Source organism: Leopardus geoffroyi, chromosome C3, assembly GCF_018350155.1.
Source record: "Leopardus geoffroyi isolate Oge1 chromosome C3, O.geoffroyi_Oge1_pat1.0, whole genome shotgun sequence".
NCBI lineage: Eukaryota > Metazoa > Chordata > Mammalia > Carnivora > Felidae > Leopardus > Leopardus geoffroyi.
This window is the reverse complement of record NC_059338.1, coordinates 48,071,577-48,197,882: the sequence shown is the minus strand read 5'-3', so window position 1 is coordinate 48,197,882 and position 126,306 is coordinate 48,071,577. Positions and strand designations below refer to the sequence as shown.

The 126,306-nt window shown below is 47.4% G+C and overlaps 1 protein-coding gene across 4 annotated transcripts; it reads left to right on the top strand.

Annotated features, from left to right (window-relative positions):
* The first annotated feature begins 22,987 nt into the window (after positions 1-22,987).
* FAM163A (family with sequence similarity 163 member A) lies at positions 22,988-116,236 on the top strand. 4 transcript variants are annotated; one of them, XR_006705831.1, is made up of 6 exons: positions 22,989-23,259; positions 95,314-95,405; positions 99,048-99,069; positions 100,012-100,126; positions 100,698-101,984; positions 116,197-116,236. XR_006705831.1 is itself a non-coding variant. In XM_045452720.1 (5 exons), the coding sequence occupies exons 4-5, from the start codon at positions 100,034-100,036 to the stop codon at positions 101,103-101,105; spliced, it is 501 nt and encodes a 166-aa protein (XP_045308676.1). In that variant the 5' UTR covers positions 22,989-23,259; positions 95,314-95,405; positions 99,048-99,069; positions 100,012-100,033; the 3' UTR covers positions 101,106-103,795. The 4 variants fall into 4 exon arrangements, 3 of the variants coding, with proteins under 3 accessions (XP_045308678.1, XP_045308676.1, XP_045308677.1); XM_045452720.1 differs by lacking the exon at positions 116,197-116,236 and having other exon boundaries at positions 100,698-103,795; XM_045452721.1 differs by lacking the exons at positions 22,989-23,259; positions 116,197-116,236 and adding an exon at positions 23,653-23,799 and having other exon boundaries at positions 100,698-103,795.
* The last annotated feature ends 10,070 nt before the right edge of the window (positions 116,237-126,306 follow it).

Below are 126,306 nucleotides of genomic sequence, written 5' to 3'. Positions count from 1 at the left end.
GTTCATGAAACTTTCCCCCCATTTCTAGGATGAGCATACTGAGAAGAATTGGTCATATGGAAGGAATACTGAACTACTATTATGTCCCGGTTAGTCTTTTGGAAACAGAAAATTTCCATTTTCACAATTCCAGTGAATCACTTATAACTAATCAAAGCACATTTCTTTAAAAAAAATGCATCATTTTCTTTTACTAAATTTGGTATTTTCTTTGGCATGTGGTGGAAAAGCAGGTAAGTTGATTTCTTAGAGGGGGCTGCGACACCAGCTGGTTATTTAAGAATGAGAAGGAGGGGCACCTGAGTGACTCAGTCAAGTGTCCAACTCTTGATTTCAGCTCAGGTTGTGATGTTATGGTTATGAGACTGAGCTCCACATCAGGCTCTGTGCTGAGTGTGGAGCCTGCTTGGGATTCTCTCTCCCTCTCTCTCTGGCCCTACCCCACTTGTGCTCACTTTCTCTCAAAATAAATTAACATTAAAAAAGGAAACGAATGAGAAGAAGACAACTGAAGAGCCCAGGATCCAAAGCTGTCCTCTTTTTCATAAAAGCAACAAGAACACTGGCAAAGTTGTCAGAATCCTCTTTTTCAGAATTCTGGAAATTAACCAAAGGTTTGCTGCAATTCAGAGGATGTTTATGCAAGAAAAACTTGCTAAGAAGAGCAAGATTTGTGGCATTTTAACTTGCCCTTGTTTCCATCCTCTCTCCCTAGCATCACAGTAGCCTGGAAACCAGCCACCCTCATACAGCGAAAATCAGCAGACTGGCAGCTGTTGTGGGGGGTACAACAGGATTGGAGCTCTTTCAAGGCCCTATTACCGGAGAACGTTCATTGTTTGACCTGTCCAGTGGTTCCCTGGAACACTCCACTAGCAAGTATGTCTTTGCTTGACCTGATTCAGAGTTTAACCAGTGCAAACAGCCTTTTATCTGGGGATATTTTATTGAAAATAATCAGAGGCAATTGTTTTACATCATGAATGCCTGAGGTAGCAGATAATAGTTGGAACTATAGGTGAATCCAAAAGCTTGAAAGATATATATATATATATATATATATATATATATATATATATATATATATATATATGTCAGTATATATATAAACTTTGATATATTCCTGGGAATAGAGAACGCCACATGCAAGGCTGTGCACATGCTCTGGAAAGAATTAAGAAAGCCCTAAGCTCTCACCTTTGGCTAAACTTGAGGCTCTCTGCAAGCAGGTAATTAAGGCTAAAGCAGAGTTATAAACAGCCTGGCTGAGTGTTGAAGGCATGCCCCAAATATACACAGAGGTCCTTGGCAAAGAGTGAGAGAATTACTGGCCTCAAGCATTTAAGGAAATCTCCATCCATTATTAGCTTACCTCTAAGCTAACAAAGAAGGGACTTGAATGGCCACATGAGACTAAGCATACAAACTTCACAGAATTAGTTCACTAAACAACAACAGCTACAGCAACAACAAAAACCCTAGGAGGAGAGAGAATATGACTTCCAGAGTTGCTCATTATATTATGTCAGGAATTCCATTTTCAACAACAAATTATAAGACATTCAAGGAAACAAAGTATGGCCCACACATAGGAAAAAGCATTCAATGGAAACTGTAGCTGAGAAAGCCTAGATATTGGGCATTGGACTTACTAGTCAAAGACTTTAAGTCTCCTATTTAAAATATGTTTGAAAATGTAAAGGGAAGTATTAGAATGATATCTTGCCAAATAGAGAATATTCATAAAGAGATAGAAATAATTTTTTTAAAAAAGAGAAACTTGAGGTGAAAAATAAAATAAATGAAAAATTCACTAGAGGAGTTCAACATTAGGTTTATGCAGACAGAAAGAAGAATCAGCAAACCTGAAAATAGTTCAACTGAGATTATCCAGCCTGAGGAGCAGAATGAAGAAAAATGAACAGAGCCTCGGAGATTTTGTCAAGGCATAGGCATAATGGGTGCCCCAGAAAGAAAAGAGAGAGAAAAAGAAGCAGGATATTCTAAGAAATAATGGGCAAAATCTTCCCAAATTTGATGAAAAACAGAAGTCAAATAGACTTCAGTAGAAAAGGTCAAATGCATCCTCACCTGAATCAGTTTAAACAGTGCAAACAGCCTTTTATCTGGGGATATTTTATTGAAAATAATCAGAGGCAATTGTTTTCCATCATGAATGCCTGAGATAGCAGATAATAGTTGGTGAGAATATAAAATGATGCAGCTGCTTTGAAAAACAGTCTGGCTAGGTGTGCCTGGATGGCTCAGTCGGTTAAGCATCCAACTTCAGCTCAGGTCATGATCTCATGATGTGTGGATTCGAGCCCCATGTCAGGCTCTGTGCTGACAGCTCAGAGCCTGGAGCCTCCTTCAGATTCTGTCTCCCTCTCTCTCTCCCCCTCCCACTCCCCCGCTGTCTTTCTCTCTCTCTCTGAAAAATAAATAAACATTAAAAAAAAGAAAAACAGTCTGGCTGAACACATTATTGCCCTATGACCCAGAAATTTACCTCCTAACTATTCACTCAAGAGAAAGAAAAAAAGCTACATCCTTACAAAAACCTGGACACGAATATTCATAGAAGCATTATTCATAGTAGCCAATAAAATGACTCATGACAACTCATGAGTGAATATACAAAATGTGGTCCATCCGTAAAATGGAATGTTACTCAGCCATAAAATGGAATGGATTAGTGGTGTATACCAACAACACCAACAGAGATGAACCTTGAAAACATGCTAAGTGAAAGAAGCCAGACACAAAAGAGTACATATTCTGTGATTCCATTTATATGACATTTCTAGAACAGACAAATCCATAGAGACAGAAAATAGATTAGTGACTGCCAATGGCTCAGTGGCGGTGGGGGGAGAACAGGGAGTAAATGCTAATGGGTATGGAGTTTCTTTTGAGAGTGATGAGAATATTCTGGATTAGGTAATGGCAATAGTTTCACAATTTTATGAAAAAACTAAAAACCACTGAATTGTACACTTTAAATGGCGTATGAATTATATTTCAGTAAAAAAAAAAAGTTAATGAAAAACAGCCTTTTGATAGGAGCAAAAAAGCCCATGTTGATCAAGCAAGGAGATGTTGACTTCACAGACTCCAGAGGAGGCTTAGTACAAAGTGCTGTGTGGTGATGGGTCTTAAATAGAGACATAGTTGAGAATCACCTGTGGAAGTCTCAGAATATACAGACAACTGGCCCATTTGGAGGTTTTCTGATTTAGTGGGTCTGTGGCGAATCTTGAGTGTTTCCATGCGCATCCCACCCTACCCCTAAAGTGCGGATAAGATGGAAAATAGGATTTTGTATATTCCTGACTTAGTTGTTGAAGACTGCCCAGTTATTAGAGGACAACATTAGAAATCAGAATTAGGAAATCCAGATGCTTCTCATTGTAAGTTATTTTGGTTCTATACCAAAATTTCTTTTACACCGTCTAAGAGCGGTTGCTATCCACGACTCATGAGGAATATTTACGCAATATCTCCGTCACTGATACTTTCTTTCTCAAATTCATGCCAACATCTCAATTGTGGCAGACATGTAGGAGGTACTCAACAAATGTAATTTATATTCCCTTCTTTATATCAACTTATGTCCAAGACCCTAAATCTTTAGGAATGAATAGCTTTCTCTACTAGTAGCTTTGGGATTTTGAATAGTAGCTTTTGTAATAATACTTGGAGGGTATTTCTATAACCAAAAGAATTTAGACAAAGATTAATATTGGTTGATCTAAAAGTAAATATAAATTCTAGTGAAAATGGGAAATCTCCTTCATCACTGAATGGCATTACGTATGTAATTCTGTCGCTCACAGCCTGCCTTGGCAAGTGTTAGAACACGAACTCTCTAGGGTTGTCCCAAACACAGTGGGTCCCAGAAAAAGAAGAATGACTTGTGACATGAACCCTGCAGAGTACCTCAATCTGTTTCTATGATTTACGATTCCCTTACCTCAGTGATGACTCCCACCATTTGGTTCAGACCTACAGAGGCCATGTCTGAAATTTTGGCAAAGAGAGGGGCACGTACCATATTGAATCTATCTTGGGCTCGCGAATCACCTTTCTTCCCTGCAAAGTTATCAGCTGCTTAATTATAGATGAGAAGTTTGCATCTGTGGCCAGAAACCAGGGCCAGGTTTAGTAAAACCTGAGCTGGCTCCCAGTTTCCAAGGACAGTCAACATCAAGGAATCCCACTCCATGCTTTCCCAGGACTGTAGGGTTGGTGAAAAATGCCAGTCTTCCCAGGTATGATGTTTTCTCAGATTCATAAATGGCTCCTGACTGTCAGTAAAACAATGCTAATCCATCTGGGTTTAAGTGAGATGGCAAGAAAACCAAAATTCACTATCAAGGTGACCTATAAAAATTACTTCCCATCTGTCTCCATTCCTTGTCCTCTAAAACAATATGGTGGGGCGTTTGGTGGGGCCCTGTAAAAGGTAGGGGAGAGGAATGAATGACTTCTCCATATTCTTTCACTTCCCACACCGTATATTCCAGTATTGGGGAAATTTTGCGCAATTATTGTCTTTATAGCCCAAAACATACACATTGTACAAAACTTAAAAGAATTGAAAGGTTCCACAGTCTCCCCTCATCCATTTCCCTTAATCTGTTTAGTATCTCAGCCACAGTGGCATTAGACACTGCCCTAGGTCCTGGGGAGAGAGCAGTGAATGAAGCAGAGTTCCCGTCCTTCATGAGCTGCATTCTAGTGTAGAGAGACACAAAACAGCTTTGGGTACTGATAGATCCTACACGAAAAATCAGAAAGAACCTGACAAAAATCAGCCTTTGAGGCTCTGAAGGAGAGTATGGTCAGCTCTTTCAAATGTTACCAAAAGGTAAAGAATGGAGTAAGATGTAGTCATGTGTCTTCTACTAGATGGAAAGTAGTCTTCAACCACGAAGCTGGTTGGTGACCTCGAAGGTAGGAGGAAGAATGAATGGGAAGTGAGACCGTGGAGACAATGTCGGCTCACCCTAGAGACTTGCTGTGAGTAGGCGGCAAATGGGACGTTGTGACGCAGCTGGAACGTTGTGACACAGGTTCAACGAAACCGTGAGCGTTCAAGTCCTGAGCCCAGGGCCCGGCCTGGAATGAGCACATAGCTATTCTTAGTGTTATATCTCCTGCCCCCTGACTTTCCTGTGTCTCTTCAGAGTTCATTTTTCTCCTGAAAGTGTTTCCGGTCTGTGACTGTCTTATGCGAGTCCCGGGAATGTACAGTCACTCAGAGAATTATCCACAGTTATGAATGATTGTATCTCTGGCCTCCCTAGACGAAAGTTACGCTTCCAGGAATCGTAAATGGAAGGGTTTTGTGTCTTCAGTGGCCCGTCAGAGTGCATTTGGTGCCGGCAGGATGAAGCTGCATGTCCACTCACGCCAGCCTGACAGGGTGCTTTGGACATGCCAGCAACTACCAGATTTCAGGCAGTGAGTGATCTTCCTGCTTCCCTCTGTGGTGCCGCAGCACAGATGCGAGAGCACCCAGGGAATTCATGGTCTCCAGACAGGTTTTCTGGTATTTCCGTATTTTCCTGTGACGATTTGGGAGAGGTGGTGTTGGCATGTTTGTGGTTGGATGGCTTCTGGTCTTTTGTTTGCTAAATGTCTGCCAAAAGGACATATGTCCCCAGTTGTCACTATTCATGATCACTTGCATGGCCAGAGATTCGTCACAGGGGTTAAAAGACAAAGCAATCTGGATAGCCTATAATCAGCACCAACTACCCCAGGGATGGTTGTGTTCAACCTTAAGTCACTGTGATCCTGTTCCTCAGGGCACCAGCTCATGTCCCAAGCACCAGACCCATATTTGTTCCCGAACGTGGGCCTAGGTGCACAGCATGTCAGTCCTGTTAAAGAATCAGTTAATCCCAGATTCTCAGTAAGTGCACCTATTTGTACCCAGCTGGGTAGCTATCATTCTGGGAGGAGAAGAACATTCCTTGTCATATTCAAGGTGCCAGAGTCAGACTGGACTCCCTGCTTCTCCTCCTCCCAGCTGAACAGCAGGTCCTGAAGCTACTCTTCTGGGAGTTGTTGCTTCTTAATGCCCTCTCTTGGGGTCTCTCTAGCAGAATCTCCCTTTCCAAGGAAATCTGATGTCCGTTCTTCATATAACACCACGAATTTGTGACTTCACTCAATCATTGCCTTGCATTGACAGAGAGTTGCTTCGTGTCTGTCTTATTTTTGTGAGCTGTTTAAATGTCTTTGAATTCCATTCAGCTGAGTATGCAGTGTAGACAGTCTGCAAATTTTTTTGAATTCGTTTTAATGCATTGCTTTGCCCTCAAGGATCTCAGAGTTTCACTGGGAAGGCAAGGGGTAGCCAGGTGAAATAGTTCACTAACAGGGCAAGGCAATAGGTCAGTGCCCAAGCGGAAATGTAGACCCCGGAGGTTCTGTGCTGGGGAAGTTGGGGGAGAAAAGTCTGGAGGCAGGGCCAGTCCGAAAAGGCTCTTGCTTGTAACAGCGGTCGCCTGCAGAGAGAAAATAAGTCCGTAGTTGCTTTCCAACTTGGCCTGGTTTTACAAATGAATCTAGCTAGCATAACAGTATTTCTGCGACTGTCATCATGTCCTTTGCACACTGGTCTCTCTGCTTCCTCAAAGGCATTTGTCCTACAGACAAGCCAAGCTCCTGACCCCTAGAAATCTCACAACAAAGTTGACTTCTGTCCTCCTTTCCCACTCACCAAAGCCCTTTCATCGCTAGTCTTTTTTTTTTTTTTTTTTTTTTTTAAGCCTCTGTTTCTTTGAAAAGTTTTATCTTATGGTTCAGCTCTCTGAAAAAAAAAAAAAAAAAAAAAAGAGCCGATAGCAGGAGAAGGAGCAGACAGAGGATGCATACACTTTCTGGCACTGCTTTCTGGGTGCTGCACTTGTGCTTTTTAATCCGGCTGCTGTCAAGCTCCATTAGGAGATTTGAACATCAGCCTCTTGCCTTTGGGGCCTCGCCTCCCATCAGCCCTGGCTGGAAGGAGGACGGCGTTTGAAGACGAAAGACAGGTTGAGTGTTGCAAAGAGCCCTTCCTCACCATCCTCACAGCCCAGTCACCTTTCGTTCCATATGGCGGCCTTCACGCTCCCACGTGCAAGCACTGACCACTACAGGGAAGCCATCAGATTGCCACGTGCTGGCATCCACAAGGTGATTCGAAAACCGTAGAACAGGAAGCAAGGCCAGGCCCCTGTAACCCCTGTCTACCTTTGAAAAGAAGCAGATTTCCTCCTTCAGGAACGCCGATCAGTGTTGGAGGAGGATTAGAGCCTCGACTCCCACCAAAGTGGTAAAAGTCACTCAAAACGGTCCTGGGACCGCAGGGTGACAGATGTTATAGCCAGACAGCCTTCCACCTCTGGCCTCTGCTGTGGCTTTGGTGGGTCGAAGCAACATTTGGACTCTTGCCTCGGGGGCCTGGCAGCAGGTTTCTAGGAAGGAAAAGTCCCCTGGTGACATTCTCTTTCTTTGCATTTGATAAGAAATAGAAACCAGTCCTGCAGAAAGAATCTATGAGGGTGTTTGTTTCTCAAGCTGAAATTAACACTTTTGTTGGCATCAGGAGAAAATATTAAGTGCCCGACTCTGTAAGTCATTGTGCTGGATCTAAAGCCAGAGTCTATGTATGGTTTGTTTGTTTGTTTGTTTGTTTGTTTGTTTGTTTTGGTGAACCTTAGTGTAAAAAAGCAGTGGTTTGCATTCAGCAAATCTTGAAAATTATATGGAAAAAAAAAATAGATGGACCGTAAAGCTCAAATCATTGTTATTAGGAAGAACAAATGGAGAGTATGTGTTTATCCCTGTGTTGTTACCACTATTAATTATTACAGTAAATGCTTCATTGAAGAAAGCTCAAGGTTTAGAAAGAAAGCTCAAGGCTTGCTGAATCAGATATTTAGTTTGGAAATTTAATTTATTTTCCATTTAATTCAAAATTTTAATATATATACATATTTTTTAAATGTTTATTTAATTTTGAGAGAGAGAGACAGAGCGTGAGTAAGGGAGGGGCAGAGAGAGAGGGAGACACAGAATTCAAAGCAGGCTTCAGGCTCTGAGCTGTCGGCACAGACCCCGACATGGGGCTCACACTCATGAACCCATGAGATCATGACCTGAACTGAAGTCGGGACCAACAGGCACCCTTTACAATTTTAATATATTTTTTATGTAACGTGGCATTAAAATGAATTTGCAAAAGAAGGTGTATTGTAATGCCTATGATTGGGTTTAGTGATACAAATCCAACACACTTAGTTTTTGAAATGGTTAAGTTGTGCTTCCTTCATTAAGTTGGAGCAAAACTTCTGCCAGTGTTGGGGCACCTGGGTGGCTCAGTCGGTTAAGCGGCTGACTCTTGATTTCAGCTCAGGTCATGATCTCACGGTTTGTGAGTTCAAACCCCACATCAGCCTCCGTGCTATGAGCAACTCACGCTGTCTCTGTCTCTCTCAAAATAAATAAATAAACTATACTAAATAAATAAACTAAAACAAACAAACAGCTTCTCCCGGTATTGTGTGTACAGTCAGTGGACAAATCCGTGCAGCACTGAAGGTCTGAGACAAGCTGAGACAGAATGGACTGGGAGGAGAGAGGATACAGACTTCGGAGATAATATGCCCTGAAGAGCTACACACGCAAGCTTGGATGTGAAGCAGTGGAGGAGGGACTGAAGCAACAGGAAATGTCCAGATGACAATGAGCAAATTCCAATGGGAGAGCCTCAGAGAGCAATACCGAGCTAAGCACAGAGATTTGGGGCTCTCCTCCGGGCAGCAATGGTAACAGTAGGAGAGCAGTCTCAAATAAGGAAGGAAATAAGGAAGTTTGCTCCACAAGACAAGACATAGGAGACAACAGTACATTTATATGGTAGATTTTAAACTAGAACTTCTGGAATAAGAAAAAAATACTGACTAGTGGTGCCCACCTTGGGCCAAATAAACAATGCTCGGCCCTTGCATCACTGCAGCAAGACTAAGTGTTGCCCCCACGGCGGTATTAATGGCCCATCACAATCCTCCTGTGTCTTCGTGCAGTTTGCAGATTGCCAGAACATCGTCTTTTCCCTTGTGCTCATCTACCTGCTTACAAATATGCTATAAAAAGTCTTTTTTTTTAGGGAGCAAATATTGCATCCTTTTTTTGTTGTGGCGTTTCTGTCCTTTATTTTTTCTTTTTTTTCCAGCTTCATTGAGGTATAAATGACAAATACATGTATTTAAAAATGTATGATGTGGTGACTTGACATACTTTGTGAGATGATTACCACAATCAGGTTAATGAACAGGTTAATCTCCATCAGTTCATGAAGTTACCTGTATGTGTGTGTGTGTGTGTGTGTAGTGAGAATGTGTAAGGTCTACTCTCTTAGCAAATTTCAAGTATACAACACAGGATTATTACAGTATTACAGAGACCATGCTGTATGTTAGCTGCCAAAATTTATTCTTCTTATAGCTGAAGGCAAGTACTCTTTGACCAGCATCTCCCCATTTCCCCTACCCCTCAGCCACTGGTAACCACCATTTTACTCTGTTTCTATAAGTTCAGTTTTTTAGATTTCACTATAAGGGATATCATGCTGTCTTTGTCTTTCTTTGTCTGGCTTGTTTCACTTAGCATAGGCCCATCTGTGTTTTTACAAATGTCAGGATTTCCTTCTTTCTCATGGCTGAATAATAGTCATAATTATATGATATATGTATATATCACATCTTCTTCATCCACTCATCTGTTGGTGGACACTTAGATTGTTTCCATATCTTGGATATTGTGAATAATGCTGCAGTGAACATGCGAGTGTAGAAAATTTTAAGATAATGACTTTGTTTCCCTTGGATATATACTCAGAAGTAGGATCACTGACTGTATGATAGTTCTATCTTTAGTTTTTTGCAGAACCTCCATGCTGTTTTCCACAATTGCTACACCAGTTTACATTCCCACTAACAATATACCAGGATTCCTTTTTTTCCACATGTGTTCGCTTGTCTTTTTGATAAAAGCCACCATGACAGGTATGAAATGATACCTCAGTGTGGTTTTGATTTCCGTTCTCTTGATGATGAGTGACGTTGAGCACCTTTTCATGTACTTGTTGTCCATTTCTGTGTCTTTGGAAAAGTGTCTATTCAAGTCTTTTGCTCATTTTTTTAAAAGTTTATTGACTTATTTTGAGAGAGACAGAGACAGCGCTAGCAGGGAAGGGGCAGAGAGAGAGAGGGAGAGAGAGAACCTCAAGCAGGCTCTGTGCTGCCATGAGGCTTGAACTTACAAAACCGTGAGATCGTGATCTGAGCCAAAACTAAGAGTCAGACACTTAACCTACTGGGCCACCTAGACACCCCTTGCTCATTTTTAATTGGATTTTATTTTGTTTTGTTTTGCTCTTGAATTGTATAATTTCTTTATATAGTTTGGGTAATAACCCCTTATCAGATCTATGGTTTGTAAATATATTTTGCCATTCTGTAGGCTGCCTTTCATTTTGTTGATGGTTTCCCTTGCAGTGCAGAAACTTTTTAATTTGATGTAGTTCCACTTATTTTTGCTTTTGTTCCTTGTGCTTTTGGTGACATTCCAATAAATCACTGGCAAGACCAACGTCAAGAAGCTTTTTCCCTAAGTGTTTTCTTCTAGGAGTTTTTTAGTTTTCAGTCTTACTTTTTAGTCTTTAATCCATTTCTGGTTAATTTTTTTCTGAGTAGTGTAAGATAGGGGTTCAATTTCATTCTTTTGCATGTGAATTTACAGTTTTCCCAGCACCATTTATTAAAGGGACTGTTCTTCCCCTCACCGCCCCCCCCCCCCCCCCATTGCATGTTCTTGGGGCCCTTGTCAAAGATTAGTTGACTACATATGTATGGATTTATTTCTGGGCTCTAAAATTTGTTCTATTGGCTTAGGCCTTTTTGTTTTTATGCCAGTACCATACTGTTTTGATTACGGTAGTTCGTGTGATACTTCTGGGCTTGTTCTTTTTCCAGATTGCTTTTAGCTATTGGGCCTTTTGTGGTTCCATACAAATTTTGGAATTTAGTATTTTTTTCTACTGTTTCTGTGGAAAATGCCACTGGAATTTATTTTAGAGATAGCATTGAATCTGTAGATCACTTTGGGCAGTGTCGACATTTTAACAATATTAATTCTTCCAGTCAGTAAACGTATCTTTCCATTTATTGGTGTCTTCTTCAATTTATTTCTTCAGTGTCTTGTAGATTTCAGTGTATAGGTCTTTTTCTCCTTGTTAAATTTAATTCTAAGTATTTTATTGTTTTTGATGCTATTGTAGCCAGGACTGTTTTCTTGACTTCTCTTTCTGATGGTTTGTTGTTAGTGTATGGAAATGCAACTGATTTTTGCATGTGGATTTTGTATCTTGTAACTTTACTAAATGTATTAGTTCTAACAATTTTTTGATGGAGTCGTTAGGTTTTTCTATATAATATCATGTCATCTGCAAATGGAGACAGTTTTACTTCTTCCTTTCTAATTTAGATTTCTTTATCTCTTTTTGGAGTCTAATTGCTCTGGCTGGGACTGCTAGTACTGTGTTGAATAGAAGTGGGGAGAGTAGGCACCCTTGTTTTGTTCCTGGGGCCTGCATTACTCTGATACTAAAGCCAGACAAGGACACTACAAGATAAGAAAACTATAGGCCAATATCCCTGATGAACATAGATGCAAAAATCTTCAAAAAAATAGTAGAAGCAGAATTCAACAGCATGTTAAAAGCACCAAACACCATGATTAAGTTGAATTGGTCTGTGGGATGTAAGGATGGTTCAACGTACACTAAAGCAATAAATGCGAACATCACATTAATAAAATGAAAGACAAAAATCACTTGATTATTTTAATATAAATTGACAAAATCAACATCCTTTCCTGATGAAAACTCTCAGCAAATTAGTTATAGAGGAAATGCACCTCAGCATAATAAGGGCATTTATGACAAGGCCACAGCTAATATCATACTCGATGGTGAAAAGCTCTAAGTTCCTCCTAAGGTCAGGAACAAGACTAATATCACATCTTTGAAGGCAAAGAGATATTTTAGTGCCAACAATGAGTTCCTAGGTCTATGCAGATCTTTTGCATAACTTGAGTAAGTCACTTATATACTCTATCCCCACATGTAAAATGGGCTAATAATCCCAGTTCTTGTGGCCCTTGGAGAAGCTCCCAAAGATGTGAATTCTTTGCTACATGTATGATTGTGTTGGGAAAGATAAATAAGTTAATATCTTTCTCATGCTTTAGGTGGCTAAAAGCAGACCCAAGGCCAACTAATTCCATTTCTTTAATTCATTCTCCTGTCGTTTAAGATTTTACAGAAGTCTCAGGAACCACTTGCAGAGGCTACAAATCTGAATAGGAAATTGCTCCTTACTCATTTACTGAATTATCCTATAGCTCTTTTGTGAATTTCTATTAAAGAACTGATTCACCCTCAAGTATCTTCTGGTGGCCCATGCCAACATGTCAACTTTTCTTTATACTGAAACACAAATGCCCTTCAGCTCTTTGGTGCTGGTGGAACATTTAGGGTGTGGATGCTGGTACTCTGTCCCCATATAGCCACACATATTTTTTTTTTTAATTCCCATTTTGCTCTACCAATTACTTTAATTCAATCATGAGAAAGTACTTCACTATGCCGAGAGTGCTTTTCAGCACATTGTTTTCATGAGTCCTATTTGTATCTTCCTGAGAGAAGAGGCTGACCAGTCACTCTTGAAAGCAGCTGTTCTGGCTGTGAAACGGTGGTGCAGACGGTCTCATGCATCAGCCAGGACACCAGGGCAGGTAAGGGGAATTCAATAATCCCTGAGTCCCACAAAATGACCATAAAGTAAAAGACTTTGTCTCCAGAGAGGATGGCTATTTCGCTTCTATAAGAGAGGCCAGGAAACAGAGACAGAAGAAAACGCAAGATGACATCCAGACTTTCACAGCGGTCGCACGCCCTGTTATTACCTTTTCCTTAGCTATTTAACTATACCCTACCACAATCCTAATCCCAAGACCTCGTGAGAGAGGACAACTCCCTCCCCCCAATAACTTCTGGGAGTACTCAGAACTGTCTCACATTCCTCTCTGTCTCTGTGCTCACATATCCATCCCTACTGGCTGCCTCTTTTCTGACCTACATTGAAACAGGCACAAAGCCAACCACTTGCCCCCGTTCCCACACACCTGCAAATTCACTCACAGAAACGCCTATTGTCAGTTTGAAACACTGCTGCAGATCTGGGGGGAGAAGGTCACGGAACGGGGTGCAGCAAGAAAGCGCAGTCTTCAGCCACATGCCCGTGTCCACTTTCCTCCTCTCTTCCTCCTTGTCTTTACATCCCAGGAGCAACCGCGTCTTCCCCTTGCCTCACAGAAAACAGGTTTTTGAAAAATCGATCACCCCTCCCAAATTTAGAAAGGTAATTTGGTGCACTTCCTGTCCATTAGCGTAACACACCCCTAACAGAGACCTGAGCGGCAAACGCATCAACGTTTTTGCGGCAAAATGAATAAATATTGGCACCAAATGAGGTAAAGATTTTAAACATCCTCCCTAGAGCTTAAGTTTTGCCCCTACATCAGATCAGGTCAGCTCTGGTTTTGTTCTCAAGTGAGATCTTTTCTAAGCTGACTTTCAGAGAGTTGTGAATTTCAAATTGTGGATAAGCCATTGTAGATCTATATGAGAGAAAACCACTGAGCTGGGCCTTATAATCCAGTCCTCTCTAGAGAGAGCTGTGATCTTAATCGCTTTAAAAAGAAAAACTTGAATCCTAATGTGTAGTTTGAATATCAGATGGCAGAGTTGGTCACACAGAAGAAATTAAACTGATATTCCTTTCTGATATGTCAGGAAGCTTCCACCAGAAGAACTTGTGTTTAGACAAAAAGTAATTTTTCCCCCCAGTGATACCAACAACACAAAAACTGCTTTGGGAAGAGAGGATGGCCTCCTCAGATAAAGCAGGAGGAGAGGCTTCCAGTGGCCCTGGGAAACGGGGGGTGGGAGGCAGGGTTTTGTCTCACTCCTAGTAAGTGATATGGCCCCTGTCGGAATGGTCCTTTGATTGATTGATTTTTTTAATGTTTTTATTTATTTTTGAGAGATAGACAGAGCATGAGCAAGGGAGGGACAGAGAGAGAGGGAGACACAGAATCTGAAGCAGCCTCCAGGCTCTGAGCTATCAGCACAGAGCCCAATGCAGGGCTTGAACTCATGAACTGCAAGATCATGACCTGGGCCAAAGTCAGGCGCTCAACCAACTGAGCCACCCAGGCACCCCTGGATGGTCCTTTGATTTTATAATGAAAGTCGGTAAAAAAATAGTACTTTACTAGAATGCACCTAAGAGTGCAAAAGGTCTTGGTAATTACTTTTTTCCTTGATGTAGTGCTATTGATGTTTAGCAAAAAGGCAGTATTTTCACCCAAAATAAATCCTTCCAGATTAAAACAACAGCACATTCATATATGCAACCGGAGAACTTGTGCTTCTGATGACGATGGCAGACCCATCGTCCTGCAGGGTAAACTGAAAAGAACTCAAATATTTGATAAAATGTTTTAAATCATCTTAAAAGCATCAAAGAGCCAACTAATTCATAAGGAATTACTAGCTTTAAGTCTCAAGAGAGGGTAGACATTCAAACAGATGAGTCTTACACGTGGGGCCACTGGGGGGCATCTGGTAATCCTGGTTGGAAGTCAAAAGTTAGAGCCCATGGTTCACCGGAGGTATGGGTGCTGTAGAACCACCCCCTGCTTTGGGTTGGGATCCTAAAGGAGTTACACTCTAGGGTGGGGTGAATGGGAGGCACTTGTACCTGAGTGTGGACTGGATTCAGTGACTCACTTCCAATGCATATTGTCTGTCAAAAGTGACTTTTTTTGCCCATGGCCTTTCATCCTGGGTTTCTTTACACCATGGTGGGTTCAGGGCTCCATATCATACTTGTGAAAATTTAGAAGTTTTGCTTGCGCATTCACATGTGAAAAATGTCATAGTTCCAAATTACATGAAACAAAAAGTGATAGAATTGAAATGAAAAATAGACTATTCTACAACGAAAGTTGGAGACTATAATTTTAGAAAACTTTTTTTTTTTTTTAAAGCAAGCTCTACATCCATTGTGGGGCTCAGACCCACAACCCTGGGATCAAGAGTTACATGCTCTACTGACAGAGCCAGCCAGGCAACCCAAAAGTTGGAGACCTTAATATCTCACTTCTGAAAATGAATAGAACAACTAGACAGAAGATCTACCAGGAAATAGCAGGCTTTGAGAAACTTTAAGAAAGTTATTCACAAATAGGAAGAAATTAAACAGCAAATAACCACTCCCACATAACCAATGTTTCTAGGAAGAAATCACATGGAAAGTTAGAAAATTTGAGACGACTGAAAATGAAGCCAGAATGCACCCAAACTCCTGGAATGCAGTGAAAGCAGCACTTAGGGAGAAGTTGACGCCTAGAAACACCTATATTAAAAAGGAAAAAGGATCTCAAATCAACGGCCTAAACTTCTACCTTAGGAAACTAGAAAAAAGAGCACACTGAACCCAAAGCAAGAAGAGAGAAGGAAATAATAAAGATTAGGGTGGACATAAGTGCCATAGAAAATAGAAGAACAGGGGCACCTGGGTGGCGCAGTCGGTTAAGCGTCCGACTTCAGCCAGGTCACAATCTCGTGATCCGTGAGTTCGAGCCCCGCGTCCGGCTCTGGGCTGATGGCTTGGAGTCTGGAGCCTGTTTCCGATTCTGTGTCTCCCTCTCTCTCTGCCCCTCCCCCGTTCATGCTCTGTCTCTCTCTGTCCCAAAAATAAATAAAAAACGTTGAAAAAAAAAATAGAAAAACAATAGGGAATCAATGAAAGTAAAACTGCAACTTGGCAAAGATCCACAAAGTGAACAGACCTGTAAGTAGATTGATCAAGAAAAAAGAGAGAAGAAAACTCGAGAATGAGAAGTAATCACCTTACACAAGCATCAGGATGTTAAAGGAACACCACAGACAGCTCTATGCCAACAAACTGGATGACCTAACAGAAATGGAGAAACTCCAAGACAGACACAAACTACAGAAACTAACTCGAGAAGAGATACAAAAGTCTGAATACACTGAAGGCAGATTGAATTAGTATTAAAAAAATTACTCTCAAAGAAAGCCTAGACCCAGGGAGCTGATGGATTATACTATTTCAAGATGAATTAACATCAACCTTCACAAACTCCTCCAAACAATACAAGAGGGAATAATTCCCAATTCATTCTATGAGGTCTGTATAACCCTGATGCCAAAACCAGAGAAAGACATACGAGAAAAGAAAACAAATATCCCTTATGAATACAGGTGCCAAACAGCACAACAAAATACTAGTAAACCAAATCAGCAACATATAAAAAGGATTATACACAGGACCAAGTGAGAGTTAATCGAGGAATTCATGGTTGTTTTTAACATCCAAAAACCAACGAATATAATACACCATTTGAACAGAATAAGGGCCAAAACCATTTGATGACAGTAACAGATGCAGAAAACATTTAACAAAATCCTGCATCCTGTTATTACAAAAAAAAAAAAAAAAAAAAAAAAAAACCCTCAACAAACTAGGAATCGAAGGGATTTTCTTCAGCCTGATAAAGGATATTTATGAAAAACCTACAGCTAATAATTTACTTAATGGTGAAAGGCTGGATGTTTTCCTCCTAAGGTCAAGAACAAGACAAGAACGTCTGCTCTTTCCACTGCAATTCACAATTTCACTGGAGGTCCTAGACAAGACAGGAAAAGTGGAGAGAAGAAGGCTGACCGCATGGAATCAAAGTAGAAATCAACAACTGAAAGATAACAGAAAATCTCCAAACACTTGGAAACCAAACAACACACTTGCAAATAACCCCATTGATCAAGAAGGAAGTTTTAGGGGAATAAAAAAATACATTGAACTGAATGAAAATGAAAATACAAATGTCAACATCTGTGGGACCCTGGTAAAGCAGTGCTAAGAGGGAAATTTATAGCACTAAACGCATATATTAGAAAAGAAGAAAATCTTTAGTCAGTAATCTTAAGCTTCCACCTCAAGAATCTAGGGGAGGGACGCCTGGGTGGCTCAGTCGGCTAAGCGTCCGACTTCGGCTCAGGTCATGATCTCGCAGTTTGTGAGTTCGAGCCCCACGTCAGGCTCTGTGCTGACAGCTCAGATCCTGGAACCTGCTTCAGATTCTGTGTATCCCTCTCTCTCTGCCCCTCCCCTGCTCACGCTCCGTTTCTCTCTCTCAATAATAAATAAATGTTAAAAAAAATTTTTTTTAAAGAATCTAGGGGAAAAAAGAGCAAAATAAACCTAAAGCAAGAAGAAGAAAGGATATAATTAAGACAAAACCAGAAACCCATAAAACTGAAAATAGAAGAAAATCAACAAAGAGCTGTTTCTCTGAAAAGTTCGATAAAATTAATGAAACTTGGGCAAGACTGGCAAAGGAAAAAAAAGGAGGGCACAACACAAATTACCAATGTTTCTGGAATGAAACAGGGTCATTATACAGTCTGCAGATATCAGCAAGGAAAAAAAGGAATAAAATAAACAACTCTACACACATAAATCTGACAACTTAGATGAAGTGTCAGTTCTTTGGAAAATACAAAGTACAACACATCTCACCCAATCTGAAATAGGCAATTGTAATCACCCTGTAACTACCAAGATAATTAAATTTATAATTTCAAATCTTCATTTTATTTATTTTATTTTATTTATTCTCAAGTAAGTTAACATACTTCAGGAGTAGAATCCAGTGATGAATCACTTACATATAACACTCAGGGCTCATCCCAACAATGCCCTCCTTCATGCCCATCACCCATTTTCCCCACCCCACTCCCATCAACCTCCAATTTGTTCTCTGTATTTAAGACTCTCTCTTATGGTTTGCCTCCATCTCTGTTTTTATCTTATTTTTCCTACCCTCCCCTATGACCATCTGTTAAGTTTCTCAAATTCCACAAATGAGTGAAATCATGTGATACGTGTCTTATAATTTCAAATCTTCTAAAAGGTCCAGGCCCAGACAGATTCACCAGAGAATTCCAGCAAACACTTTAACAAGACTTAACACCAAATCTACATGGTCTCTTCCAGAAAATAGTAGAGATGGGAACATTCTCCAATTCATTTTATGAAGTTAGTATCACTCCGATACCAAAACCAGACAAAGACAGCACAAATAAAGAAGACTCCTGCCCAATAATCCTCTCGTGAATATAGATGCAAGAAATGCTCAACAAAATATTAGCAAATAGAATTTAGCAATACATAAAAAGAATTCTACACCATGACCAAGTAGGCTTTATTCCAGGGCTGCAAGGCTACTTTAATTTTCAAAAAGCAATCATCAACATAATCCACCATATTAACAGGCTAAAAAAGAAAAATCACATGATTACATAACCCAATGTAAAAGCATTCAACAACATTTACTACCCATTTATCACAAACATTTCCACAAAAAATAGAAAGAGAAATTTTGTTAGCTACAGCTAGTTTATACTTAATGATGAAAGGCTGAATGTTTCTCCTTTGTAAAAAAAAAAAAATTAATGTTTATTTTTGAGAGAGAGAGAGAGAGAGAGAGAGAGAGACAGAGTACAAGCAGGGGAGGGTCAGAGAGAGACACACACACACAGAATCCAAAGCAGGCTCCAGGCTCCGAGCTGTCAGCACAGAGCTCGACTCAGGGCCCAAACTCATGAACTGTGAGATCATGACCTGAGCCGAAGTCAGATGTTAACTGACTGAGCCACCCTGGCGCCCCTGAATGTTTCTCCTTAATATCAAAATGCTAGCAAGGTTCTTGGTAGATATAGAGAAGATTATTCTAATGTGTAAATGGAAAGGCAGAGGACCTAGAAGACCCACAACAATTTTGAACTATTTATTTTAATGTTTATTTATTTTTGAGAGACAGAAGCAGAGTGCAGAGAGAGCAAGCAGGGGAAGGGCAGAGAGAGCAAGACACAGAATCTGAAGCAGGTTCTAGGCTCTGAGCTGTCAGTGCAGAGCCTGACGCGGGGCTCAGACTCACAAATCGTGAGGTCATGACCTGAGCTGAAGTCGGACGCCCAACCGACTGAGCCACCCAGGTGCCCCTAAAACAATTTTGAATAGGAAGAATAACATGGGCAGAATCAGTCTGTGTGCTGGTACTGGTGAAGGAAGAGATCAACGCAACAGATAGAGCATCCAGAAACAGACCCATGCAAATACGCGCAATAGGTTCTGGACAAAGGTGTAAAAGCAACACATGGTGCTAAAGCGATTGGACATACTTAGGCAAGAGAAAAGATCTCAACCAGAAGTTTACATCTTATATAAAAATTAACTCATAATGTTTCATAGACTTAAAGGTTAAAATGCGAAACAAAAAAATCTAGGAGAAAATCTTTAGGATCTAGGGCCATGCAAAGAGTTCTTAGACTTGACAGAAACTGCATGACCCACAGTAGGGAAAAGTGAAAAATTGGACCTTATCAAAACTTAAAAATTCATCTGCAAAATCCACGCAAAGAGGATGAAAAGGCGATCTACAGACTGGGAGAAAATATTTGCAAACCATGTATCTGCAAAAGAACTAAGATCCAGAATGTGTGAAGAATTATCAAAACTCAACAGTAAAAAAACAAACCCTCTAACTAGAAAATGTCCAAAAGGCATAAACAGATATTTCGCCAAAGAGGGCATTTAGATGGAAATACAGGTGCCAAGATATTCAACATCATTCGCCATTAAGGGGAATGGTAGTTAAAAAGTACAATGAGATATCACCATACATTTATCAAAATGGGTAAAATTAAAAAAAAAAAGTGACAACTCTAAATTGCTGGCAAGGATGTGGAGAAACTGGTTAATTCATACACTGCTGGTGTGAATGCAAAAAGGTACAGCAAGTCTGGAACACAGATTGGCAATCTCTTAAAAACGAAGCATGCAACTAGCACGTGATCCAGCACGGCACTTCTGGGCGTTCAACCCAGAGATATGAAAGCTTATGTTCACACATAAACCTTCACACGAGTGTTTATAGCAGCTTTAATCAAAATAGCTCAAAACTGGAAAAAAACCCAGATGTCTTTCTTCTTATGAGTGAATGAATGGTTACACAAGCCATGGAACATCCATACCATCCAGTGGATAAGCCATCCAGTCGTAAACCCCAAGGAATTACGCTGAGTGGTGAAAAAAAATACAAAAGTTTACATACTGTATTATTTCATTTATATAATATTCTTAAAATCACACGGTTTTAGAAATGGTAAACAGATAAGTGGTTTCTAAGGGTTAGGGATCAGAAGGGAAGTGGGTGTGGCTATAAGAAGGAAATATGAGGGACTCTTGTGCTGATAGAAATTGTTCTGTATTTTGACCGTGGCAATGCCAATCTCCTGGTTGTATATTGTACTATAGTTTTGCAAGATGTTAAAGATGGGGGAAATTGGATAAAGGGTACCTGAGATCCCTGTATTATTTCTTACAACTGCATTTGAATCTACAAGTATCTCAAAATGAAAATTCTGCTTTAAAAAATTATTCCTGATCATAAGATGAAGGTTAGTGAGTGGAGAAGATACTTGCAATCTATAACCAACAAAGGCATTTAGCTAGAAAATACAAAGAACCTTTATGGATCAACAAGAAAAAAAAATCAGATAACTCAATGGAAAAATGGGTAAAGATTTGAATAGGCACTTCCCAAAACTGAAAATTCAAATAGGCTATAAACACATGTAAAGGTCCACAATCTTATTGGTAACTAGGGATATGAAATGAAGATCACAACTTTGGTATCATTACACATCCACCAGATTTACAAAAATCAAGAAGCCTAATAATATTGTCTTGGCAAAGATGTGGAGCAATTGGAACATAGCTCGTGGGAGTGTACATTTCATGACCGTCTCGGTAGACAACTTGGTATTATCTAATAAAGTTAAATAGAAACATACCTTATAGCCCAGCAATTCCACCCCAAGGTATATACCCTAAAGAAAAGTTTGCATTTAAAAATTTTTTTAACGTTTATTAATTTTTGAGAGACAGAGACAGAGTATGAGCGGGGAAAGGGCAGAGAGAGAGGGAGACGCAGACTCTGAAGTAGGCTCCAGGCTCTGAGCTGTCCGCACAGAGCCCGACGCTGGGCTTGAACCCACGAACCATGAGATCATGACCTGAGCCGAAGTCGGACGCTCAACTGACTGAGCCACCCAGGCGCCCCAAGAAAAGTTTGCATTTAGACACCAGGAGAGATACACAAGAATGTTATTAGCAGTATGACATTAGCAGCCTCAACTACAACTATATGCAACAAAAATAACCCCACAAACATGACCAAGTGAAAGAACAAGCCAGCTACACATGAAAAATCCATGCTATATTATTCCATTTACAGAGATTACAAAAACAAGCAAACTAAACTACAGTGTTTAGGGATGCATAACAAGCTAATAAAACCAAAAAGATATATAAGGAAGTGATTACTATAAAGTCAGGATGGCTGTTGCTTGGGGGGGAAGGGAAGGGCTCAGGAAAACAAATGGGGGCGTTTGTAGGGTGATGTCAATGACCTGGGTGAATACACCAGTTTGGTTTATGATGATTGGTTAGGCTGTACATATACTTCATTTGCACTTTTCTCTCTTGTGTCATTGTGTACAACAAAATAACACGTCTCTTCATATTTCACTTTTGTCTCTGAGAAGAAGTGAGGCCAGGAAGGAATGTAGGTGTGAGGTTTGACTGGGTGAGAAAAGGCAGCCCGTCAAGATCCGAGGTCAAAATTTAAAACCTGCGAAGAGAAGGAGGAAAAACGTGGAGTGTTGAAGCAACAGTAAATCTTCTGGAATGAGCAGGTGGGTAGCTTTCCTTTGGATATGATATGTTTTATATATAAATATTATATATCATAAATAAATATAATAAAAATACATATTTAAATAGTGGTTTAAGAATAATAAAGGTTGCTCCAAGTGCTAAATTTCTTACTCCTCTCGGTTACAAGTTGGACCTGGGCTGAGGCACCAACGTTTTTCTTTCTTCCTGTTTGAGAAATTGATACAGTGTTCGCGTTTGCTTTGAATCCTCCAGACTGTCCAGAGTATGAAGAGGAAAATATATTTGATGTGGGGAACACCGCCCCCCCCCCCCGAGCATTAATTTGGGTGACCCCCTTTCCTCCTCCCCTGTCTTCAGTCCAAGACTGGAGAGCAGGGTCAGGAGAAACATGAACAGATCGGAACAGGCAAAAGTTCCACACTGAGATGCTTTGGAGACGCTAAAAAGTGAGTTTCCTTCCATCTCACCCCACCTACCATGTTCTCCAGGCAGACTGATGTCAGAACTTATTGTCTGGGGGTACAGCACATAAGCTACTTGTAGAGTTTTAAAACACTAAAGGAGGGTAATTTCAAAGAAATCTAGAGCACCGTTAACGTTTTCTCCTCCTGCTGGGGGATGGGGAAGACATTGCGTCCCCTTCCCTGCCTTTTCCTGCTAGATCTCGCCGTCACACTTCTAATTACAGATTGACTCCCTCTCTGCCCGCTACAAGGACGGGGTACCCCTCAACGGCGGGGGCACCCAGGTGTGACTGGACTTCCAGGGAACAGTGCTGGCCAGAAATAGGGAAGCAGATGAGCCTTTCGGGCGGCTTTCCAGGCAAAGTCCGGTGGACAGCGACACACCCTGGTCCTTAAAACTATCATTCCCACGGGATTTTCAGTGCTGGACTTGAGCTGTGGCACATAGAGTTCCCTGTATAAGGCGTTCCTGGGGGCCCGACTCCTGAGCTTACATTTCTTAGGCGAAAAGGCAGTGGAGCTACGGGAAGGCTCTTTGGAAGACGCCAGCCTGCTCTGCTTGGTCCCTTCCCTCCGCCCTCGTGCAAGCAGCCTCTCTCGTGGGGGATTCTCCCAGGACTGGGGCCAGCGCCAATCAGGTGGCTCGGTACCTGCCCCCAGCCCGGGCCACCTGGAGGGGCGATGAAGCTGTCGGCTCCGTGCAGGGGCAGTTCTCAGAGCGCCGGGGAACGCACAGGAGCCTCACGTGGGCAGCCCCAGGCCCAGGCGCTCAGCAGGACGCGCGCAGAGCTGGTGCCAGCCCAACGCGCGAGTGGACGCCGGAAAGGAGCTGCTCAGTCGCGGTAACGGGTTAGGGTGCTCCTCGAGCGAGGTTCCCCGAAGGAAGAAAAGGAGGAACGGGGCGCAGGGGGCGGGCCGAGGATTCCTTCCCCGCCCCCCACCGGGGCGCCCGGCTCCGCGCGGGGAGGTGCCGGGCCGGGGCGTACTTCCGAGGGCGCATTAGCACCGGGGTAAGCGCGCCCCGGGGCCACCTTCCCCGCGCGCCCCTATCTTGACCGTGGCCGTGCGGACTGGGTCTGGGTCGCCGCTTGGCTCTCCCGCTCCGCACCGCGGGCCGCGCGCTCCGAGGGGGTGGGGGTGGGGGTGGACGTCTCCGGCCTCGTGGCCAGGCCGCCGGTCGCGCTGTCCCCGCCTCGGGGCCGGACTTGCCGAGTCCCCGTCCCCGCCTGCGTCGCTGCCGCGCGCTCCTGCTCCGCGAGCGCCTTCCGCCGGCCGGAGCGCACACGGACCCGGCAGCCGCGCCTCGGCGCCCGCCAGCACCCGGGAGCATGCGGCGGCCGGGGCCCGCGACGCTGCACGCTCGGCGGGACCGCGGGGCGCGCGTGAGTGAGCCGGGCCGGGGCTGAGCACCGCGGTGGGTGGGTGCGGGGCGGGACGCTCCGCCGCCGTCGGTCTGTGCGTGCGGGTTCCTCCGAGCGCGCGGGCGCCTCTGCGCCAGCCCTGCACCCTGGTGATCCTGCTCAAGTTTGACCATGCTAGGAGGGCGGAGGTGCGTTCGCGGTGCGGGGTCGCCATCTCCGCCAGGCCGTCCGGGTCCAAGACAGCCGGCGCCGACGTCTGCCTAAGGGACAGAGAAACCGGACTGTCACCCGGGCCGCTGTCCGTTTCCTCCCATGGAGGGAGCTTGCGTCCCGCACCCCTATCCCCAGGGCCGTGCGCGGCGGGCTGGGCTGGGGGCGCCGGCCACATCGAAGCTTCGCTCAGCGGCCAGAGGAGGGTTTGGCTCAAATAGAGCAGGGCAGGAGCGGAGAGCAGTGTCGGGCTAGGCCCGGCGTCCCCCTGCTCCCGTCCTCTTCACCCTAGCTGGCTGGGGTGGCTTGGGTAGAGTGCCCAGCGCGGCGCCCCGGAGACCTCCTGCCCGGGTGGCTTCGTCCGGTCTCTGCGCTTCCCGAGGCCGCGAGGGAGGGCAGAGATGGAGCTCGGTCTTCTCTGTCGGTGCCCTTGGGCTGCATACACCACCCGTGCTTTTCTGTCACACTTGGGCATTCCTTTTCTCTGGGTGGAACTGTGGGGCCCCAGAAGTTCGCTCTTCCTAGCAAGTTGGCCGCGGCGGGAAGGTGGTGGGGGGCAGGTGTGCAACCGCAGGCAGCCCCCCCTCCCCCCTGCAGTCAGTTGAGGCACTTTCTCCCGTGCTTTCCAGTCTGCCCAGCCCGGGACCCTCCTTGAGGAGGCCACACTCGTGGCCCGGGGCTGGAGGACCCGGGTTGGAGCTGGGGGTTGGAGCTGGGGGTTGGAGCTGGGGGTTCAGTGCAACTGGCAAGGGTGACGTCTACGTAGTCGGATCTCTGTGCCCTGTCCCGCGTCCTCCAGTGGTTGAGCCAGACTCACGTTTTATACCGCGTGAGAAACAATGATGGGGGACTTCAGATCTGGAAAAGTGCACTTTGCCTGAGATTTGCTGCGATTTGGGGTGTTCTTAGGGGGGTAGAGTGGGGGTGGAAGGCAACTTCCTTTCTGTGCTAATAAAGTGCTTGGAAGTACATTTGGCCCCTGCCCCTTCCCTTTATACTGGCAGAGGTGGATCAAAGGGGAGAAAGAGCAAAGGCATATTCTCTGGGAGCAATGATAATTTCTCAGACCCGTCTCCAGAGGTTCCAGCTCCCGTGTCTGTAGGGATCTAAACCAGCATGTAGAGACAAGGGTCGTGTTGGCACTCGGGGTGGCTCAGCTGTGGTCTTAGGCAAATCAGCTGCACCCTCCTCACAGTTCCCCCTACTCACAAGCAGAGCGGGGGCAGGATTTCTGCCCTCCTGGGGAGATGACCATGAGTGAATGAAGAGAGGACCATGTGTGAATGGGAGAAGCCTCTGAAGTCCTCTGGGGGTGGGGGTAGGGTGTGTGTGTCACATGCTTGGGTAGAAACCCTGGTGGTGGGTTTCACTGGCATTCCTGCCAGAACCAGAAATTTGCATTTAGTGACCTTATCAAAACCAGTGCTCAGGAAAGGCAGAATGGGCTCCAGTGCTGATGAGAGCAAGTGCCTCACATTTTGCTCAAGGATCTCTGCTTTGTCTCCAGTGTGCCCGTCTGTAATTGGAAATGAGCTCTGCTTAGCTCAGAGCGGCTTCAGTCTGAGCGCAAACATCATCCGGCAACAGGGGGGCCTGTGTTGGCACGGAAACGACCCACCCTCACCCAGAGACCCAGGGTAGGATTTTAGTGATGTCTCCCGATTACCTTGGAAAGGAGGCTGGCGGCAGGGGGTGGGGGGGGGGGAGATCATAGCAGAAACTGGGAATCGTCTTGGTGGCCCCTTTATCGTCAGAATGGCCCTGGCTGGTCTCGTCAGTTGTGGAAAGTGCCCCGAGGTTTAGAATCTGGCCTGATGATCATTAGCACTAAGGAAAACTGCCACCACGTATTGAGTACTTTCTATATGTCAGACACAAGGCTCTGCTAAATCACTATTATTATCCCTGTATTTCACATGAGGAGGCTGAGTTTAGGAGGGGTTAAATAACTTGCTAAGACCCTACAGTGAGTCCGTGGCAGAGCTGTTCTGTGAAGCCAGGTGTCTCAGTTCCAAAGCCCCCTGCTCCCTCCACACGGCCGTTCTTCTCCCATTAGGAACGGACACATGTGGCAGCTGAAAATCCAGAACCGTTGTGAATAAACACGATTTGGAGGTGCGAGAGATGTTTGTGACCCCGTTAGGCTTTAGGGAAAGTGCTGGCCAGGTAAAACTGCTTGCTCTTCATTCCCTCTAGGACCCACGGGTTTAATCGTACACAGAGGATTGATCCTTTAACATGTAGACTGCAAACTGGCGGCAGTGGGGCAATGGCCTACTTATTTCCCTTTCAGTTAGCAAACATCAAAAAGATGGATAAACTGCCAATGAGGTTCTAGAAAAACAGCCCCCCCATACGTTGCTGTTGGAAGACTAAATGGGTACAACTTCTTTGGAGGGTGTTTTAGAACCATCTACCAAAATTAGAAATGCCCATGCCATCGGACCCAGTGATTCCATTTTTAGGGGTTGAACTTGTCCTTACACTTGCCCATGGGCACAAAGACATATGTACAGTGTAGCACTGAAAGAACTATCCACGTGCTCATCAAAGATGAACTTGTTGAATATCTTGTGGCACCTCCAGGCAGTAGGATACTGTGCTATTCATTCATAAAAAGAGACTTGGGAATTTCTCTGTAACTGACATGGAATGATTTCCAAGATATATGGCTAAGTGGAAAACATGCATAGAGTGTCTCTATGATGCTGTTTATGTTATAAAAGAGGAGGAAGAAGGAGAATTCCAAGATGTTTGCTTGTGTATGCATAGGTATGTCCAAAAAACCTGACAAGATCTGTTGCCTTCAGGAAGAGCAGACCTTTAAACCCTTCTGTACCCTTTCAATTCGGAACCATAGGGATGCATTAACTATTTAAAAAAATTTTTTTTAACGTTTATTCATTTTTGAGACAGAGACAGAGCATGAACAGGGGAGGAGCGGAGAGAGAGGGAGACACAGAATCTGAAACAGGCTCCAGGCTCTGAGCTGTCAGCACAGAGCCTGACGCGGGGCTCAAACCCACGGACCGTGAGATCATGACCTGAGCCGAAGTCGGACGCTTAACTGACCAAGCCACCCAGGCGCCCCAGATGCATTAACTATTTTAAAAAATCCTCTTTCCTTGTCCTGTGCCTGATACATTCCCTCAAGCTCTTCTCCGGGTGAACGGTGTGGAGGTGGCACCCCCACCCTCAGGTTGCTTGAGGGGTTCCCTTTGGGGTAAAAGCCAAAGGTCCCTGAGAACACACAGGGTCCCTCAGCTCTGGGCCATCCAGAATTCCTTTAAATACGTAGGTTGTGCTTGGAAAGCTGGAGGGAGAGGTGCCTTTAGACACCTTTCTGAGCTGGGTAGGCAAGATATGACCCTCTGGCCTTGAAAACAATATGGAGAAGTAGAAATTTTTTGCCCTAATATTCCCTTATACAAGAGAAACTGCCAGCACTGGGGTAGCCTCAGTGGGGCCGGGGGTAGGCGGGAGTAGGGGGAGCACTGTGCCTTGTCATCAGTGAGGGCAGTAAGTCTATTTCTAGTGTTGTATTTGGACTTCAGAAAGGAGAGGGAGAGAGATATACTTGAATGAAAAGTTTTGCAAATTATTCTGGGGTCTCGGGCTGTTTTGTCCCAGAGGAAGGAAGAAGGTTATTGACGCAGCTGTAATGGCATCAGTTGGTATGTTCTGGAATGCCCCTTTGGGTGTCTCCCATCAGCACAGATGTCCAGCCCCTGCCCTGCTCCCCAGCCAAGAATTCCCTTCTGCTGATCACCTATCGTGGAAGCTGCTGGATGCATGAAGGGGATGGGAGCAAGTATTAGGAACTGCCTTCCCTCCTTCAGGTAAACAGGCTGTTGAATAGCAGAAGCAGAAGAAAGACTTTGTTCCAGCCACACGAGAAGGGACCTTCCAGTAGGTGGGAAGCCTTCATTAGGAACTTTCTGTTTGCAGGTACTCCGCTAAGCACTCTGCCTACATCATCTCATTTAATCTCCTGATCGAGTATGTGTGAGAGCCCAGGCTCTTTGCCATCAAGCAGCACCTTTTTTGCTCTTCCTTCGATGACTTTCTTTCCTGCATAGTAACCTGCACCAGAGACACAAGAGCATCCCAGGTGCTCAGAGACTTGGTTTGGGTTATAACAGTGTGTAGCTGAGCATTACATACTTTGATGGATGAGCTGGAATATTTGCAGTCTGGGTAGGTTTGTACAGGGCACAGTTCAGGGACAAAGCAGTCAGCATTCTTGGTTCAGGGTCTCATCTTAACTGCTTCTGTCTCTGTGTGTGCATTAGGGCCAGGCCGAGTGGACTGTGAGTGTGATGTTCCCCAGAGACGGAAGGAGGAAAGGGAGTGCTTGTGAGGGTCGGTGTCTACACCCAAGGAAGAAGGTGGGCAGGGTGGCCCCTGAACCCCCCAGGTCTGTGCTGGGGGTCTGTCTGCTATTTGGCAGAAACAGCCTGAGAGCCAAGGGCCTGGCTCATTGCACACCTTTCTCCTCCCACACGGCTTGCTGGCCAGGGCTCGCCTCTGACTCCCACTCCACTTCAAAAAGAAACTGCTTGAATTTTCCCCCAAATGAATTCTAGCACAAAGGCAGCCACTGCTGTGGCTCATGAGGTTGAGAGCAAGAAACTGGGCTAGGCTCTCAGCTAAGTCTGCCAGAACCTAGCCATGAGGGAGAAAGCCAGATGCCTGAATGGTTTGTTTTTAAAAAGTCCTCTTATGATACCCCAAAAATGATGTTTGCACAGCAGAGCAAAATAGTAGTGGATGATCAGCGTAATACATGCCAGAAAGTGAGTATTGCTCAAGGCACTGGGAAGACCGAAAGATGAGCAAGCCGTGGTTCCTGGGCTCAAGTTGCCCACAAGGCAGTGTGGGAGAGGAACATTCGCATCAGCAGCAGGATCCTGCAGACTGAAGAAGCACGTGCTAAGTAGAGGTACAAATGGCATGTGGTCAGGTGTTGAGGGGTGACAGTGAGCCAGAGGCTGGCCCCAGTGATTTGGTAGATCGTTAAGGTCTTTTTTGGAGGAGGTGATTTTTGAGCTGGGCTTTGAAGGTTAAGTATGATTTTGATAGACAGGCTCAGAAGAAAGGGCAGAAGAGGCCAAGAGAACGGTTTCGGTAGAATATGGAGCATTTCAAGATACATTCATATCAGTAATGTCATTATTTACTCAACTTCTGCCACAGACATAATACATGGCATTTCCAGGTGCTTACAGAGTAAAACTGTTTATGTCCCCATAAGATAGGCAATCACAATGATTTTTTTTTTTTTTTTTTTGGTGGTAAATCAACACGGCTTGATGACGGATTAGATATTAGAAGGGCTTCTCGGAGGCACAAGGCTCTAAAACCAATTAGGCTTCTATCAGATTCATTTTACTTGTTAAAATAACAACGGGTGATATCAGACGTATGTGAACTCGACATGTCTGTCCTATCAAACCACTGAATGACCATGAGCTTTCCAGTGGGGAGGCAGCGGGGTGCCAGGAATGGGGGTTCCAGTTCTGCCTCAGCATTTTATTCTGTGTTCACTCATGTATTCACTCGTTCATTTATTCCTGTGGGCAATGAAGATGATTCATGTGCCCGAGCCAAGTGCTGGGCTGGCTGGGGGCAGGGGCGAGTGGAGAGAGAGAGGGAGAGGGGGAGAGAGAGAGAGACAGACAGAGAGAAGGGAAAGTCAAGGGCCCTGTAGCCTCCAGGAGCTTGTAGTACATGGGAGATATCACAGGAGAAGGTGATAAATGCCATAGTAAAAATAGCAACAAAAGGCTGTGGGAAAACGTAATATGTGCTCAATAAATGCTTGTTGCTAAAACACATAAACATCATGATCGGCAGTACCAGATATCACCAAGAGAACAAATCAGAAGGCTAAAAATATTTCTTTGGATTTGGCCAGTGGGTCTCAAAACACTTGTTCATGTCATGAAACCCATGGAAATTATGGTGCTTGCTGGAGAATACCATAGAATTTTGAAAGGGCTGAATATATAATTTTGAGCTAAAACAGAGAGCATCTTATGCTAGATTCTACTACAGGCATAGAATAGCAGACACCAAGTTTTAAGAAAGAAAACTTTATGAAACAAAAGCCTTAAATTGAGGATATTCTGTGAGCTATTTTTTTTTTTTTCTATGAATCGGGGAAAGCCTGCCAAGATTCTATTTTAGTGCAGGAAACCCTCAGTCCAGCTGGTAGAACACCAGGGATCCACAGGCGCATAGTTTTGGCAGTTTGAAGGTTGTTGATGACTCTAGCAAGGGCAATTTCAGGAGAGTAATGAGGCCAGAAGCCCGATAGAATTGGGTTGCATTTTCATGATGTCAACCATGTATTTATTGAATGTCACAGGGGATACAGTGTCTGTGTGTGTGTGTTGGGGAAACCAGAACTGTCAAAGCCCCAGCCTTCATGGAGCTTGAAGTCATTCAGGGAAACAAACTTGTCACAAAGTAAATGTGAAGCGCCACTTATACAATCAATAAAGTGGAGGTCCATGGCATTGTCAGGGTGTTTCATAGGAGGTCTGGGCCGCTCAGGGAGGATCTGGGAAGTCATTCTGGGGAAATGATAGTTCAGTAGTCCTGGAGAGTGAGTAGGAGAGAAGGAGTGGTGTGTTGGACCTGAGAGAGGATATTCCGGGAATGGGGGAGGGTCTTGGCTAGAGCAGGCATAGCATTTTGAGGTGCCAAAGGCCAGTGGCCTGGGGTGCCTAGAGGGAGAGGGAGAACCATGTGAGATGAATAGGAGAGGCAGGAGGGAGTTAGAGCCCTCAGTCTTATCAGCCACGGTAGGGATTCTGATGTTGCTTCTACAGGAACAGGTAATCACAGAAGTACTTAAGCAGGAGGGTGATATAGTCAGATTTCCTACTTTAGGAAGATCTCTGTGGCTGTAGGGCGTGGACAGTATATTTGAGGTGGCCAAGGGAAGATCTGGGGAGACATCTCGAGAGATGGTTGTTTACACTGGGACATTTGTAGTGGAGAGAGAAAGAAGACAGAGTTGAGATGTTTAGAAGTGAAATGGACAAGAAGTGATGGTTTGGTCAGAGGGAAGTTTTGGGGACGAGCCCTGGGCTGCCAGCTATGTAGCAGTGGATGGGGGTACCATTTCCTGAGACAAATGACATGAGTTCAGTCTCAGCATGTTGTGCTTGAGGAGACTTTGAACCATCTGGGTGGAGGGAGAGCGGCCAAGGGGATATAGGGGCAGGAGTTTGAAGGAGAGGTCTGGGCAGGATCTATGCCCCCATAAGCTGTCAACATCCAGGGGTAAGTGAAACCATGGCATGGAGGAGGCTGCCGAGGGAGGAAGGACAGGCTTAGAAGAGAAGGCCTGGGGTTAACTTCGAGTTAGGATGGGCCTAGAAAGGAAGCAGAGAAGGATGATCTAGAGAGATAGGAGAAAAGCCAGGAGTGGGAAATGTCACGAAAGCCAAGGGCAGAGTGTTTCCTGAATAAGAGAAGAGGAAGCATACATAGCCCATTATGATGAGGACCAATGAAAGTCCACTGGCCTCAGAAACAGAGATCACAGGTGATTTAAACAACAGGTTCAGGGATGTGATGGGCAAAAGTCAGACTGTAGTTGGCGGAGGGGGAAGTAGACACTGAATGTACAAATAAGTCTTTCCAGAGGTTTGGAGAGATGGGGTGGTTTTGTTCTGTTTTAATGGGGGACAGTTGAGCACCTTTACATGGCAGCGGGAAGGATCCAGTTGAATGGAAAAGCTATCGGTTCAAGGAAGGATAATTCATAATGTGAGGTCCCTAAGAAAAATGGGTAGACAGCATCAACCAAGCAGGTGGAGGGAATAGGCCTTAGGATGGAGAGGGGCCATGCTCTGGGATAACTGGAGAGAAGGAGGGGAGGAGAAGGCTCATGCCTGTTTGTTTTTATGAGATGGTGGAAGATGAGGATGTTTCCATCTGATGAAGAGAAGGAAGGATGGCTAGAGGGGAGAAAGGACGGAGGACGTTTACTTTAGAATGGGGGTGGTGAGGACAGTGAAGAGAGAAGGGGTGAAGACACTAGTCAAAGGTGATACTAGTCGAGCATGTATTAGCCGGGTGACATTGAGTCCATTTTCTTACCTGTAAAATGGGACTGATACCCACGATGCTTACCCCACAGAGTTGTGCCTGGCACGTAGAACACCATCAACAAATGCCTGCTGCTGTTTTGACTTTTCTTCTCACCGTCAGTGGCTAGCCTAGTGCTGAACACATAACTGGGTTTAGTATGAAAGAGTCGTCAACACTTCCAGGTACTTAGTACCTACAATTTAGACAGACATCTCTCCTTACACCACTTGTCTCCCTTCCATCTGTAAAGCACCAGCCTCTTTTCTTCTCTAAGCAATTGGAAGCTTTTCTGCTACTTAATGCTTAGGGATTCATTTATATGTGGTCCTTAGCCAGGGCAGATTCTATTAGGGGAGTTAAGCATATGGACAGGGCACTGGGCCAGGGTGAGAAGAGACGAGGTTCAGTTAATTCAAGAGCCCAATCTCCTCTGGCCTCATTGATACACAGAGGACAGGGCATCTGTGGGACTCACGCCTTCATCACTTTCCTAATATCCAGTGAAGCCAACTCTGAACCAGGCCTGTACCCGGGTCTGAGATACAGAGATGAATAGAAATGGTTCCTGCCCTTGTGATATTAATGTGATCAGATACACGTTGTAATGGCTGCATCCCATGCTGGGGAGCATAGAAGAAGGAGCCCTTGGCTGTGCCCGGGCTAGGCAGGGAGGGCTTCCCAGAGGAGGTAGTGTTTGAGCTGGAATGTGAAGATCAACATCTTTGTAGAGCAGAAAAGGGAAACAGACAAGGAGGGAACATCTTTGCAGGTAAGAAGGGAAGTCTTTGGGTCCTTCAAGGCGCAGTTAGGCCCGGGAAGCTCAGGAGATGGTGGGGGGAAGCAGAGACTGAATTTGGTCCAGCAATGTCAGAGCAGGAAATGACAGGCCATGGGGAGGGGGTGAGACACAGGACAGCAGGCTGGTGCTCTGCCTCCTGGCCTAAGGACCTGGACTTGAACCTGTGGGAGTGGTAGAGCCACTGGAGGTTTCTGAACAACGGCAGAATGATTGGTCAAGGGTCAGTGGCAATAGTCTAGGCGAGGGTTGACCGCAGGACAGTTTCAGTGATATGGGTCCAAGGTATGGTCATTGTTAGTGAATGAGCGAAATGAAACTAAAAGCCAGTGGCATTAAGGAAGTTGTGGAAATACGATGCTAGGGCGTTTGGAGAGGCCATCTTTGTGTGTATTGAAACTTTCTAGGATGATGACAGAACCTTAAATGAAGGGGGACAATTGCTAACGTCCTCAATGAGTGAGGGAGAGGCAGTGGTGTGGTGAAGGATAGAGTGAAGACTAATCAAATATCGTGGACCTCAAAGGGATAAGGATTTTGACAAGATAACAGAAATGAAACGCTCTAGACTCTAATTCTGGAAAACAGAATAAACTCCTGAAAGGACTGAACCGTTGTTTATATCCAAGGCGAGGGGGCCACCGAAAAACAGGTGGAATGTATTTCCAAGCTGCTGGACCACTGAGTACCGCTCGAAGACACCATACAACATCACAGATGGGTGCCCACCGGTTCGAGTTCTCGGAAATCAGCTGAGTGCTCGTGATGGCACCACAATCTATGATGCTGTCCTTGCTGGAGTCCATTTCCCAGGCCCCTCAGAGAATCATTTCCAACATCTTTGCTGAGGTCTTGCTGATACCAAGCATGTCCTCTCGTTGTGGCAGAGGAGTTAGGCACCCAGCACCCTTCACCTCAGGGGGCTGACAGCTCAACACCAGATTTCTCTTAGCAGATGGGTCTCATTGCCCGCTTTCTTCTCTGCTGGGCATACTCTGTACCCAGTGTTGTGCTCGGGACATTGGAGGAATCAGAAAAATCCCAGACATGGTCCGTGCCCTCAAAGATCTCAGGGTCTAAATAGAAAAGCCGGACTGGCACACCTGGAACAGCGATGCCCTTTGTTGTTTGGTTTAAGGGAGAGGTGGTTGGGGGCTGGAAGGAAATAAGGTAGATGTACTGCAACTGTCTAGTCAAGAGTTGAGGCAGATGGAAAAGACAGAGTAAGGAACCTAAAATGACCTGCAGATTTTTGAATGTGGGGAGTAGGCCTGGCAAGTGGGGGTGCCGTTCTGAGAGACAGGAAGTACAACAGAGGAGAGACTTGGAAGGGCGGTGAAGAGCTCTGACTTGAAAATGGACAGTTTGCAGGCTCATTTATAAATGACACAAGTGGATGTGGAGCTCGGTTGCCTTTGTTGATGTGACTGTATTAAGAGTAAGTGTTTTAACAAAGGGAAAAAAGTTAATGAGGAGGCAGATGAAGACAATGGTAATAAAAGGATGGAGAACGGATGTACTTTGGAAACATTTAAGGGATAAAGTGAGCAAGATTTGGTGGCCGAGTGGATTTGAGGGGAGAGATGGAGGGGGGAGACTGCAGTGATTCACACACCGCTGGGCTTGGGGACTGGGGGGATGGTGGTCCCATTAATTAGGGGGAGAAAGGCAGGAAGGCAAGCACTTTGAGGGGGAAGGGCAAGTGAGATGATGGCGTCTGTTGGAGGCCATTCGAATGACAGATTCCCGTAGGATAGGTAAGCAGACTGTGTCCAAGCGCCAGTTGGTGGTGCAAGTCTGAAAACCAGGCCAGCCGAGTTCATAGCTCTGTGAATTGCCCATGGGCGGGCGAGGGCCTAAGGAAGGCATGGGAGGGCAAGAATGCAGCCTTGGGAAGGATTCACGTATAGGAGGGGAGTGGTGTAGAGGGGACAGTCTAAGAGGGAATAGTCGGGATGGCATGAGTTGAACCAGGAGAGGTAGTGTGATGGGTGGTTGATGAGGAGAAAAGTTAAGGGATAAAGAGTTTCAAGTAGGAGTGGGTAGTCAACGTAGACTGTTTGGGAGGGACAACACGCGGGTCATTGGAGATCTTTGTCAGAAGTGATTTCAGAGTAGCGGGTGGGAGCTGGAGGCGGATTTCAGTGAGCTCGCAATGAATAAGTTATGAGAAAATAGAGAAACAAGTGTACACAAACATTTGAGGAGCTTTGCTGTGAAGAGGCAGAGAAATGCAGCGGTATCTGGATGATTATCATCCAGATGTGGAGACACCGAGTTTAGGCTTTTTAAAAAATGTTTATTTTTTTTTTTAATTTTTTTTAAAGTTTATTTATTTTTGGGACAGAGAGAGACAGAGCATGAACGGGGGAGGGGCAGAGAGAGAGGGAGACACAGAATCGGAAACAGGCTCCAGGCTCTGAGCCATCAGCCCAGAGCCCGACGCGGGGCTCGAACTCACGGACCGCGAGATCGTGACCTGGCTGAAGTCGGACGCTTAACCGACTGCGCCACCCAGGCGCCCCAAAAAATGTTTATTTTTGAGAGAGAGAGAGCACAAGCAGAGGAAGGGGTAGAGAGAGAGAGAGAGGGACAGAGGATCCCAAGCAGGCTCTGCACTGACAGCAAAGAGCCTGATGGGGGGGCTCGAACTCACAAGCTGTGAGATCATGACCTGAGCCGAAGTCAGGCACTTAAGGAACTGAGCTACCCAGGCGCCCCAAGGCTTTTATTCCTAGTGGCTTTGTTGGGAAAGAGAAGAGAGACAGTTGGGAAAGTAGCTGTAGGGGGATGTGAGGTGAAGCAGTGGGTTGTTTTCAGAGTGGAAGGAACTCGATCATGTCCATGGGCCGAGGGTTTAGAGATAAGAGAGGAAGTGGGAAGCCTGAACTGGAAGGAGAGGGGGAGGTGGGTGTTTGAGGGGGAGAAAGCCGCAGTTTCTTGGAAACAGGCTTTTCGTGGTTTAGGAGAAGAACAATAGAAAGAAAAAACCTGCTCCCCTCCCACCCCATCAGCCTCCCCCCCCACCCCACCTGTGTGTCTGCTCATGCTCCCACTGTATCTCAGACCTACCCTTACGAGGTAAGTTTGAGTAAGTGTGGAGGACACGGAGATTCTATGTCTCCATAGACACTAGAAAGAGTTCTTTCTTGCCCCTTACCTCTCTTCACCTCATTAGCCAGTTCATCGGAATTCCTGGCCTTCTGCATATCCATCCATCTGTCCAGGACTGACTTGGAGGAGGTATGAATTGGTAGGGCCGTGCAGGGTGTTACAGTTTTTATATACTTTCTTATCAGGTGGCAAATGGCCACTTCCCAGAGTTCCTTGAGTCCCCCACCCCTGGGGCTGCTCCCGCACCCTCCCTTAGGGCATCCAGACTCCCCACAGTCCAGCGACCAAAGGGAAAATGCCTCCTCTTCCCAGCTGCAGTGCTATGGTGGGCATCAGTTCTGATGGGTCCTGATGTGCCCTGCCGGTTATGAAATAGGTTTAATAACACCCCTTCATCACCTGTCAGTTTTTCCACCCAGCTCCCTATGGAGGGAGGCTCACCGCAGACACTGAGCCAGGTGCTGGAGATAGAATGGTGAAGAACGCAGGCAAGGTTTCTGCCTTTGTGGAAACTACAGTCTTGAGCAGTATTTTCTTTTCTCTTTTCTTTTCTTTTCTTTTCTTTTCTTTTCTTTTCTTTTCTTTTCTTTTCTTTTTTCTCTTCTCTTCTCTTCTCTTCTCTTCTCTTCTCTTCTCTTCTCTTCTTTTCTTCTCTTCTCTTCTCTTCTCTTTAGTTTTCTTTTCTTTCTTTAAAATGTTGATTTATTTATTTTGAGATAGAGAGAAAGATCACGAGTGGGGAATGGGCAGAGAGAGAGGGAGAGAGAGAATCCCAAGCAGGCTCCACACGGTGAGCACAGAGCCAGATGTGGGGCTCAGTCCCACAAACCATGAGATCATGACCTGAGCTGAAATCAAGAGTCCGATGCTTAACCAGCTGAGCCCCCCCAGGTGCCCCCATGAGCGATATTTCTCAGTCAAATCACCACTGACAGATCTTTGTTGTGGGGGGACTGTCCTGTGCATCGTAGGGTGTTAGGCAGGATCTCTGGCTTCTGTGCGCCTAGATGCTAGCTGCACCCTCCCCCAGTTGCGACAGCCGGAAGTATGTCCAGACATTGCTGAATGTCCCGTTGAGGGACAGAATACCCCCTCCCCCATTGAGAGAATAAAAAGTATTATCAAACAGCTGATCACAAAAATAAAAACACAATTACTAAGTATAAAGATACCCTGACAAAACATAAGCGTGTGCCATGACAGAGGAAGAAAGGAGACTTATTTTAGGTTCAGTTATAAAGCAAGGCTTCCTGAACGAAGTAACCCTGAGGCAGAAGCCTGGGGCTGAGAAGGAGCCAGTCACATGAGGAATGAGGGACTGAACGTCCCTGGTGGGAGAAGACCCCAATACAAGAAAGGAGCTTGGCTGTTTGAAGAACAGAAGGAAAGCTCGTTGGCTGGGGCTTAGGGACCAAAGGGGAGAGCGGTGCGAGATGAGACTGGAAAAATTAGTAGGGACTAGATTATGCTGGGCCTCATAAACTGTGTGTTTTAAGAGTAATTCAAATATTTGTGCAGTGTTTTTTTTTAAATTTTTAAAAATGTTTATTATTTTGAGAGAGAGACAGCGCATGAGTGGGGAGAGGGGGAGAGAGAGAGGGAGACACAGAATCTGAAGCAGGCTCCAGGCTCTGAGCTGTCAGCATAGAGCCTGATGCGGGGCTTGAACTCACAAACTGTGAGATCATGACCTGAGCCGAAGTCGGATGCTCAACCGACGCCCCTGTACAGTATTTTAAGTAGAAATGAGACACACCCAGGCTGATGTCTGAAGATCATCTGTCTGCTGAGTGGCAGTCGGTCGGAAAAGGACTAAGTGGCCGAGGCAGGAGACGGGGGGTAGCCTGAAGCCTGGCACTGGAGACAGAGAGATATAGATGGACTTGAGATTTGCCTCACCTGTTCGTGATGTCTCACATATTTTGGCCATACTCAAGGGTTGGCAGTACTGGTTCTGGGACCGCCTTTATTCAGTAACATTTATTGAGCGCCCACTGTATGCCCAGCATGTAAGACACTGGCCCCGTCAGCTCCAAGTCTGGTAGGAACACGGACACAATGCGATCTGGGTGCAGAGGTGCGTGACCCTATAAGCGTGACCACAGACCAGTGCCACGGAAGTCTGTGGAGGTGGCACTGGTCTGACCTGGGAGCGGGGAGGGCCAGGGAAAATTGGAGGAGGTGACACCTGCACTAGTTGATAAGAAAAAAATCAGTGAATCGAGTGAAGGGAAGGAGAACGCACATGCCAGGCTTCGCACAACCTGGCAGAGACCCGGAGGGTGCAAACAGCATGGCGGGGCAGAGGCAGAAGACCCAGGGCAGGGACAGGTGGGAGAAGAGGCTGGAGGGGTCAGCAAGGGCCAGACCATGACAACAAACCCAACCTTTGGGCCTCAAGGGCCAACTGACAGTGCGGTGAAGACAGGAGCCAATGCAAGTGCAGGGGTTCCAGTCTAGTCTCTTGCAGGACACCCGCTCTTGCCACCAGAGGGTCCTGTCAAAGTCTAGAACTGCTGAAGGTCTGCCGGTGTTCCTCTCATCTCCTGTGTCCCCCGAGGCTCCCCACAATGGCTCCCGAGTGTCATCATCCCACCGGAGCCTGGCGCACCAAGTGACATGTACTTTCATCGACTGCCACCCTCTAAACCCCTTCACTCACGCTGCTCCCAAAAATCCCAAAAAGAGAAAACACAAGATTTTTTTCTCACAGTGAAAGTGATGAGTAGCAACGGACCTGTTTAAAATAAGAAGGAATTTCTCCGGTAAACTGGCAGCCGCTTAAAATGATGTCAGAACGTATTTTACCTGAAAAGATATTCATGACGTATTGTTTGATCATAAAGTGGAGCGAGTATGGAACCCCAGGGAGCGGAAGCGTGTGCGGGTGTGTGGAGGAGAGGATGACAAAGTGTTAACTGTGCTTATCTCCAAGTGCACAGAAGCACAGGGGATTTTCGCTGTGGGCGTTCGACTCACCTATTTTTAAAATTTTCTATCTAGTATAAGATTATTTTATGGTAAGACATAAACAACATACAAAGCTGCTCCGGGGGTCTGGTTGGCAGTGCTCCCAAGAGTCCTTGACCTCTAGCTGGTTACCCTGACTGCTCGTTGTAGACACGGCAGTATTTTTCTCCAGGAGGGCTGCAAGCAAGACTAATTCGCTACATGCTTTCCGTCCCGAAGATGACAGGAGCCAGGAAGGCATAAAGTCTTGTTACGACGACAGCCAGCCAGCAGCCCAGCCGGTAGCCTTGATGTCTGTGTGTTTATTTATTAAGGGGACTTTATGTATCCATCCTCCACAAGCTCCAGGAGCTCCCCAGCTGACTCTGATACAGATCATATTCTGAAAATGGTACAGCCCATCAGTCAGCATAAAGACAGGGCTGGCTCACGAGAGGATTAACACAAAAAGAACACTGTCCTAGGAAGCAAAATGAACTGGAAGGAGTATTGACGGGGGCACGGCGTTAGGAGAAGAGAGTGTGGGGGAACAAGCTGGGTTCTTCGGTCACTTTTCTTAACCTGTCAATTATTGAATGCCTTTTCCGTGCCAAGCATGGAGTCTGTTTCTGTCTACACTTTCTCCCGTTTAAACTTCCCGACGGTTCTTTATTTTTAATTTTTTTAATGTTTATTTATTTTTGAGAGGGAGAGAGACTGAGAGCAAGTGGGGGAGGACCAGAGAGACAGGAAGACAGGGGGACGCAGAATCTGAATCAGGCTCCAGGCTCCGAGCTGTCAGCGTAGAGCCCGACACGGGGCTCAAACCCACAAACCGTGAGACCATGACCTGAGCTGAAGTCGGATGCTTAACCGACTGAGCCACCCAGGCGCCCCTAAACTCCATGACACTTCTATGAGGAATGATTCCCCTGTTGAAACAGGCTCAGGGAGAATAAATAGTTAACAGCAGCTTAGGTTTTAACGTAGCTGTTTTTTCACCGAACACTACCCCTGCCTACACCTCCCTGCTTGAAGAATTCTGCTTAAAGGCGGGGAATTTTAAAGCTTGGAAAATGCCCCATTGATTTGGGCTTAGAAGTTACTCAGCGTGCAGTAGATGCCAAATGCTCTTGTTGAATGGACGGAGGGATAGAGGGAGGGATGGGTGAATGAACAAAAGAAAGCATGAATTTTGAAAGGTCATATAATCACATAAAGGCAGAGAGAGATAATCACATTAGAAAGCTATCACCAAGATAGTTGCCACAAATAAATGTGGCCAGGATTCAATAGTACTTTCTGTTGCTTACCCAAGAGTTACAAGAGATGGCTGTAATGGGAGTAAACGTCAGGAGAGTCATTTTTCGAGGGCTGGAGAGAATTGGGGTCATGTGGGTATGTGGGTCGGGTCAGTGCTGTCATGGTTCCGGGTGGGGAGGGGCTAGCCTGGCCGAGTTCCCGTGCACAAAGCTAGATGTCTGCTGTTCTCATTTGCAAATTGGTTACCAGGGTCCTACCGGGTCCTAGCAGTTTGCCTGGGCCTGCTCGGTTCTCAGGGCCTACGGACAGAGGAGCAAGGAGGCCTCAAACAGGGAAGCTTCTTGGGCCGCTTGGGAAGAGCAAGGCTTTATTTCTTTATTTTTTTCAAGGTTGCAGCAAACTGACGGCCTTCCTTGGCTCCAGCGAAGAGCTGTTTTTCTCCACATGTGCCGCTCAGAGATTGGTTACTGGGCCAGCAAGTAGAGATTGAGGAAAACCTTGGTTCGCATCCCTTATCTCCTCATTCATCTTCCCTGCTGTGCATAGAAGCTCGAGTGTTCCTTGTTCCAGCTTGGCAACGGGAGGGAAGGCCACGGCGTCCAGACTACTGTGGGAGCCTGGAAGAGAAATGGTTCAGGCAGCATGTTGGTCTTTGTCTTCCGGGAGCTCAGTTTCCTCTCGAGAATACACGCTACCCGTGGGGTTACAGAGCCACGCTGTTGAATCATGAAAATCCCGTGAGCGAGGTGGCCGCGGGACACCGGGCTGGCTAGTTTCTTCTTCTGAAAGATGAGGCAGTTGGGATGGCTTCTGCTTTTTCCGGTTCCCCGTCTGCTCTAAGAATGTGTGATTCTCCAGTCTAATACGTCTACTAAGGTTGATCAGGAAAGATCTGAAGGAACTGACTTAGGGCGCAGCACTTGGGAGAGCTGCATCCCAGCCCCAGAGGGGACACACGGTCTCTGGTGAGAGGCTGTGGCAAGACCCATTTCACAGATGTAGAAACTGAGAGCCAGACCTACCCCCCCCCCCCCCCCCCCCCCCGCCAAAAGCAGGGAAATCCCAATGCGTGGACCCCTGCAAAGGCTGCAGACAACTGCTTTCCCTGGTCTGAGAAGAGGGGCTTCCCCCAGAGGCCTCAGCCGGGTGTGTGGAACAGTCTGAATTCCTCTCTCTGACCCTCCCTCAGACTTTGCCCCCCCGCGCCGTGCTTCCTCACCAGCCCCATCCAGTTGGGGTTGGGGAACTGCTTTAAAAAATTATTTCTAAAAGATCACACACACACACACACACACACACACACACACAGACACACACACACACGCTGAGTGAGCTCTTTGTATTTTATATGGGAAATCATAAATGGCTCTAGGGCTAAATGAAACCTGAACCAATCAAACAACTTTCCCAGGGGCTCAAAAGAAACAAGATTCACAGAACCGGCTGCCAATCCTGCAGAAAATAGAGCTGATGGAGACACCCATGTGGGTGTCGGTTGACCTTGACAAGGGAAACACTAGCCAGTATTTTTATCTACCTTTTTTTCTCAGGACATTGGTTCTGTCACATGCACTAGCAACAGGCCCCTGTTTCTTCTGATGCAGTGCTCCGGCAGCTCAAATTCTATAATCTCAAGGATTTCCTATTACATTTCATTTCTTTTCCTTTTATTTCTCTTCTGTCTTTCCTCTGTGGGAGACAAAGCATCAGCCTGTACCTCTGAGGCAGTAACTTGCCCAAGACTCTCCCGATTTTAGCCCTGAAGGTCTCACATCCAGGGAACGCTCTCAGTCCTGGGCAAACCAAGACTGTTGATTTCCCTAAAGGTACGTCACTGCTTTGAAAGAAACTCCTGGGGTGGGGAGTGTTTCCCAGCTCCCTTCTGGAGGTGGTCTCACATGGCAATCATCCGTGCCAGGTAAGGAGCAGATCACTTGACCTCTCTGTGCCTCAGTTGCCTCATCTGTAAAAGGGGATAATGATAATCTGCACCTGGAGAGGTTGCTATATGAAATCATGTAAATCAACACATGTATTTTGAAATAGTGCCTGTCTCATAGCAAGGGTCCAGTAAATGTTAGCCACGGTTATTATTCAGTCAGCATCTGCCTGAGATCACAGGCCCTCAGAATTGATGGGATGCCTTCTTAGATTTCATCTCAGTGTCCCCACATTTATTTATTTATTTTTTAAGTTCGTTTATTTTTGAGAGAGAGAGGGAGGGAGAGGGGCTGAGAGAGAGGGAGGGAGAGAATCCCAAGCAGACTGTGCACCATTGCAGAGCTCAGTGCAGGGCTCAAACTCATGAACCGTGAGACCATGACCTGAGCAGAAATCCAGACTCGGAGGCTTAACTGACCGAGCCACCCAGGCGCCCCAGGGTCCCCAAGTTTAAATGCACTTTGTGCACTGTAGCAAGGTCCTGCTGTGTCCACCTCCCTTCTCTCTGCTTCCCCCGTCCCAACTATGGGGACAGCTGCAGCTGGTTAAAGTTGTTTGGATTGGAGTGGGTTCTTCCCAGCTTCACCTGGGGCAGGGGAGGTGGGGCATGATGTGTAAGTGCAGGACCTCAGACTTGCTCACGCACACGAATCACCTGGGGATCTTGTTAAGTCTTGTTCAGCGTGGGTGCTGATGCATCCGACTGGAGATCCCGCGTTTCTAACAAGCTCCGGGGTGAAGCTGCTGGCCCGGGGACCACGCTGTGAGAGCAAGGCCACACTATGTGTCAGCCTGTGTGAGTCTGGGCAAAAGCCTATGAAGTTCATGCTCATGTGAAGTTCCTAAGATGAGAGCATTAGTATGGGGTGGGGGGTTGTTGCTTAGATGTGCTCAAAGCGTTTGAGGAGAGCAGCTCAGGGAGTGGGGAAGCCAGGAGGGTGCCAGTGCCCTAGGCGGGCGTGGACACCTGTCGTGAGCAGTGGTTGCAGGTAGTTAATAACACTGGGTAAGGAAATGAGCTTTGGGAATTCTTTTGCTTATTTTAAATATCAGAGCTGGTTCGAGGCTATAGCTTTAATCATACCTTTCTCATTTGTGTCCCTGGATTTGCACTCTTGAATGGTGGACAGAAGGCTGTACTCCCCTCCCCCCAGTGCCCAGGAGTCACATGTGGTCAGTGTCAGGGACCCAGGGTGTGACTACAAGAAGGTTCAGAACTACTGCCTGAAGGGACCCAAGCCCCCAAACGAAGTTGGGCCCCCAGGCCCTGACCCAACACTCCTTCACAGTGACATTGCCTGGGAGGCATCTAATACTCCCTCAGCCATCTTGAACCTGACCTGTGAGAGCCACCTGGCACTTATACCTCCAGTTGGGATGGATCGACCCAACTCTCCCAAATAACCTGAGTACCCAAATGAACATAACCGGTGACCTTCGCGTTTGAGACACCTTTATTCCTTTTTCAAAGCCTTGAACAGGATCCTCTCTGCCATTCTTCTCCCAGCTGTCTTCCCTCAGAGTCCCCGTCAGACACCGACACAATGTTATCACCCGGCCGCGGTCATTTTGTTCTCTGCTCTCTGGCCTGCGCATATTCCAGACGAGCCTTTTCAGAAGAGGTAGGAGAGGGGCGCCGGGTGGCTCAGTCGGTTAAGCGTCCGACTTCGGCTCAGGTCATGATCTTGTGGTTCGTGAGTTCAAGCCCCGTGTCAGGCTCTGTGCTGACGGCTCAGGGCCTGGAGCCTGCTTCAGATTCTGTGTCTCCCTCTCTCTCTGCCCCTCCCCCACTCGTGCTCTCTCTCTTTTTCTCAAAAATAAATAATAAAACATAAAAAAAAAAAAAAAAGTAGAGGTAGGAGAGATGGAACCAGACAGGCAATTCTGCCTGCTGTTGCCTGGATTCCCTTAGGCCAGGCTTGTGCTAATCTGAAAAATAGCTTTAGGATAATGCACACTAAAAGCACTCTGCAGACCCTGGTGCCCTGGGAAGAGATTCGGGGACTCAGTATTGCCAGCTCCCTGCCCCCCACGACCGCTGTCAGCATCTACGCACTTTTAATCTCCCACACGTCTGCCAAGTGTGGTACACATTTGTATCTGTCACTTCGGATCCCCCCGCATGGCTGCTCCCGGCCAGCTGGGCTTTCTCCTTTCTTCCCAGAATGTTCCCCGAGGACAGCCCGGCCCCGGATAAGGGATTCCACTTTCTTTTGTTTCTCTTACTTGCTGAACCCCCCCACCCCTTGGCCCCAACAAGTACCTTACAGAGCCGGCCCGGTGCCCTGGCGCCCCGACCCGTAGCCTCCTGTTTCCTCCCAGATGAGGCCGAAGTAGAGGAGTTTCCAGACAGCTTCCCTCCTGCCTCACTCTCTGAAGGAGCGTAGCAGTGTTCTGATGTGCCTCCCAACCCGGCTCAAAGCAACAGCTCAGGATTTATCACACCCCACCAACTCCTACTAGGACGGGCTGCAGAAGTGTTTTATGTTTTTTATTGTGGTGAAAACCAGAGCATAAACTTTACTCGCCCACCTCTGCTGAGTGCGCAGTTTCGTAGTGTTTGGTGTATCCGCACTGTTGTGCAACAGATCTCTAGACCTTTTTCATCAAGCAACACTTAAATTCTATACCCACTAAACACGGATTCCCCTCCTCCCTTCCCCCAGCCCTTGACAACCACCTTTCTACTTTCTGTGACTTTTGACCACCTCAGATACTTCACATGAATCGAATGAATCATGCAGTATCTGCCCTTTTGCACCTGACTTCTTTTGCTGAGCATGATGTCCTTGAAGTTCATCCGTGTTGTGGTATGTGAAGGATTTCCTTTTTGAGGGTTGTGTAATATTCCGCTATGCACACACACCACACAGTCTTTATCCGTTCATCTTTCTGTGGACATTTGGGTTGCTTCCTCAGTTTTTTTAACCCCTTATTTTGTAGCTAGTCACCGCATAAACATTTAGACTTACCTAAGGCCACGCAGCCAATGAGATGTGTGCTTGCTCAGGATTTTATGTTGTCTCCTTGGTTTTGGCATCAGCATGTGGGAGGCTCTGGTCCAACCCGAGTTGGCTAAAATAGGATCTCCAAGAATTTTACAGGCCACAGAGTCATGTGATGACATCCAGGCAGCAGGTCCTGATGATTGTGTGCCTGTGTGACATCTGGCTTCGGTTTGACGTGGCCAAAGGCTCTGTGTGTATGGATACTGGAGTTTTTAATCAGATTATGCAACTGTTATTAATTTGTTCAGGTATGCTAATAATACTGTGTTATTACAGGTTTTAAAAAGAGCTACTTTTAGGGGGCCGCCTGGGTGGCCCGGTTGGATAAGCATCTGACTTTGGCTCAGGTCGTGGTTTCAAGGTTCGTGAGTTCAAGCCCCGCACTGGGCTCCGTGCCGACAGCACAGAGCCTGCTTCAGATCCTCTGTCTCCCTCTCTCTCTGCCCCTCCCCTGCTTGCATTCGCTCACTCTCTCTCAAAAATAAACATTAGAAAATAATTATAAAAATAATTAAAAAAGAACTACAGTACTTTAAAAAATGCATACTGCAGCATTTGTGAAATTAAATGTATGGTGTCTAAGATAATATGCTTCAGAGTAATCAGTAGAAGGTATAGATGAAACCAGGCTGGGGCTCATTATATTACTCTCTCTACTTTTGTATATGTTTTCAGTTTTCTATAATAAAATGTTTTTAATCTTAAAAACATTTTTTAAAATCTTACATTTGGATAGGGCCACATGTACCCACTCTCCGGGAACTTAGCAGATTATTGGTGAAACAGGAGCGGTTCGGGCCATTATTGATTGTATGCTGTAGAGAATAAAATACCGCCACCATTGGGCAATGTGAGAACAAAGAGAAACCCTGCTGGCTGCGGGGGAGGCTTCTGTGTGTAGTCACGGGACAGAGCTGTGAGTGCACGAGGGGCTCATCAGATTTCTTTACTGGAACAGCACAGGCCCTGGGCTCTGGCGTCCTTGAACCCGGGGGGCTTCTCCACCAGACCTTCCCCTCAGCAGTCACCAGCTTCCTAACTTAAAAACATTTGGCCACAGTAGGAAGTAAATATGTTTGTTTGTCCATTTATATACGCGTTCATTCGCCCATCCCTAGTTACTTCCTTTTCTAACCACCTGCGTCCAAGCATCACCAGCTATGGCTGAATTTACCTCCTGAATACCTCGAACCTGCCCACTTTAACCCGTGGCCCCTAGCCAAGTCCCTGCATCAGCATCGCTTAGCTAGGTAGTGCAACACCTCCTAATTGCCCTCCTTCTCCACACTCTGCCCCTTCCCTTCCATTCTTGGGTTAGATCTCGTCACCCAACCCTGCTCCAGAAAAACCCAGAAAGTCTTGCGGGTGCCTGGGTGGCTCAGTTGGTTGGTTTGTGGGTTCGGGTCCTGCGTGGGGCTCCACGCTGACAGTGCAGAGCCTGCTTGGGATTCTCTCTCTCTCTCTCTCTCTCTCTCTCTCTCTCTCTCTCTCTCTCCCCCTCCACCTCTCTCTCCCTCTCTGACCCTCCCCTGCTTGTGCAATCCCTCTCCCTCTCTCTCAAAAAATAGACTTAAAAAAAAAAAAAAAAGCCCAAACCCAGAAAAGTCTTTCCTCTGCCCTCAGATGTAGTCCAGACTGCAGACTGCAGTGGTGCTTCACAGAGTTGTTGGGGACGTGACTCTCCAGTCTGACTGCACCCCCACCCCTCTTTCCCTGTGCCCCAGCCTCCCTGAGTTCTGAGTTCTTTCAGTTCCTCGGGACATCATGCTCTTTCTCACATCCGGGCCTTCGTACATGCTGTTCCCTCTGCCCTGGCTACTCTCTCTTCCACCACTGCCTCCTTCTCAGTGACTCGCCATGGGAGGGGCTCAGTTAACCTCGCCGCCACCCCCACCAACGTTCTTGCTGTCTCCCCCTCCCCCCACCGGAAGGCTTGCCCAGTTGTTGGTGATCCTGCTGGGAGCACATCCTGTAACTGCCCCCCCTCCCCCAGTGCGTTCAGCCCCACTTACTGGAGCTGCGCTGTCTGTATTTTTTGAATTGACAGAATGCGTTTGACTTGAAAGCAAGGAGAAAGGAAGCAGAGTACATTGCAACAAGCCGGGTTGCAGTATCTTCGCCCGCAGATCCCCTCGTGCTCTGTCAGGCCGCACACATTCCCCGGTCGGCTGATCAGAGGCGGATTCCAGTTGCTGCTGGCGGGCCTGCTGTGTCTCTTATGATCTCAGCTCCCCATCTTCGCAGCATCCCCCCACCCCCACCCCTGGCCCCGGCCCCACCATGCGCGGGACCTCACACCGTGCCCCCTGCGCGGGGAGCTGGTCCCCTGGGTGGTTCCACAGTCCCAGGCCTGGTGGAGCTTCCTGACCTGGTGCGTGTCTTGTGCTTGCAGCCCCGTGGTCACCTCTGCGCACAAGCCTCACCCAACACCAGGGGCCCCACCTGCCCCTCAGATGCTCAAAATCCAGCTGCCTTGACTTCCTGCCCTCTGGGCCTTGCCGCGGTCCTTCTCTGAGAGCGCAGCCCCTGTGGTCTCCCCTTTGCAGGGTTTCTGTCCTTCCCGCATTCTCTTGTCGTGTCTCTGAAGTGTCCCTCTGGCCTGTGTGTCTACCTCACCCTCTCCTCCCTCGCTCGGGACCCTGTGCCCTCCCTGCCCCCATTTTCCTGGTATCTTTGGTCTGCCCCCCTCTTCCCGGTGTTTGTGTTCTCTCCTGTCTATGCCTGTGTTTGGATGTTTTCCCTTGTAAAGCTCTCCCTGCCCTTGTGACCCCATAAGCTCACAAAGGGGGCAGAGAGCCCCCTTTCCTCCCCAGGGGAGTGTCCCCCCCCCCCCCCCCCCCCCCCGCCCCATGTCATCAGCTCTCCACTCCTCACTCCCTGTCACCTTGGTACTCCCCATATCGAACCCCGGGTCCTCAGGAGTCTCCTTGACCTCTGTGCCACCCGGACCCTGATCCCATCCTTTTCTCTCGGATGTTCTCCTCAGGCTCCCTGTCTCCACATCAGCCTGCTTCTGTCCTTGTCCACACTTTCTGACTCATCTGCTGGCACGTCCCCGTCTTCCCAACCTCTGAGAGTAAGTTTCTGTGAGACTCCGTCCTCTGCCTGTCCTGTCTACACAGATGCTCCAAAAGACCCTTCTGTGCTCTTATTTGGGATTTCAACGTTGTCAAATGGGCTAAACTCCACGGCTCCCCTCTGAATGGCGGCTCCTCCGGAGTTTCTCCTTCCGATAGCAGGACCGCCATTCTCTGGGCCCTCCCTCCTTCGGCACCATCCTCGGCTCAAGTCTGTCAGCCTGCAGGCCCCGCACTTCCGCTGTCCCTGAGTTCCTCTTGGGTTAGTGGAAGCCAAGCTCCGCTCTCTCCTGCCCTCCGTCCTGTTTCCAGTCTTCATGTTGCCAGCGCACTGTTCACTCTCCAGGCCCCTGGACCAGCAGCTTCAGCATCACCTGGGAGCGCATACTCTCAGGCCTCATTCCAGACCCGCTGCTTCAGGAGCTCGGGATGGGGCCCAGCAGTTTCTGTGGGGTGATTCTGATGTCCACTAAAGCTGGAAAACCACTGTCCTAAAACACAGCACTAAACAAGTTTCTCCTCTGCCTAAAAACCTAAAATGCTTTGTTTACTTAGGATTCAATTCAGCTGGATGTAACAACAAAAGCAGTGGCTTAAACAAGATAGAAATCTATTTCTGACCTAAGAGAAATCTGGCCATCGGCAGTGCAGGGCTGCTATAGCAGCTCCATGGTGTCATCAAGAACCCAGAGTCCTAGCTTTCTGTTTCAATCCTGGAACATGGCCCTCTTGTCATCAAGCTTCCTCATGATTCAAGATGGCTGCTAGTGCACCAGCTATCGCATCTTCCTAGAGATAGCATCAGATCCCACAGGTTAAGGCTTAGTCACAAGACTAAGCTTCCCCCAAAATTCAGATGCCATTTTCAAGTCCACATTGTCACCTGTGATTCTATAGATTGGAGGTTCCATCGACCCTCTCCTTGTGGGTCCATCATTGCTAGAGCAGCTTGCAGAACTCAGAAAAATATTTTACTCGCTAGATTACTGGTTTATTACAAAGGATATTAAAGGATACAAATCGCCAGCCAGATGAAGAGATACGTAGGCAAGGTGTGGGGGAAAGGGCTCAGAGCTTCCTTGGCCCCTCTGAGCCCACCTCTCTCCCCAATCTGTTCATCAGCCTGGAAGCCCTTGAATCCCTCTCCCAAGAAGTTGGACTGAAAGTCCAGCCCTTTGATCACAGGGTTGGTTCCCCAGGCAGCCAGCCCCATCCTTTGGTTGCCTAGGGGCTTTCTAGAAGTTACTCTATTAACATAACAAAAGACACTTCTATCGCGTTCTTAGGAAATCCCGAGGGTTTAGGAGCTCTGTGCCAGGAACTGGATGAAGACCAAATTTACATTTCTTGTCATAAATCACAATATCCCGCATCCGAATACAGACCAGGAGGAATTGCAGAGGAGCCAGAGGACTTTTCCAGCTGAGTCCCCTTCCAAGCTTTAAGCAACCTTCCCATGAGACCCAGATAACACTGTCACTTAAGTCCAGTTGGTCAGACTTTTGTCCCAAAGCCACACGAGATTCAAGGGAGGCTGGGAAATGCAGTTTTTGTTGTGGGTGGCAGAATGTCCGGCTAAAAATTGAGGTTCTTTCAAAAGGTTACCTCCTGTATGATTCAATTTATATAACATCTTTGAAACAGCAAATTTACAGCAAAGGGTAACAGATTAAGAGTCTCTAGGAGTTGGAGAATGGGGAGGGAGGGAGGTGATTTGGGCTGTCAAACGGTAGAACCAGGGATCCTTGTCATGTTACTGCTCTGCATCCTGACTGTGGTGGTGGTCACCTGTTTCTAGACGTGTGATGAATTTGCATAGAACTAAATATACATATGCAAACATGCATGCGTTCAAATAAAACCCGTGAAACCTGCACGGCACTGGATTGTATCAATGTCAGTTTCCTGGTGTGATGTTGCACTATCCTTTTGCAAGATGTTACCCTTCTGGAAAAGTGGGGGAAGGGATCTCTATGAAAATTTCGAACTATAAGTACTTACTTACTATTTCTATAACTTATAAATTTATGGTTTTCTCAAAAAATTTAAGAACAAATTGAGGTTCTATTACTGATGAGGAAGGAGAGATGTTAAAAGCAACAAGTGGTCTCTGCCTTAAACCGAACCCAGTGTCCTGCTGTAAACAGTACCAGCTTATTAGCATAATGAGGACTTTTAAGATCCCACAGTAGGGTGCCTCCTGAGCAGCCCATACCTTGCCCGTGTGGGGGAGGAAAGACTCTCCTCCTACACTCCTTAGTTCAATAGCTGGGTCTAGGAAACAGATAGACAACAGGCAGATTATCAAAAGGCATACAAATTTATTAATTTTTAATATTTTGTGCACAGGGACCCAAGTATTAATTCACAGGGGGAAAAAAGTGAATACACCGAAAGTCTGTGAGCTTTAAGAGCTTATATACAGTCTTTTTTTTTTTAAGGTTTTTTTTTTTTTTTTTTTTTGGAGAGAGGCAGCGAGCATGAGTGGGGGAGGGGCAACGAGAGAGGGAGACAGGATCTGACGCTGGCTCCGTGCTGACAGCAGAGAGCCTGATGCCGGGCTTGAACTCACAAATGGTGAGATGGTGACCGGAGCTGAAGTCTGATGTTCAACAGGCTGAGCCACCACCCAGGGACTCAGAGTTTATATACTCTCTTAATAGGGAAGAGGAATGGGGAACTGAGGGGAGAGTAAATGATTTTGGGGAAAGACAAATGGGCCCTTAGAAAATAGATGGAAGCTATGAGAGTTTGTGATAGTTTGCATGTGGTGTGGACTTCTCGTTCCTGGGATGAGTCAGTCTTTCCTGGTTGGGGAAACTCCAGGAAGGGGATTTACGACCACTTAGTTCTTGTTGGATGATCTGTCTTTAGGCAGGAGTTCAGAGAAGGCCCCTATGTGCACCTGCTATTCTCCAAGCGCCTTCAGCTCAAAAGAATCCATATACTAAAGTGGCATATTTTGGGTTGGTGTCTCCTGAACTCCTTCACCAGGTCAGTGTCGTGTGCCTTAAAGCATTAGCCTCTAGAGGGCAGGCCCCAAAGGTGTGCACAGATTTGTGAAGCATTTACCTCTTCACCTGTATGGTCCCGAATAGAGCCAGTGAGACAGATTTTCCTATCCTTCCAGAAGTTTCCATTCTGAGAAAGCACCAAGATCCTTAGGTATGGCGCCATATGAAAATGGAAGAGAATGAAATGGACGAGAATGAAAATGGCCTTTTCTGGAGGAAAGGGGCAGTGAGCAGAGAGGGGCTGTTTAGATCCGTATGTTGCCGCGGTGACTGCAGTGAGGGGGAAGGAAGGACTGAAGCATATTTTAGCATGACTTTAAAGAATTCTGTCCTGTCATCTTCCACCATGTTCTGGTGCTCCTTGCTTAAGGCATTGCCCAGCACCAGCTGCTTTCTCGCCCCAGGGTGGCTTTGCTGAACTTGACTGTGCCCCTATGGGAAGGAATTAAACTGCCTGTCAGGAGCTTCTGCTCAACCAGAATCCTGCCCAGAGGCTTCTCCTGGCAGCTCTTTGCTCTGCCCCAAGAGGGGCAGAGGGAGGGCTGAGGTGGGCTGGGGAAGGAGGGCTGCCCCACAGGAATGGGTGTCTAGGTGGCTGAAGAGAAACAGGGATGGGCATCTGGGGCAAGAATAAAGGGGTGAGGCACAGACCGGGAGCCGGAGAAGGAGGGCAGAGTCAGACAGAGCTGGCATCAAAGAGCGAGTGTGGACAGAGAACAGGGATGCCGGCCCAGCACGGCTCTCCTTGACCCTGAGGGCAAGCACATTGCAGGGCAGGGGCTGCTGGCTGCAGGGGCTGCTCGCCAGGCCTCCTGGGCCTCCTGAACCCATGGACTTGCTGTGGGTGGGGGAAGGTCCAGCAGTGGGCTTTGGGAGTTTCCATGAATTGCCTGAACTTGTCGGCAAAATTCCGTATGTGCTTTTTTTCTTCAGGAAGGGTATCCGTGGCTTATGTCAGATTCTCAAAGGGATCCATAAACCCCTGAATGCTGAGAATGATACCCAATAACATCAAGAAAGGGAGATTTGGAGGAGGAGGAGTAAGGGAGGGTGTGTAGGTAAGGGCCAGGTGAAGCAGACAAGTAGCCAGAGTAGAAAAGCTTGCGAGAGGGGCGCCTGGGTGGCGCAGTCGGTTAAGCGTCCGACTTCAGCCAGGTCACGATCTCACGGTCCGTGAGTTCGAGCCCCGCGTCAGGCTCTGGGCTGATGGCTCATGATGGCTCAGAGCCTGGAGCCTGTTTCCGATTCTGTGTCTCCCTCTCTCTCTCTGCCCCTCCCCGTTCATGCTCTGTCTCTCTCTGTCCCAAAAATAAATAAACGTTGAAAAAAAAAAAAAAAAAAGAAAAGCTTGCGAGGAAGTACTTAGCTGTGGCTTATAGGCTGAGCGGGTGCAAGTAATGCTCACTGCTCCCCCCTCCCCGTCCCCCATTCCCTGTGGGGTTAGCGGGCCTGCCCTGCTTTCAGTCTGGGAGGAAGTCATGGCCAGGGCAGCCAGGAGCCTATTTCCATGCCCAGGTCCTGGAGGAGCCCTTCTCCATGTTGGCTCTTAACCTCAAGTTCAGGGAGACTTCCCTGAGGCCCTAGACCTGTCTGTTCCCATAGCCCCCTGCACTTCCTGTCAGAGCCTGCACACTTGTAATTGTGGCTGGTTCCCTCTTCAGGGGATCCCTGCCTGTCCTGCCCACAGTGTAGCCTCCCTCACCCCCCTGCCCCAGTCCCCTGGCCCAGTGCCTGACCCATGATAGACACTCTATATTCAATAAATACTAATTCAATGGATCGATAGATAAATCTATAAAAGAATGTCTTGTCTTCTGGGTGAGGACACGACACCCCGGGAATAGTTTGAGGGCGCTTAGAAAAATAGCTGAAGCTGACCTTTAAGCCAGAGGGAAAGAATGGGAAAACAAGGTGAGCCTGACTTTGTGAAGTAACCCTATAAGGAGGTTCATCTTAATTCTACCCACAGTGGATATACCCTGTGGGGTCCTGGCCCCGTAAGTTTTATTCTCATCATTCTTTGCTACGAGTTCAAGAGCGGATGAGGCTGAATGGATTGATGGGGGTGGGGGTTCATTAGGGAAATAATTAAGTGCGAGGGTAATAGGTGAAACAGGTGAGTCATAGATTCAAAATACAGAAGCCTACACTTGTTTGTGGCCTAGTCAACCAGTCCACATCTTAGGAGCACTTATTGTGGACTGAAGGCATTAAACCAGCGCCAGCCCTATGCAGGAATCGCAAGAAAGAGAAATGATCTAGGAGGGCCCTAACCTAATGGTACGCATAGGGCCATCTAACGGGCCACTCACCCCTCCGCTCTGCTCTCTAAGGAAGTCCGCGTGTGCGCGTGGGCCCTGGCGAAGCTCTTCCGCTTCCGGGAGAATGTCAGCCCTCCCCTCTGCTCTGTTGATTGCCAAGCTGTGACTTGGCCTTTAATTGGCCACACTGTTGATCTAACCTCCAAGTTTTTCTGTTTAATTTATTGAAGTTCACATAACATAAACATTTTTAAAATACATATATTAATTTTTTTTCCAGTTTATTCATTTTGAGACAGAGAAAGAGAGCGAATCCCAAGCACTGTCAGTGCGGAGCCTTACGCACGGCTCAAACTCACAAGCTGTGAGATCATGACCTGGCTGAAATTAAGAGTCAGATGCTTAACGACTGAGCCACCCAGGAGCCCCTTAATATATGTTTTTTAAGTTTATTTATTTATTTTGGGGGGGGGCACATGTGCGCACAGGAGAAGGGCAGAGAGAGAGGGAGAGAGAATCCCAGGCAGGCTGCACACTGTCAGCATGTAGCAGGATTCTCGTACAGAGAGTCATGACGCAGAGGCTTCTCTTTTCTTTTTTTTTTTTTTAATTGTTTTTTCAGTGTTTTTTTTTGAGAGAGAGAGGCAGAGCACTAGCAGGGGAGGGGCAGAGAGAGAAGGAGACACAGGATATGAAGCAGGCTTCAGGCTGCGAGCTGTCAGCACAGAGCCTGACGCGGGGCTCGAACCCACGAACCATGAGATCATGACCCGGGCCGAAGTCGGACCCTCAACCGACTGAGGCACTCAGGCGCCCCCCAGAGGCTTTTCTTTTTAGGAAGCAACTTTATTTATGCTGGCACTGCTCAGTTGAGTTTGTACCCGAAGAACTGAGCCCCGAATGCCACATGGCATAGTTTTTCATATGTTTTTTACTTTTTTATTCCCCATATATGGTCACACACAAATATGCAGTCTGATTAAGTGGTCTTATGTTATAAGGTCCTGAGGGATGTTACATACGCATATAACCAGGTTGCCTTGAGGGTTTTTTTTTTTTTTCTCCCTTAGGGAGGGGACCTACCACAAGCACAGAGCCCAACGCAGGGCTCGATCTCACTGTGAGATCATGACCTGAGCCGAGATCAAGAGTCATCCGCTTAACTGACTGAGCCACCCGGGTGCCCCTAAAATAACCATTTTGTTGAAGTGTGAAAGTCAAAAGCGTTTAATGTATTCACATTGTTGTGCGATAACCATTCCTGTTCAGTTTCCATTAGTCCAAACTAAAACCCCATACTCATTAAGCAGTTTCTCCCCAATCTGGGTCCTGTGTCTATGGATTTGCCTATTCTGGAAATAATCATGTAATATGCAAACTTTTGTATCTGGCTTTTTTCACTTAACGTAATGTTTTTGAGGTTTATCTGTGTTGCAGCATGTATCAGAATGTAATTCCTTTTTATGGCTGAATAGTATTCCATTATATGAATGTGCCATGGTTTTTTACCCATTCATCCATTGATGAACATTTGGGCTGCCTTCATTTTTTGGCTCCTGTGAATGGTGATTCAGAGAACATGGGTGCACGTGTATTTATGTGAGTACCTGCTTTTTGTTCCTCTGGGTACATACCTAATAATGGAAACCCTCTAAGTTGTCGCCCCAAAATTTAACCATGAATTTAAATTCTGCTGGCAAATGCTTACCCAAAGCTCAGTGAGGAGAAATATTACTCATGACAGGTTTTTAAACTTCAGTTTCTTGATGCAAAGCCCTTGTGTCAAACAGCTGACCCCAAACTCTAAGATAGGAAACAGAGACGCAGATGTGCTCCGGGTGAGGCAGACGAGGAGGCCAGAAGCGCCGGGAGATCAGCCTCCACACACCTCCCCTCTCCCCCATGTGCCCCCGAAGACCTGAGGCGGGTCCCCAGACCTCCCAGGCTCTGGGTGGCAGCCATCAGAGCCACTGCTCCAGATGCCCCGAACTCCAGGTCAGGCTGGCCTGTCAGAACTGAGGATGTGAACACTATCACCTTCCAGTATGCTTGCTTTTTATTTTTTTATTTTTTTAATGTGTATTTATTTTTCGGGGAGAGAGAGAGAGAGAGACAGAGCACAAGCAGGGAGAGGCAGAGAGAGAGAGGGAGACACAGAATCCGAAGCAGGCTCCAGGCTCTGAGCGGTCAGCACAGAGCCTGACAGGGGGCTCGAACTCACAAGCTGTGAGATCATGACCTGAGCCGAAGTTGGACGCCCAACCGACTGAGCCTCCCAGGCTACCTCCCCCCCCCCCGCCCCCCACCGCCCCCAGCCGCCCCCAGCATGCTTTCTTTCAGAGATTCGTCTTGGGTGTTAGGCCCTCACACTGCCCTTGAAGATACAATAAGAAGCTGCTTTTTAAAATATATGTGACGATATAGTGGCGGCTTTCCCTGGTAGATGTCAGTCTCCCCTTTAAGAGAATTCCTCTCAACTTAGTGCGACAAAGAACTGAGCCCCTCTTCAGCTGGATTTGTTTTAACTGACCCTATTTCCCCTTTGGCTTTGGTCGCTGAGAAGCTCAGAGGTAAATTTGTAGCCCACTTCCAGCAATTCTGAATACCCACTGCTGGCTGGACACATGCTGCTATGGGACCCTCCTTGCTGTCTTTATCTACTTAATTTTTATTCTACTGTATGGTATGCGTTTCTGAAGCACCCGCAATTGTTTTTGGGTTCAGCTAAGATGTGAAGAATCATGTTCTCGTCTTGGTAGTCTTGAGTATACATGGCCTCGCACCATCAACTCTGAGTACAGAATCCCAGTTGGTCCAGGTAAGATCATGAGGAGGCCAGAGCAGCCTCCTGACATTCTGCTGGCCCTGGTTCCCAAACAGGAGACACCACCCAGGACAGATCAGGTGAAGGTGGTCCCAGGGCCTTACCCATTCCTGATCAGTTTCAACCGACCCTCCACACCTACTGTGAACAGCATTTATGGAATAAAATACCACATAAGGACGGTCTCAGGCCACTAGGAATTCCAGAGGGCGGGATAGCACGCAGGTAAAAGACTGTGGTTAGGACATAGAAGTGGAGTATCACATGCCCCAGGAACGAAGGAGAGGAAGAGAATTTTCTGACCGTGGGATGTGAAAAAAATGAAGATATTATCTGGGTTTTCTGACGAGTGGTGACAGGAAGGATAATAGCATTCCAGGCAGGGGAAATTGACAGTTTTAGGGGAAGGTACATAGATCAGTGTATCTAGACACACACTGTAAACTCAGGGGTATGCAGTTAACACACGTGTGCAAGGCTGTTTACGTGTGTGTGTGTGTGTGTGTGTGTGTGTGCATGTAAGGTACTCAGTGTCAAGCAGTTTGTAGGGGGGTCAGATACTGCCAGCACCAGCGGGTAACACTGCCCTTTTAAACACTGTGGGCCACCTGGGTGGCTCAGTCGGTTAAGCCTCTGACTTGAGCTGAGGTCATGATCTCACAGCTCAGGTCACGATCTCACACATGGGGCTCTGTGGTGACAGATCGGAGCCAGGAGCCTGCTTCGGATCCTGTGTCTCCCCTGTTTCTCTACTCCTCCTCTGCTTGCGCTCAGTCTCTCTCGCTCTCAAAAATAAGTAAAAACTAAAAAAAAAAAATGTTTTCAACATCGTGAGGCATAACAGACCAGCCAGCCAGGCGCATGCTTGATGGCTGTGCATCTCAGGCTCTGAGCTAGAGTCCCAGGGCTTGGGGACGAGGCTCAAGAGCAGTTGTTAGACCCAAGAGGGCAGCGAGTGTTAACGTTTTATCCCAGAGGCGGGAAGAACCTTTACAGGGTTTAGGCGGGAGAGCCACGCAGTTGCATTTTGGAAAGTAGCTTTCAAAACTGAATGCTGTCAATATATACTTATGTATTTAAAAAGAATATAAAATATGAACAGCAGTAATCCTAGGTAATAAGAATCTGGGTGGTTTTTCTTTCCCTTATACTTTTCTTTATCTTTACCAATGTTTATATTATTAGAAAAGGAGTCAGTAAAAGTTATATCAAAATAAACACTTAAAATATTTTATACTGGCAATAGTCTGCGAGGAGTCACAGGCTCTGAACGAGGGTATTGGTAATAGGAGTAGAAAGAAGGGGTTGGATTTGAATATTTTGAGGAGGAAGTTAGCCTAGGGGCAGAGGAGAGAGAAAGAAAGAGAAAGTGACAGGGAAGAAGGGAGGGAGAGAAAGAGAAGTTGGATGGATGCATGGGTGGATGGGTGGATGGGCTGGAGTGGTCAGGGTCAGGGTCAGGGTCACACCTTTACTTTGTGGTAAGGCACCCCTGAAGAGCCCAAGTGCCTCCTTGGCCCATCAATGTTCCTGATCCTCTGGTACTTTAATGAGAACTAATAAGATTGGGGACTGTGGGTGGCTCTTTGCTGAGACAGACAGATGCTTCCTCCCAAAGGCCTTAAAAGCCCCAGTGGGACTTGGTTAGTGGGTCTCAGAGATGGACAATGACAAGACGATGTTTCAGCTAAATGAACAGACTGAGACGTTCCAGGGAACATGCTCTTGCATTGGGCACATTTGAGACAAAATGGAATACGAATGTGCATTCACATTTTCTGCTTACGTGCACCCATTGGTTTCTGCTATTCTACCGTAAATAAACAGATAGATTTATGTTGTTTTCAAGTGGAGGTCCCAAGACCTTCATATTGACAGATGGGGCTTTACCTCTGGGAATCCATGTGAGTGATAAAGTGCTGATATGTGGCCATGGCCTTGGTTAGAGGCCTGGATTCACTACTGGCTGCAGGATCTTGGGAAAATCACCTTGGTAAACCGAGTCTCAGATTATTTATGGGTTAAATAGAATAATAATGCCATACCACCTTACTTATGTCGTAGGATCTTTTATATGAGATGATGTGAAAATACTACATAAACTATATAGAGCCATATAAAACTGTGTATGTATTTACTGTTATGAATATTACTATTTCTTTATGGAAGAGGAGTGGTTGTTTTTGCACAGAGCACATGCCCTGAAGAATGCCTGGCCATAACTCAAAGTCTGCTGCTGGCTCCGTCCCGGGAGCAAAGCACGTGGGGAGCTAGGGCCATGCAGGTTCGTGTGGATATTACGATACAAGCCATGACCCACGTGTTCGGAGGGTAGCCCTTTAAGATGATGGGCCCAGAGGGCCTTGGACTATGCAAATGTGTGTTTATGTTATGGGTAAAGATCTCAAAGATGACCATAACTAGGACGAGGATATAGTCTGTAAATTCACAGTCACCCTTCTATTCAGAAAGGAAATTATTTACTACCTGATTATGCCCTTTGCAAGCACATTAAGGATTTCTGATCTGGGCTCCCTAGTGTGAAATGGAAATTTTTGAACATAAAACACACTTAAGAAAGTATAAACAGTGTTATTTACCAACGACTACCGTCAAGACAAGACTTCAACTTAATTAGCTTGAAGAAGTGATGTATAGACAAAACCAGATGCATGGGATCGGTGCTCATTCTTCCTTGCTGTGGCCCTTAGTCAATACGGGGTGGTAACCATGCATATACTATGTCACTGGTTCTCTAAATGTGGTCCTGGACCAGCAGCATCAGCATCCCCTGGGAACTTGGTAGAAATGCACGTTCTCAGGGCGCCTGGGTGGCTTAATCGGTTAAGCATCTGACTTCAGCTCAGGTCATGATCTTGCAGTTTGTGAGTTCGAGCCCCGCGTTGGGCTGTGTGCTGACAGCTCAGCTGGAAGCCACTTCTGATTCTGTGTCTCCCTCTCTCTCTGCCTGCTCCCTTGCTCTCACACTATCTCTCAAAAATAAACATTAAAAAAAAAAAGAAGAAGAAATGCACATCCTCAAGCCCCACCCAGACCTGCAGAATCAGAGACTCTGGGGATGGGGCCAGCAATGCATTCGAACAAGCCCCTCCAGGGGATTCTGATGTGTCCCAAAGGTAGTGTGATTGCTTTACAGGTACCCACCCCAGAACAGTTTGCATTAACCATCTCTGTTTAGTTTCCTGTGTTTGCTTAAAATGCTTCATTCTTGGGGCACCTGGGTGGCTTGGTTGGTTAAGCGTCCGACTTCGGCTCAGGTCATGATCTCACGGTCTGTGAGTTCGAGCCCCGCGTCAGGCTCTGTGCTGACTGCTCAGAGCCTGGAGCCTGTTTCGGATTCTGTGTCTCCCTCTCTCTCTGCCTCTCCCCTGTTCATGCTCTGTCTCTGTCTCAAAAATAAATAAACATTAAAAAAAAAAATTAAAAAAAAAATGCTTCATTCTTTTTTTTTTTTTTTTTTTTTTAATTTTTTCCAACGTTTATTTATTTTTGGGACAGAGAGAGACAGAGCATGAACGGGGGAGGGGCAGAGAGAGAGGGAGACACAGAATCGGAAACAGGCTCCAGGCTCTGAGCCATCAGCCCAGAGCCCGACGCGGGGCTCGAACTCACGGACCGCGAGATCGTGACCTGGCTGAAGTCGGACGCTCAACCGACTGCGCCACCCAGGCGCCCCAAAAATGCTTCATTCTTGATGCCAACATGAGTTAAAAACATTAGTTGAATGTTGAACACTACCTGATTATATAAGTTTGAGCAGAGATGTTCCGGACTTAACACCAAAGAACCAAGAGTGTTCTTCCCAGCATCTGGGTGGCGTGGGGACAGAGGGCACTTGACAGTCACGTTGTGTGGTAAGGACCGAGGAACCCATAGCATTTGAGTGCTTTGAGGTCTTGGAAATGGAAGTATCTTATGTGCTCCGTGCAAAGGTCCCTTGGCACCCAGACGTGACAAAGTGTAGAGATGGAAAGTGGGGAAAGCAGGTGTGCATGATGAGTCTTAGACCCAATGGTTTAATAGAGATAGAAGGTAGATGAGTGGTTTTCCAGGCCCTTGGCAAGAGGGCAGTGACTGCCTGATAGGTATAGGGTTTCTTTAGGGTACAATGAAAATGTTGTGGAGTTAGGAGTGATGGTTGCACCACACTGTGGGTATTCTAGAATACCACGGGACTGCACACTTTAAAATGGTCAATATTTGAATTTTATGTTATGTGAATTTTACCTCAAAAAGTGCTTTTTATTTTTTAATTTTGTTTATTTGAGAGAGAGAGCAGGAGGAGGGGCAAAGGAGAGAGAGAGAGAGAGAGAGAGAGAGAGAGAGAGAGAGAGAGAGAATCTTAAGCAGGCTCATTGCTTAGCACGGAGCCTGACTCAAGGCTTCATGTCATGACCCCAGGATCGTGACTTGAGCCGAAACCAAGGGTCAGACGCTCAACCGACTGGTTCACCCAGGTTCCCCTCAAAAAATACTTTTAAAAGCCTGTGATTTAATGGGGAGAAATGATTATACTTCTCTTCATTCCCTTCCTCCCACACCCAGTGGCCGCACAGTGGGGGACACACAACAGATGCTCAGAATGTTCTCTGTTGGCTGGTTGACAGATCCGACCCCTGAGGAAGGGGTTCCAATGAGAATTCCAATGGGAATTCAGAAGGCTGGACTGTGGCCCCTCAGGACGGCTCCCGGAGGCAAGCATATCTTTTCTTGGAGTCAGTCCTCACCTCTGGTCCCGAGATTCCCCTGGGATCGTGGAGGGGAAAAGTGAATGCGGGTTTGAGAAAAATGACTCTTTGCTTTGAGAGAGAGTTGTTTCCAGTTCACTGTGACGAGCACAAATTTGTTTATGCCGGCAGGGGTGAAGCTTGGGAGGCCAGCTGCTCTCCTTGAAGTGAGGAGGCGCCTGCCGGCCGGCCGGAGACAGCCCCAGGGAGCCGGGGAATGATCTCACGGGCCTGGGTGGAGCGAGTGCCCGGACAGGGACCAGGCCCCTCTGCTCGCAGATGTAATCAGCTTTGATGGGCAGAGGCTGAGGCTGTTTTTCCAATTAGGGCTGTTAGAGGATTCTGGCAGGGGCTGCAGTGGGCTTAATTCGACAGACCCGGACTCATTGAATTAGCAAACGTGGAGGGGGTGAGGACGGCCCTAATGTGGGGACAGAGGCGAGGAGGGGGCGAAGGGGGCCCGGGAAGGGGTTGGTCAGCAAGGACGCAGTTCCTTTTGCAGGGGAGCAAACTGTTTTCTTTTTTTTTTTCTTTAACGTTTATTTATTTTTGAGACAGAGACAGAGCATGAACAGGGGACGGGTCAGAGAGAGAGGGAGACACAGAACCCGAAGCAGGCTCCAGGCTCTGAGCCGTCAGCCCAGAGCCCGACGCGGGGCTCGAACCCACGGACCGCGAGATCGTGACCTGAGCTGAAGTCGGACGCTTAACCGACTGAGCCACCCGGGCGCCCCTGAGCAAACTGTTTTCTAGAGAAGTTGAGGAACTCACCTGAGACCACCCAGCTCATGAGAGGCAGTGGCAGGGGTGTAATTCAGGCCTCCCTACGTCTGTCTCTCCCCGGAACATTCCACTGACACAATAGAAGAAATAGGAAAAGATAATCCAATTTCATATATGAGAAAAACAGGCCGTGGAAAGGTTGCAAAATTTGCCTACGGTCACGTAGACATTAAGTAGCAAATCATAAGTCTCAGCCACTATGCGGGATGGCCACCTGCTTTGCACTTTTTTATACTCCCCATTTTTTTCCTGCAATCGAGCACGTAAAAAACTCATGTACTTCCTGATGGGCTAGGCTAGGTGGCTCTAAGGAACATTTCCCCGGTTTTACCTGCTAGCTCCGGAGTTTGCTCAAATGCTGGCCATCTTCACTCTTGGAGACACATTTGGAAGAGAAGTCCCTAAGGAGAAATGGGCAGATGACATTCCTGCCTCCCCTGGCCCATCCGCACGGAGCCAGAGGCTGGCTCTGGTCTGCAGTGACTGGGCTGGAGAATTGCTGGAAAGGCGATTCTGTGTTGGTTGTATTTGAAGATAAGCCTGCCGCATACCCACCAGCACCTTGGGCCTTCCAGAACCTCCTGTGCCCTCCAAGAATGACCTAGCCGGAGCCACATTTGTCCTTGTCCCCACCTTGGGCCAGTAAAGCCACACTGCTTAAGTTTCCATCCCTGCTCTGCCGCTTTCCGGTGGGGTGACGTGGGCAAGTTACTTAAATCTCTCTGAAACTCTGGTCTCATCTGAAAATAAAGACAATTCTGCATTATAGAATTTGTTGTGAGGATGAACTGAATTTGGAACATCGAAAGTGTACCTCTGGTGTAACCTTCTGTAATTCCCTTCCAGCTCTGTTCGGCATTGCCTTAAAAACCTGTATCCCCAAACCCAGAAAAAACATGATGTGGTATCATCCTTGGAGGGGCTTAATCATCTTGTGAAGGCAAAAATCCTTCATCTCTGCAACTCAAAGTTAGAAAAATAGACTGGCATTTGCTGAATTCCTGTTTTATGCCAGAGAAAGAAAAAAAAAAATACTGCATCTCATTGCTTTTCCATAGAAGGATAGCCCAAGATTGAGACATCGCAGTGCATAAAAGCTAGATGCTGGGGCTTTAGGGCATTCCTTCCAGGCTCCTTCCTTGTGATTATTTTTATTTCACTGACTTAATGAGTGATTTGAATCCTCCCCATTCCTGTCCCTTCGGCTCTGTGAGGCAAGCCTGATTCTTCTGTTGCTTGGCTACCAGGCGGGTGGTCCCAAATGTGGAAAAAAAAAGCTGCCCATTCTTAGAAATTGGCCATGGACGTCACTGCGGGAGGACAAATAAATATAGAACATCAAGAGATTATTCACTTAGAGCCCAGCTTCTCCAACATCTCCTTGCTGTGATGCACCAGATCAATTAAAGGCACTGTAATTCAGTCCATGGGGGAGGTTGTGAAGAGAACAGCTCCAACCTCCCCCTCCCCGCCACCCCCCCCCCACCCCCTGGGTCCACATCCCCTCCCCACCCACCCCAGCCCTCACCCTGGCCTCTGATGGGATTTGTTTCTCCCTTGCTAGGGATATAACTTACCGCTGCTTGTTTCAAGAAAACCAATTAAGAAACCATAAATTGCGGTCGACTAGAAAGGTCACTGCACGGGCTATAAATACAGGCGATTCTAAACTGTGAGCGTAAGTCAGAAGCCACACCCATGTCTTCCAGCAGACCTCTCCCTCGGATAAAATGAGAGAACAGCCAGCCAGGAATCAAAAAGGCATTCCCTGGGTTTTCGTTCTGCATCCTGTCATATGGCACGTTCCAGGGAATTCTCAGCCTCTGGTGGGACCGTATACCTTAGCTACCCCAACCCAGACTCCAGGTTTTGTTTTTCCACGTAACAGCTGTTTCTTCCCAATGTATAAAAGGTGTATGAGTTCAAAGTAAAAAACTTGGAAAACACTGAAAAGTACATGGGGCGGGGGGAATAATAACCCATAATCCCGTTTCTTAAAAAAAGATCTATGAACATTTTATTTTTTAATTTTTTTTAACGTTTATTTAATTTTGAGAGAGCAAGAGAGACAGAGTGTGAGCAGGGGAGGGGCAGAGAGAGAGGGAGACCCAGAATCTGAGCTGTCAGCACAGAGCCTGACACGGGGCTCGAACTCACAAACCACGAAAGCACGACCTGAGCTGAAGTGGGAGGCTTAACCAACTCAGCCACCCAGGCGCCCCTATTAACATTTTAGTGTAATTATTCTAGGCTTCCCTATTTTTCTAGGCTGTATGTGTACATATTTGTATTTCTTTATGAAAACGTGTATAAAGAGTGTCACTTCGTAATACTGGTTTGTAGCCTGCTCGCTCAGCAGTATTTATGTTAATATTATTTTTTTGATGGCATTCTGTAGGTACCATAATGTATTTAACTTCCCCCTGCTGTTAAACATTTTGATTGCTTCCAAATTGTCACTCATATAGAATGCTTCAGTGATCATTATTGACTTAAAGTTTGCGTGTAGCCATAATTCCTTATTTGGAGCAAATGTGTGAAGTAGAGTTACTGGACCCTTGATTTTTTTTTTTTTCAACGTTTATTTATTTTTGGGACAGAGAGAGACAGAGCATGAACGGGGAGGGGCAGAGAGAGAGGGAGACACAGAATCGGAAACAGGCTCCAGGCTCTGAGCCATCAGCCCAGAGCCCGACGCGGGGCTCGAACTCACGGACCGCGAGATCGTGACCTGGCTGAAGTCGGACGCTTAACCGACTGCGCCACCCAGGCGCCCCTGGACCCTTGATTTTTAAGAGTGGTACATGGGGCGCCTGGGTGGCTCAGTTGGTTAGGCGGCCGACTTTGGCTCAGGTCATGATCTCACAGTCTGTGAGTTCGAGCCCCACGTCGGGCTCTGGGCTGACAGCTCGGAGCCTGGATCCTGTTTCAGATTCTGTGTCTCCCTCTCTCTGATCCTCCCCCGTTCATGCTCTGTCTCTCTCTGTCTCAAAAATAAATAAACATTAAAAAAAATATATTAAAAAAAAAAAGAGTGGTACATGTTGCCAAATTGCCTTCTGAAAAGGTTAAACGTATTTACAATTCACTAGTGTATGCTTGTGCATATTACCCCACACCCTTGTCAAAAATGGACTCATTAATACACATCTTCAAATATTGACTGGTTTGTTGGGTTAAAAAAAAGCCGTCATGTTGTTTTAGTCTAAACAGCCACTTAGAGGCGCGTGGGTGGCTCAGTCGATTAAGCTTCCAACTTCGGCTCAGGTCATGATCTCGAGGTTTGTGAGTTTGAGTCCCATACTGGGCTCTCCGCTGTCAGCACTGAGCCCAGTTCGTACCCTCTGTCCCTCTCTGTCTCTCTGCCCCTCCCCTGCTCTTTCTCTCTCCTCTCTCAAAATAAGTACATAAAGTTAAAAATCAACAACAAAAAACAGCCACTAAGCCCCTACTAACATATCACAGAAGGCTCCCAGAACCACCAGGAACTTAACCTGAAGTGGGAGCAGCCCTGCCCCCACTTCGGATAGGCCTTTCTGAGATCCTCTCCCACAGGAAGGCAGCGGTCACAGCTCTGTGGTCCCAGTTTCCCCCTAGGTTGATCCAGAGCCAGGCACAAGTTGGTTGAAAGGTCCCTGTCCTGATCAGCCCAAAAGAGGAAGGACCCTTCAGGACTAGCCACCATGCTCGAGAAGTCATGAGCGAAGTGAAACGCACATCTGAACGGGAGCCTGGGCTAGGATGTGGGCTCAGGTGCAGGGGCCGGGCTGTTCTGCTTCTGAGGCTGAGCAGTGGAGAGGGGTCTCCGGGCCCAGTCTCACCAGCCACATTTGTGAGGTCCCTGCCTGCCGAGCCCTCTGACGTAATTGGGTCATTTAATCCTGAAGACAACCCAATAAGGAAGACACAAGTATTATCCCCACTGACAAAGGAAAGCGTCCAGGTTCAGAGAGATCGAGTAACTTTCTCAAGGCCACAAGGAGAACCAGCATTTAAATTCAGACTTCAGACCCCAAATGCTGAGCATTTCCTATGTGACCCACGACCTCTCTGGCCCCTGGCATTTCTCAGCCCAGCATCCCTGTCCGTGTCCTTATGCGTTTGTGTGTGTTTCAGGACCCAGATGCAGGGCCCTTTCTCAAGGGCCCAGTGGTGGAATGGGCGGGCACTCCCACCAGCGTTTTCTGTGTCCTGGCCACCTCAGGCTTGCTGCCAGGAAAAGGGAACATCAGGGATGTGGGAGGATGAATTAGATAAAGTCCATTAGGCGAACCCTGACATCTTTTGACTTACAAAGCAGTATTATTAATAATGGTTTGAAATGAGATTATTTTAAAATATTAAGTGGTCACGGAACAAGTGATATCAAACCCAAAGCAGTCTTCCAGTTCCTAAACAATCTCTTTAGTCCAAGGCTACTTAATTTGTAGTAAATACAGTGAGATATTTGGCTGTGCAGTTAGCCCCATGAGCAAGGGGAGCTCACCTTAAACACATCTGTTCTTGGGACTTGCCCGATCTAAAGCGAAGAAATGATAGCTCAGGGTACCTGCGTGCATGCACTCATTCCTTCAGCTGGCGTTTATAGAGCCCCTACCTTGTGCTGGTCCCTGACTAGGTAGGAGGGATACAGGAATGAGCAAGACATAGCCCCTGCCCCAAAGGCTCCCTTCCCCGCGTTCTTGGGTAGTTAAATGGATCTGTAATCCACAACCACATAAGCCTGACAGAGGTGCTGATAGAAGATACACAGCACCTGCTACAGGCCTGGGGCGAAATCGGGAAACATTCCGCAGAGGAGCTTTGCACAAGGAGTGGGGTTGGAGTGGGGGGTGATGCGAGCAAGGTCTAGACACCCCACTGCACCACTTCTTCCAAGTGCCAGGCAGCAGCCTGAGGGAGTTTGGGGGGGGGGACGCCAGGGAGGGGCCTGATCCGGTGTGTTTCAGGGAACTTAGTCTGGTGGCAGAGTGGAGAAGGGACCGAGTGGGGCAGGACAGAGGACAGGAGTCCAACAAGGAACCCGTGGCAGGGCCCAGGGGAGAGACGATGGGATGATGGGAGGCGGTGGCAATTGACCCAGCTGAGGGCAGGTGCCCCAATCCCACGCCCCATGGGGAACCCTGTGGAGGGCACTTAACCATACAGCTTCCCACCTGCAGAAATTCTGATTCGTTGGTCTGGGGGGCATCTGGGGACCTGCCTGGTGACTAAACTCCCTGCTGCTGCCAGTTTGGGGACTACTCCTTGTGTGTGCTCCAGCTCAGAGACTCCGGGAGACAATGGGTTAATATATAGGCTTCGTAAGCTGTAAAACGCTACGCAAATATGAGTGATGTGTTTCTCAGGATTTTCTCTGCAAAGGTAATTTTGCCAACCACCACCTGACTACTTCTGTCAGCGTGCAATCAGTGGTAGGTTTGACCTTCACTCTAACACTTGTGCGTCTGTTTTCTTGGTCCTCCAGCTTCTAACCAGTCAAGACAAAAAAAGAATTCTTCTCAGAAGACAAAAAGGGAACCATTTTGAAAGTGAATAATCCTCCCTCTGTCCCACTGCCCACTCACCTGTTCCTATATTTGGTAAATCCAGATGATAGTCCTCTGGTTTTAAGTACGACCATAACTGCCAGACTGTGCTAGTTAACCATTCAGAGCCCATTTGCCTCATTAAGAAAGTCTACTCTGGGGGCACCTGGGTGTCTCAGCCCGTTAAGCGTCCAACTCTTGGTTTCAGCTGAGGTCATGATCTCACGGGTCATGGGCACCCCTCGTCCCCGCATTTTAGAGATTTTAGAAATGGAAAACTGAGGCCCAAAGTGATTAAATGATTTATCCAAGATTACAAAGGTACCAAGCAATGGAGCTAGTATTTCGACCAAGGTCTGGCTCTCAGACTCTTAAGTCAGCACTGAAGAGCTGTTCCAACCCACCTGCAGATATAAGCTGGGATAAAGGGAGAGTTGGTTTGGTGAGCACGGCAGACCTAGCCTCTGTAGCTGCTGTCACCCTTCAGGGACCAAATTCACCCTTCCAGTGATCTGGGCAGGTAGCGGTCCGTCCTCACTGAGATTGGGATTTCTAGTTGAAGACATTTGCTGTAGAAAAAGCCTACTGTAGGGATGGGAGAAGGCAGCTCCAGTTCAGATTCTGAGCAGATCTGGGAAGATGGTGGTGGCCTTTGGAACATCAGAGAATGAGGAGAGAGAGGAGGGGAAGAAAGTTGTGGGATAAAGGACAAAAGTTCCCCAAATCCCAGAACGTTCTTAAGTAAACGACGTTGTGTGGGCTTCTGGCCAGGAAGAAATGAGCAGAAAACATGGGGCGCCTGGGTGGCTCAGCCGGTTAAGCGTCCGACTTCGGCTCAGGTCATGACCTCACAGTTCGTGGGTTCGAGCCCCGCGTCCGGCTCTGTGCTGACAGCTCAGAGCCTGGAGCCTGTTTCAGAATTCTGTGTCTCCCTCTCTCTCTGCCCCTCCCTGACTTGCGCTCTGTCTCAAAGATAGATAAACGTTAAAAAAAAAATGAGAAGAAAATAAAGGGAAATGAATTCGAGTCCCCATCAGCAATTTGGTCTGGGTTTCTGCAGCAAACATTCCCTTTTAGGCCACTGCACCCAAAATCTAACAGTCCAGCAAAGCTTCCCCGAGCTCAGCTCAGAATCATCCAGCCTAGAGGTCTTTGTCCCAGATGGAGGATTTTGTTCTTAAACTCAGATAATGTAAATATTCAAAAGAAAGGAAAAACCCAAGGAATTTAACATCATGGAACTTCCATGTTGGAAATAGTAATGAGATCCCTGCAGGAGAAGCCCCTGTCCTCCCTCTCCTTGGGCCATGCCACTCATGTGTGAGGACAAGTCTGTGGGGTTGAGAGGATGCATCTGTTCCCGCCTTGCCGGTCCATATAGCCCCAAGCTGCTTCCAGAACCCGTGCAGGCCTCTTCCAGATCTATTCTTCCACGAGTATGCATGTGTAGGGTGGCCAAGAGGCAGATCTTGGGGACAGTGGATGGGGCCTGGACACTCAGACTGGAGTGTCCACACTCCATGCACATGCGGCCTCTCATGGGTATAGTACCAAGTCTGTGGTGAAGGTGGGGGTGGGTATGAGGTTACCAGCTGGGCCAGCCATCACCACGCTGCCACATTACAACATGGAGCTCCAAAGAATTCTAAAATGGAGCCTGGCCACCCAGGTGTTGTAAAAGGATATTTATCGAGGGAGGAAGATACAATTTGTTTTGATTTCACAGGTGCTAGCTTGACTTTTAACTTTTAAATATTTAGACACATAGTCTGCAGCCTCCATTTGTCGTCTTGCCCTGAGCCCCACAAGTGTTGGGAGCAAGACCTCGGACAAAAGGAACCATAAAAGTTGTCTACTCCATCCATCCCACCAAATGCTTAAACACCTCCAATTATGGTTGGCACTGGTCTCACTGCCTCCTCCTCACTCGTCCTCTCCTTTTTCTCTGTAGTTCCTCACTATTAAAACGTGCTCCTTTATTTTGAGGCGAGGTCAATCCTCCTGTTCCAGAAACAGCATTCAGTAGTAATAATTGAATATTGAATCGAGCAGTAATACCCAGGCGTTAATGCACTTTGGCCTCATGAAGACCAGGGTCCAAATCCTGACTCTGCCACTTACTAGATGTGTGACTCTGGGAACATTTCTTAGTCTTTTGACCTTCAGTTTCCTCTTCTGTAAAATGGAAAATGGCAAGTTCCTCTTCAAAGCATTGTTTTGAGTAATAAATAGCTCTGGTAGACATTATTCATTCTCTAATTGAGGTGTAATTGACATGTAACGTTGTATTAGTGTCAGGTGCACAACATAGTGATTTGAAATCTGTAAATATTATGAAATGATCTATACAATCGCCACACTTAGTCAACCCCTATCACTGTACATAGTTATATTTTTAAAAATAAATAACAATGACTTTAACGTTCTTGTTTAGGTAGGATATCTTAAAATAGGACTCCAGCAAGGCTTGGCCATGATTCTCCTGAAAGCATTACTGTAGAAAACTCTTGTGACGAGTACTTTTATTTTTATTTCTTAATGCTTATTTATTTTTGAGAGAGAGCAAGCAGGGGGAGGGGCAGAAAGAGAGGGAGACACAGAATCCGAAGCAGGCTCCAGGCTCCGAGCTGTCAGCACAGAGCCCAACTCGGGGCTCAAATTCATGAACCGCAAGATCGTGAGCTGAGCCCAAGTCGGATGCTTAACCGACTGAGGTGCCCAGGTGCTCCTGTGATGAGAACTTTTCAAATCTACTCTCTTAGCAACTTTCAAATATGCTATACAGTATAATTAACTGTAGTCACCACGCTGTACATTGCATGCCGGTGACTTATTTATTTCATAACTGGAAGTTTGTGCCTTTTGACCCCTTTCACCCATTTCGCCCACTCCCTACCGCCTTGCTGACAACCCCCAGTCTTCTCTCTGTGTCTCTGAGGACATTATTCATTACTGATGTTTTAAACAGAAGGCCCAGTCCCAGCAAGGAGGGATGTAATCGGTGCAACCACTACTGGCTTGTTTGTGATTGCCTGGGTGTTTTCATACTTTCTTCTCAGGGCAGAAAGAAGTTAGCACTTAACACAGGAAGACCTGAGAACCAGTCTGTGACACTGCTGTCAAGTCATGTGGCCTTAGACAAGTCGCCTGTTGTCTTGGGGCCTCAGTGACCTCATCAGTACAACGGAGGTGATGACGATCCTCATCACCTCGCAGAGCTTTATATGAAAAAGCGTCTTCCAAAAACTCATTTACTCATTTATTCATGTAATTTATTCATGTAAACATGCACGAAAGGTCTACTCTATATTAGGTGCTGAAAAACAAAAATGTGTTCCAGGGGCGCCTGGGTAGCTCAGTCGGTTAAGCGGCTGACTTCGACTCAGGTCACGATCTCGCGGTCTGTGAGTTCGAGCCCCGCGTCGGGCTCTGGGTTGACGGCTCGGAGCCTGGAGCCTGGTTCCGATTCTGTGTCTCCCTCTCTCTCTGCTCCTCCCCCGTTCATGCTTTCTCTCTGCCTCAAAAATAAATAAACGTTTAAAAAAAAAATGTGTTCCAGCTCCTCCCTGCAGGGCCTCAGACTCTAGTGGACGAGACAAAGAGATAATGTGTTTTATTATTTTTTTTAAGTTTATTTATTTTGAGAGAGAGAGCGTGTGAGCATGAGTGAGGTGGGGGAGCAGAGAGAGAGGGAAAGAGAATCCCAAGCAGGCTTCTGTAGGGCTGATGCAGGGCTCCAACTCGCAAACTGTGAAATCACGATCTGAGCTGAAATCAAGAGTTGGATGTCTAACTGACTGTGCCACCCAGGCACCCCAAAGAGATAATATTTTTTAAAAAGAACAGCATGATAGGTGCTGACAGCCTGAAGGTGGAGACAACTGGCTTTGCCTCAGGAAGGCTTCACGGGAGAAGTGAAACTTGAGAGGTGGAGACAGTGGGGAAGGGAATATCATGAAAAAGAAAGCATGGAGTTACATAGTTTATGGAACAGAAATGCAGAATAAAACAAATCTTTCTTTCAAGTGACAGGTATTCACATATTAGACAGAAGCTATCATAGCTTCTCCTTCTATTCTTTCTCCAACAACTTCTCTGGGCAGACCCAACAAGACTGATTTCTCCAACTATTGCTCACCTGATTGGCTGTGAGTTTCCCGAGCCCCTCTCTGGACATGGTCCAGATATGCCCCAATGGTAGGAAATATTCAAAGGTCTACATATGCCATGTACATTACCATAACCACTTTGTTAGCTATAGCATAATTGAAACCTTATTTTAAAGCTGTTTATGCTTTATTTGCAAAATTCCAGAGTCTATAAGCTATAGTACAAATTGGGAGACTCATTAGGCATTCACATAGTGATATATGGGCTTGTCTCACGGACACAGAAAAAATATCAGCGTGAAGAAATTGTGGGGCATAGGGAAGAGAAAAAGAACATGTATACACACATACAGAGATTCTGTGGATTGCTGGCTTAATGCAACTAGGAGACAATGAAAACATCAGCTTTGGATGGTTTCTTATTAAATCTCAAGGGATTCTAGTGAGCTAGGTCAGAGACTAGTATTTTAGTAGTCTCTTAGGCTCAAAGTTCTCAGAACTGGCTTTGATAAAACTGGGTGCTTTTCCATGATTGCAGATGAAAAGGAAAGGCAAAATGAACATAAGAGAAGTTCCCCTGGAAGAATACAATAGTCCAGCCACAGGAGCTAGAGGCTGCAATGCCACACTAGACATGTGGCAGATGGCAGGGTGTCACCCCTCCCTAGGTGGCTATTGTTGGCTCTGGGCTGTCTGACTTAACACACGTGTTCTTTCCCACCATTTTATGTGGGGCATAATTTGTGTAACTGCAGTCACCGGAAAGTCCCATCTCTGGGTGAGAAGAGCCTGGTCCTTCAAGGGGACACCAGGACTAGTCCTGTCAGCTTCATTTGTGGTGACCACAGTCAGCATCTCTCAAGGTATCAGGAGGCCATTGTGGGCCAGGACCTACCTAGGACACCAGCTGTCCTTGTTCTCACACTCTTGGCCGACTTCTACTTCTGCTCACCCTGATGGCAGCACTGTAGCTCCCGGGTCAGCCCATCATCTCAGGGTCTTGTCCTTGTTATGGCCTATGAGAGAATTAAAGAAGGGGAGACACCTGGATCTCACCATGAAAGGATTAGAACCTTGGTCAGTGGTTCTCACACATCACAGTAAATAAATAAAATTTATGACTCTTCTAGGTTTATGACAATTTTTCCAACATAATTAATAGTGCCCCCTTTTCTTCAAAAATGTCACAGTTTGGGCAATAAATTATGTAATTGCCCTACTTAAAATTCATATTTCCAAGCTCCATTCATAGAGTCTGGTTTACTAAGTTTAGGGGTTCTTAGGAATCTGGATTTTAAACTAGCATATGGGGCATTTTTGTTGCAGGTGGTGGATAGGCATGCTTTAAGAAATTCTAATGGTGAGGTAAAACCTTCTAGACCAAAAATCATTAATAATAATTCTAATTTTAAAAAACAGAGAGGAACTACAAAACAGCCAGAAGGCAATTAACAAAGTGTCAGTAAACACATACCTAACAATAGTTACTTTAAATGTAAATGGACTAAATTCTCCAATCAAAAGACAGAGTGGCTAAATATATTTAAGAAATAAGACCCATCTATATGCTGCCTATAAAAGACAGTTTAGATTAAAACAAGGATACACACAGAATGAAACTGAAGGGATGGGAAAAAATATTCCATGCAACTAGAAACTAAAAGAAAGCTGGAGTAGCTATTCTTATGTCTAACAAAATAGACTTTAAAACAAAGACTGTAACAAGAGACAAAGAAGGGCATGACATATGATAAAAGGGTCAATCCGGCAGGAGGATACAACATTTGCAAATATTAATGCATCCAACATAAGAGCACCTAAATGTATAAAGCAAATATTGACAGATCTAAAGGGAGAAAAAGGCAGCAATACAATAATAGTAGGGGACTTTAATATCACTTCCATCAATGGATAGATCATCTAGACAGAAAATCAATAAGGAAACATTGGCCTTAAATTATACATTAAACTAGATGTATTTAGTACAGAAATACAGAACATTCCATCCAAAAGCAACAGAATATACATTTGCCTCAAGTGCATGTGGAACATTTTCCAAGATAGATCATAAATTAGGCCAAAAACAAGTCAATAAATTTAGGACGATTGAAATCATATCAAGCACCTTTTCCAACCACAGTGTTATGAAACTACAAATTAATTACATAAACAAAACTGGAAAATTCACAAATATTTTGAGATTAAACAACATGCTACCAAACAACAACAGGTAAAAATAGAAATCAAAGAGAAATAAAAAACACCTTGATACAAATGAAAATTGAAGTGTAACATAACAAAATCTTTGGCATGCAGCAAAAGCAGTTGTAAGGGAAAAGTTCATAGTGATAAATGCCTACCTCAAGGAACAAGAAAAGTGTCAAATAAACAACCTAACTTCTAGTTCCTCAAGGAACTAGAAAGAGAAAAACAAAGCCCAAGGTTAGTAGAAGGAACAAAGATTATAGTAGAAGTAAATGAAACAGAGACTAACAAGACAATAGAAAAGATGAAACTAAGAGCTGAATCTTTGAAAGAATAAATGAAACTGACACACCTTTAGCTAGAGTCACCAAGAATAAAAGAGGACTCAAATTTAAAAAATCAGAAGTGAAAGAGCTATTACAACAAATACCACCGAAATGCAAAGGATCATAAGAGACTGATAAATTGGACAACCTACAAGAAATGAGTGAATTTCTAGAAATGTATGACCTGTCGAAACTGAATCATGATGAGATTAAAAATCTGAACAGACTGATTACAAGTAAAGAGATTGAATCAGTAATCAAAATTTCCCCCCAAACAAAAGTCTAGGACCAGATACCTTCATTGGTAAATTCTACAAAATATTCAAAGAAGACTTAAGACCAATTCCTTTTAAACTGCCAAAAAATAGAAGAGGAGGGAGCTCTTCCCAGCTCATTTTATGGGGCAGATTACCCTGATACCAAAACCAGACAAGGACACCAGGAGAAAAATTACAGGCTGATATCCCTGATGAACCTAGTTGCAAAAATCCCTAACAAAATATTAGCAAACCAAATTCAATAAGTCATTAAAAGGATCATATACCATGATCAAGTGGGATTTATTCCAGGGATGCAAGGATGGTTCAACATGTGCATGTTAATCAATTTGATATATCCACTAACAAAAGGAAGAATAAAAATCATAAGATCATCTCAATAAACACAGAAAAAGCATTTGACAAATTCAACATACATCTGTGATAAAAACTGTCAAGAATGCAGGAATAGAGGGAACATACCTCAACCTAGTAAAGACAATATATGAAAAGCCTATAGCTAACATCATACTCAACTGTGGAAAACTGATATCTTTTTCTCAAAGGTCAGGAACAAGCCAAGGATATCCACTCTTGACATTTTTATTCAACATCATATTGGAAGTCCTAGCCAGAGCAAGTAGGCAAGAAAAAGAAATAGAAATCATCCAAATTGGAAAGGAAGAAGTAAAACTGTCACTATTTGCAGATGACATGATATTATATATATAAAACCTTGAAGAATTCATAGGAAAACCATTAGAACTAATAACTAAATTCAGTAAATTTGCAGGGTACAACATCAATACACAAAAATCAATATGTTAATAGTGAACTATCAGAAAGAGAAATTAAGAAAACAATTCCATTTACAATAGCACTAAAAAGAATAAAATATCTAGGAACAAATTTAACTAAGGAGGTGAAAGACCTGTATATTTAAAATAATCAGACATTAATGAAAAAAATTGAAGAAGACATAAACAGATGGAAAGGCATTCTATGCTCATGGATTGGAGGAATTAATATTGTTAAATATTCATACTACTCAAAGAAATATACAGATTCAATGCAATCCCTATCAAAATATCAATGACATTTTTTCACAGAAATAGAACAAATAATCTTAAAATTTGTAGACCTTAAATAGAGCAATCTTGAGAAAGAAAAAGCAGGAGGCATTATGCTCCCTGATTTCAAGCCATATTCCAAAACTGTAGTAATTAAAACAGTATTGCATTGGCATAAAAACAGACACATAGATCAATGGAATAGAATAGAGAGTCCAGAAATAAACCCACACATATGGTCAATTAATACATGACAAAGGAGCCAAGAATGCACAATAGGGACAGAAGGGTCTCTTCCATAAATGGTTCTGGGAAAACTGGGCGGCTATATGCAAAAGAATGGAACTGGACCACTATCTTATAATATGCACAAAAATTAACTCAAAATGTATTAAAGATTTGAACTTAAGACCTAAAATCATGAAACTCCTAGAAGAAAACGTAGGCCGTAAGATCTTTGGCACAGGTCTTGGCAATGAGTTTTTTAATACGACCCTGAAAGCACAAGCGACAAAGGCAAGAGTAAACAAATGAGACTATATCAAACTAAAAAGTTGACTTACAGCAAAGGAAACCATCAACAAAATGAGAAGGAAACCGACTGATTAGGAGAAAATATTTACCAAATCATATGTCTGATAAGGGGCTCATATCCGAATTATATAAGGAACTCACACAACTCAATAGCAAAAAGACAATCCAAGTAAAAAATGGGCAGAGACTCTAAATGGACATTTTTCTAAAGAAAAAGACATACACATGGCCAATAGGTACATGAAAAGATGCTTGACATCATTAATCATCAGGGAACGGCAAATCAAGCCACAATGAGATATCACTTCACACCTATTTAGAAAGGCTATTATCAAAAAGATAAAAAATAATGAGTGTTGGTGAGGATGTGGAGAAAAGGGAGCCCGTGTAACACTGTTGGTGGGAATATAAATTGGTGCAGCTGTTAGGGAACACAATACAGTGGTTCCTCAGAAGGTTAAAAATATAACGACCATATAATCCAGCAATTCCACTTCTGGGTGTTTATCTGAAGAAAATGAGGGGCGCCTGGGTGGCTCAGTTGGTTGGGTGTCCGACTTCGGCTCAGGTCAGGATCTCACAGCTCATGAGCTCAAGCCCCGCATGGGGCCCTGTGCTGACAGCTCAGAGCCCAGAGCCTGCTTTGGATTCTGTGTCTCCCTCTCTCGCTGCCTCTCCCCGACTCGTGCTCTGCCTCTCTCTGTTTCTCAAAAATAAACATTTTAAGAAAAGTAAAAAAAAAGAAAATGAAAACACTGACTTGAAGAGATATCTGCGCTCCCATGTTCATTGTAGCATATTTACAATAGCCAAAGCATGGGAACAACCTAACTGTCCATTGAGGGATGAATGCATGAAGAAATAGTGGTATATATATTTAATGAAATATTATTTAGCCGTAAAAAGCATGAAATCTTGTTATTTGCAACAACATGGACCTTAAGGGTATTATGCTAAGTAAAGTAAGTCAGACAGAGAAAGACAAATACTGTATAATCTGTCTTATGTGTGAAATCTTAACAAATAACCCCCCCCAATACCAGTGTGTAGATAAGGGAAATAGATTAGCAGTGGCCAGAGATGGGTCATGGGGGGGGGTGGGTGGGAGAAATGGGTGAATTTTTTTGTTAGTTTAAATAAATTGAATATAATAAAAAGCATATTCTGCAAAAAAAATTAATTAAGAAACAGTAATCCTTTGCTTTTGTGAAGGGCTTATATGGTAGCTTTATATGTGAGACTTTGATTTTAACAAGTGTGAGTACCCATGATGTACAGAGCCCTTTGCTAGATGCTGTAGGGGACAGAAGATAAATAAGACAGGTCCCTGCACCAGAGAAGTTTATGTTAAAAAGGAATGGGAGACAGATAATACAGGAGGGTGAACTCAGGTAAATGTCAAAGGGCGACATTTACACAACAGTGTAAGTATGTAAGTAGGAAAATTACCATAAGGAAACGGAAAGAGGCTGAATGACTTATCTAAAGTTCCACTGACCAGGAATCTAACCTGGCCCTCTAGCTCCAAGGCCTGGGCTTCTTCCCCACACACTCAGCACGGAAACTTGTAACCACAGACATCATCCAGCGACCTCAAAGAGAGGCCTGCACATGAGAGGTAGTGGGAAGGGGGCATGGGAGAAGGTCACCAGAGTGACTAGAATAACTGAAAAACAAGTAAAAATTAATCTAACGAGGATTTATAGAGCCAAAAAAGAGTTTCATAAAACTATTTTAAAACAGCATTACAGAAAGCGATAAAAATAAAGGGAAAAAATCATCTACAGTCCTTTCGCATCACTTCCACCCCCAGCCCAGTGCCACATAGTCCATTCTTTTCTTCACTTATATTCCATGTTTTGCCTGGTTATGATCCTATTTTACGTGAATTTGTGTCCAAATTTGTCCTCTTAAACATTGTTCCATGTTAGGATAAGGTGTTTGTAATTATAACTCAGTAACTATATAATGTTTCATTGAGTACCTGTATGATGCATAAACAAATAGCTTCCTTATCACTAAATATTTAGCTTGTTTCCAATTTTTTCTCAGTTATTTTTAAAAATTTTATTTTAGAGAGAGCACATGCAAGTGGGGGACAGGGCAGAAGGAGAGAGAGAGAGAAAGAGAGAGAGAGAGAGAGAGAGAGAGAGAGAGAGAGAGAGAGAGAGAATCTTAAGCAGGGTCCATGCTCAGCACAGAGCCCAAAGCAGGGTTTAATCCCATGACCCTGGGATCATGACCTGAGCTGAAATCAAGAGTTGGAGGCTCTGCTTCCGATTCTGTGTCTCCCTCTCTCTCTGCCCCTCCCCCGTTCATGCTCTGCCTCTCTCTGTCTCAAAAATAAATAAACGTTAAAAAAAAAAAAAAAAAGAGTTGGAGGCTCAAAGGACTGAGCCACTCAGGCACCCCCAATTTTTTCTCAGTTATAAATAACACTACAGTTAACTTTTTCTCTGATTCTAGCTTTTTCCTTATTTTGGATTATTTCATTCTGGCTATATTTCTAGAAATTAGAATGTTGGGTCAAACAATATGAACATGTTTTGATGTTACTCTCATTCACCAACTTTTAATTCAAATAGAGTCTTACTTTCCCTTGATCTCTTTAACATGTTCTCCATGGAAGAACTTTAACTCATTTAACTTCTACTGATGGATATTTATCACATTTTTGCAATTACAAATAAAACTACAAGGAACATACTTGTACTTGCATCGTGCTCATGTGCATTTCTATTGGATGAGCTCTTTAGAAGTAGAATTGGCTGGGACAAAGTACACGGACCTTTCAAATTTTGGTACATATCATCAAATTGCCCTCATATCGGTTCTGCTAGTTTACAACCCACCAACAAGTGCATGTAAGGGCCAGTACCCCCCTCCCCCCCACCCTTTCAACAGCGCTGGATATTATCTGGCCTTTTACATTTTAGCCGGTGAGGTGTGATGCTGTTTCATTATTGCTTCAACTTATATTTCCTTATTACTAGGAAGATGAACAATAAATTTTTTGACTTTCAAGTTTGGGGCCCTGTCCACCCCTCCTGATCACTGGGATACTGCCTTTTTTTTTTTTTTTTTTTTTTTTTTTTAATTAATGTTTATTTTTGAGAGAGAGAGAGAGAGAGAGAGCGCGCACAAGTAGGGGAGGGGCAGAGAGAGAGGGAGACACAGAATCCGAAGCAGGCTCCAGGCTCTGAACTGACAGCACAGAGCCTGATGTGGGGCTCGAACTTATGAACCATGAGATTATGACCTGAGCCAAAGTCAGATGCTTAACCAACTAAGCCACCCAGGCACCCTGGGATACTGCTTTGTTTATCTAACTTTAGTGTCCATTCTAGGGGTTTCTTGTGGTGAAATTCCTCCTTCAGAGAACCTTGAACTTGAGCCTTATTCTACATCCCCATCAGCTCAGACAGTAGGGGGAGAGGCTGGCTCAGCTAGTTTGTCTGAAGGCCCAAGTTTGAGGCCTAAGGTCTTCTTCCTTCCTAAGGTCCAATGCCTCTGATATTGGGATTATGCCAGAATTCTGGTAGGAAAGCTACTTGGGTTGGATGTCCCCTTGGCCGTCTGTTATGCGGTCATGGGTTGTTGGGGTTCACCATCAATCTGCTCTCATCGGTTTCACCTCATACAGAAATTCCCAATTGGAGGCACACTGTCCTGATTTTCCCGTACTGCTATTAAGGTTATTTTTCCATATGTCTTCTATTATTTCAGTGAGACATTGGGAGGTAGGAAAGATAAATACAGCCTTCTGATCAGCCGTTTAGAACTAGAAGCCTTTGTTATGTACATGTGTAAAACAAATATTGCCAAGTATTTTCCCATGGAGTTTTACAAATTTTCGTCTAACAAAATAGGGTATCAAACCCCAATCTGATCAGCACTAGGTACTGTAATTTCCCCTAATTTAGTAGAAGGAAGAGATACGTCAATTTGCACTTCTTTGACTATTAGTAAGCTTGGATATTTCTACACATGCTTATTAATTCATTTCATCCTTTGTAAACTCTCCATTTCTGTACTTGCTCATTTACCTGTTTGATCTTAATATGTTGCTTTATCATCAAGATTGCTTTCATATTTATGTAGTAACTTTCTCAATTTAGTATTTACCTTTGCATTAATTTTTTGCTCTGAGTTCTTTCATACCTAAGTTTGAATTTTGAATGTATTTAGGTTTTTCTTCTGTGCCTCTAATTTGGGCAACCCACTTCACTCGCCTGGGTTACAAGTAAATTCATAGCTCTTATTTCTCTAATTCATTGTCCAACCCTAAAGTGTTTTTATTGGCAGAAAGTTCAGTATCTCCCTCTTGAGGCTTCTCTACCATCTTCCCCAAAACCTTAAGGGTCTCATTCAGCCCAGAGGAGACGACTTCTGTTTCTAGGTAGAAGGCTGGGAAAGAAACTAGAAATTCTGGTGAGTCTGCTTGCATTGATTGATGCTATGTGGCGTACTGCTGAATGCTAGCTCTGTGCTGTCCAATGGACATGTGTGTCCACTGTAGCAAAGTCCTCCTGCTGATGTGGTCCCTGAACAGGCCATGGTCCCAAGTTAAATAGCTCTTGGTTCCCATCCAGCCATTGTTCCCCACGGCGCCATACTATTCTAAGGCAGCCGGATGAGGAGAGGCTTCTGGCTTGAGCCAGGTGACATGTCAGAGCCAGCAATTCACCCACAACTGTGTGCCCTTCACAGATACCACTTCCTCCCCGCAGTGCTTTATTTCCAGCAGACCTTGGTCAGGGCGACTCCACAGGATTCTCTAACTTCAAATCTTGGGAAGAAGGAGTTAAAGTCTTGGTTTCTGCCCTCTCAGAAGAATCTTGGGATCCTTCTACAAATTCATACTCCGATGAGTTTTCAGCTTGGTGCATACTAAATGGTCTCCAGAAGAGAGGTACAGTTTTCTTCAAGCCGCAGAATGTTTGGGTGACCTTTCCTGGAGGTCAGTGGATGCCTACTCATTGGATCAGGCTGCAAAAACCAGAAATCACTCTACCCATTTTTTAGAATTATTTTCCTTTTTCTCGTTGTCTTTATTTTTGTTTTATGTCATTCCATCCATTTCAAGAAAGATGTATTTAATACAGGGGATTAGGTGCTTACAAATTATTGGCAGATCTAAGGGGCAGGATCTGGGCTGAGCCCCTACAGGTGACTCCTGGAACAATAGCACCACGTCGGGAAGCTGAGGGATCATGAAGCGGACACTGTAGCTGCTGGCCAAAGCTGCACATGGCCTGAGCTATAATCCAGAGATCAGGAAGCTGCCACCACAACTGTTGGCTCCAGAACCGCATGGATCCTGCCGGATCCACTAGTGCAAAAAATAGACGCCACTCGCCCTGCCTCTTGAGGGACCCCGAGACGTCTGATAACCCTGCTCCAGAAAACTCCATGTCTTAACTTGCCAGCAGAAGCAGCAGAAAAGCAGCGTCTGCCTCACTTCCACTTTCCAAGTCTCACACAAGTGCATCTGGTTGGCTACACTTTAAGTTGTCCAGAACCCTCGATACGAGAGAGTCTGGAAAACATCACTTTCAGCATTCTAGCCATGGCCTTGCAGTAAGACAGGCAAGAAGGAGGATGGAATAGACATTGCACTCCATCCACCATACCAGTCACTTGTATTTATATGACAAGAAGAGGCTGCTCAAGTGATTCCCGCATGAGGCGAGAAAATCTGCTGCAAAGTGACTGTCCCTATCTATGGACGTAGAAGCATCTGGCGTAATTTCCAAAGCCCCACATTACCCAGCAATACCTTACGCATCTAAACTTAACATCCCTCCTCCAAGGTCGTTAAAATGTTCTATCAGAATGGACGATTGTTGGATGAGATCGTAGATGTGCCTGGATTGTGGGGGGGGGGGGGGGGGGAAGTATTCCAAGAGGAAAGAAGGGTCTGTGGCCAGAGCTGAGGCCCTGTCCCACATCTGCTGTGGACTTTACTGTCAAGCAAGGGGGCAAAGTCGGCCCAGTGAATCAGCGCCAATCAGTTCAAGGCCAGAGGGCCCTGTTCACATCTGTGGCTCCACATCTTCTGATGGATGTGGGCAACTTGGGGCTCACTCTGAAGATGGAGACAAGGATGGTGAGAAACTGGAAGCCATGCTGCTTGGAGAAAGGTAGAAGGAAATGAGAGCACTTAGCCTGAAGAAAAAGAAAACTAGGGGGAGATGCTCTTTTGTTCATTCAGTCAGTGAATGTTTACTGAGTCGTTTTTGTTCGAGGCACTCCCCTAAACAGGTACAGGATAAAAATATCATTCCTAGGGGTGCCTGGGTGGCTCAGTCGGTTAAGCATCTGACTTTGGCTTAGGTCATGATCTCGTGGTTTGTGAGTTTGAACCCCACATCAGGCTCTCTGCTGTCAGCGCAGAGCCTGCTTTGGATCCTCTGTCCCCCTCACTCTCTGCCCCCCACCACTTGTGTGCTCTCTCCCTCCCCCCACCCCCTCAAAAATAAATAAACATTAAAAAACATTCCTTCTTGCACTAGACTTGCAGTTTAGCAAAGGAGGCAGGTTTTTTTGACAATTAAAAACAATTATAAATTATGAATTATAAATTATGCCAGCGCTATGAAGGAGTTTCCATAAGGTCGAGAATAAGAAGTGATTACGTCTGCCTAGACGAGTCAAGGAACACCTAAAAGGAACAGGAGGGGTTCCTGAGCTGATTCCTCAAGGAGAAATTGAAATTTGCCAAATAGATCATGGTGGAGAAGGTGGCCTAGGAAGACAGAACAGTATATAGAAGGATGGAGAGGCATTGAGAGAGATTGGCTTACCTAGGATGCATTTCGGTGTTTTTGGAGCAAAAGTGCAAAGAGATAATGCCAAGAAATAAAGACGGATTAGAAGTTAGGGACTGTGTTCCTCCTTACTCCTGGGCACATACCCCCCTTTATGCCTCCCAGCCTCCCGTGCAGTTGGGCAGGGCCTGTGAACAGCATGTGGGCGGGAGTATCGTGCATGGCTTCCTGGTCTGGCCCACGAAACCCTTCCTGCCGTGATCCCCCACCCTTCTCTGTCTGGATGGCTGCAGGCAGAGTCACTAAATGGGAGGACCCTGGGTCCCTACATTACCACATGGAAGGCCCAGGTCCCAGATTTGGAGGCTTCTCTGTCCCGGCAGGTAGCTGAGCAAGAAGGGCCTTGGACGCCATGCTATCTTGAGACTTGAGAAAATGTCTTTAGAAGAGAGACAAATCTGTCATAACTGACCCTTGGGGGCAAACCAGCTTGAGCAAACAGACAGGAAGTGTTCAGCTCATCTTCTTTCATCTGTTATCCTCACCCCTCTCTCCTGGCCTCACACCTCCTCTCGGAAATTGAAGAAAACAGGGAAGCTGGTCACATCTGGTCACAAGACAGCCACTAGCTATCTTCTCTTCCTCGTGGTATGCTCCTTCTCTTCCTCTCGCTGCCATGCTCAGCTGCTCCACTGTGGTGGCTCTTCCCTGGGGACTCCGGGGTCTCTGTCCTTCTGACGCTGTGCTGCGTCTGCTGCATTAGCGTCCACAAAACAGTGGAGTGGAGAAGGCAACCTCTCCTTTGGTGGCCCAGCCTTCCACCCTCCTGCCCCCGAGGCTCTGGTGTGTAACAGATTTGATTGGCAGGTAGGGAATAATTAGAAGGGTGACTTCTGTAGGGCAGAGAAGGGTTTAAATGGATATGGAGCCTGGCCAGTCAGATACTATAATCTAAAGGGATAGAAAGCAAGTTATTTCCCCCTTCATCCTCCTCTGTCTCTTTTTCTCAGAAGGGACCATTCTTCCCATCTGTGACTCACAAGGTTTGATCTTTCCTTAGGATCTGTCCCCCTGTCCCTCCACGGCAATGCAAGGACACGGTTTGCCAGCAGTCCATTTCACAGAGTCTGACCCAGTCAGTGTAGAGTTACGGTGGGCACTTGGGGTGGGGCGGTCAGAGTTGGGCTTTGGCACCCCACATCTGTCTCTCTCTCTCTGTCTCTCTCAGGCAATGTGATGTACAGAGATGCCTACTGTAGTTCTCCAGAGCATTAGTATTGGCTCAAACGTGTGCATGCACACACACACTCATATAACATACCTTCCAAGGTCAAATAATTCTCACAGTTCAGTCTAAACTCAAGAAGGAAAAATATCTTCTTAAATACAGCATCACCCATAAGGATTCTCCTGTCCGCAGTAGAGAAATGATTTTACAGTGTTACCCAGACCAGCTCTGATTTGGGGCTGGATGTCCTCCCCTGACAGCTCTCTGTAAGGAGCCCCTGGACTCACCCACAGCCCCCAGCCCACTCAAGGGGACTGTGTCCCAGATACTCCCCATCGCACTGGCCCGGATGGCGAAGTTTGAAAAGGGAGTGGAACAGCTCTTCCTGCTGTTGATGAGAAGAAACTGAGGGTAAAGGCTTCAGTCACTTTTCCCTTCTGTTCATTGATGATGGTTCAGTGCCCTTTCTGGTGGAAAAGCCTTAGAGCAGAGCCCAGATTTCTTTCTTATCATAGTCCAGCCACGACAGTCTTCTCTACCGTGGCTTCTTGTTATGAGGCCCTGAGCCATCATGTAAGAAGCGATAGCCCAAGAGCTAGCAGCAAAGGAGTTGGTGGCCACGAGAAAGTCTGGACTCTTGTGCCACCCAGCAGAGTTAAAGCACGCCCATGAGCCAAAGCTCCAAGGGAAGCTTCTAGGGTGCAGCTTACACAGGTGTGTTCCACATGAGAAGATTCATCAGGATGCTTGTTTATGATTTGCGTACTTTCCATGTGTTGCATTTCAATAAAAAGTTAAAATATAGTTTTACCGGCTGTTAAAATGTATTACGAAGCAGCTTAATAAAATAGTGGGGTTTATTAATAATTAATTATTAAATTAATTAATTTCTGAGTAGTAAATTCAGAAATAGACCTGTATATGAATAAGGCTGAAATTAATATAATGTGTGCATAATGTGTACATAAGATGATAATTTAGTTTAAGAAAATTAGGCTCAACTGGCAGAATTGGTTCTCTACCTAAAAAAATATACTAAACTGAAATCCTAGGAGTATGAAACAGATCTGTGCTGGGTGAAGACTTACATTGAAAAAATGAAAAATGCCTTACATAAACTTGTGTGCAAGAAAACTTCCTAGTAGGAAAACTTTCCCAGAGTAGAAAAATACTTATAGTATTTATGACACTGCAAGTGTTAATATGCCTAGTCAGTAGTTTTTCAAAGAACGTGGTAAGAGTTGTGAATTATACCTCCATAGATTGTTTGCGAGGATGTGAGAAAATGCACCAGCATACATTCCCAGTAAGAGTATAAATGCGGTGCGGTCTCTTTGAAGGGCAGTTTTGACAATGCCTGTCAGAATGAGCAATACAGACACACACCTGACCCAGGCGTGTCACTTCTAAGAGTCATCCTGCAGGTATACTCATGTGTGATGTAGAGACAGTCGTACAAAGATGTTCTTTGCAAAATTGTTTGTAGTAGCAAAAGACTGGAAATGACATAGGAATCCATCCGTAAAGGGCAGGTTAAATAAATTACAGGGCTACATTTTAATAGCCTACAATGCAGCTGTTAAAGTAAGAAGGGAGACTGCCTTCTACTGATACGAAATGATATTCAAGATATATATGATATATTGACACACAGAAAAAAATGTGTAGAACAGAGTTTATAATATCTTCCCATTGGCATAAAAATAAACGTGCCTGTGCAATGTATCTTGAGAGGTACATAAAGAACTGGGAGAAAAAAGAGAAATTGATAAGAAAAGCACAAAATAACAAGTAGGAAAAATGAATGAAATTAAGAAGTGATCATTGACATAGAAGGAGGTCTTTTTAAAGGATGTTTAATCCATTTGGGGCTTAAAAAAATGTCAGAGACTCAGATGTGCTCTGCTGCCTTGTCCCAGAGGGGTCACCTGCCAGGAACATTTTGAGGAATTGTGTATCATTCATGATTCCTACCAAATCCCTGTCTTTGTGTCTTTTTAGTTTTTTCTTCCGTTTGGCTTGTTTTTGCTTGTGGAAATGACCTCCTGTCTTGACCGTTCATACCTGATTTAAATGTAATTATTCTTTCTTCCTCGACCTGTAGAGGAAGACAGGAGTCTTCCTGAACAGAAACCTCCCTCCCTCTCTCCGTCCGTCCCTCCCTTCCTTCCTTGCTTCCGTTCTATTTTTATTTTTATTTTTGCAGCTGCTGTCTTCTTAGCCATGCCCTTCTTATACATTCTCCCTGTACCTCATCTCACTTGGTAGTCCTTAACCTCTCTGAAGTCACAGTGCTCTCTGATATCTGACAAAAGCTATACACTGCCTCTCTGGAAACTAGAAACACACACACACACACACACACACACACACACACACACAAGCTTAAAGTTTTGGAAGTTCATAAATGCTAATCTAGCTGTCTCTTTCTTTCTGACTTTACCCAAAGTGGTGCTGATGTAACTAAATTGCTACTGATTATTTTTCTTCAGACCAAGTAGTCTTTCTTTATGATTATAACCCACAAAAGGAAAGAAAAAATATTATCACATTGTCTCAGTCTCTTTGAGGTCTCTCATTCCAGGAAATTCAAATCCAATATGCAAAAAAAAAAAAAAAAAAAAAAGGTTTGGAGAGCAATTTAAACCTTTAATGCACATTTTGGGAAGATCCCAATGGGAGAAATTGTATTCATAATATATATTAAAAAAAACTTCAAAATTTCATCTTCCCCCGTCTCCTGCTCTCCCTGTATCTCACACATATGATGGCCACCTTGAGCCTCCTGTTCTGTCCGTCCTTCCAAGATGCTTTTCAAATGCCTTTCACACTGGCTCCTGGATCTCTCCTCCTGTCCTCTCATTGTCCAAGTGTATTCAGGCCAGTACTCTGACCTGTCTAGCTCCCATAAATTCAAATAGCATGGGACCTCCCAGCCTCTCTTTTACCCCAACTCTGCCCACTCCAAGAGATGAGCCAGTAGACATAGCTTAGCAGAAAGTAGAGGAGGAGAAAGCCTATAAATATTTTACCTTAACATGTTTTCCTGTTACACACAAAAAAGCATGAAGTTGCTCTTTCTAATCTTCCTAACCTGTTTTCTGGCTTCTCTGGATCAACCTATCCTGGAGGCTTCCCTGAAGGGTAAACTGGCCACTTTCAGTCCCCCTGCGCCCCCTCCTTAATCTCTATTTCTGGGGGAAGAGTTAGAAACCTGCAGTTTAGAATCTGTAAACCCCCCACCCTCGACCCCATCCACAAGGTGCAAAGGGATCAAGATTCAGCTGAAGGAACCATCACAAGACGACCACTGCCAGATAAGTCAGAGTATGTAGCTCAGCCAGAAATACGATTCACTGAGATCCAGACGCTGCTTCCTGAGTTTTGCTCCCTCTATGTGCTAGGATGTTGACTGGACTAGTCAAGCAGGTCACTTGGCGGAAGAGTTTACCTTGGCAGTTCACAAAGACATGCAAAGCGTTAGTTGAGAATTACTAGACCCAGAATATGGAGCAGGAACCCTGTATATTGTAGGGTGCAGTGGCCTCAAGGATGTGCACATCCACTGTTAAGACGATGAGACATGTCTGGAGGTGAGCTCCCCCTTCCTGCTCACTAAGGGTGGGAGCTCCAGCCCGTGTGGCCAAGGGGATGGTTTTGTTCTGATGCAGTCACGTGCCTTCCTTGCAGATTCTGCTGGCCCTCTCACAGACCTGCTGTGTCTGTGCCCGGCTTGCTGGTGGGGTTCTGCCCAGAGCCCTTGCTGAAGCCCTGGGTTTGGGCTTCCGTGGCTTCCATAGAGGGCCACACCCGTGGCAGCAGAGGCCTGCCGTCTCCCTCACCTGATCTCCTGTGCCTGGACTTCTGAGAGTCCTCCCTGGGTGCTCTTGCCCATTTTAGAATGTTTTCTTTAAAATGATTCAAGGATTCTGCATGAATTCTGCTGCATTTTTTTTAAGGTCCCCAAACCCAGAAGCTGCCCCATTCCTCCCTGGATGTCCCACCCCCCTCCTGCCCTCAGTCTGGCCCAGTCACACCTGACAGGTGCAGAAATAGGCCCTGTCCTCTGGACTGGGGGTCAGGAGAGGAGACCAGCTCTGTGATGCTCCCAAGCCTCCCTGTGCGACATGAGTTAACAGTTTCCAAACCTCTGTTACACTTGCTTATGTCCTGTGAGATTTGTCTTGGATTTGGTCTAAATTTCCCTCGGTCCAATTTTATCCCTATTTCAAATCCTGCCTCCCCTGGAAAGCCCTGAGCAAGCCTCCCACTTCTTCTTCCCCTGCTTTGACGACTGTGGGTCAATGACCAGTCTCTTACAGTCTAGCTCCCTCTGGCTGCCTTTTCAGTCCTAATGCCATGCTCTCCTTATCGCCATCTGGCCTCAAAAAACAAGCTCTCCGTCCCTCGCATGGCCTGTGTTCTTATTTGGATCTCTTCCAGCCAGCTGACATCTTGCTGGAGAGGAGAAACAAGCCCCACAGACACTTCTGCCTTTCCTAACAGGCCTGTTTAGCAGTCATCAGGCCGGAGGCCTGGTGCCTGGGGATCTCAGAACACCTTCTGAACAATGGTAGACATCAAATACAGATGGAGAGAAACGCAAGTCTATGGTGCAGAACCACGCACTTTACGGAGGCCAATGGAGCCTCCTTCCCTCCTGCAAACGGTCTGGCCGGGAAAGAGTATGGAATGTGGGCTCAGAAGAGCTGGGGTAGCACAGACACGGGCCACTCTGCATGTTCCCACAAAACCCACGCTGGTCGTGGAAGAACAGTGCCAGCAGGGTATCCCAGCGCTCCCGGAATTAGCTGCGTCCATGGCTTTTCTGAAGTTACTGTTTTCTGTAGAACAAATCAAAAAACTGCCATGCCTGGAGATCAAACAAGATGAAGCCCAGGGAAATTCTGTAAGCAGTGATGAACATTGTTTTGAAAGGCAGAGAGGGAAACAAAGCCAAGTCTAAGGGGAGCCACACCCTTAACAAGTTTACTGGCCTCTACACCCTTCTCCCTGTAGCAGAGAGAACAGATCCACCACGATCAGTGACCCTGATTTCAAGAGCTGCAGAGACAAGGGTCATCTGTCCAAAATAGCCATCCAAAGTGACACGTAATTAAGTCCCACTTGTGTGTACAGACTATAAGCACAATGGGGGTTTGCGGGAGGAGAGCTCAGGACGGCTGTAGACTGGGACAGGGGGCACTGGGGGTGCTCATGTGATACTCTGCACTTCTGTGCCCGCTTTCCACGACCCGCACAGTCGTAACTGAGGGACCACGGGTCCTTTGGGTCAGCCCTGGGCTGAGAGGAGCAGCCCCTCTCCCCCATCTTTGCTATTTATCTGCAGTAAACGCTTACTGATACCCCCGGACACTGGTCCGGAGCTCTGCCTGCTCCAGGGAGTTTGCAGGCTCAAGCACCGTGGTGGTCTGATAGGGACTGCAGTCAGCCCGGGCCTTCCAACCACCGGGCCTGAGACCATGTCCCCCACTGTTTACAATGCCCCCCTCTCCCCGTGAGCAACTTGAGGGTGCTCTGTCTTATCATGTTTGTGTTCTTGAGGCAAAACTCAATGCCGGGCACCGTGCTCAATAACTACTACTAATACTACAAATAATAACTACTACTAATAATAGTAAGTGGAGAATAAATGAGAATGACATAGGGTGTCCGTGAGTCTGAGACACAGAGGTCCCAGCTGGAATGCTAGTCAAGGTCATGATAGGGAACCTCAGGACACATTTGATCTGAGAGGCGTGACTCACATAGGAGCTGGGGTCATGCGTTCTAAGGGTCTAGATAGCCCTTGCTCAGCCCCATCTGCTGAATTGGTTCTTACTGCGTCATCCGCATTCCACCGATCTGAGTCTGAGCTCAGCCTCTTCAAACTATTGCCACTAATGAGAAGAATATGATTCACATTTGTGAGTTACCGACAATTTGAGAAGACGCTGCAAAAAACTTAGAGACCTCCTTTGGCACTAACCAACTGCCGGGATTTTTAACTGGCCAAGAGACTCAACAGAAGCCCCCCAGACTCAGTCATTTTTTCTGGATCTCCTTTCTTTCCCATCCCTCCCTCTCTGGCCTACCTGCTACCTTACACCTCAATAAACTCTTTTAACTCTGTTATGTCGAGTGGTCCAGCTCTTACTACGTCTATTTCCAAACCTTGACATGGCCAACTCATCGAGGGACAAGTGAGAGCGAAGGGCCATCTCTTCTGTTGGCAGCAGAGGACCACAGGGACCCTGAGTCCTTGGAACAACATCCACTCTCCTTCAAAGCTGGCGTAATTTAAAATAACACCCCCTTCCCCATAATCCTTACTCTGTAAGGGAAGGTGTGTCATTTACTTTCATTTTGCAGATGAACCTCAAAGAGATCATCAATTATCCAAAGTCACCGCAGGGAGCCTAGAAAGTAGAACTTAAGCGCAAATCTTGGCCCTCGTAGCCTGGCGCTCCTACAACTACCTGCAGCGGATGAGCCCAGAACACCCGGCTGTGTGTTGGAATAGCACTCTGCATACAAAGCAACTTCCCCATTAGAGCTGGTCATTCCATGTTTGGAATGTACAGAACATCAAGCAGTTGGAGTGGAGCTTTACGAAGACACAGGATTCCAAGTCTGTGCCCTCAAATGGTCTGTAATCTAATGAAGGAAGCAAAGTACACCCCCACAGGACACGAGTGTATGAACAAATATAGTTGTCTGGGGACAAATAGGAAGGCTAACCAAAAATGTGCAACATTAAGTGCATCATGGAAGGCTTCCTGGAGGTGACAAAGCCCCTTTCTTTCCTTACCCTTTGTTCAAGTTGGACCTCAGATGCCGACGGTGAAGATAATTATGCTGCGTGCAATCATAGCACATTACCACTTACCATGGGTCTGTGCCAGGCCCCTCTCTTGCGTTATTTGCTTGTCTCTTCTTCCAGTCCTGTTCAACTCCTTCCATCGGTGGCCATTCTAACACTTAATGAGATCCATTGTTTTGGTGTGTGTTCTTGAACATGTGAACTGTTGATCTGTAAGCTTGGATTTTAAGTTTATGTAGGCACTATTTTACATCTCACTGTTTGTTTGGGGGTTTTTTGTCTGTTTTTCACTTAGTGCTGTGTTAAGATGTACGGTTGTTGCTATGGCCCCTCTGGTCTGTTGCCTTCCACAGAGGCGTCATCCCTGATTTTACTTCTCCACTCCCCAGTGATGATCACTGAGCTTGCTTCAGTTCCCTGCCTCCATAAACAACACAGCCGTGAACATCTTTCACACATGACCCCCTTGTGGACGTGTTGAGAAATTTTGGGGACATAGACTCAGGCGCGGAATTGCTTCTCGTGGGGTATCTGTGAACTTAATATGACGAAGTAACACCAGGTCAATGGCTGCTCTCGCTACGCCCCTCCCGCAGTGTCCCTGCATTCCTGCAGATGCTCGGATCCTTGGCATTATCCAGCTCTCTAATTTTTGCCAGTCCTACCAACGTAAAGTAAGAGTGTACTGTGGTTTCAATTTGTCTTTCTCAGATAGTCATGAGTTTGGGCATCTCTTCACTTTCCTGTTAGCCTTTTTGGTTACTTCCTTTGAAAACCACCTGTCCATTGCCTGTTACTACATCCAGGTTCCCTTTATCCCCTTGATAATTAGCAAGGGGTCCCTTTAAAAAAATTATTTATTTAGATAGAGAGACCACATGCATGCACACATGCTTGCAAGCAGGGGAGGGAGGGGAGCTCTGTGCTGTAAGCATAGAGCCCGGTGCAGGGCTGGATCTCAAGAACCCTGAGATCATGACCTGAGCTGAACTCAAGAATCGGATGCTTAACAAACTGAGCCACCCAGGCACCCCTGCAAGGGTTCTTTGTATCTCCTACAGAGGCCTCTTCTCAAATAGCACACACCTCTTTGGGGCTGTCGTTACCTATGTATTGGGCACGGAGGAACCTATCTGGCCATCGTTCTTCACACCTTCATCCTGGGGATGTGGGCCTGCCAATGGCCACAAGCACAGTCAGGGTAAAAGGAAACCCTTCCTCCGATCCCCTCTGCCAACCTCGCGTGAGGATTGCAGTCTAGGAAGTCTGGTAACAAGGCGAAAAACCTGTTCCTTTTCTCCAGGGCTGCTAACCTGCTGTGTCAATTTCATGAGTTAATAAATGATTGGAGAAGGCTTACTTGACTCAGAAGAAATTGAGATCAGTGGTGCTTAGGCCCCACTCAATTAACTTGTGCTCCTAGGGGGGCTGAGTGGGGAGCAGGGGCAGCCGGTCGTTAATTACATGTACGGCTGCCAGCTGTGGCCGCGCGTCTCCTGCCAGCATCGCTCAGGCAGCGAGGAGGTGACCCTGCGTCAGTGAGCTGAAGTCACTCAGGGCAGGGGCCCTTCAGACACAGCACAGGCACTTGGCCTTGTGAGGAGTGGGACACTCACTTCCCAACATGTCCTATCAGGTTGGCCGTTAATCCCCCCACCGGCCTCTACCAGAAGAATGGCCTTTAAGATCCCCCACCCTGGCGTCTTTGTTGGCCCCACCCCACCCAGGGTTGCTGTGTACCCTGGTTCTTCCGCACCTCCCTCTTCCTCCTGCCTTCTGGCCCACTTGCCCAAAGGACACAGAATCTGGAGCCAATCTTATGGGCATCAGATGATGCTACAGACTCTGCAAAGTCACCTGCCTCCTTGCTGCCTGCTGCCTGAAGTCCTCCCAAAGACCTTCGTTCCTACATCATTTCCTAAAAGGGCCAGATGGGAAGACTCAAACCTGTAAAAAAGGCAGGTCCCCGAGCCCCTCCTCTGGAGATGCCTCGGTAGGTCTGGAGTCTCCGTCTTTTAACACCCAACTCAGGTGATTGTTACCGTCAAGCTGATTTGAGAGACCCTGCCTCAGACCCTGTAGCTCCTGGTGTAGTTAGTGCAGATCTTCTGGAAGGAGAGACAGCAGCCTAATGGCAGGGCCCTGGCCTGGGGCCAGGAGGCTCCACTCCCAGTGCCTCTCCTGCTCCACCTCTATTTTGCTGTGTGTGGTTAAGCCAGTCACTTGTCCTCTCTGAACTTGGTTTCTTCATCTAGAAAATAGATAACGGGCCAGATCCCTTAGAGTCCTTCCATTTCCATGTGTTTTTCTGTCAGTAACTAATAGGTTAAACATGCATATTGCATGATTTGTGCTCAACGAACAACTTTGGCTTTTTTTTTTTTTTTTTCCTTTGAGAATCCCTTCATGTTAAAATGTATTCAGTGGAAGAAATCTCCCCCTGCCCCTAGATAAAAACTTGGGCCAGTCCCATTGCTGGTCACCCACTCTTAGGTGATAATCTGTGGTGCCTCTCAGCTGTAGCTACAGACTCAACTTAGAAATTGGAATCATTGAACAATTGACAGTATTATGTTCCTCCTTTCTGCCAGTTTGGATCTGCTTTGGGCTGGAAGCAGCTGGGGAGATGGGCCGTGTCCCTCTGCTGTCACACTCCCCCACCTCTTGCCTTCCTCCCGCTGCCCCCAAGAGCTGCTGTTTCACTAGCTGCCAGATTGAAATGGGGAGTTCTTACTGGTTAGAGAGCCGGGGAAGCCTCCTGGGCTCTTGCTTTTGTGGATGTTTTTTGTGGGCACTTTTGAGGGTCCCTGCTGGGCCCCTCTCTCCGGCAGCCCCTTTACCCCAGGCAAACACATCTCTCTGTCCCAGGAGGCCCTTGCAACTCCTTGCCCAGCCCCCGGGCGTCAGGATGTCCGGCTCCAGCCTGGTGGACTGGGCTTTTCTCGTGCCTCCAGGTGGCCCTACTGGACAGGACGCAGGACAGCCAACCTCTGCCTGCCCCTCGGCCCTGCCCCTTGGGGGTTAGAGTGAGGATTTCGTGGCTCAGCAACAGCTCTTGTCAAGGAAATCTTCTGCACCAAATCTTCTCCAAATTTTTGGCCCATCTGTATTTTACAAAGTGGGAGAAAGTTTCCTGGATCCTGAAACAGACGTTTTGACATTCCCATGTACACTACTTCCCTGCTCTCGGCCAGGGAAGAGGGACCTGTCCCAACCTTACTTTAGTCTTCTGATTTCTATCAATTGGCATCTCAATCAGACTTAGGTAAGGGGGTGCCTAGGTGGCTCAGTCAGTTGAGCGTCGACCTCGGCTCAGGTCATGATCTCGCAGTTCCTGAGTTCAAGCCCCACATCAGTGTCACTGCTGCCAGTGCAGAGCCCTGTTTGAATCCTCTGTCCTCCTCTCTCTGCCCCTCCCCCACTGCGCTCTCTCACAACCAAATAAACATTAAAAAAAAAATTTAAGAAGAGTCCCACTCTGACATCCAGCTACCTGTGATTTCCGTATTAGTGAGAGTGAGAGCATCTTTGAGAAAAGAAAGCCGGGGTGCCTGACACATCCCAGGCAGATTCCAGGCAGTAAGGCCTAGACCTAGAAGGGAGGTGAAGGAGGGGATGGGCTGAGTCTGGAGGTGAACATCTGCCTTTCTCAACTTCTCCCAGAAATCTGCTCCTGAGACCAGCTGAACTCAGATGAGCACAGGGCACGGAGGCATGCTAATGTCTGCCCTTTGACCCCCAGCTTCTGGCTGAGACAGAGAACCCTGAGGAGGTCAGCCCATCCCCTGTGGAAGGTGATGCTGTGGGTCCACTTAACAGCTGGGTTTCCTCCCAATACAAAGACACCCAGTGGGGCCTTCCCCCTCAGGACAATGGGCAGGGCTAAGCCTCCCCAGAGGGCATCCTTCCTCTCCCCACTCCTGTACTCTCAGTCCCAGACTCCCCTGTAAATAAATTAGAGAATTTTTGTTTGAAGGGAGCCCCAGTAATTAGCCTAGACTGGATTCCTAAATGTCCTGGTAGGATCCTGCCTCCCCCTTCTCCATCAGCCCACCAGCGTGAACTTGCTCATCCGACCGTCCAGTTGGTATGTTGTCCTGGGGGAGGTCAGGATATTGGAGTAAGAGGAAGGAGTGTGTGGCTCTGGGCACTGGGAATACGGGCAGGCCCAGGGAAGAGTGTGGAAGGGTATGGGGAAGAGTGTGTGGGGCCGTGGAGAAAAGGACCAGCCATGCAGGCAACAAGGACACGTTCGCCAGGGCACAGCCCAGAATTCTCCAGGAGCGTGAGCGACTCCCTGCCCCCCATTGAGCCTCACTTCCCAGAATAGGCAGGAGCTCGTGCCCAGTGTCCTGTGTTGGCCAGCGGGGTCCGGACGGCAGCGCTGAGGGCAGCAAACAAAGACGGGATAGGATGTGGCCTTACAGGTCTGTCCTCAGGCTCCTGGGCTGGGAGCCTCAGAGACTGAGGCAGCCGTGGAGGTCGAGAGCCAAGGCCCTCTGGGGGGTGTCCATTCAGAATCTTGGGGTTAGTTCGTCCTCTTGGCCTCTCTCTCCAGCTCTCACTGATCTTCCCCTCTCTCCTCTGGCAGGAACTGATGTCCTTGGCCATGACGCACCCCCAACCACTGTCTGCTCAGGCACAGCCTGTGTGACCGAGCCATTGCTGCCCCAGCTGTTTCACGTGAGTGTGTGGCTCAGGCCAACCCTCTGTCCCCAGGAGAAGGTGTCCGGGCCCTGGGTATCGAGGGGTGTTCCTGGGGAGGAAGTCCAGAAAGTCCTGGTCACAGAGGGCAGGCCCGGGAGTCTTTAGCGGGCAACAGGTTTGTCCTCTTTGGCCGTCCTTGGTCCCTGACTTGGCCACCACTGAACCCATCTGTTCAGATCCACTAGGCCCCAGGAGGGGACCTCTTTCTCCTGTCCTTTGGAAGCTCCTCAGAAGGCAGCTGGGTATTATGGAGACTTTATGGCACTGGCCCTTGGGTCCTGACTCAGACACTTGACTTTAGGCACATCATTTATTTAATGGTCTGGCTTCCTCTCCTGCATGTGGGGTTTTTGCGTGGTGCTGAGGTGTATTAGTTATCTCTCGCTGTACAATGGGACTACTACAAACTTAGCAGCTGAAACAACACACACTGATTACCTTGCAGTTTCTGTGGGTCAGGGATCCAGGCGTGGCTAGCGGGTTCCTGTCTCTGGGTCTGTCATAAGGCTGCATTCAGGCGTCTTGGGGCTACAGTTTCGTCTCAAAGCTCAACTGGGGAAGGACCCGCTTCCACTCTCACTTGTGCGATTTTCCAGTTCCATTTAGGTCATTGGACTGAGGGCCAGAGGCCACCCTCTGTTCCTTGCCACATGGGCCTCCCAGCATGGCGACTTGCTGCGTCCAAACCAGCAAGGGAAGGAGTTGGCTAGCAAGAAGGTAGTCAGAATGCTACATAATCTATTCACAGAAGCGACATCCCGTCATTTTTGCTCTGTTCTGTTGGTTAGAAGTAAGTCACCGAGGGCACCCACCCTCTAGGGAAGGCGACTACCCGAGGCATGGCTGCCAGAGGCCATCTCAGAGCCTGCCTATTGCAGGAGGGGCCGTAAATGGAAGCACACTTGTAGACTGTAGAGTGCTGTCCTTTGCATCGAGTTGCAGAGAGAACCTGAACCCACCGGAAATAATAGGAGCCACTGGTTATGGGAATTTCAATGCCAAATTGTACCATTAGTAGGGGGCCCTCAGGGAGAGTGGCTGGGACCTGGCTCGTTCCCTGCCCGCCCTTTATCTGTGCCTTCTTGGCTTATGATTTTAAGGCCAGATTTAATCAGACACGGACAACGTCTGGGCCTTCCTTTTCCCCGCAAATAGCTGTGTTTGCAGGATCTTTTGGAGTTTCCAAGGGACTCTTGCACACATGAATCTCACCTTTTCCTCACAGTCATGCTTGTAAGCTGAGTTTTTTTTTTTTTTTAATCTTTCTTTTACAAGCGAGAAAGGAGGTCAGTTTCCAAGATGGGGTGGCTGCTAAATGGCACAGCTGGACCTCAGATGGGTCTTCAGATGTGCGCCTCTGCCTGCCCTGCCATGCTCCCCGTTTCCAGGTCACTTGTACCGTACAGCGTCAGGGTACTGAGAGAGGGGAGGCCAGGCGTGGAGGTCAGAAGGAGGGGAGGGCACTGTTCTTATATAGCTTCATAATTCGCTGCATCCTAAAACGGGCTCAGCTCATCCCAGGGGACGAGGCCGAGACTTTCAGGTAGAGTGGGTCACTGCTGCCTCCAACTTCAGGTCACTCCACAGGCCTCTGTCTCTTCAACAGCCCTCCCTGGTGAGCAAGCTGGGGAAGCAGGGGAAGTGGACTGATGTTGTAATGAGGGCACATACATTCTCCTAAAGCTGAGGTTCATCTCCTCACCCGCCGCCCGCCCCCAAACCCAACGAATGCCCGGTGAAGCCCTGAAGCATGGTCCACCGTGCATCTGGGCAAAGTCAACTTGGTCTGGAACAGTGATGCTCAGGTCTGAAAATGGGAAGCGAGCCGAGAGATACAACTTGCTGCCCCCTGGTGGTGGGTCCGAGTCATAACTGCCAGGCCCATGAAGGAAACGCTGCACTGCGAGGTGATTTATCAAGTACCCACTTGGAACCCAGCACTGTGTACAACGTTGCAGGCGTAGCAAGCAGTAGAGGACACAACTCCTGATCCCAAAGGACTTCTAAAGTACTGGAGGAGTTAAGATGTTCCCATGTGAAACTTGACAAGCATTTTACCGGGACAAGATTTGAAAAGCGGCCAATGGGGAAGCCTGGGCGGCTAGCTCCGTTAAGCTTGACTTCTGCTCAGGTCGTGATCTCACGCTTCCTGGGTTCGAGCCCGCGTCAGGCACTGTGATGACAGCTCGGAGCCTGGAGCCTGCTTCCAGATTCTGTGTCTCCCTCTCTCTCTGCCCCTTCCTTGCTCGTGCTTTCTTTCTTTCTCAAAAATAAACGTTAAAAAAAAAAAAAAAAAAAAAGAAAAAAAGAAAAAGAAAAGTGGCCAATGAATGGAAGGGGAGCCTGGGTGGCTCAGTCGGTTAAGCATCTGACTCTTGATTTTGGCTCAGGTCATGATGTCGTGGTTTGTGAGTTAGAGCCCTTCATTGGGCTTTGTGCTGCTGGTGTGGAGCCTGCTTGGGATTCTCTCTCTCCCTCTTTCTCCACCTCTCCCCTGCTTGCTCGCTCTCTCTCTCTCTCTCTCTCTCTCTCAGAATAAATAAATAAGCTTAAAAAAAAAGTGGCCCATGGAAAGGCTTTGCAGTAGGAGTCTAGAGAGAGAACACCACTATGGGGAGGTCAGGGAGGTCTCGCAGAGCCCTGGATGGTGGGTAGGATCTAAACAGGTGGAGAAAGCGGGTTCATGCACTCCTCTACCCAGAGTTCTTCAGGAAACCCCCTCGCCTCGAAGAGAGTTAAATGCCAATTCCCTGCCTGGCTCACAGCCTCTCCCACTTCCTGCCTACCCTGCCTGAGCCTTTGCAGATTCCCTACAGGTCCTGGAACCCCCTGTGGTCGTTCACATGCCTGGGCTGTTCATCCAGCCCTCTGCACTTGTCTACTGGACAAGCTCCCTGTCCGCTTCTAGGACTCAGCTCAAGTGTAACATCTTCCAGGGAACCTTCCCCGAGTAGTTAGCCGCTCCCTCCTCTGTGTCCCACACTGGTCTGTGTGTCTTACACCATATCATCCGGTATGTGAAGTGTCTTTTCATCACGAGGCTCTAAGCTTCTTAGGAACTGGGCCTTCCTGGTGGACGGAAGATTCACGTAGGGGGGCAGTGGGAGGTGAGGAGGGAAGATAAATTGGTGGTGAGCACGCAGGGAACTGGGGCAGGGCAAAGCATGTCAGGGTGCATGACGGTGGGGGGCAGGAGGGACCTGGGTGAGGAAGAATCGCTCCTTCCACCAGGTGAACACGGCAGGGCCTACACCTTCCTCAGGGGACCGCAGCTTGCATTCCGGCCCCACTTGCCCTTTGAGTGATGAGCATCCCGCCAGGCCCCTCGTGGCAGCCCTGGTGAGAGGCTGGAGGTGGGAGCAGCCCTCTGGAAAGAGGGTGATGACTTAGGCCGTCACAGTTGAGTGTGAGATACCAGAGGGACGTGCGAGTGAAGCGTCTACCTATCAGTAGCGGGAGGCATAGCTGGAGACCGGGCTGGGGATGTGTGGGTTTCTCAGTGGTGGGCCACACAGAGGGGAAAGCAAGGTGAGGGCCTTAGGGACCGATCTAACCCTTGGGGCCTTTTTCAGGGGTAACACTTCTTCCAACATCTCTGTCCCTTTTATTGTCTTGCAGGTCACGGTTCCCTTTACTGAACGTAAGTGCTCCTGGTCACTCTTCCTTCCTCAAGATGCCGAGTCTCCTCCCACCGTCCCGCTCCATTAGCAGGGCCAGCCGTGGTCCCCAAGTGCCCGCGAGGGCGGGAAGTCCCCCTTCAGTGCCTGAAAGGGAGTCTGCCTGAGGCCACACAGCCTCACGTCCAGAGCTCACCCCTGGCCCATTATCCGCATTAGCAGGACCCGTCCTCTGGCCTCGCCGCCAGCTTCCGGGAGCCAGAATGCTGCCCGTTGCCCACTCCCCCTGGGCTTACCTTGCCCTTGTTTTCCATAAGAGTTGGAAAGACAGGAGAGATGCCCAGAAAGGAGTGTGGGTTTGAGCCAGGGCAGAACCAGGCAGAACTTTTCACATTCGGACCCTGTCCCCTCCACCTGGGTCAAAGGCTCAGGAGTCTGCTGTTTGTGTCCTGGAGGGCAGGGATTAAGAGCATGGAGTCAGGGGTGAACCAGGCTGGACAGGATCTCAGCCAAACCAACCAAAGCCTCGGTTCACCGTGTGTGAAACGGGGATAATGGATAACTATCCCAAGAGGTATTTTGAGGATTAACGGAGACAGCCAGAGAAAATTTAGGGCAGTGCCACAGACTAAGCCCTCAGGAGAGGAAGCCGCTGTCTTTGTGTCTTGGAGTCATGGGGTGAGTGTGTGGAGAAGGAGAAGAGAATTAGAGAAAGACAGCAAGATCCTTTGAACGAAGCAGAGAGCAGAATTATGTCCTCAGTGAGCACTCTGCCTCCTCTCTTCCCTCCTGCAGCCGTAGGCCTTCAGGTCCGGCTGGCCCAGGCACAGGAAGTCCCTGGGGCCCCTCCTATTCCAGCTGCCCTCAGGTCCGCCCAGCCTCCAACTGTGTAGAAAGTTCCAGGAGGCCTCCCCGCCCCATGGCCAGTGTGGCCGCCCCTCACCTCTCCGCACGCATCTTTGCAGAGTTTGATGGGGCATCGGGCGGATGACAGCGGGAACAGTTGTGATCACTGGCGGAATCCTAGCTACGGTCATTCTCCTCTGCATCATCGCCGTCCTGTGCTACTGTAGACTCCAGGTCAGTCCCCAGGGGGCACCGGAGGCAGAAACGGGGGCCTACTTGGAGGGTGACAAAGCCCAAAGCCATGGAATGTGGGAGGCATAAGTTAAGGGGGCTGGGAATTGGGGGTGGCCAGAGGGAGCCATGCAGCCCCCACACCCTGTACACTTTGGGGTCCCCAAAGGCAGTGTGCTGGGAAGATGCTGGGTCACTGTGTTGTGTGTCCTGTGTATCTGAGCTTTCAGGAGTGGTGGGAAAGGCATCCTTCTGGGGAGACGGAAAACTGCTCCCAGCTGCCCCAGTCCTGTCCTGGATAGGACAGACGTGCCCCTGCTCTCTGCCGCCCCGCCTCTCTCAACCACAGCCCGGAGCTAACGTGCCGGGAAGCAGGGGGAAGGAAGAGGGAAGGTACTGGTCTCGCAAGGCTGGGACTGTGTATTGGTGGAACGTGGGCGTCTGGTGTTGCGTTTTAGTCTCAACACCCGGAAGCTCTCTGCACAGGGTCCTCCGTGGACAGGGGCGCGGGTGCCTTTGTGCGCTGGGAGGGGAGCATCCAGCCCTCAGGCATCCCTCCCCACTCTCCCCTCAGTATTACTGCTGCAAGAAGAGCAGGGCCGAGGATGCAGACGAGGAGGAGGAAGAGCACGACCTGCCCACACACCCCAGAGGCCCCACCTGCAATGCCTGTAGCTCCCAAGCCCTGGACGGCCGAGGCAGCCTGGTGCCTCTCACCAGCGAGCCCTGTGGCCAGCCGTGTGGGGCGGCAGCCGGCCACTGCACCACCTGCTCCCCGTACAGCTCCCCCTTCTACATACGGACGGCTGACATGGTACCCAACGGGGGTGGAGGCGAGAGGCTCTCCTTTGCTCCTACATACTACAAGGAAGGGGGACCCCCGACCCTCAAGCTGGCAGTACCCCAGAGTTACCCGGTGACGTGGCCAGGCTCTGGGCGTGAGGCCTTCACCAATCCAAGGGCTATTAGTACAGACGTGTAACCCCGTTCACCCCTGACCCCTCCGAGTACCGATGCTGCTCTCCCAGCAGGAGCCATGGGGGCAGCAGGTGATCCCCTCCAACAGCCCACGAGGACTGTCTCAGTTTCTTTTTTTTGGCTTCTCTTGCCCCACAGTGGAATCCAAGCTATTGAGTGCAGTGAGGACCAGGGCAGGGCCCGGCCCCGGGGCTCAGAGGTGGGGGCTGGCAGGTGGAGCAGGTGGCTTTGCAGACTTCCGTGCTGGGACGGTCCTCTGCCGGCTCTGGCCCCGTCATAACCGCTCTCGCTCCCCTCGCTCCCCCAGCTTTGGTGGACGGCGGGAGGAGGCGCACCAGGAAAGCTAAGCAAAGGCCCCAGAGGCCTCCAGACCCCTTGGGGGATGGATGAAAAAGGGGCCCAGGGCCAGGGGAGACATGAAAATCTGAGGAGGGAGAAGGAGGTGCTCCGGGACCTCCCCAGGACCTGCGAGCTACAAGGAATCCAAGAAGTAGTTTGCGGTCTAGTTTCGTATTTGGTCATCACGAGGGCCACAGCCTCTGCATCTGCTCCAATAATGGGCACTGATCCCAGAACACACAACAGCTGTACCGGCCCCCTTCCTCGTGGGACACGTTGAGTTGACTTTCAAGGTCACGGTGTAAGGTTGTGGGGGATGCACCGAAAGGGTCATGTCTAGCCTTGTCTCCCCGCTGATCCCCGTTCTCGGCCTTGGGAACCAGCTGCCCCTGCCGGAGAATCTTGTTCAAAGTTTTGCTGCTGAGTTTGAGCAGCTTAGCGAAGGAGATCTACTTGCCGATGGTCTCTGGGGCCCCGGCCCACCTCCCTGAGCGCAGAGTGCGGGAGCAGTGTTGTGAGGGTGTGTGTGTGTGTGTGTGTGTGTGTTCTCCACCAGTTGGTGGAGAACACACACACACACCAGGGGCTTTGCCACCTTTGGGAGCTGCAGAGGGAAGGGTCTCTGATGTTCCAGCTAGAAAGGAAGAACTGACCCGCAGACAGCAGGAGTGAAAGGTGATTAAGGTGGCCGGTCCCCATGGCAACCAGCTGGCTGGTGCGGGGAGAGCCTGCAGAGTCTCCCAGGGGACATTCCCTGGTAGCTGGATTCCATGGATTCCAGGCTTGCTTCCCTCCCACCGCTGCTCCCCCCAACCCCACGCCAGTCTCCAGCAGGGGGGGGGGTGCTGTTAATTGTCCAAGCCCCGCCCTCAGTCCCCACTTAGAACTAGGCTGTGGCCTTATGCCATTTGAAGGAAAGCACCTGATGGGCTTTCTGGTTTCCTCTACAGTAAGGGGTGGCTGCTCCCCCCTTCTAAGGGCATACCTACCCCCCTCCCCACCACTGTGGCATCACAGAGTGCTGCAGAGGGTGGGGCAGGGGAAGAGCTGGCCCCTTTGCTGGAATCCCAATTTCGCATTTGAGAAAGGGCCAGGTGCAGCTGGGAGAGACGGGGCAGGGAGAGAATTCACCACTGAATTGCTCCGCTCTGTCTGGACACACTTGTCACCTTGCGTCTCCTCTGTAATTAGTGCACACTGGCTGAAGAATCAGAGGACCTGGGGGTCTGGCACACACACTCTGGTCACTCATTAGCTCTAGGGCCAGTCATTTGTCGTCTCCGAGACCCCATTTTCTCCAGGAAAATGAGACCTGCGCAGATAGACCTAAGAGCCCGCTCGTACTCCAAACAGCCAGGACTTCCTGAAGAGACCTGCCCGCTATGCTGCTTTCCTTGCCCTCACCCTGGCAGGGGCTGGATGTACTTACCGACGGCCTGATCCAGTGTGCAAGGATGTGTGTTGAGGGCTGAAGGACCACGGTGAAACACAGGTTTAGCAGGCAAAATGATTTTCATGGTCAGGGAAAAGCAACCATGTCTGATCCTACTGAGGGATTTCAAATAGTAGCATTTCCTAACATCGGGAGGCAGCTCTGGGTGGGGGTGATGAGCTCTCTCTCCCAGACCAGAGGGACCAGCCTAGGACAGCAACTTTAACCTGCTCCATCCCCTGAGCAGTCCTCATTGGGCCCAGGTGCACCCCCTTGACATGAGCTTCTGGGTCTAGCAGCCATTGTGGCTTCCCGATGACCAGCCCCAGTGCCTCCCGCCTGGGAATTTCACAGCCAATCAGCCACAGCAAGGGCTGTCCCTCCTTTGTACCTCCTGCCTTTGGAGAAATCAAGACAGCCCAGTCAACTATCACCTGCTTCTTGCATCGATCTATTGGGGTCCCTCAGTGAAAAGCATCGTAGACAGTCCCCTCTCCTCCTATAGCTTTCTTAGCCTAAATCTTATCAATCTACACACCAAAGTCTGGATTTTGGGCACTGGAAGGATGATGGGCCATGGCTCTCCCCCACACAGCCCCACAGTGCACAGGACACAGTCTCCAGATTGCCTGTCTGTCTCCCTGTAGCTGTGACAGTCTAACCTATGGAAGAGGAAGCCCACCCATTCAATTGTGCTGCACTTTTTAGCTATGGAGTCTGTGCTATGGGACACTCTTTGGACACCTTTCAAATTGTTCCCTAACAGGAAGAAAAGGAGAGGCTGGGAGCACCCTGTCCTCTCCGCCATCTTGTCTCCACCGCCATGTCACTGCTCCTGCTGCACATTTCCTGTCCTGCATCTTTGATAACTTGGAGTCACAACCAAGTGAATGTCAAAATAAATGACGAATTTGAAATAGAAACCCCACAGAATGCTCTGTTATTCACCTGAGGAGCGGGCAGCTGGGCACGGATTTAAGAATGAATGCTCCTTTTTATTTCCCAGAATGTCCATTTTCTTTTTTTTTTTTTTAATTTTTTTTAACTTTTTTTAATTTATTTTTGAGACAGGGAGAGACAGAGCATGAACAGGGGAGGGTCAGAGAGAGGGAGACACAGAATCTGAAACAGGCTCCAGGCTCTGAGCTGTCAGCACAGGGCCCAACGCGGGGCTCGAACCCACAGACCGCGAGATCATGACCTGAGCCGAAGTCGGCCGCTTAACCGACTGAGCCACCCAGGCGCCCCCAGAATGTCCATTTCAACACCAAGATGTACCAGCTGCTTCTCCCTTCCTGCTTCTGCACTAATAGGTCTCCTCTGCCACGTCGCCTGCTGTCCCCCCGCCCACCCTGCTACCTCAGTCAGAACTCGCACCCAGGGAGGATGTGTTGTTTGTTGGGAGAGGGGATGTGAAGATAGTAGCTGCTGCCGCCCCTGAGGCGGAAGTGGCCCAGCCCGTTTACAGGGAGCCTTACAGGGAGCAACCCAGGCTTCCGCCCTGCTCCCTGCCCCCACACCCCCTCACTGTCCAGGCCCTTGGTGTCCCCACCTGTAGTTCTGGGTTAAATCACCAACCCTCCAAAGCCTGAGGAGACCTGAACACACTGCCAGCCCTTGCACGTTGGGAAGAGACAGAAGAGGAGAGAGTTTGGGGATCAGAACCTGGCAGACGCCGCAAAACCAGGAGAGGAATGGAGTGTGGACCAGAGAACCCAGAAATAGCTTTGTGCGTGAAGGGTGAGGACGAGGATGGATCTGTGTGTGGGACTCTGCGTGTGTCTGAGAGAGAGAGCGAGACACCCCCTCCCCTTCTCGGGGCCAGTGTGACTACAGCTGGGTGGGCAGTGGGCAGCCTGGCCTGCAGAGCTCAGACACTCTGCTCCTGCAGGCCTCTGGTAGTGCCGTGGGGCACAGCTTCAACCTCAGCCCCGGTGGCCATTGGCCACAGCGCGGCCACCAGTCGTCCTCTGGGAACAGAAACCTGAAGCTCTTCTGTCTCGTCACCACACCCACCCCAACCTCAAGCCATCTCCTCCCCTGCAAAGTGGCTCAGGCCCACTCTATCCCTGCCTCTCAGATGGCTCCTCTGGGAGGTTGGGCTGCCCCACATCTTTGTGCAGCCCCAGGCGACGTGAGGGTCACAGCCCTGGCCCAGTTCTTCTCCCTGGTGGCACCTGAGTGCCCTCAGCCTCAGCCCCAGGCCTCGGGTCTTACTACACCTTCTATGTCCAAATGGGCAGGGACGGAAGGACAGGAGCAGTGGTCAAGATCACAGGTCCATCAACTCAGTACCCATGAGCTTCTGTGACCGTCACAGCCCTTGGCACCCTAGACACTGTCAGCCCTCTAAGCTGCATCATGCCAGTCCGGATCCCTGAGGTTTCTCCAGAGAGAAGCTTCTTCCACTGTCAAAGCTTCTCATCCCATTTTCTATACTCAAGTTTACAAGTACTGCTCAGAGATCACTGATCATTTCTGGGAAAAGAGGACCAAACCTAAGTATCTGAGGCCAGGAGCTCCTGACAGCACAACAGCAAGAAAAAGCATAAGGAGCCCAACCCCAGCCCACCCCCACCCCCCCACCCAGCCCTATTTGTTCAGAATGGAAATGGCCCCTAGTCCTTGAACCTCAGGCACTGACCTAGGCATGTCCCAGACAACAGTGACCAAGCCAGCCAGCACCTCTTCCTCCCTCGTCAGCGTGGTCCAGGCTGCCCCTCTCTCCTCCCTGTTTGGCCACCTTCTCCACCCGAGACCCCCGGCCCCAGTGGCCATCCGCCTTCCACTGCCTAACGTCTCCTTCTGTGGAGACCCCAGTAGCACACAAGCTCTTAATTTTTTTTTTTTCAACGTTTATTTATTTTTGGGACAGAGAGAGACAGAGCATGAACGGGGGAGGGGCAGAGAGAGAGGGAGACACAGAATCGGAAACAGGCTCCAGGCTCTGAGCCATCAGCCCAGAGCCTGACGCGGGGCTCGAACTCACGGACCGCGAGATCGTGACCTGGCTGAAGTCGGACGCTTAACCGACTGCGCCACCCAGGCGCCCCGTACACAAGCTCTTAAAAAATGCCCCTGCACCTCAGGCTTCTGAGAGTCCCCATAGCGTGTCTCAGGGTGCCCAGCACACAGCACCCTCCCGACCATCCCCCAGCCACAGCTGTGTGTGCTAGGCAAGCAGCCATCAGGAAGGAAGGGCTCCTTTCTCCCTGTGACCTAACATCCCAGCAGGTGCAGTAATGGAGTAATGGCGGTCAGAGGGTGGAGTTTTGTGTCAGGCTTCGCTTGGAACCCTGGCTTTACCACTTGCCGTGTGACTTTTCAGGCAGCTTTTTGCTTCTCTCTGATTCTGTTTCCTCCTGTATAAAATTGAAATCAGAACACTTACCTTATTCTATCGCTGTGAGGACTGAGTGAGACTGGCACACGTGGTCGCCATTGTCATTAGTAGGATTTGTAGGTGGGCCCAAACCTGAGTTTTGGAGGCAGCAGGACCCCAAGTTGCGATTGCTCAGGCCCCAGGGTGGAGGGCTGCTCTGGGCTGCATTTCATCTTCTTGCCTCTACTCTCCCCTGAGCCTTTCCTAAACCCCTCCTCCCTCACCACTTCTCCCTGCCTGTTCCAGGCATTGTCGGGATCACCTCTCTGCTCACCACAGCCTCTCTCTTCATTTGGAGCCCCCCTCCCCAATAACTACCTATGACCCTTTGAGAGACCAAAGCTCCCATCAACCCAGGACTGCGTTTTTTGACCCACATTGCTCCAATGAACTGGACAAATGAAGGAGGGTAATCATATTCCAACTCCAGACACAACTCTCGGCTCGCCTCTGTGCTTCTTATTTCACTGGCTTCCCCCAAGTTCAACGTTTGAAAGTCAAGTCAGAAGGGATCCAGAGGAGCTCCAGCCCCTCCTCTTAAGCCGGGACTCCCCGACTCGCTCATCTCTGGCCCTGCTGGGCCTCACCCAGAACCAGCTGGCTTCCCTGCCACCAGAAGTGGATAAGGGACTCTGGGTGATAGTAGGGAGGTGAGTGCGGGGAGGAAGGGTGTCTTCATGTCTGGCAGGAAGGGACAGAAATGTGCTTTTGCAGGACACCATCTGCATCTTCACCGAGCTAGGAAACCAAGGAGAACCATCTGGTTCACACCCCCGTTGCCTCTCCCAGGGCTGGCTCTGTGGGACCCACCTTCGCTCTGCCCCGAACCCTCTTCCTCACGTACTGCCCGGATCCACGGAGGACAAGGAGAGACGATGGCATGGCTGTAACCCTCACCCACAGGCCATGGGGGGGCCTCGGCTTCCCTGACCAGACATCATATGGCCACTTACATCCCCCTCCTTCCGGGGCTGTCGTTCCTCTGAAATAAAACCTCTCTTCACCTTACAGAATGGTTAGACTGACGCTGCCCCTGCTATGCTCCTGTTCCTCTGTTCCCATGTACGACTCTAGGCAAGTTTTCTGTATAATCCTAAGTTGTCAGAGGGAATGTCGTGTCTCTGGACTTGTTCCCACTTCAGGATGAGTTAAGGAAACTTGACTGGTGCCGGGAGATTGAACTCTGGGACAATAAGACCCTGAGGCCCAATCCTGCCCATTCTGTGAGAGAGTTGCCAGGCAGTGCACTTGCCAGGCCCCCTGCACTTAGTCCCCTGGAGGAGGGTGGCTGGCAGGATTCAGACAGCCTGCCAAGCGCCACCAACCAACCTTCTGCACCACTTGCCTTCATCTCTGTCCTGTGCCTGCCGTGGGTGCAGGTGGTACCGGGCTTCACTGGGGCAGCTCCTGGTGCCTCTGCCTTTCCCCTTTTCTTACGGGGCTTAGTGGGTACTTTTACATGGGAGGAAATAAAACCTATACCTATACTCCTGGACACTTTGGTCATGGAGGTTTAAGACATCTTTTTAAATTTGTTTTTATTTAAGAAAGAGAGAGAGCATGAGTGGGGCAGAGAGGCAGAGGGAGAGAAAGAATTTTAAGCGGGCTCTAGGCTCAGTGTGGAGACCCATGTGGGACTTGATCCCAGAACCCTGGGATCATGACCTGAGCCGAAATTAAGAGTTGGATGCTTAACCAACTGAGCCACCCAGGTGCCCCAATGATTTGTGTTCTGGATCTAAGTAAGCAAGTCAAGGTTAAACAGACGCCTGACCCTCCTCACAAAGCCCTCTGTACTCTCCCCGAAACATACAGGCCCAAGCAAAGGGAGAGGCCTTCTCCAGGTGACCAGTTTGTACTGTTACCCACAGTTGAGGAGGCCGTAACTCAAACCCAGGGAGGAGTCTCTTTAACTCTTCCTCAGGCAGGAATCCTCAGGCAGGACAGAGTCCTGGGTAGAGGGACAGAAGCGAAGTGGACGATGGCCTTTCCACCTTCCTGCTCCCAATCTCCAAAAGGCAAGATCATTGAAAGTAGCCACATGCAGGCTATGAAAAGGTCAACATTCTCCACATAAGTGAAATTATTGTCCAACAAGCATATTCAGATACATTCAGGATAAACCCACTTGTCATGTATGTTCTTATAGATAATACGTTCTGCTTCTTAGCCCACTTGTTGGGCAGCCCTGAAGTCTGCCTAAAGCTTAGGATACGAACATCCAGCCAGGATGTTCCAACCAAGGCAGAAGTCACCCCTTATTCCAGAGGACTGCCCCCACAACCCCAGGTGAGGTCACTTCCCACGAAGTCCCTTACCAAGGGTGGCTGGTCCCTGTGGGAGGCTTTGCCCAGGCCTCCAGGAAAGCCCTTGGCTATCCCACTTCCTCTGTATTCTGTTATCAATGCCCACCCCTGTTCTACATACACACACATCACCACCACCACCAAGGAACCCAGCCACAACTAAGAGAGGAGGGTAGGTGAGGCATCCCTCTCCCCCTGACTGACTGGCTCCCACCCAGTGGGCAGAACAGTTCCGGTCTTCACAGGGGTAAAAGTCCAGAGACTTGGTGGCTGGATCACACTGGACATTTGACATCACCTTCCCTTCCAGGTCTCCGCAGAAGATGACATGGCTCATTGGGCCCTGGCCCCAGGCCCCCGAGCACCTGGAGGAACGCTGTGCTCCAGTGCTGGCCTGCCAGCTCCTGCATCCACTTCAACCCATCTGATATCTACCTATCCTCCTGGGTTGGGTTTTGCCTTGGGCCACAGTTTTCTGCCCACAACATCCTTATTTCTAAAAAAAAAAAAAAAAAAAAGACCTCTGCCCTTAGAGGATTTGTGTGCTGAGTCTAATTAACCATCTTGGAATTCTAGCGGAGGCCTGACCCTCTTTACAACGTCCTCTGGATTCTTTTTCCTTAGGTATAGAGCCTGACCAAAGGGATCCACGACAATCAGAGGTCTGCAAACCCCAGGTCCCTGCATTCCAAGGGTCTTACCGGCACCCTCACCCTTCTCCTGCCTCTACCTCCCTCTCACCCCTCCCGGCCCCCCAGTACCCCCGTCCCAGGAGGAGTTAGGTACGAGTGACAATAAATGAGGAGGAACTCAAGAGAGAAAAATTAAGAATTCAACACTTTAAGTAAGGGAGAAAATGGTAATAGATGTGCCTGAGATAGGCATTGGAAGGATACATCAAAAACTAATAAAACTGGTTTCCTTTGGGAGGGAGTGAGGAATCGATGAGATGGGAGCAGACACGCAACTTCAGGGTCTGCCTGGTTGTATTATCGTGAATTTTGTGACTCCGCATTTTGAAACGAGCTTTTTCCCCGAGTTAGTGTACACCAGGACCGTGCCCGAGAATAGTGCATGCTGGGTAGTTGCATGCAGGTGCGCGCGCAGCGGCTGTGGGCGGGGCCCCGGGGGAAGTCTGTGCTCTGGTCTCCACCGGAAGAGACGCTGGGTTGTCTGGCCACCTGGGCCCGTCGTGAGCCTTGTAAGATGCTGCCACGTTTGAATCCCTCCACTCTTGGGGCTGGAACACGGCTGGCTGCTGTTTGGCCTCCCAAGGGACTCTCCACAGGCAAAGGGCCTTCTCGGCTTTGAGTGGGAAGCAGTTTTCTCTCCACCAGGCCAACGTCGGGAAGACGACAGGGAAAACAATGTCAGCCAACAGCGGTTCGTATCATAATATATATATATATATATATATATATATATATATATATATATATATAACATAAGATTTACAATTTTAACCATTTTGAGGTGGACGATTCAGTGGCATTAACTACCTTCCCACGCTTGTGCGACCAACACCACTGTTTTTGAAGCTTTCCGCCACCCAAAACAGAAACTCTGTAACCATGCATGATTCAATTATTTTTAACAGCTATGTTTTATCTCTGCATGAAAACGATGCTTTCAGGGGGCCCTCCCGGTGCCCTTCCTGCCGGAAGTCTGAGGCTAAATAAAGCCGTAGGAAGGCAGGGTGATGAGGGATCCTCACCTCCCTGCCCCCACTATGGAATCTCCTAAACAAAACGTGTCTTCAAGGAAACTCCAAAGATAAATGTGTTGGAAAGTAGTTTTGCAGCCTATCCGGCGGGAAAAGTGGGGGAGGCCTGGGCAGACAGCATATTTTAAGACGAAAAGGAAGAGACTTTGGACAGTGGAGAGAATGAACCAGCTGTAAGAGTAGGTGCAGTGGGTGGCTGCCAGCACGCTCAGGTCCTGGGCTGTGCCAGCCAACTGGATGGACGGCAGGGGCCTCATGAGGACCACTCGAGGGTCCCCAGGCAGTAGCCGTGCATGAGGGCAGCCTCACTATCCTTCCTGGCAGCAGACCTTGGGGGCCTGCTCCGCTGAGCAGCCACCTGTCCCCTTCATGTGTCTCATGGTCCACAGCGGGGGGAGCACTAGCCACGGAGAGGGGAGGGAAAGGGAGCAGGGAAGGAGCACACTAGCATTGCCAGACTTCCCCCAGGACCCAACCATGCGCATGTTTGAATGCGCACGGGGTTTATGAACCCACTGGGATTCAAGATAAATGCGTGTGTATTGGGTATCCAAAAAGGGTCCGTGCCTTCCCCACCAAAAAGGTAAAACAACAACACCAGAAATTTTCTAGATCCTGTTCATCCCACCTGGAACGACTTTTCAGTTGCAACTCCGGCCCCACACTCCCATCTCCACCAGTGCAAATTTCCCCTGTCCTTCGAACCTTTTCCATGATTCAGTGTTTTACTCCTCTGTCGACACTTGTAGTAAGCTGTCCCGTTTTCTGGATAGCCAGAAGAGCATTCTAGGTTGGAGCACTGATACTTGGGGTGCCCTCTGTTTCCTTGGCAGACAGAATGTTCCTGGAGGGCTGGATTCACTACCGCATGAGCCCCGGCACCTGGTGCAGTGTTGTGCACACGCTTTGCAGTCAGCCAGAGTCTGCTAAAGGAAGCAGGATGCGTTTCTCCCTTTCATTAGGCCGTTCTTAATGTTTTTAAAAAGTCAGGTGTATTCAGAAGGGGAGAGAAAGAAACAGAATAATACCATAAATACAAGAGGACTAGACAAATTCGAGTTCAGGGAGAGAAGAGTGCCCCCCCACTTCCCCTTTATATGTGTCTTTTAAGTGGCATTTATTTAGTTCCAACACTTGAGAAGATGAAATACTGGGCTTTATTTAGCCCAAAGCACATGATGATGGCAGGGATTTAATGAGGTTATAGTTTGCCTCCCTGGAAAACATGATCCCACCCCCAGTTTGCAACAAAGTAGGTAGCTGGGGAATCTGAGCAAGGTCCTAGGCTTCCTGGTGGGCAGCACCCCTTGGACCATTCTCAGAGCTGTGACAGTCTTCTTCATCTGCTCCTGGATCCCGAGCACAGAGTCTGGACCATTCGAGGCTGCGCTTCTTGGGTAACATCTGAGTCTTCCGGTTTCTCCATCACCTCCTCGCTAAGCTCCGTCTATTTTGGGATTTACTCAGCAGCCAGGACCAACCCTGACGAAAGGAGCTGGTCATTTATTGGTTCTTCCAGTGTGACGCTTCCCGAAATCAGCTCATGCAACCCTGCTGCCCCCATGCCTCTTGCTTTGATAGCCAGCTGTGAACAAGTAGGACCCTAAAGGCTCCCATGTGCAGCTCAAGGCTTGGCTTTTCTCAGATGCACATTTTTCAAGAGTCCCAGACTGACCTGGATGGAGTGGCACCCACGGTAGCCTCTTAAAGGCCTTGGCGTTGAAACGGGAGCATGCTGCTCCTTGAAGTTCTCTGAGTGGTCTGGGCAAGGCTGCAGACACACAGAGCCATGGCCATTTCTCAGGACTTGGCAGTCTCCTGCCACAGCAGTGGCCTCAGTGGCTTTGCCCTTAGGCAGGAGCGTGGGGAACAAGCAAGCACGTGTACAAACTAGAGCCTACCTCGTAGAGACGGCACAGTGCCTCCCTCCTTGTGCCTGCTCCTGTGCCTCCCCTGCCCGGAAGCTCTGCCCAGCCGGCCTCATCTGCTCCCGACCCCACAGAGGCCCTCGGGCTTCTGGAAGCGCTGAAGCGGCCCTACCTGCTGCCCACACACCTTGGCTGGCGCCTGGAGGGCTGTTGTGGCTCTGGGGACACGGGGAGCAGAAGAGTGAGCTGGTGACGGAGGAGGATAGTACTGTGAATCTCGTGGGTAGGAGGACCAAGCGAACACCAGAGGGAAGCCTCCCTTCCAGGGTGTCCTTCAGCCCCTCCTCCTTCAGGCCTCTGCCAGGCTGCTGGTCCTGCCCCTCTCAGTGCTTTAGACAATAAGCATGACAAATTTGGGGGTGCGGATGGGGCGTACTCTGAGACAAGTCCAGAATGCTGATAAAGCTGCAAACTGAGGCAAACAGCACTCTTTCATATCACAGGAGAGTTCAACAGTAGTTTCTTTTACTTATTTAACTTAAAAAAAGTAGATGTATAAATGACCTAGAGCATTGTATTCGTTTTAGGTGTACCATCTAATGATTGGACATGTGTATGTATTGCAATATGATCACCACAATACATTTAATTAACGTCCATCACCACATATAGTTATAAATTTGTTAGTGTTGTGTTGTGATGAGCTTTTTAAGATCTACTTTCTCCTGGCAACTTTCTGATACATAACATGGTGTTGTTACCATGCTGTACATCAGATCCTCATGACTTATTTATCTTGTAACTGGAGGTTTTCCCTTTTGAAAGTCGATGGCAATTTAACTCTGAATGCAAAGCTCTACTTTAAAAAAAATTATTTATTTATTTTGGGAGAGGGAGAGAGAGGAGGGAGAGAGGGAGACAGAGAATCCCTAAGCAGGATCTCACGAACTGTGAGATCATGACCTGAGCCGATATCGAGTCTGACGCTTAACCTACTGAGCCACCCAGGCGCCCCAAAGCTCTACATTTTTACCCTCCTCTTGCCCCCCCCCCCCATCTATGTCTGTGATATCACAGTAGGTTCTGTGCAATACTGGGCTTCTCTAGTTCACTTGCTAGGTTTCTCCACAACAGAATGAACAGTGGCCTAAGGCTCAGGATTTCGGTTCTGGCCTCAGTTTGTTTGTTTTGCTTTGTTTTAACCATTTTTTAAATGTTTATTTTTGAGAGACAGTGCAAGCGGGGCAGGGGCAGAGAGAGAGAGAGAGAGAGAGGGAGACACAGAATCTGAAGCAGCTCCAGGCTCTGAGCTGTCAACACAGAACCCAATGCGGGGCTTGAACTCACAAGCTGTGAGATCATGACTTGAGCTGAAGTTGATCTAAGCCACCCTGACACCCCCTGGTCTCAGTTTTGCAGTGACAACCACATGGTCTTCACTTAGTCCCTCACTTAGTCCCTCAGTTTTCCCATCTGTAAAGTGAAGGGTTTTGACTATATGACCACTTCAGTCATTTCTTTGTAGTATTTCATGCCCTCCTTTCCCTACAGCCTCTTGACTTAGAGGCTTCTAGGCAAAGAATCTTACAGTCAAAGTGTAAAGAACCTATTGGTTATTCAAGTGTTGTGGGAGGTCATTGAGAGGATGTGACCACTGGTTGACCCATGAGCTGGACCTGGGCACCGGGAGGCTCCTCACCCCTATCCTTGTCCCTGGAATCTGGGTTCCACTTGCCTTTCCAGCTCTCAGAGGTTGTCCCAGGGACAGAAGTGAGAACATTTCGGTAAAGAAAAAATAACTCGGTTGTCAGAAATCTGACTCAGGTGTAACTTTCTGTATGTTGCATTTGTTACATATTCAGGTAAGTGGTCAAAAACTGTCATTCCCTTGGTTCCCCCTGCGGCTGTGTCCACAACTTCAACCGTGTGACCCAACTCCGATTCCAAGGGTGAGCCAAAGTGCTTGTGAGCTGACATGTGCGGAAAAGCCAAAAGGGCACAGATTTTGAAAAATAGCCATTAGTGAGTAGGGCTAACGCAGGCACAACTGTTCATTCAACTAACATTTGTTGGGGAACCTGACACCAGGGGATAAACATTGTTCTAGGTGTTAGAGAAATAGAAATGAAAAGTGCACACCTGCCCTCAAGGGGTTTCTACTCTGGGACAGAGAATGAATGCACATTTTCACAGGTAAAAACCTTCCAGGGATTTGCTTGTCCTGGACTAAAACATGTAATAGGAGAGTAAGTCTGGTGGTCTCAGACTGGCAGGGGCAGAGACCAGGGTTCATCAGCCCATGAAGTGTGGCACAATGACTTTAGGAAGTTGATACTAGCCTCAGCACTTCTCTCTGGCCGGATTCTGTCCTCAGCTTAGAGAGGAAGAGTGAGATTAGCAGGGTATCTAGGTCAGTTCAGGCAGCTGTAACAAATTACCATAGGATGCGTGGCTTAAACAATTCTTTTTCACAGTGCTGGAGGCTGGGAAGTCCAAAGTCACGACACCAGCAGATTTCATGTCTGCTGAGGCCCTGCTTCTCAGATCATAGAGAGTCATCTCTTCACTGTGTCCTCACATGGTGGAAGGGACAAGAGAGATCTCCAAAGTGTCTTTTATAAGGAAACTATCCCATTCATGAGAGGTCCACCCTCATGACCTAATTACTTCCCAAAGGTTCCACCTTCTAAAACCATCTCATTGGGGGGTTAGAATTTCAGCATGTGAATTTTGGGGGGACACAGGCATTAGGTTTGTAACAGATGAGTTTTAGGTCAGTGGGGGCAAGAAACCATTGATCAAGGTGATTTGTAGGCAGTGAAGACAGATTGAAATTCAGCCAGGGATGGGTGCAGATATTCTGAGGACGTGCTAGGTGAAAGGCGAGAGCCTTGGGAAAGCAGACATAGACAATGTGGTGAATTAAAGAGCCAAGAGGAGAAAGAAGATAGGCTATAAGACTTGCTCCTGGCCATTAGGATCATGGAGTCCTAGGCTCTAGAAGACTGTCAGAGGCCGTCACATCTATTCCCACCTCAGTGGCACTTCACAGAAACTATCTGACAGGAAACAAAAATGCCCAGTTTTGAAGAATAACCAGACAGTCCTGGAGTCGGAGGTGTTCGTCACACAGCAGAGCCAGCCTTGGAAGACCCCGCCCACCCCGCTAGTGTTTGGCAACTGTTATGGAGTCAATCACCTGCACAGGTTCAAGGGCAAGGGCCTTTGTCTTCTCAGTCCTTTCAGAAAACCCAAGCCCCTGCTGCTTCTCTGCAAAAAGAAGATGTCTGAGCTACAGAAAACATGTAGGCAGAAGGCACTTCAGAAATAAAAGGGGTTGGGCCAACTGGCTCAGGTCATGATCTCATGGTTGGTGGGTTCTGGCCCCGTGTCGGACTTTGTGCTGACAGTGTGGAGCTCGCTCAGGATTCTCTCTCTCCCTCTCTCTCTGCCCCTCCTCCTTTTGTACTCTCTATCTCAAAAATAAGTAAATATTTTTTTAAAAAAGGAGGAGTATAATTCCCACTTGAGTGTCAGTTTCTTGGACACTGGACCCACAGGCACTAACTGGACTAAATGAAGAAACCCCAGGAGTGGCCACCGGGAGGACAAGATGCAGGTCTTGCCATGGCTTTGTGTGTCTACAAAAATAATTGCGTGTACAGGTGCTGGACCGTATGTAGCACACCTCGGTCACGCAGGCATTTGTGTCTGTACCCCGCACAGCTGACAGCCAAAGCCCTGGCACTGCATTGCCTTGGCTGTGGCCAGGAGGCCAGAACGTGGCCAGCCCGTGACCTCTTTGAGGAGGAGAAGAATGTGGACTTGGTATGCCTGTGCAGGGTGGCCATGGACAGCATTGCAGTGGGATAACCAATCCGGGCAGGCGTATGCGGCGAGACTGATTCCCTCACCGCGTAGCCACAGCCCACCAGGCCATTTTCGTTCATCTGCATCACTCCAGACCAAAGCAACCAGTGCTCACTCCACTTTTCAATATTTAAAAAATGTCAAATTAGAGCAAATTGCAAATGACAATGCATAGTTGTGTGTGTGTTGGCGTGTGCATGTGTGTTTTCCACAAGGGCATTTCTACTCCTCCTGTAGGCATCTGCTGTACGCATTCGATAGAGCCTGTGATTCCAAGATCACTGGGCATCAGAGGATGAAAAAGAAAACTGAGTGAAAATGGTAAGCAAAAGATTATGTGCTAATTTTCCCCCAATACAGCTGCATACTCTTCCCTCCTGTAAAATAAAGTTGTTTGCTTTTGCTTCTTAGTATGGTTGTTTTCTCCGGATGACTGAAGATTCCTTTGAGTTGATGCTTACAGGTGGGGTTGGTGTATGGAGAGCTAATTGAAACAGTAAGCAACATAAATCTACAAGTTCTCATCCTTCCTCTAAATATGGACCTGAACAAGTCATCCCACTATTTTTTTTTTTAAGAGAGAGAGAGAGAGAGAGAGAGAGAGAGAGAGAGAGAGAATGAGCACAATTGTGTGCAAGCAGGGGAGAGGGACAGAGACAGAGAAAATCTTAAGCAGGCACTACACTCAGCACAGAGCCTGACATGGGGTTCGATTCCATGACCCTGGGATCATGACCTGAGCCAAAATCAAGAGTAGGATGCTCAACCAACTGAGCAACCCAGGCACCCCAAGAGAGATTTTTGGGTAAAGTGTCATGCCATTATCATTGACAATAGAACCAACATGGGAATTCGGTAACCAGAAGCATATGATTACTGTTCACATTATTTAGTAATGTGTCTGGTGAGTAATTATAGCCCCACATCATGTAATAAAATTACTGTCGATAAGCAGAAAGCTAGTGGGGCACGTTCATATTGACCTTGTTCAGCCAAAGACAAACTACATGACACAGAAGAGATTATTAAACTATGTGGAATTTAAGAACTAAAACAGATGAACATAGGGGAAGGGGAAAAAAAAGAGAGGGCAGCAAACCAGAAGAGTCTCTTCACTATAGAGAACAAACTGAGGGTTGCTGGAGGGAGGTGGGTGGGGGCTGGGCTAAATGGGTGATGGGGATTAAGGAGGGCACTTGTTGGGATGGGCGTCCTGTGTTATATGGACGTGATGAATCAGTAAACTCTACACCTGAAACCAAACGTGTTAACTAACTAGAATTCAAATAAAAATGTGGAAAAAATAGAAGAGATTATGAAACTGACTTGTAGCATACTTCTGTACTAGCATTCAAACTAGATGTTTTTTAAAAGGCTCCTGGAAACGAAATAATTACTGAATATTTGCAGTGTAACACCACCAATTTGGCAGGGTTTGCCAATAAGCCGTCTTGCTTATGTAACTGAACTTGGGTGCCTTGCCGGGAATGCTCGTGTTCAAGTGTCCAGCAGCTCCTGCCTGACTGGATGCAACATCCATGTGGTTTCAGCCCATCTCACCACCTGGTTTTTATTCTGTTTCTGATCCTCAAAGATGATTTTTTTGTTTTTGAGCCTGGCTCTGTATTTTTAAAGTTCCCTTGAAATATTTTATCTATTATTGTTATGTGTTTGGAGTTACAGAGGGATGTTAACTCAAAATGAGAACCTAAAATGGCATCTTAGGTTAACACGACAATACAAGACATTACTACATTGATGGTTCATCTCAAATATTGATCTGTATTGATATTAGAAAATTAGGGAACCTAATGTGTCAGACTACAGGTCAAAAAAGACAGTGTCTCGATTTTAGTGTTTGTGGGTATGCAGGCTTCGCCAGGCCCTGAAGTCCTATCCCATGTGGGTGGATTTCTCAGTAAGGAGTGCCCAGCACCTGTACAAAACGGGATCTGTCCACTCTGTTTCCTTTTCATAAAGTAGCGAAGGGTCATTCAGTAGCTTATATCCTTTCTTCATGTAGCTTGATGAAGGTACTTTGTTAAAGAAAAAAATATTCAGTGACCCTTGTTAAGGATGGTAAGGCAGAGTTTATTCAGGACCCTCCTGATAGGTGTAGGGAACATTGCAGTGGGATTTTACAGTGGGGGGGGGGGGCGGGCGGGGAGAGCTCAACTCTGAATACAGCACGGGCAGGGAGGAATTTATAGACAAGGGGCAGGGTGGGGGTCGGTGGATGCATAACTACTAAGAGGAAACATCAGGGTTGGAGGGGGGCGGTTCTGGTTAAACTGTCCTAACAGGATTCTTGCTGAAGATAGGCTGGGGTGATCAGACATCCCCTGGAGGGAGCCAGATCAGATATGAGGGTGGGGGTTCCAGATTAAACTGACTTAGAAAGGTTCTTGCTAAAGCTGTATTTTATAAGAAAGTGCTTAGATGAGCCTACGAAAAGGCTGAGGAGCCTGACTAAAGTTTGGTCAAGAATCTTTGTCAGCTTCTGTATCAACCATTCAGTTACCCAGATTGCAATTTCAGACTTGACATCATTTTTATTATATACTATTTAAAAGTGTAATTCCCACAGTAAGTAAATCATTCATAGCACCTCTCTTCCTCATCTGCCAGTTTTCACAGTATGGAGGCTTCAGTGGGTTGCAATTTATTTGAAGTATGTAACATCCTCTAGTGGTGAATTTATGTATTAAAAAATCATGTTGCTGCAAACCTATTGCAGATCTTGGGAATGACTATTCAATTCTATGTTCTTTGCTTTTAGCTCTTTGGCTCTTGAATGTATTGTTAAATGAGGGCAGTTTCCTGTCCCATCATTAATGACACAGGCCACTTCTATACACTTGCTCTTTTTGGAAGTGACCAAGCATCAGTCGACTGAGAAAAATTAAAAAGATTTAGTTTTGGTAACACAAGACAGCTAATTGGAATAAGGCACATTCGTCGACATCCATAAGAAGCAAACGGAGAAGCAATCACGGCTGCATAAAGGAGAAGGGGAATGCCAAGAAATTTGACATGAATATTGGCCAAGCCCATTTATTTCATTTTTTAAAAGTTTATTTAATTACTTTGAGAGAGACAGAGTGTGAGCAGAGGAGGAGCAGAGAGAGAGAGAGAGAGAGAGAGAGAGAGAGAGAGAATCCCAAGCAGGCTCTGCCCCACCAGCATGGAGCCTCATGTGGGGCTACAACACATGAAACCATGAGATCATGACCTGAGCCGAAACCAGGTGCAGGACACTTAACCGACAGAACCACCCAGGCGGCCTCATTTAATTTTTTAGTAGAAACAAAGCAAAATGCCCTGTGTTTGGAAGTCAGGGTGCTGCTTCTTTCTTTTATGACCGGATGGGACATACATTTAAGTGGCTTATAATCTGATCTGCCTGGAGCTTTGTGTTGATAATGCTGAGGCCCAGTTTGGGTGCAGGGGAAAGAAGGCTGCCATTGCAATGGACCAATGGTGGCAAGCATTACGTCTTCTTGCCAGCTCTGCCTTATTGCAGTGTTACTCAGGCTCCTGCTTCCCAAGTCCAAAATACGCTTTTCGGTTCAGGTACGTGCTCCTTAGCCAAGGGTAAATTTAGTTTATGAGCTTCAATGAGAAAAGTGGGAGATCATCTCCTAGTACAGGAACCAATGTATGAATTTTTCAAGATATCAAAACAAGCTAAAATAGACACGGCAGGTAATACTGGAAAGCAAGGCATTGACTCTATTTTTACGGATTAAAGATTAGAGGATACCGTTGGTTTACAGATAGGGCTAAACTGGGCAAGCTGGTTGTGGTATCCTCTACAAGAAAAACCTGGGACCTCATCAGGTAGCCGGTCTACTGGGGACTGACTGTTGCCCATTTCAACTGATGGCTCAGCAATTTTCAATGGGTGGCTCCCTCCATTCTTAAGTCAGTGCAGTATTTAGGGATAGACCCTGGCTGCACAGGCCTGGGGGGCCCCTGACTGCTCGAAGGCAGCTGAAGGGGTACACACTGAGCCATGCAGATCAAAGTAGCCAGGGACCTGGAACAGGGCAAGTGTCTGGGGAGGTGAGCTCACAGGAGTGAGCTTTTGGGGCTACGTGGTATCTAATTGCAAGCCTTAACCTATATAAATGCGCGTACTCCCGTAGAAGGCACAGGGGAAGAATCTGGACTGCCTTGCCAAGGCTGGATGGGAGGGCTGGCCAGGGTGTACCCAGTAAAGAGACACCTGCAGGCTTTGATTGCACAGCGGCCCATCAGGCATTCTGTTCTCATGACTGATAGTCACCCTTTGCAGCTGCTGCCTCAGAGCGGTTTTCAGAAGGTGGGATCCGTAGGTGGCAAGGCTACACAGGGGACCTGGCCCATGTTATACAGGCTTGGAGGACTGGGCCTGCCTAAGGCCAGCTTATTGGTGCATAGTGTACATGAGCGGGCTGGGCAGCTCAGCGTAGCCAGGGACCTGGAGTAGGGCAATGCTGGGTGAGGTCAGCTCACAGGAAAGGCCTCGAGGGGGTACTTGGGATTTGCCTAGTTCCAAGCCTTACTTACACAAATAAGCATACTCCCCTGACGACAGAGCTACAGAAAACTACGTTACCAGCGTGGGATGGTCAGAGTGATGCTGACACGCTGGTCTGAGGACCCAGAGGGGGTCCTGCAGGATGGAAATCAAACATGAGCCGGTAGGAGGTGAAGGCAGAGTTTATTGAAGATACAGGGAGGGCAGATACAGATGGACCATCCAGGAGCCTTGGAAAAGGAAGGAGCATGAGTTTCATCTTTGGGGTCTGGTGTATGTGTTGTTTCAAGCATCCAGTTAGAACAAGGGTAGAACAAGGACAAGGTCACTTATTCCTTGAAGCCAGGGGTCTTGGTGTTGAGATGTCTAGTGCCAGTGGGTTAGAAATTATTGTGCTGGAAGACTCCAAAGATAACATTAACGCTTTGTCCCATACAAGGAAAATATTTGTTCCACGCATTAAAGCCTGTGTATGGTGGGGATGCAGATCCTAGCAAGAATAGGAGCAGGCAGAAAAAAAAAGCAAAGGGTGAAAAGCACCTTTTTCTTTCATGGGGTCCCTTGGCTTCCCTGTCTCAAAAATACTCTTTAATAACAGACACATGGGAGCCTTGCCTGATGGAGAAGCTTGGGACCTCACCAGGGGAGCCTGTCCACTGGGACTGATAGCAGCTTAATGCTGATGCCTCAGAAAGATTTTTGGGGAGTGGGCAGCTCTCCACCCTAGAGGCTATGCAGGTTTTGGGGACCAGCCTGAGCCCAAAAGTCCTAACATGCCCCAGCAGCCAAAGGCTGGCTGGCAGAATGTAGACTGCTCATGCTGGAGCAGCGCAGGTGAAAGGAGCCAGGAACCTGGAAAAAGGGATGTAGGGAGAGGCTGAATCACAGGAGCAGGTGATTTGAAGTGATGGCACCTGCCTCATTTCAAGCCTCATCCTACACAAAGGCGCATATTCCCCCCGAAGGTAGAGCCGGAGGAAATTGCACTGTCTTGCCAGCATCTGACCCAGCAGACTGGCCGGGGTACACGCCAATAAGATGCACCTGGGAGCCTCGATTTCTGGAGAAGCTGGGGGCCCCAACACGCTGCCAGCCCAAATGTGGACTGACGGTTGCCGGTTTAAAGCTGTCACCGGTGATTCAGGACCCACCTGAGCTCCACCCCCAATGGGCCTCCGTGGCCTAACAGCATGTTCCTGAATGTGTACAAGCCGGCAGGTAAGGGTAATGGGGGACCTAGAACGGGACAAATGTCTGGGGAGGCTGGGTCAGGGAAGTGGGCTGTGAGAGTACAGGGCATCTGCCTAATCCAAGCCCTAACCTACACGAATGTCCATATTCCCGCTGAAGGCAGATCTGGAGCAAATTGGACTACTTTGGTACCCTCCTATAAGAGACCCCTGGGAGCTTTGATTGCTGGAAGGCCTCTGGACTCCCTCAGGTGGCCAGTCCAAATGGGGACTGACTGTGGCCAGTTAAATCTGCCGCCTCAGAAATGTTTTCCTGGTGTGGGCTTCCTCCCCGAGGCCATTTGGGAGGTTCAGTCCTCACATACGTAGCTCCACGCGCCTGGAGCGCCCCCTGCAAGCCCCCAGGTGGCTGGCAAGGTGCACATACACAAGCTGCGCAGGTCGGGGTAGGCAGGAAACTGGACACAGGGTAGTTGTAGACACAGGTCTGATCACAGGAGCAGGCCATTTGGGGTACAAGTGTCTGCCTAGTCTCGAGCACTGTACAAATGTCCAAATCCACCCCGAAGATGGAGTTGGAGGAAACTGCACCGCTCTGCCAGCATCCAGCCTGGCAGGCCAGCCAGAGTATCCTTTGGTAAGAGACACTTGGGAGCCTCGATGGCTGGGGAAGCCAGAGGTTCATCAGGCAGCCAGTCCTCACGGCCTCAGCAAGATTTCGGGGAGTTGGATCCTTCCACCCAGGAGGCTTTACTGGTGGTTTGGGACCAGCACGAGCCCCACGGGCCTGGAGGGCCCCAGCTACACTTAGCAGGTGGACGTGGTGCATACTGTGCATGCACAAGCCATGCAGATCCGGGTAGTCAGAGACCTGCAATAGGGCAAGTGTCTGGAGAAGCCAGGTCCCAGAGGTGGGCTGTTGGTGGCACAAGACATCTGGCTAATTCTAATTCATCTGGCTAATGCACATATTCTCCCTGAGGGCACAGCTGGAGGAATCTGGACCTGTCTAGCTAGGGTGGGCCACAGGATGGTCAGGGTCCCCTCCAATAAGAGACACTTGGAAGCCCTGATTGCTGGAGATGCCTGGGACACCATCAGGCAGCCAGGCCAGCTAGGGATTGGTAATCCCCAGTTTCGAGTGGAGACTCCTATTTTCATGGTGTGGGCTCTCTGTATCCTGAGGCCATTCTGGTGATTGGGGTACCAGAGCTCACTGCCAGAGCTCACTGGTCCTGGAGTGCCCCTTGCTGCCCAAGTCCTGCTAACAGTGTTTGGACTGTGCATGCACAGGTTGGGGACTGGGGAGACAGGTCAGGGTGGCCAGGGTCCTGAAAAAGGACAGTATCAGCTGAGGCCAGTCACAGGAGGGAACTCCTGGGGTCCCTGGCATCTTTCTAATTCTAAGCATTAACCTACACAAATGTACATATTCCCTCTGAAGGTAGAGCTGGAGGAATCTGACTTGCCTTGCTAGGGCAGTGTGGGATGAGACTACTGGGGTACCGTCTCTTAAGCAATCCTTGGGAGCATTGATTGCTGGAAAAGCTTGGGATTCTATCAGGCAGTCAGTCCAAATGGGAACTGAAAGTGGCCAATTTAAAAAGCAGTCTTGGAAAGATTTTGGGTGGGTAAGGCACTCTCAACCCTGAAGGCTGTGGGCCAAGAAAACCATGAGGCTGTAAAGCCTAAAGTGTTTCTTTGGGGCTTCAGGGATTGCAACATGGGAGACATGCAGTTGATCAACGCATGAATTACAAATTGTGAGCCCAGGAGTACAGGCTTGTAGAGGCAAAACCCACAAGGTTACATGACTTGTTTTGAAAGAATTATGATTGGTGCTGGTGGAGTTAAACTGACTAATATAGGATTGGATATTTAGCTAGCAGGTATTACATTATGTCTATTTCAACCCAAAGTAGAAGAATACATTGCAGGAAGTGAGCCAGGTGCAATTGACAAAAGTCAAAAGTTCATGGTGTTCTAAGAATTGAACTGAGACGGGCATAGGTTCTGCTTCCTCACTGTCTTCCAGACTCTATTTTGAATGACTCTCTTAACAATGCTTACTTCGTTTTGGAATTTTCTTTCACATTTCTCCCTTTTGATCAAGATCTGTATAGCAGCAGAGAATCAGTGATTGATTTCATGATGCAGGAATTCCCTTTCGTTGCTGGAGCCGTTGGCAGCCTGCTCTTGGTCCATCATATCCCTCGGAAGAGAGCACGTTTCATACTTGGTTGAGATTTAGTATATTCAACAAGCGTGCTAGGTGAGAGTCTTATGGCCCACATTTAAGTAATAAGGAGGTTTGAGGAAATAAGGTCTAGATATCAGTTAGGTTCTCATTTATTTTAGTCAAAGGGTAGATCTGGTGAATGGTTTTGAGTCTTTGAGGTATTGTTCCTCTGACTTATTATATCAAATGAGCCTAATTAGTTTAATAGATACTTTGGAATGTTCCAGGGACCCTCTGGGGTTAAAAAACACCCAAATTTCTTCCAGGTCAGAGAGTCTTTATTTAGAATTTGATCTGGGGAAGTTTGTTAAAAATAACAGGTTTGGACACTTTGCTAAATAGGATCACAGAAAATTATGAAAGTACCTAATTATCTACTGAACCAAAGTGGCAAAAAATATTTCAAGTATAAATATAGAAGATTACATACCTGCAAAAGTCTTAGCTCTTTTTGAATAGAGAAGACTCAGTTTTGCTAAGTAAAAGAAGATAATGATAAAGACAAAAACCCAGAATCATTGTTTCCCAGGCAGATTACATTAATGGTAAAGAAACTTTGTTTACAATTTCTTACTAAGAACAGGCTAGTATCTGAAAGTAAACAAAATAAGAAATAAGAAAATTTTGTTGTTTTAACAGAGAGAAAACCAAACTCTAGTTTGATATCACTACACTATTGAGCTCATTTTAAAAGATCTATAAATAACATTCAGTCTTAGCCAGCTTTGACCATACAACATAAAACTCCTTTTCTACAAACTTTCTACAACGTTCTGCATCCCATTTTGTTTGTCCCTTGTTCTTTCCACTTCTCAAATTGTTCTTTTCTACAGAACAAAAAGCACACATTTGGGGCGCCTGGGTGGCGCAGTCGGTTAAGCGTCCGACTTCAGCCAGGTCATGATCTTGCGGTCCGTGAGTTCGAGCCCCGTGTCAGGCTCTGGGCTGATGGCTCAGAGCCTGGAGCCTGTTTCCGATTCTGTGTCTCCCTCTCTCTCTGCCCCTCCCCCGTTCATGCTCTGTCTCTCTCTGTCCCAAAAATAAATAAACGTTGAAAAAAAAAAAAAAAGCACACATTCTATTTCCTTTTTGCATACTTTTCATATACAGTTGTTTTCTCTCATCCTTATTGCTTTTAGCAGTTTTAAGTTCACATACATTAATTAGAATTCTCAGACCTTAGAATCCTTAATTTCCAGCAAAAACAAAGAGGTAACCAATTATGGACTGGCAAATTTATAAATACATTTAATAAACGTGTTTATAAACATGTTCATAAACACATGAGAAAACATGTGTTTTCTCAATGTGACATAAAACATGTTTACTAATAGACCTGAATATCTTTAGTTTCTCTATAATAAAAAGCCCAATGTGGGCAAATCTCTGTTCAGTAATTAATGTTTTGATATCTTATTTAGAAAATAAAATATTATTACTTTCCCTAAGATCCAGAACAAATCTCCATCCCCTTCCATATGGCTTGTGAACAGGGAAAAGGGGGGTGTTACAGAGACTAGTACAGGGGACAATGAATTTTGTGTGTGTGAATAATCTTCAATTTAGCTAACAAGTGTTCATTACCTCTATCTCAGTCCAAAGTAGAAGGATGTGTTTGGGGAGGGCATGCAGTTGCAACTGACAAAAGTCACAAGTTCATGGTGTTCCAAGAGTTGAAACAGGAGAGTGTGTAGGCTCTGCTTCCTCAATAGCCTCCTGCCTCTATTTTGAATCACTCTCTTAGCAATGCTTACCTCACTTTGGAATCTTCTTTCACAAGGCTATGCAGGTGTTTGGGGACTAGCCTGAGCTCCATGGGCTTGGCAGCCCCGGCAGTAAAAGGCTGACGAGGTGGGACTGCCCGTTTGCTGGGGAGGCAGGTCAGAATAGCCAGGAACCTGGAACTGAGTCAGAAGTAACCCAGTCACAGGAGCAGCCTAGTGGTGATAATTTGGCATCTGCCTCATTCGTAACCTTTACGTGCACAAATGTGTATATTCCCCTTAAAGGCAGAGCTGGAGGAACCTGGACTGTCTTGCCTTTGTGGGGCAGGGTGGGACGGCCAGGGTACCCTTCAACAGCAAACACCTGAAAGCCTCAACTGTTGGAGAAGCCCAGGATCCCATCAGACAGCCGTTCTAGTTTGGGGACTGGTGTAGCCAGTTTAAAGCTGCTACCTTAAAAGTATTTCAGAGGAAAGGTTCTTTCCACTCTGAGGCCATTTAGGTGATTGGGGTCAGGCCAGAGCTCCACAGGGCAGAAGTGACCCCTGAGACCAAGGCCTGCTGGCAGAGGGCAAACTGTGCGCGTGTGGGCCTCACAGAGCAGGGTAGC

Excerpts from the sequence above, each read along its gene's own strand:
- FAM163A (XM_045452722.1), top strand. The coding sequence starts at position 100,034 with ATGACAGCGGGAACAGTTGTGATCACTGGCGGAATCCTAGCTACGGTC. Across the intron at positions 100,127-100,697 it reads TGTGCTACTGTAGACTCCAG|TATTACTGCTGCAAGAAGAG; the intron begins GTCAGTCCCCAG and ends CTCTCCCCTCAG.